The following is a 144,179-nucleotide window of genomic DNA, read 5'->3' as shown; positions in this document are numbered from 1 at the left end:
CATCGAGTAGGTCCATAAACATGTACATAATGCTTTAAAACTTATACCTGGGAGTCGGGGTGTTACACTATTAATTATTAATTATTTGTTAGATGGTTAATTAGTAGTTAATTTCGATTTGAACATCTGGTTGGGATTGACTGACTGTCAATATGAAGCCTATAAATACATCACTAAAATTCTGGTTTGGGGTTACAAACATACACACACTCTTCTTATACTTTTAAAATTCAAGGATCAAGATGGCAACATGGAGAAATACACACACTCTTCTTATATTTTTGGAAACATGAAGAGTTGTCAAGTAAAACATCATCAAATCACATATGGAAAAGCCTGACAAATTCAAAGGCTCAAATTTTCAAAGATGGCAACAAAAAGATATTTTTTACTTGACAACTCTTCATGTTTCCAATTTTATCACTGATGATTCTCTTTCCCGTCCTACTGGTGTGACCACTGTTGAAGGGACAAATCTATGCACTGCAACCTAATGTGTAGAAAATCAAAGGACTATGAAAACCTGGAAGAAAAATGAATATAATTGCAGAAATTATATTCTAAATGCCTTGGATGATTACCTATATGATATATACTCTACCATCACTATTTCAAGAGAGATATGATAATCATTGGAAAAGAAATACAAAAAAAAGTGGCATGTTCCATGAAATTCGTGATTGGAAATTTCATGAATTTCAAGATGGTAGATACCTAACCTGTCCTGAAACAAGTGGAGGAACTTCAAGTAATATTTCATGATCTTGAAGTTGAAGGTATGAGAATAAACTCTAACTTTCTTGTTGGTTCAATCATTGAAAAACTTCCCCTTCTTGGAAGAATTTCAAATTACATCTTAAGCACTTAACTGATGACATGAGTTTTCAGCAACTTATGTTAAGAATTTATGTTGAAAAAATACGATTGAATGGGAAGGATGATGCGAATTGAATGAGAAGGATGATGCAAATTCCTTGGAACCAAGTACAAACTTCATTGGAGAAACAAGTACTTCGAAGACAAAGGTATCATGTTGAAAGGTATCAACATAGGGGATTCTATATGAAAATATTATATCAAGAAGTTGAACAGATGTTGAATCCTTGTACAGGTAATGATGAGTCGATTCTCGTATCCTTTGGATATAGGATCAATCACATACGCAATAATATTCTCTTATTCCAATTTTCAAAAATGCTTCAAGAATTGTGAGAAAATGATTAGAATTTTATGTGACTAAAGTTGTTAAACAACTGTTAATAACATTATAAGGTTTTACCGAAGATTGGTTGCTTGTGGATAGTCAGAAGTATAATATTATTTAGGACGGACCATAGTGACACGTTTTGGAATGAGATGATTCTTGGTCAGAGTTGATGGTCATATGGGAATATGGAAATGTTTCCATAATGGTAGATGCTTATAAAATCCACATGTGAGTTGGGAGCTTTGATGCAAGAGAAGTATTCAAGGAGAGTACCTTGAATTTGAGACTTTGTTATCATGGAATTTTTCTGAGTAACAAGTTTTTGTGGAACATGCTGCAATATCGAAGGCTCAACCTATTTGACTTTAGAACCTCAACATCATAAAAATTCAATGAATGTAAAGGTGGAATTCTACTACATCTTAGATAATGATAAGAATTTGGAATTGTAAAATGAGCATCGTTGGAGTAATGTCTAGTTGGTTTATTCATAAAGGAAGGACAATAGAGAGGCATAATATACATGCTTATAACATGGAATGAATGATGTTATTTTATTCAAGTGGTTAGTTGATTACATGAAACAATATACAACGAATAAATCTGTAATTGTTATGGTGATTAAATAATAGGGTTTTATCTATATTCAAGGGGTATGATGCCATAGTTAACTAGTTTATTATTGTGTTTCACTTTACATGTTTACTTCCCTAAGTAATTTGAACAAAATTCAAAAAACCCACAGTTGGTCATACTTGTAAGAGTGGGTAGTGAATTAGTATTATCATGAATCATTTGTAGATTGTTCATAAGGATTGGACATTGGATAGAGATTGATGCAATATTCAGAGGTACTTAGAAAATAGAGATTTTGAGTATTAGCTAAATCAACACTTAGACATTAGTTCATGGATACAATCACAAGTAATTCTAAGATGATAACATCTACTATTCTTCAAAGGAGATACATAAGTTGTAGTTTGCAAGTCAGTTGTGCATTGGTGTTGCGTAAACGCATCAGTAACCTGATGTTATAAAACTTAGTGTCATGTAGGATTTAATGAGTAAAGTTTATAATTATGTAGTCGAAGTTTATTTGTTCCTTTTTCCTTAACAGGAAAACCAATATCTTTGGGCCCCTCAATGATTTGAGTTGATCTATAAGAACCAGGTCTGGTCCGGAATAAATTAATGCGTTCGATTTTGTAGTATGAATTTGATCATAAAATCAAAGACTGAGAATTAAAAAAATGAACATGAGGTAGATCATTTAATCCATGAATCTATTCATATGTTATCTTGTAGAACGAATGAATACTTGATCACTTATCTTAGGGCCAACACTTGATTTGAATCGAAGTTCGACAGTGGCTTTGGAAATCACACTTTATTGTTTGGTTCAAGGTTATACTTGAAATTGTATTTATAGACTTATCCAAGTGGGAGGCTATTGGATTAAGGTGTCTAAGCTCATAACTAAATTGATATATTCTTGTAATTAAAAGCAAAGACCTTTTTGGGTTCCCTTTATAACCATAAATAGCTATGAATTATATTAGGAGAAAAAGAAATTTGACTTGTTAATATATTATATGATTAATATATTAATTAGAAATAGATAATTGATATGTTAGTTCATTATGTGATTAATAAATTAATGTGAGATCTGTAGTTAAATAATTGATTTGTAAATTTATACGACTAAAAAAATAATATGAAATCAATAAGAATTGATTAGTTATTAATCAGAATTAATCTAGATTTAATTGGAATTAATTAAATGTGTAATTGGTGAATTGAAATTGTTCAATAGTTGAACAAAAGAATCAATTCTAGAACCATCCATGGTATGGATGGTTTTGGAGGGATTCCTGGGATTTGTGGAAGCCTCGTGGTTGTAGATAAGGAAAGAATTTGAACTGGAATTAAATATATTATTTAATTAATTCAATTAAGGATTCATTTGCATGTTACCTAAACTATAAATAGGACACATTGGCTCATTATTTCGTACAAAAACTTTCTAAGAGGCTTATGAATGAAATCTCCTTCTCCTTACTCTTTCTCCTCACACATAGGGTTTTTAGGGTGTTAGGAGTGAGCCATTAGAGGCATCATACTTTTGGTGCTTGCTTTCTGAAGACAACAAGGAAGGAATCAAATAAATTGTTTATAATAACAATGAAAAAGGTATGTAACCCTAATTTATGATTTTCGATAATAGTAGGATTGTTTTAGGGTTTGTAGTTTATAGTATGTTGCCTTAATGTGAAGACTAGGTCCTTAATAGTTTGCATGTACCCTTAATTGTTAAGTGTTATTTTCCACATTGTACATGAATTTTATAACCTATGAAACCCATCACTAATAAGTTATAAAATTTATTCCCTTGAATCCCAAGGCTTTTACTTGATCAAATTATGACCTGATATCCCGAAATTAGAAACATCCCCAAAACTAGATGTTACAACTATCCCCTACTTAAATTGGATTTCTTCCTTGAAATCCGTTGTAACGTCCCTATTTTCAGCATAAAATTTTCATTTGTATTTATTTAAATATATCAAAGTATAGTTACATTATACGGAAAACATGATGTGAATATGCGTGTGTACAGTCAAGCCTTACCTTTCTCACAAACCTAAGAAATACCTGAAAACATTTAAAATTAACTACACGAACCTTAGTGAGTTCCTAAAAAACCATATACTACAACACACACACACACACACACACACACATATATATATATATATATCGAGTATCTAGGCTAATGATTTCTTAAGTTGCTATTGTCATTGATTAGGCTCACAATCGCTTAAGTTTCTATTTCGATCACCTCACCTTTTGAGTATCTAGGACCACAATTGCTTGAGTTGATATTTCCATTAGATTCACAATCGCTTAAGTTTCTATTTCCATCAACTCACCCTTGGCCTTCAACATAAACTGGTTCGCCCGCATCTTAGCCTTTCGCAGGAAGCGGGAATGCCTCAGCCCGTAACATGCCAGATAATAGATAAAATTACAAGAAATGACCTAAAAAGACTATCAGTCTTATAGAAAATAATAGCCTAATAGCACACTACATCCTAACCACATCTAAATAACTTTAGTACAATGACATTAGGCACATAAAGACTATATTATCATCTCTACTCTACTAGCTCATATATCCTTCTGGCAATCCAACTGGTGGGTAACACGTCTATTAAGTATTAACCAATAATATTATAACTTATTAATTTCTATGACAATCTGGTAGAACTTTGATCCTTCACTCACTCAAAATATACTTTCATGGCAATCAAATAAGGATTAGCCATGCATGATAGTTGGGAGGCAGGATCATTTTGGCATATAACTTTTAATAAATCAAACAACCAAGACAACGTGCCCATTCTAGATACCTCTCTCATAAGTAGACCAGTCAGAATATTTAGTTTGAATTAATGATTGATCTGGTACTTACATATACTTAATAACGGCTAAAAATATACATATAAGTTACCCTAAAATCCCAGTAAGCGTAGCTTAACTCACATTAATATCTACTGAAGATCAGGAAGATCGTAGGCAAGACTTCAAACCAAAAGCTTTTACTTCTCCGATGTAACACTCCAAATCAGGTATTACCTTGAAGACCTTGAAGAATTCTAATTATAGCATAATAAGTCCCTTAAGTATGTTGGGCGTACTTATGGGTACGCTAAGTGTACTTTGCAAGGAGGATCGCGGAGGGGCGGCACGTACGCTGGGCGTACGTGACAAACATCTAAAATCCTAATTTCCGGACTTAAGGTCTATTTAAACGTCCTTAAGTCTCTTGGACTTAACCCTAGAGAGCCTCCATAGCCTTAGTTCGTTCTTCTACTCCAAAGAGAGCTTGTGAGACCATTTTGAGCTTAGAAAGGGTGTTAGTGGCCATTTTTAGTGTCATTCAAGGAAGCTTGGAGTGACATTGGGCTTCAAGAGTCTACACCTAGTTCACCTTGAGGAGCTTCTGGAGGTATAAAGCTTGGACCTTTCCACCTTAATCATTAGATCTAGCTAGGGTTATCTAGTTTTGTTCTCTTTGTTGGTTTTGGATCCCCTCTTGTGAGTTGGGCAACTCCAGAGGATGGAAATGTTAGATCTGAGGTCCCTTGGTCCATTTATAGCATAAAAATGAAGTATTGGTGGGTGTTTTGACCTCATGAATGGGTTAAGACCCTTAAAAAGGTCTTAATGGGGATGTTGGGAACATATGAGACATGCAAAGGCATAAATTTGCCAACTTTATGCCCTAGGCCGTCATAATAAGCTTAGATCTAACGTTTGGACGTGAGAGAATCGAGTATTAAGCACTTAATGGAGAAAGTGCTTAATTTGTTAGTACGTTGGGCGTAACCTGGCGTACAAAGCGCGTAAGGCCCAAAGACTCAGTACGCTGCATGTACCAGGGTGGTACGCTAAGCGTACGCACGACAGATGGGCTTGCATCCGTTTTGGGCCTTTGAGTTGTTGGGCCTCAATTGGTCATTGGGCCTGCTTGTGCTTTGGGGTTGGTGGGCCAACTTATCTGTTTTGAGCCATTGATGTTATAGTTGGGCCTTATTGGGCCATGAGGCCCATTAATGATTTATGGACATGGACTTTGGGCCCATTATCAAAGGAAGAATATTTGGGCCTTACGGAAGGACTTGAAGTTTGGGTTTTCCATTGATTGTGTGAAGTTCTAACATTGGGTAATGTCATTATTCGGTGTGGCTGGTTACAGACTGTCAGGAGAACAACCTTCAGATTCTTTAGACAAAAGGTGAGTCTCCTCACCATACCAATGTGTCTAAGGCACCAAGTCCGGCCCATTAATTGTTGTGTGATGTGATAGCGTCTTATGGAATATGTGATATGCTTGTTATTTGTGACACTTGCATGAAAGACTTCGGGGGGTTCCCGAGGCACCTAGGTATAAGACCTTGGAGGGTTTCTGAGGCATCCTCAATAAAGACCTCGGGGGGTTCCCGAGGCCCGTAGGCTAAGACCTCGGGGGTTTCCGAGGAACCCGAAGTAAAACCCTGGAGGGTTTCAAGGGCATACTTGGGCTAAGACCTCGGGTGGTTCCCGAGGCACCTGGAGTAAGACCCTGGAGGGTTTCCAGGGTATTCATATATGTTGTATGCATGCCTTATATGGTATATGTAGCTTTATGGCTAATATGATATGTGATATGTGATTTGTATTGGCGGTATGCTCTGGGGAACTCACTAAGCATTATCTTACAGTTTATGGATTTGTTTCAGGTACATCTGAGCCCAAGGGAACAGGCAAGGCTTGATGGTGCGGCGTGAACTCTCTCACTGATGTTTTATGGGACACTTTGATGTTTTTAAATAAAGTTGTAATGGATGTGGGTTTAAAAACAATTGTTTTGGGATTTCATGGTTTATGGAATTGTATTTGATTGATTAAAAATAGAAAATTTTCTTTTGAAAATTGGGTCATTACAAGTTGGTATCAGAGCCTTGGTTTAAGGGATTCAGGCACACTCTCGGGGTGTCGGGACTCAAACTATGGAAATGGTAAAATTGTTTTCAAAAATAAAATAAAAGGCTTTAAAAGAAAGGAAAATATGAGATTGCAACGCGCGTGATCAGCCGAGCCAAGTAAGTAGTTCCCCAAGGTGTTACCCTTGTTATACATATATTTGAGCTTTGATAATCGTATGGAACTTGCTATGTATATGCTTTAAAAATTGTATACGGTTAGGAGCTTATAGCCTTAGAATGATGGATTTGACCTTAATTCCAATTCCTTGTCTAGTTGTGGTCTTAGGATAGAATCTTTTATTCGAAAGTTTATTTAATCCTTTTCTATGTATAATTTGCATGCATAAAGGCAACCTGTTATGATTGGTCTGATTGATATGAGTAGAGAAAATCTTAGGGTGACTTGGGATTTGATGTATGCGGTAGCCCGTGGGATATGGTTTATTTTGGGATGAATTGGTTATCAGGTAGAGGATTGGGGAAAGGTACGGGTAGGTGCGGAAGGTAGTATTGGGCTCGTGCTACTAAAAGCACAGGACTTGTACCCGAACCAGTGTTAGACCTGGGAGATCTAAGGAGAACCGGTGCGGAATGATCCTTGTTATGGATAACCTGATCATTATGTTTTATGGTATTGCAGTACAGTATGGTGGTGACATGACATGGGACTGGGGGATCAGGATCGAGATCTGGATCCGGGGCGGGATCAGGCAACACTACCGATATCATTGATAAGAGGCTGCACGAGCTTATTGTAACCGAGGTTATGAGGGGCATCCTTGACGCCACCCCAGTCATCTTTGGGATGGTCAAGGAGAGTATGATGGAGATTATGGAGGAGAGACTCAAGGAATTCAGAGCTGAGATTGTTGGGGGTCAGGTTGGGACCCGAACTCCCTCATTCCGGGAGTTCAAGGCGTGTGGGGCGCTGGAGTTTTTCAGGGTTAGGGACCCCATTGTTAGCCAATGCTGGGTGGCAGATATCGAGAACGCCCAGCGCATGAGCTCTTTCCCGGATGTGGAAAAGGTGGGCTTTGCATCTTATATGCTGAGGGACAAATCCTTAGACTAGTGGGGTGAGGTTACTAGTTAGGTGAGAGCAGTCGGTGTGTATGAGATGATGTGGGCCAAGTTTGTTTGATGATTTGATGCAGAGTTTGAACCACCTATTGAGGAGCAACGACTTGTGAGGGAGTTTCATGACCTTCAGCTGACCACCGAGACTGTGGCGATGATCACCGCCAAGTTTTGGGAATGCTCTTTGTTGATCCCACAGTACGCTATGGATCAGGATATGAGGTAGAAGAGATATCATTCTATGTTGAGAGATGATATCCGAGAGTTTGTGAGCTTTACAGGGTGCAAAACCCTGAATGAGATTGTGGAGAAGACCCATGAACGAGAGATGGAGTTGGAACTTTGTGGCAAGCGGAAGCCTGAGCACGTTCAGACAGCAGTGGGTTAGGCTAAAAAGCCTAAGACCTCAGATTCATCGAGTAGGGGCCAGCAGAGATGTGGCCGGTGTGCCAAGTGTGGGAGATCTTATGGTGGAGTTTGTCGGGGTACGGGTCTAACATGTTCTACATGTAATCAGCAGGACCATGCGAGCAAAGATTGCCCCAAGAAAGGCTTGATTTGTTTCCAATGCAACCAAACTGGCCATAAAAGTCTGATTATCTGAGGTTGTAGGGAGGGGGAGGAGCAGTGGTGGCGCCCGCACCCACCATGATGAGGATCACAGATGGCTGCCCTGCAAAGGCGGATGCTCCGACGGTGAGGAGCTGCATGTTTCAGTTGACCACCGAGGAGGCTCTAGCAGAACCAGACGTCATGGTTGGTATGTACTTGTTTACCTGCTCTTTATTTATTTATTTGCATTGCTTATGTGTATATCATGCTTATGTATAGGGACCTTTTTGGTTAATGGTATGTCTGCTCACGTATTTTTCGATTCGGGGGCTACCCGATTATCTGTATCTCTTGCACTTAGTAAGAAGTTTTAGGTTGCACCAGGGACTTTAGATTCCCCTCTTGAGGTTGAGATTGCGGATGATCGCACCGTGAGCACAATGAGGGTGTATCAGGACTGTGTCCTAAATGTGATTGGAGAAAGGTTTTGTGTTGATCTAGTTCCGATACTGTTGCGGGTACTAAAGGTGATTATCGGGATAGACTGGTTGGGGGCCAACGAGGCCATGATTGATTGTGAGCGCCAGTTGGTGAGGGTTAGAACCCTAAGTGGGTGAGAACTGGTTATACATGGTGAGAGGGCCTCGCAAGGACCAACACTCTGCTCGGCTGCGAGGGCTAGGAGATTTCTATAGCAGGGGTGTATGGGATTTCTGGCTTATATCTCATATACGAGGGTTGAGACCACAACGGATGTGTTCAGTGTGCCAGTAGTACAAGAATTTTAGGATGTCTGTCCCGAAGAGTTACCAGGAGTGCCTCCGGAGAGGCAAGTGGAGTTTCACACCGATTTGGTGTCGGGTCCCACCCCGATAGCGAAGGCACTATACCGGTTAGCACCGTCTGAGATGCAGGAGTTATCTACGCAGCTTCAAGAGCTGCTAGACTGAGGTTTCATCCATCCGAGTAGTTCCCCGTGGGTAGCACTGATCCTGTTCATGAAAAAGAAGGATGGATTAGTGATGAAAGTGGGTCCAAACCCGGATCGGATGGACCCGGACCCAGAAAACCCGGAACCGGTTAACGGGATTTTGTAGAACCGGGAAACATCAAAGTGGGTAGGTTGGAACTGGATAAAGTGGGTTTAGACCCGGAAAAATTGGAAATTTTTGGTAATTATTACTACTTAGTGGGTTGAACTTTGAAATTTTTCATATTTATATCCCGACTTTGGGTGACTGTAACTCATTGAATATAAAATAAAAATTAACAAAATTATAGTCTAAAATCATGTACAAACTCTAAAATACACTCTGGAAATAACTGCATGTCAATCCGACTTTAAACGAATGAGATTTTCATGTGTTAGCATTTTCACATAATATAAAGTACAAAAACAAATAGTTGAAAAGTTGAAAATTTTCAGTTTTGATATCCCGGCTTCGGAGGGCTGTAAATCATTGAATGTTAAACCAAAAATGACAACATTATAGTCTAAACTCATGTACAAACTATAAACTACAAGTTAGAAAAAAACCACATGTCAATCCGACTTCAAACGAATTAGATATGCATGTTTTAAAACTTTCACCGAATACAAAAAAAAAACTGAAAAACTAAAAACTTCCATCTTTGATATCTCGACTTTGGAGGACTGTAAGTCAATGAATATAATACAAAAATAGCAAATTTATAGTCTAAAATCATGTAGAAACTCCAAACTACATGTTGGAAAAACTCACATGTCAATCAGAATTGAAACGGATGTGATATGCACCTTTTAAACGTTTCACAAAAACCGCTTCCGGCCCTAAAAGTGGTCTGGTTCCAAACATTGGTTCCGGTTTTTTAGACCCGGTTTACCCGGACCCGATGGACCAAACCCGGATTACCCGGAACCCGGATAAAGCTAATTTTTAAACCCGAAACCGGAACCGGTTCTATATATTCCGGTTCTAACGGTTCCGGTTCCGATTCCGGTTCCGGTTTTCCGGTTCTAAATCTCATCCTTAGGATGGATCACACAGGATGTGCATTGATTACCGACAGCTGAACAAACTAACGGTGAAGAACTGTTATCCGTTGCCGAGGATCGATGATTTGTTCGATCGGCTGCAGGGTGCGTCTTGGTTTTCCAAGATTGATCTTCGGTCGGGGTAGCATCAGATGCGGATTCGGGATGAGTACATACCGAAGACAGCTTTTAGGACTCGTTATGGGCATTAATAGTTTGTGGTGATGCCGTTTGGGCTCCCCAATGCCCTTGTGTAGACCGATGCTGGATCGGTTGGTGATCATTTTTATTGATGATATCCTGGTCTATTCTAAGACCAAGGAGCAGCATGAGCAACATTTGAGGGAAGTATTGGAGACCCTTAGGGCAGAGAGTATGTATGTCAAGTTCTCTAAGTGTGATTTTTGGCTGCAAGAGGTACAATTTTTGGGGCACATCATCAACCAGGAGGGGATTTCGGTTGATCCAGCCAAGGTTGAGACAGTGATGTGGTGGGATACGGTGGGAAGTACCGAAGAATGTGTTTGAGATCCCTAGCTTCTTAGGTTTAAAGGGCTACTATCGGTGATTTATCAAAGATTTCTCCAAGATTGTTGTGTCATTGACCCGCTTGACCAAGAAGAATGTGATATTTCGATGGGGCACGGATCAACAGTTGGCTTTTGAGACCCTGAGATGGAGGTTATGCGAGGCTATGATTTTAGTACTACCCGAGGGGTTAGATGATTTGGTGGTATATTGTGACACATCGATTTCAGGGTTAGGTGCGGTACCGATGCATAGGAGGCACGTGATAGCTTATGCCTCGAGGCAGTTGAAGCCTCATGATGCAAATTACCCCACTCACGACCTGGAACTGAGGGCAGTGGTGTTTACCCTCAAGATTTGGAGGCATTACTTGTATGGAGTGTGGTTCACCATTTATACTGGTCACAAGAGTTTGAAGTATTTGATGGATCAGCAGAACCTCAACATGCGATAGAGGAGGTGGTTAGATGTGCTGAAAGATTATGATTGTGAGATCCTATACCATCTAGGGAAGGCCAACGTAGTGGGCGATGCTTTGAGCCACAAGACGACGGGGTCTCCGATTGGGAACGTTTGTATGAGGGTGAAGGTGATATCTCCATTGTTGGATATGATCAAGGAGGCCCAAGTCGAGGGAGTAAAGAAAGAGAATTGAAAGATATAGCAGATTCGGGGACAATATCCTTTGTTTGTTAAGGATAGTCGTGGCCTTTTGACAAAGTGTGACCGAGTGTGGGTACCGATGACTGGAGGAGTGAGACAGAGGATATTAGAGGAGGCACACAATTCCAAGTTTTCTATACATCCAGGGGCTACAATAATGTATAAAGACTTGAGATTGAGTTATTGGTGGCCCTTCATGAAGCGCGAGATCGCCTGGTTTGTGGAGCGGTGCTTGACCTGCAGGAAGGTCAAGGCCTAACATCAGCGGCCTCATGGCAAGGTACAACCGCTACCCATTCCCATGTGGAAATGGGAAGAGATCACTATCACGACGTTACCGAGGACAGCGAGGGGTGTGGAAACCATATGGGTGATCGTGGACAGGCTGACGAAGAGTGTCCACTTCATTCGATTTCTGAGAGTATATCCGCAGATAAGTTGGCGGACATTAATGTACGATAGGGGGTGGCTAGACACGGGGTGCCAATGTCAGTAGTCTCTGACAGAGATGTTCGGTTTATGTGACATCCCCAAAATCTCGGCCAGAAAAGACCGGTTTTCATTTATGCTTTTAAAATAATTTCAGAGTAAATCCTTTTGATTTGAAAGAGTTGTGGAATTTGTTCCCAAAAACAAAACATGGTAAAATAATGTTTACCAAAGCATTTCATAAAAGAAATGTATTTTCATTATATAATCAAAACTCGGGGTGTCATGTTCCGATACAGACCAATAAGCATAAACGATAACATTACAAGTCATTCAACAAATATATACACATACAGACTTGTAAACAAAACAACTTGATGGTTCATCCATCTTATGCCCTTACGCCACTTCCTGTAATACAAATAAAACTGAGTGGGTCAGGCTTGGGAGCCTGGTGAGCATATAGGGTTTTCAACCCACAATAAATAATTAAATTAATTTTCATCAACCAACAATAACCCAATTACCCATTCCCGTAATTCTCACTTTATGTCCCTAAAATAACTAACACAAGGGACCTAGTCTAAGAATATTTCATCGGGGTGACAACACATGCTTCGGGGGTTCCTCAGCAATATAAGTCAAATAAGGCAACCATGAGGGGGATGGAATACAGCGAATGAACACCCAAGTTCATTAACACCTACAGGTTACAAGCCTGCTAGCGTTCCACTGGATTGTCTAGAAAAGTCCGTGGTCATCATCTAAATTCCGCTAAATGAATGGATCAAAACAACATCGAGGCCTCTCATCTGTTTATTACACACCAACTATCTACTCATGTTCTACCCAACATATTAGTAGATAAAACATACATTTTTATACATAGTTTCAAAACCTGTATAGCATGCTCAATCAATACATTTTCCACATAACAGATGAGGCACACCCACATAACACGTATTTCATAGAGAAATGATCAGATCTATAAGATAGAAGAAAGTGAATATACATTCACACACATAACAACAAAATATACACATAACACGTATTTCGTATAAAATACTTCATAATTATGCTGATATGTGTATTTTTATATATATTTTTATGCACTTTATCTTAATATTTTGGCCTTATTTATTCTATTTTAGAACTAAAGAGTACTCATAATACTTTGAATTATGTTTTGCAGCTATTTGTTGGTGATAAAGCACAAAAGAAGAGATTGAAGCGGAAACCGGGCTTAGAAGCTAAAAGAAACAAAAGAGTGCTGAGGTAGCGAGTACGCCCCGCGTACCTTAAAGTTACGCCCCGCGTACCTGCTTGCATCGGATATACTTGATCGCGTGATTATCCAGAGTACGCGCTGCGTAATCCTAAGTACGCCCAGCGTACTAAGGTCGGCCACAAAGATTATAAATGTCGATTTTTAGCTAACCAGAAAGGGGGATTCGACTTCTAACCTAATTTAGTCGACAATTAACTTCTGTTAAGCCGTTTTAAGGGTCTAGAAGGCGGCCGGAAGGCCGTTAAGCTAACGGGAGCAGAGATCTGAAGGATTGGAGAGTGGATACATATCGGTAATCATATGGATTGCTAACGTGACCATGTTTAGCACTTCCTTATGGTACTTTTTGTATTTAGTTTCTGATTTGGGTGTAAAAACCTTTTACTTTGTGTTTATGATTGAATGAAGTTTTGATTCTTAGACTAATTGTTATGTTAAATAATTTATTTGTGTTTAATTTATCTTGTCAAGCTTGTTCAAAGATCCTCATGTGTTAATGATGATTATTTGCTGTTAATTGTTAAGTGAATTAAGTTGTATGAAAACCTGCTTGATTTGCTTGTCTCTTATGATTTTTGATGACCATTGAGATTATAAGACTAGAAATAACGAATGTGAAACTAGGATTAACATGGGAAGAAATAAGTTAATGTGTGAGCCTTGTTTGATGACCATCAACAAGAGGTTAATTAAATGTTTAAATTAACTAAATTTACAAGTCATGCTTGATACGAACTGAACACTAGGAAGCATGTTAGTTTAATCAATTGATCACTGTTTGAATTAACTTGTTTGCTAAAGGATTAGTTATAGTGAACGCGAATCTAATCATTTTAGGAATCGGTGAACATGAATAAATGAATTTGTGTATGCATTTGTCTATGTTTTTTTAAGGTGGAATGTGTCTAAACCAAAGTACCTGAAGAGATTTGTTTTCATATTAGTTTATCGAGAATGGGTAATTAATTATTAGTTTGAGGTTTATTAAATTATGTCTTCTATTCTTTTCGTGTGACCTATAATCAGATATATTAAATTGATCCACCGTTCCCTGTGATCGACACCCGACTTACCTAAGCTATACTGTAATCTGACTAGGTACACTGCCTATAAGTGCATAGTTAGTCTAAGTTTGTTAGGTTATAAATATTAAAATTAATGGGTACTTTTGTGCACATCATATGCATTAGAAGAAAGTAACTACACACTCACTTGATCAGAAGATGATCGGACAGCACTACGGCTCGTAGAAGTAGTAATCCTCAGCAGATCTGGAAGATCTTCACAAAAATCGAACTTCTCGCGGGCAGAGCTTCGGCTCGGAAACCGCACTTCTCGGGATCTTCGGGATCTCGGGACTTGCTTCGGGGCTCGAGAATAATACCGGGGCTTCGGGATACTTCTGGCACGCAAATTGATGAAAAACGGGAGAGAGAAGGGAGAAAAATAGCAAAAGAACTGGCTGCCCTCGCATCCTATTTATAGGGGGCTGAGGCCTCGCAGTACGCGGGGCGTACGCCTTGGTTCGTAAGCGCATGCGTCATCCAAAGAACTCGAGTGCGAGTGTCGACATACCTTGGGTACGCGGGGCGTACTTCGGATGAGTCCGGTGACTCCTCTTCGGATAATGTCGGATGTAATAATTAAATTTAATTATTAATTATTTAATAAACTTCGAAAATTCATATCTTCTTCATACGAACTCCGTTTTCGACGTTCTTTATATCCACGTGAAGGTGAGACTACGCTCTACAACTCTTGTTTAGACTCCGTCGGCTAATTTTGACTTTATTTTTATTATTTATTTTTAATAGGCCGGGATAGAAAATTTCGTTATAAATTCATAACTTCTTCGTTTGACGTCCATTCTCGCCTAAATTTTATCACTTCGATACTAACAATGAGATCTTCGATTCTCATTTAGATCACTAAGGCTAAATATCACTCTAATGTAGATTTCACTTTTTATGTGATTCAACGTTGTCGGTTCTGTCGCGAAACTTCGACAAGTCATAACTTCTTCGTTATAACTCGGATTTAGGCATTCTTTATATCTTCGGAAACCTTGTTTCAACTACTACAACATTATCCAAATATATAAAGTTTATTTTACACTTAAATTTTGACACTTATTTTTATTCTTAATTAATCAAACCACATAATTAAGCAATTAAGCACAAAACACATAATACTCAAATAATACACTCTTATTATTTCAAAATGGGTTACAAAGGTTAACCTAGACTATTTCATTGCTAAAAATGGCAAGCTCGGAAACACAGGCGTTACAGTTTACATCCAAGTTTTGGAAGAAGTTCCACGAGGAACTGGGCACTCAGCTACATTTTAGCACGGCATACCACCCCCAAACCGATGGCCAAAGCGAGAGGACGATCCAGACACTGGAGGACATGCTTCGAGCATGTGTATTGGATTTTGGATGGAGTTAGGATACATACCTCCCATTTGCAGAGTTTTTGTACAATAATAGTTATCATGCCAATATCGACCGAGCTCCATATGAGATGCTATATGGTCGGAGGTACAGGACCCCGGTTTGTTGGGATAAGGTTGGGCACTAGGTCATGGGGAGCACTGAAGTAGTGCTCAAGACTATCAGACTGATTTAGCAGGTGCGCGACCGGCTGCGGGTGGCGTAGAGCCGTCAGAAAAGTTATGCTGACCGACGACGATCGAATCTTGAGTTTCTGGTAAGGGATTTTGTGTTGCTGAGGGTGTCGCCCTGGAAGGGTATTATCAGGTTTTGGAAGATGGGCAAGTTGGGGGCTCGGTACATAGGCTCGTTCGGGATAATGACCCAGGTGGTAAAGGTGGCATATCATTTGGATCTGTTGGAGGAGCTTAGCCAGATTCACAACACCTTCCATGTGTCTCAGCTTCAGAAGTGTGTCACTGACGAGTCAGCAGTCATTTCACTGGATGATATTCAGGTAGATGGGAGGCTGAACTACATCAAGAGGCCGGTTGCCATCTTAGACAGGAAAACAAAGGGTTTTTGCAAAAAGGAAGTCAAGCTTATAAAGGTGCAATGGCAGCACCGAAGGGGCTCTGAATGGATATGGGAGCCGTAGGAGGAGATACGGGAGCATTATCCCGATCTATTCACAAATACAGACTTCTAGGATGAAGTATACTTCAAGTGTGGGAGAGTTATAACACTCCAAATTAGGTATTACCTTGAAGCTCTTGAAGAATTTTAATTATAGCATAATAAGTCCCTTAAGTATGCTAGGCGTACTTACGGGTACGCTTAGCGTACTTTGCAAGGAGGATCGCGGAGGGGCAACACGTACGTTGGGGGTACCAGGAGTACGATGGACGTACATGACGAACATTTAAAATCCTAATTTCCGGACTTGAGGCCTATTTAAACGTCCTTAAGCCTCTTGGACTTAACCCTAGAGAGCCTCCATAGCCTTAGTTCGTTCTTCTACTCCAGAGAGAGCTTGTGAGACCATTTTGAGATTAGAAAGGGTGTTAGTGGCCATTTTTAGTGTCATTCAAGAAGGAGAAGTTGTCAAGGAAGCTTAGAGCGACATTGGGCTTCTAGAATCTACATCTAGTTCACCTTGAGGAGCTTCTGGAGGTATAAAGCTTGGATCTTTCCACCTTAATCATTAGATTTAGCAAGGGTTTTCTAGTTTTATTCCCTTTATTGGTTTTGGATCTCCTCTTGTGAGTTGGGCAACTCTATAGGATGGAAATGTTAGATCTGAGGTCCCTTGGTCCATTTATAGCATAAAAATGAAGTTTTGGTGGGTGTTTTGACCTCATGCATGGGTTAATACCCTTAAAAATGTCTTAATGGGAGTGTTGGGAACATATGAGACATGCAAAGTCATAAAGTTTCCAATTTATGCCCTATGTTGTCTTAATAAGCTTAGATATGACTTTTGGACGTGAGAGAATCAAGTATTAAGCACTTAATGGAGAAAGTGCTTAATTTGTTAGTACACTGGGCGTAACCTAGCATACGCAGCGCGTAAGGCCCATGTTGTTTAATGAAACCCTAATTTCCCGGGTTTGGGACCTATTTAAAGGCCCTTAGGGCCGTCATTTGCGGCTACCAAACCCCAGAGAGAAACCCTAAAAGAGCTAGAGCAATTGTGAGAGGAAAGGAGCCATTTCTTTATCTTTGTGGTTGATTCTTGCAAGAAGGAGGTGTTTCCAACTTAGAGGAGACCAAGGAGGTGGCGCATCTGTGGATTTCGAGCAAAAGACTTCATCTTTGAGGTACTATATCGCCTCTTTATCTGTTTTGTTGAAGGAATCCATAGATGTAGAGTTTTCATGTCCTTTAATGGAAGAAATTGTGAGAATATGGCCCTTATTTGCTTTGAGACTTCGGATCTGGATCCATAGTGGTCTAAAGAACTTATCTCAGCTTGCTTTATGTTGAGCTTAGGATGTTATTTTTGGGGCTAAATCACCAAGTGAAACCTCCTAGATGTCCCATGAGTGTCAAGATTCGAGCTTTACGTGTTTATCAGGCTTGGGAAGGTCAGATCTATGGATCAAAGGAACAGATCTGACCTCAGGAGGTCAATTGAGTTTGTGCATGGCATGAACTCGTCGAGTCCAAGGGCAGACTCGGTGAGTAGGGTTAGGGTTTCCCGTAAATCACTCAGTGAGTAGACTTACCGAGTTGGTGGAATAACTCAGTGAGTCAGAGAGGGATTAGAGGACTGGAGTGTAAGGCGGAACTCGCCGAGTTGATCTTGAGACTCGGCGAGTTGAGTCGGGGTGGCCCCGCTATTCATGCCAGGTGTGACTCGTCGAGCAAGGGGAGGAACTCAATGTGCCAAACGAGATTAGAGAGTTAGTGGACACGTGTAGACTCGCCGAGTCGCCCAAGTGCACTCGACGAGTCGGGTCAAAGTTTGACCGTTGACTTTTGTTGACTTTTAGGGTTTGGTCAACAATGAGGGCCTTTGAGCCAAAAGAGGGGTAAAATGGTCTTTTACCCTTCTGAGGGTGCCAAGAGAGGGTTGAGTCTAGTCCCGAGAGTTATATTTATGAGAGTATTTACTTTATATGATTAGGCGGAGGCTAGATTGTATTTCTACCGAGTCAGAGATTTACCGAGACATCTGAGGTGAGTCTTCTCACTATACTTTACCTTGAGTGGTAATTAGAGTTATGTGACATAGTTATTGTATGCTATTTATGTGATGTGTTGCACTGCATTATTTCTATGTGATTTATGCCATGTGTATATCAGAGTATATCAGAGTTAGAACCGGAAGGTTCACAGAGCTAGGACCAGAGGGTCCACAGAGTTATAGCCTCGAGTGGCTAGTATGTGTTATGTATGGTATTTTGGGGAAATCACTAAGCTTTATGCTTACAGTGTTATGTGTTATGTGTTTCAGGTACCAGTGATGATCGCGGGAAGGTGCCAACATGATTCGTACACACGCATGGGATTTTATGTATTTTGATCTTGGGAAATGTTTTGTGAAACGAAGATATGATACAATGAGATTTTGATAATAAATGTGTTTGGAAAATTTGGTTTAAAATGCGAAAAATTGTCATAAATTTTACGGTGTTACAATAAGGTTGAACATAAAACTTCGAACAATCAGAACTTCTTCATACGAAGTCAGATTTAAGCGTTCCATATATCTATGAAAATTGTATTAACATCTACTACATGTTTATTATGATTATTTTGGCTAAAAACAATATATTTCTACTTTGAATTTTATAAAAAAACAGTTTATATTAAATGCCACTATAGATTGAAAAATGGGGTATTGCACCCGTCGAGTTCAATGGTGGACGGTGGATAGAAGAGAGTCCCATCAACATGACCTAATAGGTTTTGATAGGATGGTAAAGGCCGAATCTGATTTTTCCAAATGAGGTAATTGGATGAGGTGAGTTTGATGGTGAGAAGGTGGAGAATGATGTTAAAGGGAAGATCAGTGGAGGACGATGCCATGAGCGAATAAGAGAAAAGACTTTGTCGAAGGAAAAAAGAAGAAGGGGGTTCGGCTAGGGTTTGGTGATCCTGAATGATACCATATGAGAAGTAATTTCCTTGATTATTCTCATTAAACATCAAAACATATATATGATATAGAAAGTACAACAACTATCCTAAGAGAAATGAATTTCAAATAATACGAGATATATTCCTATCTTTTGTTATATTTATCGATAATATGATACCATGTAAGGTATATGTGGAGTCTGATATTAATTCTACAAAAGAGTCATTTTAGATAGAAAATCTTTGACTCCATATATATCTTACACTTTTGAAAACATGTATCATTCCGAAAACAATGTTGTTAAGTAAATGATTGAGCAATAAATAGATTTCAACAACAACCGAAATTCCTCCACCAAAGTTTGAGAATCCTAGTGGATCATAACGAATGATAGAAGTAAAAAATGCAAAAAGGAGTACAAGTATAATAAAATAATAGTTTTGTTATACAGATATTCCACTAAATTAACCTAATAATTTAAATAATCTATTCACAACTTGAGATATTTTTGGGGTTTCACGATATGATATCCGGATAAAAGTACACCACACTAGCAATTTGGTCATGTAGATATACTACCAAATTGATCTAACATGTTAGATTATCTATGTATAACTTGAGATACGTGAAAATTATATTTTATAAAATATGTTTAAGATTTCATATATTTTTCATAGTTCCACCGTATAACATATGGATAAAAATATAATAATCTAGTTGTTTGGAAGATATACTACCACATTGATCCAACATCTTAAATAATCTATGTGTAACTTAAAAAAAGAGTAAAAATGACATATTGTGAAATGTGTTATATGGTTTTGGGATTTGAAAGGATCCAAAATGCAAAATATAGGTAAAGAGATTGTAAACTATCATTCTGGTTATGTAGATATAGTAGTTTGTGTAACAATGTACTGTAATAAAATTTAAGGATGCTTTGTGTTGAGAAGTTTGAGAGAGGTTCAATAATGGGTTGAGAGAGATGTGCATAAATGTTTGCCAAAAATCGGGAATGAGAAATGAATTTCAATAGAGTTTTAGTAACGGTCCACAATATATATTTTTTGGAAAAGACAAATGATTAATCGGAAGCCTATTCGTATATTTCAACGAGCATCCCTGGTTCGAACTCCTTTACAGGGCAAACCCAACCCCCATAGGGATTTCCAGAGAAAATAATGAAACCTCTTAATAAATATTGAAAATGGTCCGATGAGAAAATGGTCGAATCCTCTTAGTAAATATTGAAAATGGTCCAAAAAGCAAAGACAAATATTCTTTGTGTAACATGTATTATTTTTGTTTATTTATAACATGTCATTGTAATGGTAAAAACATAATAAAAATAAAAATGACTATGATGTAAAATAGACATACTATATATGTTTTATTTCCAAGATTACAAGTAATCAATCCCGAAAACTAATAATAACCATGATAATATTCCATAAAATTCAAAGAACTCAATTAAAATATAATAAAATAATATATTAGTACTATTTATTACGATCTGTGCTATAAATTGCATCCATAGATTTACATATATTGTGTCATAGCACATGATTGAGACCGAGATAGAGTTGACCAAACCCTCATACTATCTTCCTCACTCGTCTATCGAAAAAAAATTAAACAAATCCTTCCACATTTAAATTTGCAGGCCTCTAATCGCCTCCTTGAACCTTCCATTTACATACTACAAAGTACGATCTCTCTTTTTCTCTCTCTAAGATTTTTGTATTTTGACTAGTCAACTTCTGCATCCTTCTATCTTTCTGTACATTCGTCTTTAAGCTTTCAAGATCCAGATTTCACCGATTCTTTTTCTTTCGTCAGATAAGCTTCTATGATGTCTTAATCCTTGTACCTCTGCAAACCCTTTTGATCTTTCTTTGATTCTTGATCTTTTGTCTGCAAAATCGCAAAATCCCATCTGGGATTTGTGGATTTAGCTTCAAGAAAATGGCACCAAGTTCTGTGGTAGTCACAATAGACAAACCAAGCAACATCTCGTTAGTAGAAGTCGATGATTCAGAAACATCTGTGTTTCTTGAAAAGCAAAAAACAGCAAGCACGAAACAGTTTTCATGGCTGCTTTTACTCAAAGCTCAAAGAATCCTCTCTTTCTTTCCATGGTTAGCAATGGGGGTTTCCAAGACCTTTGTTTCTGTTAAAAAGCGCATTGCTTTATCAGATTCAAGCAAAGATGAAGTCAAATATAAAGAGAGGATTATGTACAAATTCATAAGAGTATTTCTTGCTATTTCTATTGTCGCTTTGGTTGTTGAAATCATTGCTTATTTACAAAATTGGGATTTGAAACTTATACCATCGGAAGCTATGGGACTTGTACACTTGTCTTACATGGGTTGGATTTCATTCAGAGCTGATTATCTTGCTCCATCCATCACGATGTTGTCTAAATTCTGCGTTTTGCTTTTCATGATTCAATCGCTCGATAGATTCATACTTGGGATTGGTTGTTTTTGGATCAAATTGAAGAAAATCAAGCCAGTGATTGATGATCAATCTTACGACATTGAAGATCCTTCGTCTTTCCCCATGGTTCTCGTTCAGATCCCCATGTGCAATGAAAGAGAGGTACCATTTTACCGAATAATTTGGGGTTTTCCAGTCAAATCTAAGAAAAACCCATGTTTTTTTTTTATCGATCTTTTTGCTGATTAATTTTGTGGGTTTCGTGTAATGAAGGTGTATCAACAATCAATCGCATCTGCTTGCCAATTGGATTGGCCAAAAGACAGGATTTTGATTCAAGTTTTGGACGATTCAAGCGACGAACTTTTACAGATTTTGATAAGAAACGAAGTGAATTCATGGAAAGAGAAAGGAGTAAACATCATCTACAGACACAGATTCGTTAGAACAGGATACAAAGCTGGAAATCTTCATTCAGCGATGTCTTGTGATTATGTCAAAAACTATGAATTTGTTGCCATTTTAGATGCAGATTTTCAACCTAATCCTGATTTCCTTATACTGACAGTTCCGCATTTTAAGGTAACAAACCTACATGACTATCTCTCACCAATAATTGATCATGGGTATCCACACTTTCCATATTTAGCAACTGTTTTACTTTTTTGTTTTTCCTTTTTTGATAATTAACCCACACATTTAAAGATTTTTTATTTTATTAAATTTTCTAGTCTTCTGTGAGTGTAGGGAAAAAAAAAACTAATGCACCATGTGATCATGGTGTTCATTTGTTCTTTTTTGATTCAAATGAACTCCATAACAACCATATTGTTTCCAAAAAGTGGTGATAACATTTATCTCTTTATAATAACATCCTACTCTCCTTTCTTTCTATTACAACATTTATACTTTTCATTCTTGTTATCAAGACATTGTGCTTTGAAATATCTACCAAATGTACATTGTAACATGAAGAAATGGAAGATAAGACACTATAATGAATACGTTGCTATTTCTTACATTATCTATTTTTTTTTTTTTTGTGCGATTTTAGGGGAAACCGGATTTGGCTCTTGTTCAAGCAAGGTGGTCATTTGTAAACAAAGATGAAAACTTACTCACAAGGCTACAAAACATCAATTTGTGCTTTCATTTTGAAGTTGAACAACAAGTGAATGGACACTTTCTCAACTTCTTTGGATTCAATGGAACAGCGGGTGTTTGGAGGATTAAAGCTTTGGAAGAATCGGGTGGATGGCTTGAAAGAACAACGGTTGAAGATATGGATATTGCTGTTAGAGCACATTTGAATGGATGGAAGTTTATTTATCTTAATGATGTTAAAGTTCTTTGTGAATTGCCCGAGTCTTATGAAGCTTATAAGAAACAACAACATCGATGGCATTCGGGTCCTATGCAACTTTTTCGTCTTTGCCTTCCTGCTATCCTTTCTTCCAAGGTTCATTTACTAATTCATTATAATCTTTATTCCGACTTTTTTTTTTTTTTTTTATCACTTCTTCATATTATTACAAGTTTACAACATTGTAACTATGAAAGAATTACCACATCATTGCAGTTTCATCGAAATTGAAAAAAAACATATATATAAGTTGCAAATATCCGGTTTTAGTGAACCTAAAATCCGCAAAAGGGTAAATCCGCATATTTCTATCAAACTTAAGGGCTTTTATGTCATTATCTCGCTATAATTAGGTAGATTTTCCGAAAAAAGATGGAAATCAGAATGCTATAATTGAGTAGATCTTAGAAGTACAATGCCTTAATAAGAAAAAAAATTAAAAGTGCAATATTGTAGTAGAAAGATGTCGAAGTAGAATGTTATACTACTTTCATTTCTATTGCACATATATAACACTTGAAGAAACAATATTAACCTTAAAGATTCAATCTTGTTGCAGATATCAAAGTGGAAAAAGGCAAACATGATCTTCTTGTTCTTCCTTTTACGAAAACTAATTCTACCCTTTTACTCATTCACCCTCTTCTGTGTGATTCTTCCCTTAACAATGTTCATACCCGAAGCCGAATTACCAATTTGGGTCATATGTTACGTACCCGTGACCATGTCAATCTTAAACATTCTCCCTTCACCAAAATCATTCCCATTCTTGATGCCATACTTGTTGTTTGAGAACACAATGTCAGTAACCAAATTCAATGCCATGGTCTCTGGTCTTTTCCAGCTTGGAAGTGCATATGAATGGGTCGTCACTAAGAAATCAGGGAGATCATCGGAATCAGATCTTCTGGCGTTTGCAGAAAGGGAATCGAAAAGCTTCAGTGAAGACAAGATTCAGAGACGTTTGTCTGATTCCGGACTTGACATGCTTGGGAAATTGAAGGAGCAAGAGATTCCGATTGTTGTTGAGAAGAAGAACAGAATTTATAGGAAAGAACTTGCGCTTGCGTTCCTATTGCTTACTGCTGCTACAAGAAGTCTTTTATCGGCTCATGGAATCCATTTCTATTTCTTGTTGTTTCAAGGGTTGTCGTTTCTTGCTGTAGGGTTGGATTTGATTGGGGAACAGGTAAACTGAAGGAATGGAAGAAATTGAAATTGGGGAAGAGTTTGGTGAGATGAATCGAGCGTTGGTACATAAGGAGAGTGTCCAGTTGGATATAGAATGAATGATATATCGGAGTTGGGTTTTTTTTTTTTTTTTTTTTTTTGTTTGGGTTATTGTATAATTAATCACACACAAGTTTTATTAATTCTTCGATCGTTGTTTAGTTAATAGGAGTTGATACTTACAGGAGGCGATCGTTATATAAAGATTCGTTTGTTTTGAAACTATTACTATAATTTAATAAACTAAATATCGTATTCTAATTCTGATTGTTTGGCCTATAAGTTAAGCTTGTTGCAAGGTGATTGTTTGAGTAGCTTCTTGATCATCTTATTGGACTTTTTTCACAAGTTTTTCGAATATTCCTTTATGGGCTTGTTTGGTAAAAGTAGCTGTTAGCTGGAAGCGGTTAGCTGGTAGCGTGTAGCTGGTAGAAAGAAGCTGTAGTCTTTATTTGTTATATGAATGTTTGGCAAAAGTTGCTGAAAGCTTTTGAAATATATATAAAATTACATAAAATGATAATTGATTAAAAATAAATAAATATATAAATATATTTTTAAGGGTAATTATGATAATTGATTTCAAAAGCTCATGAGCGTTTTGGTAAACGCTACATGAAGTAGTTTTTAGAATCGGAACGTTTTGTTAAAACTAAAAGCTAAACGCTCGTACTGCCAAACGAAGCTTTTTGTTTAAATTAGAGCGTTTTATCAAAAGCTCCCAAACGCTTCAAAAAGTTCCGTACCAAACACGCTCTATATCTGTTTCACACAACTTTTCGAAATATACCCCTATATGTTCTAGTACGTTTTCCATTTAATTTATCAGCTACATTTTATCAAACACTATTACTTTATCAATTAACTTACTAAGTAAAAGCTAGTTTTACAGGTAATTTGCCAAACGAAACCTAAGTTATAATAAATTGATGTCGGAGAGCTTTAAGGAACGAGAGTAGTCGGAACAAATTTAAAGATAGTTCCTAATTTTTGTGGTATATATATTATAAATGAAATTAAAATTTTAGATAGATCCTAAAACATAACTTAAACAAAGTTTTGAAAGAAGTTATGTTTTAGGACCTATCTAAAATTTCCAAGAATTGGGGCCTATCTAAAACAAAGTTTCTAAGAACAATAGTTGTCTTTTTGGGTTGAAAGAATTGGGGTCTATAGGAAGAAGTTATGTCTTAGGACCTATCTAAAATTTTAATTTCATTTATAATATATATACCACAAAAATTAGGAACTATCTTTAAAAAATAAAGGGTCTAGCTTGAATTTGTTTTTTAAAAAAATATCTTAAAAACCATTTTAAAAAGAATAGTCAATTGTGCTGCTAAATATATAGGATTAAATATAATATATAGTTTTTTATTAAACAATAACAATAAGATATTAATGCTTTAACAATCAATTAGTTTTTCATTAAATCGTTCAGTTTTTTAGTTATATTTCAGTTAGTTTTAAAAAAAATTTAATCGGTGGTGTTTGATCGATTTTTCCAATTAATTTGGGAACCATGTGATATTTTGTTCTAGATTTACCATCGGAAAGAATTAATTGTTAATCGGGTGGTTTATTCTAAATTTTGTAATCTAATAAAGGGTAAATTGCACAAAAAGTCTCTCTCTCTCTCTCTCTCTTTTTTTTTTTTTTTTGCAATTTTGACAATGTGTTTATTTGTGTTGCATATAAGACACTTATTTTTCAATTTGTTGCAATACCCACCAAATCGGTTAACTCATGGTAACCATCTATATCTCCTTAGGTCCTGCCAAGTCAGCGAATGTCAATAACTTCTTTGCCAAATCAGCCTGTTCATTTTAACTCTTCTCAAAACCCTCCATCGTGGATGATCATCTTATTTAATACCTAAATCTATAAAGGGTTTCTTTATTACTTATAGTAGATTCAAGATTCAAATGAACGTTGTAATGAGAAGCCAACATTGTCGGATGAAAATCCAATAGAGGAACTAATACCGTCAAATGAAATGCCCATGGATGAAAGGTGCATTTATCATTACTTGACTCGTATCAGAAATTGACTCCTAGTATGTTTGTGTTGACTTAGTTGGTGTATGGTTCGATCCTTTTTAGGTGGACCCGTATTTGAATTTTGTTTATATATAACAAGTACAACTGATTTTGTAGAGTGAAAGTGGTAAGAACAAACATTGAGTGACTGAGAGGATGAAACATTTATGGTTGATGAAGAATTAGCCGACAATGATTCAGATGAACAAACAGGTTCTCAATAGTTGAAGATTTTCCATGATATATTTCTTTATGACTTGTGCCATGTCCCTGTTAAAAAGGAAAAAGAAATTGTTGCTTATGAAACAATTAAAGATGATGACATTTTTTATAATGAAAGGGAAATAGATGATGATACAATTCAAGGTGGTACTTAGTTTGGTTTACAAGAACCATCATGGAACCACATAGAGAATAAAAGTTATGCTAATAAAGAGGAATTGTGTTTCTATCTCACAAATCATGCAATTGCCAATTGTTATCCACTTAAGGTGGCAAAATCCTCAATTCAAAGACTTCAAGCCAAATGTGATAAATTTTGACAAGAAAGATAAAAGTCATGTTGGGTTAATCGGATTTTATGAGTGCAGAGGCATTTTAGGAAAGTTATCTATTTAAGTTTTGTTTGATTGTTTTAGAGTTTGATAAGGTTTCTATTTTACTTGGTTCATCTTTTACATTTAAAGTTTGAGTAGGATACTATCTTAATTAGTATAAATAGTTGTAGTCGCTTGTTTTGTTAATGTAATTTCCGGTGCTTCTATTTAGTTTACCTTTGTTAGCAAGCAACTTGTTTCTTTTTTCTGTTTCATTTAGTTTTGTTTCTTTGCCTTGGTGCACAAGGTGCAACTTTTTTGTTTACACTTGGTATCAGAGCGAGGTGAAGACGGTGCCGGTTTAAGAGTCGGTTTCAAGAAAACTCTAGCCTTTCGTTGTGGGACAGATACAACGGGAAACTGGGTTCGGTTTAAGGGGGTGTGGATTGTTTTTGAGTGCGAGTTGAAGCATCTCAACAACAGCCCTAATTTTTCTTGATCAAGCTTGTTCTAAGGTAGAGTGAGACTAACCGGAGGTGCGAAATAAACGGATGAGAAGACGTCAAAGTGGGTGACTTTGATTTAGTTCATTTTGCTGGTGACGGAAGACGATAAAGGTGGTTGTGACCTTGTCTTGTAGTTCGGTGGAAAAGTGCTATTAGAACAAGTTTGATTAGGTCGGGGTTGTCAAAAAAATAAGAATAAGACGTTGATTGGTTGAAATCAGAAGGCATAAAGTTCTTGATCGGTTTGTTCGTGATAGGGGGATACCGACGTAGGTGCGTGAAAAGCGGGAAGGAAGGATCCGTAAAAGCAGGTAGCTTTGGATTCAGTTCGTTTGGCAGATTGAAAAAAAACAGTGAAGCGGGTGGCTTTGTTTTCTTCGTCGGTGGAGTTACCTCCTTGAAGAACGGTAATCAGAACAAAGGAAGAGATTGGAAAAACAACACGGTGTGAACATTATGGCAGTGGAAGTTCAAATTGGATGACTTTGGATCTAGTTGGGGTGAGGTCGTGAATCTGGGAAAAGTCTAGATGGTAATGAACGTGTCCAATGGGATGCCATGGTATATGTTACATGTGTTGTCAACAATGAAATGAACTGAGAGAAGACTTTAGACGCAACCGAGGTGGTCGTCGGGTGTCCGGGAATGGTTGAGGTTCGAAAAAGTGATTAAACATTGTATATAAAGAGTGATATGACCAATCCGATTAAGGGTTGATTGTTGGGTTAATCGGATTTATGAATGTAGGGGCATTTTAGGAAAGTTATATATTTAAGTTTTGTTTGATTATTTTAGAGTTTGATAAGGTTTCTATTTTACTTAGTTCATCTTTTACATTTAGAGTTTGAGTATGATACTATCTTAATTAGTATAAATAGTTGTAGTCGTTTGTTTTGTTAATGTAATTTCCGGTGCTTCTATTTAGTTAACTTTGTTAGCAAGCAACTTGTTTCTTTTTTCTGTTTCATTTAGTTTTGTTTCTTTGCCTTGGTGCACAAGGTGCAACTTTTTTGTTTACAATTCATCCCTTTAAACTGTGGCCTTCGTGGATAAATAAAGTAAATACTTTTCATATTAAGGGACTTGATGAAAACTATACCTTGATTAGTGGGTTTAGGCATGCTACATTGGTGAATCCGAATTGAATTGCCAAATACTTCCTTAAAAAGTTGAGTGTCAAGCTAAGAATGAAAGTTAGAAAGTCGAAATATGAAGTTTATATGTGTAGTGTCAAAAGAAAAATTCTATAGGGAAAAAAGAAAGCATTGGAAATTATAAATGGGAAGCTGATAGAACATTATATATATATATATATATATATATATATATATATATATATATATATATATATATATATATATATATATATATATATATGGGACTATGCACACGAGATCATCAGATCTGACCCCAAGAGTACAACCAAAATGGGTATTATTGTCAATCCGAATGTATGCACATAACTTCATAGGGTTTATATGTATTTCAAGGCAATCAAATATGGGTGGAGTAGGGATTGTGGAAGAGTTATTGGATTGGACAATTGTTTCCTTAAAGGGGAATGCAAAAGTAGCCAACAAATTCTCATGTTTAGTTAATCTTAATTGTGGATGCTCTCGGTTTCTAGGCTTTTAAACTAGCCCAAATTGAGCCTTATACTGTGATTCAAAAGTGTATACACCAAAATCTTCGGTTGAGCTTTAAAGACTACATGTGCACTTGGTTAGTTTATGCATAACATCTGTATCTTTATACCATCGTATTTTTTGAGGTGTGGTATGTTGGTTTTCTTGCTAAATACTTGGCCAGGAAACTCTAATAATCAAATAAGGTGTCCATAATGACCTTTACTTATAGGGTAATGGTGTTAGTTCTTCTATTGACCATTATGTTGACATTAGTATAATTGATGTTTAAACAATGTTTTGAGGTTAGTTGTTGTAGTTATGGTTTGAGTAATTGGTGTTGTTTCGATGTTTGGAAAAGTGAGCAACGAAGGTGTTACGAATGTTTGTAACATCCGTGTTTCCAAGTATTTTCAGTTATGGCTTAAGTTTAAAAAACTTTATTTTTGGTCCTTACGCGGGGGGTAACCTATGGGTATGTCAGGCGTAGTTCATTAAAGGGTGTCATGGACTCCTTTGAGTACGTAGATCCCAAGACCTAATTTTTAGGGTTTAGACCCTATTTAAAGCACCTTAAGCCCTTGAGACCTTGCTTACCTTTAGCCCCCACTCTCTCATTCTATCATTGCAAAACCCTAACCCTTAAGAGCTTATTTTGGACCTTTAGATTGTTCTTGGTGTATTGCGGAAGAAGAAGGAGTTCATTATTGCTGATTGGTTGGCTTTGAGCTTGTAGATCCAGAGTTTTCTTTTCATCTGCTAACTTCTGTAGGCATAACTCTTATACCTTTATGGTTCTATGGTTTAGATCTATGCTAGGGTTTAGTTTTGCATAACTTTTGGTCCCATGGTTTGGTTCTTGTGAGTAAAAGATACTCTAGTGCTCAAGTTTGTCACTTTATGTTGTGTTTTAAGGAACTTGTGTCATAAAAATGAAGTCTTTGTTGCTATTTCTCACTCATGGAAGAGTTTGAGGTTATTAAAGAGTATTATGGACTTAGGGTTTGGATTTGGGCTCTATTAGCCCATGCAAAAGCTTAAATTTGTCGAATTTATCATTTAAGACCTTCCTAAGATTAAGATCTATAAGTTGGACGTATAGTCTTTAAGTATTAAGAGCTTAAAGTGGTTTTGGACAATAGAGGATTATGCAAGGCGTAACCTATGAGTACGCATGGCATAACGAGTTTTTCTCGTTTCCTTGTCTATGGTAACCCAGTATGCAGGACATAATGGGGGAGTATGCATGGTGTACTCTTATAAGTGCATTTTGGGCCTTGGCCCATGCTTAGTTGAGTCTATTTTGGAAAATGGTAGAATGGTCTTTTACCCTCAGTAAGAGATATATGATTTGGGCCTTGATTATGGGTTATTACCCTAATTATTAATTAGAGTGGGTTTTGGATGTGTTCAGTGTGAGGATCCCTTGTAGCAACAAGCACGTGTGTGATTCGGTTATCTTCAGTTTGAGGTAAGTCTTCTCACTATGCTTGTGGTTCGAATGCACCAATGTCGGCCCATTGAATTGTGTATATAGGATGTTAGTTGTCTTTATTACTCTTGCATGTTTGTATGATTGGGTTGAGATAAACCCCAAGGTTGGGCCCATTATTATATGATCGGGTTGAAATAAACCCCAAAACTGGACCCATGATTGTATATTGGGTTGGAATATACCCTAAGGTTGGGCCCAACTGTATGTTTGATATGTGGTACTTTGGGGAACTCACTAAACTTTATACGTACAGTTTATGTTTATAGTTTCAGGTACTTCCGGTACAAGAGGGAAGGGCCCAGCGTAATGGCATGACATCCCCCTTATGATTTCATGCTTATGATTATTTGTACTTTATTGATTTTGACATTTTGTATTGTGGAATACTTTGAGACATCTGATGTATGAAACTAATGGCTTTTAAAACGAAAATTTTTATCATTGGTTTTTGGTCGTTACAATGTTAATCATATAAGATTGATTGTTGGAGTACCCTTAAAAGCTCATTTTTAATAGATGTGATTTAAATTGGATTCACCCTTCTACCTGTCATCTATGTTCCGTGATCGTAGTGATTATTGTAGTGGATGACACCAATGACGTAACTCGGTCTTGGAGAAAGAGAATTAATGATGGATGGATAGAGATCTTGCGTCTTCCTAGTTGAGGTGGAAGCTCAAATACATGTTGATCACAATGGAAAGACTGCAACAGTAGTAGTAATATGGGTGGTGTACTAGGATTATACTTCGATGTTCAGGTTAGTGATATTCCCAACAGAGTATTAAGGAATGATATAAGGAGTTTTTAGAGAATGATAGTTGTCTCGAATGGAGGAAGTATTTCTAACGTTGATGAAGGGGAAATTTATTGTTACATTTTACTAATTTGTGCCTTTGTCGTATATACTTTTTACAGGTGATTGTGGGAGGCGCACAATCCTTTTGAGGGAATTAGGTGGAACGCTTTTGGCACTCTTGCATTACTTTGGTTCCATACATTTGGTGTTTTCTTCCTTGCTTTGGCTTATGAGGTGTCACCGCTTGTCTTGGCGTTTGACATAAGTTGAGGAGCTAATTGTTCGGCTCTTGGGCCTATTAGGGTGGTACACTAGTAGTATGTAATTTACAAATGCATGAATTTACAAATTATTGGACCATTAATCACAACTACATTAACCAAATTGCAAGTGCATGAAAAGTAGTAGTGTATTAAAAATGAATGTTGCCTCATATCCACAAAAAAGAAAAGAAAAAAAAAAACAGTAAGAGTTGTCTTTTTTGATATAGGTAACGGTTTGTAGGGATGTAAACAAGTTGAATTAGTACTGGCTACTTGAGCTCATCTCATTAAAAGCTCGAAAAGAGTCAGGCCTTAACAAGCCAAAGCCTAGAATAAAACCCGATCATGCATGTGACGCCTCATTTAAACTCGTGAGTTTAAACGAGCTTTTGTATAATATAATTTTTATTATATATATATATTATTATTTATTACTTATATATTAAAAAAAATATGAAAAAATAACTAGTTGAACGGGGTCTTTAATGAGCTTCACGAATAAACGAGCATTAATGAGCCGATGTCGAGCTTCAGATATATGTTTCACGAGCCAAGCTTAAGATCGAGATTGAGCCTCTAGACTCTTAACAAGCTCGAACTTTTATAAATTTAAATGAGTGGCTCGATTAACGTCAAGGCTCAACTCAACTCCTTGACATCATAACTGTTTTAAAATTGTTTTTTCAAGATTGTAAAAGCAAACATGGAAATTGACATACCTGTCTTCGTGGATATGGTTTGGTAAACTCATTTTTAGCTAATGACAAAGTGTATATGTTGTGGTAAATATAAACATCTCCAAAGCTTAACAAACACATATGCATGGAAAAAAGTTTTGGGAACGTAAAATGGGAGTTTGGAACACTTTTAAGTTCAATCCCACATCTAAATGTATCTTATAAACAGTTAGTCTGAAATATCATAACCCAACCCAAAACGATTTAGCTCACATCTTATATGACCCATATAATTGATATTATTGTGTAGGAATGATTTTCTAAAAAATAAAAGTTATACGTATCCATATTTGTTATAATAATAATATACAGCACACTAATAATTTACAAATTAAGTTCTAAAAAAGTTGATAAAAAGCGTCGGGCCATCTGGACCAACCGACAGAAATTCTGTTTTGATCCGAAACAGATTTGATGATTTGAACATTTTATTCAACATTCATCTGGCCCAACTTCCCTAGGATAGCTTACGTTTGTCCTCGAGATACGTCTCTTTATAGACTACACTACAGAGCCCATAATTCCTAATTAGTTCTTTATAGACTATACATTTCTACATTTCAGCTATATCTTCAAATACGAACAAAAACTGCTTGATTTCTCGTTTCACTGTTCATATGAATACCTGCAATAATCGGAATATCGGATAGGAGTTTAAAATTGAGGAATCATTGGTTCAAGGCTTCCACTTATATCTTCCACAGAACGCTAATGGCGAGAGTATACAGGATTCAATAGCGAATTTTTGGGGAAAAAAAATCAGTTTTGAACAATTGTGGTGAGAACCGGTGATTAACCAAGAGTAGACATTTCTAGCTCCTCAAGGTATGTCGTCTGGGTTCATAAGTTTGTTATTTGGGGTTGATTGTGTGTTTACAAGATTACTCTTGAGGTAAGTTGAATGTAGAATTAGCTGGTTGGACTTGTAATTCAATGTGTAGCTTTATCTTCCTATGAGCGCCAGGTGTTCGATGTAATGTCCAAAAGAGATGTTCTCTTTGTTTCCATAGGTTCCTTCTTCTCTGATATAACATCTACCTTTCCATGCAGATTGACCTCAATAAAAATGGTGGTATTATCATGCTCAACAACACACTCTTCAATACATCTTCCCTTCCATTCTTCTGTTGTTACTATTACTCCAATTCCATGTAACTGCACCAGTATCAATTTCATTCAAATGATTACTCACCCTATCCTTATAGAAAAAACATCTAGGTTTCCTGCAATTAGGGGACAATTTTACCCTAAATTTTGTGCAATCAATCCACACCGAACTTCTTCCACTACCCACTTAGGAAACTGGGAAGATCCTGTTAGTAGTGATAGTGAAACTGATGAAGAAGATGACATTGAAGAGAACAATCTTGACTTTGAAAGTGATTGGGAGGAAGAAAAGGATGCTTCAGAAACCCAAATTAATATGGAAAGTTTGTCCACAAGCCAGATAGAGGAAGATTTAAAAAGAGGTTTATCATGATATTATTATACCCCTTTGTTTTTTTTTTTATGGTTTAAATCGTGTTCTATAAGCTGAAAGTGGAAAATTTGTTTTTATGATTGCAGAGGTTGAACAACTTCTGTCACCTGAAGAAAGAGCAATCTTGCAACAAAATGAATCTCCTAATTTGGACAAAATATCAACGGTGTGTTTTAAAATCATAATATGCATTCTGACTATAAAAAAAAAATGTTTGTTTTTTTATTGGCTTTTAAGCACCGAATTTGATTTTTTTTTTTTTTTTGAGATTTTGTAACTCAGGAAAAGTGGAACCCTTTGCATACATTGGCCTTATCAGGGCAGATAAAGTTCATGGATAACCTTTTAGAAAATGGATTTGAGATTGATGCAGTTGATAAGGTATTTTTTTTTTTTTTATATTTAATGGATCCAATTAGTGAAATTTAAAACAACTTATCTAAAAATCATATGGGTCAAAGTCAATTAGTCAAACCGAAAGTACATTGCTATTTCTTGTATTTTAATCCGTTTAATGCAAAGCAGGAAGGACAAACTGCTCTTCACAAAGCAGTTTTAGGGAAAAAAGAGGCTGTGATTAGTCATCTTTTAAGAAAAGGTGCAAGTCCTCATGTTCAAGATCTGGTGGGACCCACCCTTCTCCTTCAACCTCCATTTTCCATATCATTATTCATTTCTTTTATTTCTTCTTCAAAAAATTACTAAAATACCCTTGTGATAGAGTGGTGCTACTCCACTTCATTATGCAGTTCAAGTGAGTGCCATGCAAACGGTTAAGTTGCTCATCAAATGCAAAGTTGACGTGAACGTTGCTGATAACGTAATAATATAAATATTTGATTCTTTTATTTATTTCTTACTTTTTGTTAAAATTTAATTCAATCTTATTGTTTTATAGGAAGGGTGGACCCCATTGCATGTTGCAATGCAAAGTAGAAACAGAGACATAGCAAAAGTTTTGCTTGTGAATGGTGCAGACAAGACTAGAAGAACTGAGGTTAGTAAAAATTTTATAACAAATTGCAAGAAATATAAAAAAAATGGATCGTTATATAAAATAATAATTTAATATATTCATTTTTTTTTCAGAATGGGAAAACACCTCTTGATTTAGGGTTATGTTATGGGAAAGAATTCAAAGCATATGATCTTGCCAAATTACTAAAGCTTGTGCCAGCAAACAATTATCACTGATGCCACGTGTCATGTTCATATGTTCTTGTTTTGTTATTCCACATATTTGATGTTCAAGAATCGATAGAAATCATCTTGAATTACGTGAGATTTATATGTATTATTTGTAGAACTGTATCAAATAACAAAAATGGTTTTGCAAAAATAGGCACACGCAATGAAATGTTTTACTTCTTTCATGAGAAAATATATAATACTCTCCTCTAAACTTGTTTGTTTAGATTTTTGATTTTTGTATTCCATGTATTTAAATTGTGTGGTATTTTTTTACAAACGTTTTAGTTGATTATCGAGTTATTGTATTTGCTACTTTCGATTTTTGGCTTCCTAAACATCCGGAATTTGTTTATGTGGAATAGGAGTTTTATGAGTTATCGCAGGTCATAATGGTGTAATAAAAAAAGAAATCGTTTGTTCGCTGGGTGTCTCATTTTTATTATTTATTTATTTTTTTTTATTTTTTTTAATTTCATGACCAAATGGTTAAATTGGTAAAATTTTGTTGCTTAAGAGGGTGTTTGGATTTATAGCTTATTAGCGGTGAGAGAAAACAGCTTTTGCAAAGTGTTTGTATTAAAAATAAGCAATAAGCTACACACGGGGGGAGGGGGGGAATGCTTTTTAAATTTCTTTTATTTAATTTATTCCCGCTGCAATAAACTGATTTTTAATGTTTTATATCCAAATACTTAAACTTAACTTATAGCGGTAGGGATAAACAATAAGCTACATTATTTTAGAATGAATGATGGGCTGGGCCACCTCGAATGGCGTGAGTCGCATGCGGGGAGACCTGCACCTACGGTTTTTAGGGGGATCTGGTCGAAAGACCGACCGACGCCCACCCGACTAGAGGGACTGAGAAATTAATAAAGTACAAAACTTATTTTCAAGCTTTAGATTATTCTGATCGTTTAGAGTGCGATCGCAGGGTCACTGAATGAAGTCATAAGCTCCCTTTTTTTCCCTATCCAAACACTCTCTAAATATGGTTTTGCTTCTTATTATTGAAGTATTACATACTTAATCCAACCAAACTAGATCTTTTATTAGAAGATATTTTTTATTCATAGCCAATTTTTATTATTTTTGTGGTTATAAAAATTATAAAGAATTTATTTTTATCATTAGAAAACTAAGATTGTATTAATATGCCATGTTATGTTTAGTTGGTACAATTTTATTAAAATGACCTAAAGCATATCCAACTCACTTCTATATACTATTTTTCACTTGATTTCTCACTCCATACTTCTTCAATCTCATGCCATTTTGGTATTACTTTGTATGTATAGTAATACTATTTATTTTGATTTAAAAGATTATTATTGAAGTTAATCCAACCAAACCAGATCTTTTATTAGAAGATATTTTTTATTCATAGCTAACTTTTATTATTTTTGTGATTATAAAAATTATAACGAATTTATTTTTATCATTAGAAAACTAAGATTGTATTAATATACCATGTCATGTTTAGTTGGTACAATTTTATAAAATGACCTAAAGCATATACAACTCACTTCTATATATTACTTTTCACTTGATTTCTCACTCCACAATCCATAGTTTTAGAGTTTTACAATTTTGCCCTAAAATTTTTATATTTTAGATTTTGTCAACAAATAATCTTAAAAGTTACCCATAAACTTTTTTATTTTAGACTTTAGCTACATAATAGATTTGATCTCTAAACTTTCGTAGGTTTGTACTTTCCACCACTTACTTTGTCGAATGTCACTTTTCATCTCATACTGTGTAAAATATTATTTTCACCTCCTCAATTTTAAACATTGATATTTTTCATCTATTTACATTTTGTATCTTCGCATATTTGCATGTTTAACATGTTTGATCCTTACGTAGAAAATAAATTAAAAGAACGGTCCTTGTAATCTATATATAGGTCCTTGTGCAAAATTATATTTACATGAATGATGCATATGTTTAAAAAATTACATAAATGCTCATTTCTTATCAGGGGCAGACACAAGATTTCATAGTAGGAGTTGCACGGAAAGATTAGGGGTTGCACGATAGTATAAAAAAATAAAAAATTTTAAAAATTTCGAAATTTTTTCCACTGCGACCAGAAAATTTAGGGGTTGCCAGTGCCACCCGGAACCCCCTAAATCCGCCACTTTTTCTTATAACAAAATTTAAAATGTGAGTTTTTGTCCCTAAGTAAAGAATGAATTGTGAAAATGATTCATGTGTGTGTTTTTAAACAATCCTTGTAAGCTTGTAAGCAAAACCTTGTCTGCATCCCCATGAATCGGGATGTGCATTTTCTATTGTTCATAAAAATAAAGCTTAATATATGCAACTTAAATTATAAAAAAAAAAAAAAAAAAAAAAAACTGATATAATGTAACATGTTATTTTTATAATTTTATGATAATATAATTTATAAATTTATAGTAATAAAAATATATTATACGTATAATACAAGATGGGTTTGACAATATATATAGAGTTACAAAAATAAATACAAACGAAGTAAAATAAAGATTGATAAAAGCTTATATAGAAAACAAAATTAATATTAATTATTACAATATTATAATAAAAAATAAATAAAAACATATTGTTATTTATGGTATTGAATTGTAAGTAAAAATGAAGAAAAAAAAAGACAAAATTGCAAAAATGGTCCCTGTGGTTGGCAAATTTATGTACTTTTGGTCCAAAATGAAATGTTGGTGCACCACTTGTCCAATTTTGAATACCATATGTGATTTTGGTCCCTATGATTGACATTTTTGTGTGGTTTTGGTCCACACCCAACTTAAAAAGACGGATATACCCTTATATTTCGTTTATTTATTTCTTTTTCAATATATTATTATTAAAAGAAAAAAATAACACCTACCCCACCCCTCCTACTCACCTTTACCCTCCCTCCCTCTCTCTCTCTCTCTCTCTCTCTCTCTCTCTCTCTCTCTCTCTCTTTCTCTCTCTCTGCAAAGAGCGTGGTTGTTGGGTACTTCCCTTTCAATCGTTTCCCTGAAAAACCCAAACCACCATACGCCCCTCCCATTTGCTACCTTTTGGCATTCAATCGATCAGCAACTTAGAGAATCCTTCCTTTGTTCTTCTTTATCTTCATCAATTTTATAGCTCCACCATCGATTTCCTGAGAAAAAAACGGATGCTGCTTCAACCCTAATCATATTCCAAGATTCGTAGGTATCCACATTGGCGCCACCTTGATACAACCAGTGATCGAGGAGTTTGTATCCAACGAAGATGGTGGCGGTGATTTTGGGGGTGGTGGAGTATTTTATGATGTGATGTGATGTAACAGGTAGGCGAGGCAGAGGTTTTGTCTTTTGATGCGGAGGGGAGAGATGGAGGAAGAACAGGGGAGAGAATGAGGTTTTAGTTGAGAAATATGCTGAAGAATTTAGTCTACAAAACCCCTTTCGTTTTCTTCAAATGGGTTCATTGCCTACTCTGCCCTCAATTTGTTGGGTTTCAAAATGAAAAATATGGTATGCTGGTTATAAAATTAAAATCCTAGGAATGCAATGATTGTATTTTGCTAGATTTCAAAATCATTTTTGATTTCTTCCATAAATGTGTTTTGTTGGTTTTAAAATTGAAATCCCAGCAACTCAACATTCAATTTAATTGACTATGGTTTGCTTTTTTGTTCTCACTGGTTGAATTAGGGACGACTTCAACATCCAATTTCTTTTGTTTCACCTAAATGCGAGAGAAAGATGATAAAAGATTATCGGTTAGTTCTTGCCGAAGCTGCAACTTCTCGAAAAACAAGACTTGCCTCCTTCATCTATAGCCTTCTGTATAGAGATGGGGAAGGAAAGATGGATCCACCACCAGCGGAGTCTAGTTAATCGACGTGTGTCAAATTTTGACGAAGTTTTCTAACACTGGTGGTGGTGATGTTGATTGGTTTTTGTGGGTGTTGTGTTGGGGGAGAAGAAGCAAATGAATTAACTGATAAAGGTGTTGACTTGTTATCAACTTTGACCAGTTTAAGCTTGAGCAAAAATACGTTTTCTGGTGATTTACCAGAACTACAAGATTTGCAAACAGTTTGATCATTTTGTATCTGAACAATAACTCGTTTTCTGATCGAATCCCAGTCAAATACAGTCAACTCAACCACCTTCAAGAACTCGATCTTTTTATTGTGTGTGTTTCTTTTGTTAAGAGAGAAATTACAAATGAAAATATAAATTAAATCAATCTATGTATTTCTGGAATTAAAGAAAATGAAAAATATAAATTGTAAGGGCATAACTGTCTTTTTAAGTGTGTAGGGACCAAAAACAATAAAAAGATCCAAAATTGGACCAGTAATGCACCAAGGTATTGTTTTGGACCAAAACTGCAGAAATTTGCCAACCACAGGGACCATTTTTGCAATTTTGTCAAAAAAAAACCTTATATGATATATTTGATTACACACAATTATAATAAGGTGAACATTTGGACAGTTAGATCGAACCAGCCAGGAACCCGACTTTGATCTTGACCAGGACTAGTAGTAGGTCTGATCATCAGTTCTTTAAATCATGCTTAATGGGTCTGGATACAAAACCGGGTAGGTCCAGTCCAGGTCTGTGCCCGATTCAATGGATATTTATTTTAAAGCAATAGATAAACTAACTTTGGTAGGACTTGTAGCACTTAAAGTTGTGCCAGTTTATTAGTAAAAAACTGAAAAACCCAAACCGGAAGCTAGATCCAGATCCGATAAGCAAGTACAATCTACAGTCTACCAATTTCTATTAGACCGGTCCACCCTACTTCAACGTGTTGTACCATGTGGGCCGGTCCAAGAGCCGGTTCTGGTCCTAATACTGACGCTAGGACTTTGGGCTGGGCCATAAATGTCTGCCATGGATGAAGACATGAAGTCGTCGACTACTTCGATATTTTTCGCGCCAATAAGCCCAGTACCTATTCAGGAATCGTGCAACATTTTCCGTCATTGTCGAGTTCTTCTTTGGATTGACTGTTTACTTCGCTTCATGCAATTCAGTGGATTTAAAAGGTATATATGTTTTGTTGATCTTCAGTAACAACTATGTATTCGATATCTTTGAACTATTGTAATACGACACATCGCTTATTTGGTAATAGATAAAAGGGGAATGATTAGGGTACAGAACTGCAGATTGCTGTTTCTGATTTTTCCTGCACTATCAATCCGTAAATTGGCTTTACTATTTCACTTTTCAATGATGATTTCAGGTGAGATTTAGTGTTTGGGGTTATAACTAGGGCAAAATTTTGATTCTCCACAATCATTAATGGAGGACGAGAAGGACGCGTTTTACGTTGTGAGGAAAGGCGACATTGTTGGCGTGTACAGGAGTTTGAATGATTGCCAGTCTCTGGTAAACTTGTTTTGATTTCATCTTCATCTTCTTTCGAATTCCAGTATTCATCCAGTTACTTCTGCTAATCTTCATTTTTTTCACCTCATACACAATGTAAGTGACTTACCCTAATCTTTGAACAATCATCCAGCTTTGTGGTCCAGATGTTGATGTTTTCAAAGGCTATCGATTGTCTAATGTTGCTGAAAAATTCCTCTCCTCACATGGACTCAATAATGCAATCTATTCCGTTGGTGTTTCTAATGTCCAAGGTGACCTTTTTGGACAACTTATTCCCTGTCCATTTCAGGTTAGACTTCTTCATTCTTCATTCATCTGAATCTTGATATCTTTATATCTTTATTTTTGTAATGTTCATGAGTTCATCATGTTTCAGCAACCAGCTTCCATTAAAGCTAACAGCAAGACACCTATAGAGAAGAGAATGAAGGTAATGTTGCAATTTGTTTGTATTGCATCATAAACTTCTTTCCTGTCTAAATTTTATGATTTGTGTTTTTTTTACACAGAAAGATGTTGTTGGATCAACTTCATTATCAGAAGCTCCTCAAAGAAAGTTACCCGAAACAGAAAGCTTTATAGAAGCTTTACCAGTTTCTGCTTATTGTGTAAGTTTTCACACCATTGAGTTGAGTCTTCATGTTCTTCATTTCCATTATATAATAATCTTTAATAATCAACTAAAACTGTCTTTAATCTTTATGTTCTTAGTGCTCCTGTATTCTTGAGTTTGATGGTGCAGCCAAAAATAACCCTGGACCTGCAGGTGCTGGTGCTGTCATCCGTGCAGTAGACGGAAGTCTGGTATATAAATATTGAACTTTTCTCACATTCTTCCAAATATACCCCTTATTAGTTATAAAAAAACAAATCTTCTACGCGCCCTTTTATGTCATTTCACGTATTTCAACTACTTTTACCAAATATCATCTTTTAGCAGCTAGTCCGCCAAACATAGCTTAAAGTCTGTTTCTTTTTTAGAACTAAGTAAACCATCTCAAGTTCTCAAGTAGATAAAATGACTGTTTTACCCTTATATTGCAAAATCAAATGTTCAGAATATTCAAAAATTTGAAATTTGTAGGTTTATCGTCTGCGTGAGGGTTTAGGTGTTGCAACCAACAATGTGGCTGAATATCGAGCTGTGATTTTAGGGTTAAGGTATGCTCTGGAGAGAGGGTTTAGACATATTCGTGTGCAAGGAGACTCTAAACTTGTTTGTATGCAGGTATTTTTTTTTTTTTTAATTATAAATTTATATATTTTCAAAAACAATATGTTAATTTTTTTTAAGAAAACAGGTTAATGGGGTGTGGAAGACGAAAACACAGAACATGACTGAGTTGTGTAAAGTGGCAAAGGAGTTGAAGGAGAAGTTTTTATCTTTCCAGATTTGTCATGTTGAAAGGGTACATATTTTTATCATATATCTTTATTTAATAATATGCAAATACATTTCACTTTTTTTTAAAAAAAAAATATTGGCAGGAGTACAACTCTGAAGCAGATGCCCAAGCCAACCTGGCTGTATATCTCCAGAGTAAGAATGTCTCTAGATATTTTTCTTTAGTCAGTGTCAGTGTCAGTATTAGTGTTAGTGCCAGATATGTAATATCTTATATCTTATATCTATACAGGTGGTGAAGTTCAGGAGGAAGTGGAGAGGAGATAGTTTAATTTGAACCTTTTCTAAAATGTCCACTAACAACTCTCTTTACTTTTGGGTCCTTCGAATGTAATTCGCAAATGCAAGAAACGATATTTTATTAAAAAAAAAAAAAATAGCATAAGGGGTTGTTTGGTTCGCAAAATTCGGTATTGGGTGGGGATGAGTATGTCATTGAAAGTATCAGGGGGAGCATTTGCCTTAAGTCAAGGGCTTCATGATTTATTCATCATAGTAGATTATATATACACATGACATATATCCTTGAAGTATTTTTGACTAAAAAAACATAAATGACCATAAACAAATGCAATTCTAAGACAATAGGGGTATACTCTTTGGCCTATTTAGGATTATGAAATGATCCTAACTACACACATGTTGTATACTACAAAATATACGACAGAAAAATGACAAATTCTTGATTAAAAAAAAAAAAAAAAACAATGCTTTTGACCTAACCGATCAAGACTCAAAGAGGTGTTATTAACCAGTAAAAAACATAATTTTTTCTTTAACAAAAAACTAAAAAAAAAAAATCATGTATGAAGGGATATAATGTTGATAATAGTTTAACCTATTAAAAGACAAACATCCATCCACTCATAGATACATATTTAGATTTTATTCCCAGAGAACATAGTCTAAAAATTAATAACACATGCTACATATAATATATATAAATTACTGAAACCAAATCTCACTTGCTCATCAACTTGGCCAAATAGTTGAAACCTTTATATGGATCCATTGTTGTACTATTGATGATCCACCAGCATTTAATATAATATTGTATGAAGAAAAAAGAGAAAAAATTGTCACGTTAAGATGGATATGAATCATATGATGTTTTGAAGTTAAAACTTTTTCCTCAATGGTTTTTTTTTTCGAAAAAAATAAAATACATAAATATTCCTCTAAGACATGCATTAAAAAGAAATCAAATTTCTATCTTGAATTTTTTATATATGCAAAATTTTCTATCCTTTACATGCATATATTCAATTTGCATATTATGCAAATCCAGTGAAAAAAAAAATCGTTTGCTTTTAGTTTTTTCCGGAGAATCTTAAATAAATCAGGATTGAATTTTTTCTTGTTATTGTTATTGCCAAATATTTTGGGAAATTTTTAATAAAATCCTAAATTTATTTTTTAATAGAAAAATCACAACTATTTAACTTTTTTAATAGAAAAGCCCAAAAAACCGACAAAATTATTTACTTTAACCCCTTTTGATGTATTCAGCAGGTTATGAGATCAAATCGTTAATTTTTCTAAAATAATGAATTTTTTTTTCCAAATTTCGTCAAAATTTATATATAATATATAAACGTATTTTCATGTATTTATATATGTTTTTATGTATTTATATATATTTTTTAGTTTTTATATGTATATGTTTACGTATTTTTATGTATTTTAAATATATATATATATATATATATATATATATATATGTATTTTACATATTTTTTATGTACTTTTATGTGTTATTTTTTTATATATTACGTATTTATATGCATTTTTATGTATTTATGTATTTTTTTTAGTTTTTTTTATAGATGCTTATGCATTTTTATGTATTTTAAATGTATAAACATATTTTTTTTTACGTATTTATAGGTATTGTTAGGGTGCAAACTTCAATGGATGGTGTCTTAGGCTTTACCCTTTGTGATATGAGTTTTTGGGTTGAGCATATATATATATATATATATATATATATATATATATATATATATATATATATATATATATATATATATATATATATATATATATATAAGTATTTTACATATTTTTTATGTACTTTTATGTGTTATTTTTTTTATATATTACATATTTATATGCATTTTTACGTATTTATGTATTTTTTTTAGTTTTTTTATAGATGCTTATGCATTTTTATGTGTTTTAAATGTATAAACATATTTTTTTTTACGTATTTATAGGTATTGTTAGGGTGCAAACTTCAATGGATGGTGTCTTAGGCTTACCCTTTGTGATATGAGTTTTTAGGTTGAACGTACCTATATATACTTTTATAGTTTCCATGTGCAGGTTTGAGAGAGCTTTCACTGTATAGATTTCTAGTCTCTTTCTCTCTTTCTCTCTCTCTCTCTCTATATATATATATATATATATATATATATATATATATATATATATATATATATATATATATATATATATATATAGAGAGAGAGAGAGAGAGAGAGAGAGAGTAGTGTAGTAAGCAAGCAAATGCCCCTAAATTTTTTGTACTCCCCCCTATATACAAATTGTGCTTAAACTTTAGATAGGATCTTATCGATTATGCATTGATTCTTTAATTCCACATTTTTCATCTTTATTAGGATCCTACATGTGGTATCAGAGCTTAATCTTGAAGGTTTAACAAATTTTTCGAGATCAACGATCCTAGATGGCAATATCTTTGGTGTGTAATCGACTTGAATATTTGAATTTCATGGCGAGTCTCTCTATTGCATCTTTTTGTGAAATACCCGGTTTCGAACCGCTTCATTACCGCTTCATTATTCGGGGTTATGGCCCGATCATTAGTTATCATAAGGATTGGGAGCTTGGGAAAGAAAGGTTTTGGCCCCTTTTGGATGAGGATGTTAAAGTCTAAGTGGTTCGAGTGTTTGATGGTGTTTCGGACCCCAAGGGCATAATCGTAATTGGTTATCTCGGTCCTTTATGAATTTTGGGTTTGGTTCGGGGAACTTCAAGGCTATGATGGGTTGCTAGAAGTGTAGAGCTTCTAGCCACCTTTCTATAGATATAAAGTTCATCAGAAATGGACTTATATCGAGTAAGTTATGGCCTTAGAAATATTTAGGGTTTTGGAAGGAACCTTAGTACGCAAGGTGTACCAAGGGAGTACGCATGGCGTACAACTGCGAAGATCAGTACATATGGTGTAGAGAGGCATACGTTGGGCATAATATGAAGGTTGGTGCGGGGGTGCGAAGCCTCGTACACTGGGCGTACAAGGAGTACGTTGGGCGTACGAGGGTAAGTTGGAAAACCCTAATTTTTGTGTTGTGCCATATATATGCTTAACGACAGTCCATTTTGTTCATTTCTAAGACAACCTTCATGCTCTAAAACCCTAATTCGACCCCCTATCCCTTGTTTGGTGATTTAGAAGCTCTTGTGAGATTTATGGAACGTTTTGTGGATCTAGAAGAAGAAGGGTGAAGAATTGAGGACTTGTTGTTTGAAGGAAAGCTTTAAGATCCAACATTTGCACCTCATTTTGGTAGCTTGGGAGGTATAAAGTCACAACCTTGCCTTTTCATTTCATAGATCTTCTTCTTGTTTTATTTTTGGTCATTTTGACCCTTTTGGTGGATGGTTGGGAGTCTAAGTCGTTTGTGAAGCTTGAAATTGTAGATCTAGTAATATCATGGGTTCCTTGGGCATAAAGGTGCAAAATTTATCTGATTGTAAATAACAAAAGCCCAATCGAATTAAGCCCAAATTTCACTATATGACTATCTATTGGTGCCAGATGACTATTGCATGAATACAATCACACATACCATACAGTTTGAACAATCTTAGGCTAATAGATTCAATCCCACAACAGTTAGACCCAGACAAGAGTTACACAGCAGGACTAAACCCCTTACCCTAAGATCATTTATACCATGCAACATGTGACTTAGCGTATTCACTCAATAGTCAGTTCCCACGTGAAAGATTCATACCATAATCAATAAGAGATTCTATGAGAGACAAGGCATCATATAACCAGGCAATTCTATCATGCAATTCCTGAAGATCCCTAGCCTATCACTAGAATGATGTTCTAACATATCACAATATCAAAGAACAGTGTGGTAAATTGGGGTCAACTTACTAGCTTTGGTTGATCGTACACATCGCATACTCTTTTGGTTATTTTGAAAATCATTTTTAAAATATTTTTCCATAGTTTGAGACTAGATTCACACGAGTGTTCCTCCAATTCACTCAAACCAAGGCTCTGATATCATCTTGTAACATCCATAAAATGTTAAACTTTTCAAAGCAACTCTTTTTCTATAGAAGTGTTTACAAAACCCATTGTTTCCAAAACATTATTTAAAACCATAATCGTTCTCAACATAGTTTTCAAAACTTTGTTATTATCAGAGTATCCCAGGTAGTCCTACAGTATCACAGGTAGTCCTACAGATCTACCAGACTAGCATATCAAAACTAGCATGCATATCTATACCATACTCAACATATCAACAATATCAAATTATCAAACCAATGGGTCAGCCTTGGTGCCTTCGACCCGAAAGTACAATGAGGAAAACTCACCTCGAATACTGAAGTTCACTGCAATAATCCTTAGTTGCTGCCCCGATGACACCTCCGATCTATCAGATCAAATAACACCCAATTAGCAATTGGGTTTCATTCTAAGTCCCACCATCCCTACTTAGGGTAAAATGACCATTTTAACCCTGACCCAACATGTGTTGGATTAGATGTCTAAGCCCATAACTATAATTGATATGTACTTGACCCGATAGTAGGGGTGTTCACGATCCGGTTTTTTTTCAATTTTTAGGTCAAACCGAAGCCAAACCGTTAGTAACGGTTTTTGTCAAGCAAAAACCGAAGCCGAACCATTGAAGATTTAAAAACGAACCAAACCAAACCGTTACCAACGGTTTGAATCCGGTTTGGTTTCACAGTTTCGGGTTTTTAGGCCCATTTTAATCGAGTCCATTAGACTAATTTAGTAAAAAAAAACTGCATAATTAAAGCTATTAAAACAACTAAAATTCTATCATAAATTGTTAAAAAAAATGATTTATTAAGCTGTCAAAACAACAAAAAAAACTACCAAAACAGTAAATAAAAAGCAATAAATGAAAACATCAAACATTGTTCCATTACATCAAACATTAGACTAATACACGCAACCATTACATCAAACATTCAGAACTGTAAATCTCTGTGAAACTGTGTAACCGTGAATCTGTGATGGAGTTGTGAAACTGTGAATCTGTGAATCTGATAAAAAAAAGAATCAATCAAAATAAATAACGAATTTCATTAGAATAAATAACAAATTTGATCAAAACTATCAATCAATAGAAACGAATTTCATCAATTGATTATCAGTTAAATATGGGAAACAAAACAATCACTTGAGTGTGTGATCCTGTGAACTCGATATCAACATAAAGTTTCAAAAGATTCTTCACAGGATACTGATCAGAGAGTTGGTGCCCCTCAAAAAGTGTACTGGTAGCAAAAGATGAGCCACTGCACACACACAAGTAAAAAGACATAAATACCCTTTGTAAGCATATAACATACAATGACAGAATTAACAAATCATTTGATAAATACCTCTGAGGCATCCAAAAATTCAAGACTTCAACCATTTGGCTCTTAATTAAGGGTTCCTAATGTACTCTGCACTTGCCATGAATATAATAATCAAGTTCATACAATCATCTTGCCAAAGAAAAATACAAGTGACTTGGTTGACCAAAACTTGTTTTTTGAGTATGTATAACCCTGATGTTTATGTATTTTATTTCAGTATGGCGATTACGCGACATGGAGCAGAAGGTTCAGGGTCCGGATCAGGATTAGGATCAGGCTCGGGTGCGGGATCCGAGCAGGTTGATGACGGGCTATGTGAGTTCATCGCGTCGGAGATCACGAGAGGTGTCCTTGCGGCGACCTCGATCATTTTCAGGTCGATTAAGGAGGGGATTATTGAGCTGATGGAGGATCGCCTCCGGACATTTAGGGGTGACTTGGCATCCAGCCAGTCGGGTTCGTGCACACTATCCTTCAAGGACTTCAGGGGGAGTGGTGCGCCAGACTTTCGCGGGGTGAAGGACCCCATTGTGGTCAGGAGATGGATTGTAGACATCGGGTCTGCACAGTTGACAAGCTTTTGCCCGGAGGGCTCGAATGTCCGCTTTGTGGCGGGTTGTTTAAGGGAACAGGCTAGAGATTGGTGTGAGTTAGTGAGTGATTCACTGGGGCCCCCAGCCATTGAGGCTATGACTTGGTCAGATTTTAAGACCATGATCAGGGTCGAGTTTGCGCCAGCTGTGGAGCTTCAGCAGCTGGCCAGGGAGTTTCTTGATATGAGGTAGACTACTGAGACTGTGGCGGAGATCACCGCCAAGTTCCGAGAGAGGGCCTTGTTGGTACCTTAGTATTTTGTGGATTAGGAGAAGTGGAAGACCCGCTATCATGATATGTTGATGGCTGACATTCGGGAGCATGCTACCTATTCTGCTTGCCCGACTCTAAATTCCATGGTTGCTAGGACGAGGGAGAGGGAGATTGATTTAGAGCACCTCAGGAAGAGAAAAGCAGAGACAAGACATGTTGATGGGGTTTTAGGGAAGAAACCCAAGGGGTTCAACGCTAGGTTGAAGGGCTAGCAGGGCCGAGACCGTTGTGGGAAATACGGTAGGTCACACGAGGGAGTTTACTGCACTGGGTCGGGATCAAGCTGCTATAAGTGCGGCAAGACCGAGCATTTTGGCATGGATTGTACTGACCCTGCCCCTGCTTTTCAGATGTCAGACCTGATTTGCTTCCATTGCAATTAGAAGGGCCATAAAAAGGCCATCTGCCCCAGGTTGACAGCAACAACAACAACGCCAATTGTGGCGCCAACTCCAGCGACTACACGGGTTACGAATGGTCGGAAGGTCAAGTCAGAGGCTCCAGAGGTGAGGAGCCAAGCTTTCCAATTGACATCCGAGGAGGCACACGCCGCACCCGTTGTGGTGACGAGTATGGTTTCTTCTCTCTAACTTTTTTTATGTCGCTTGTGATATTGATGTATTATGCTATATGTTTTGTTTAGGATCGTTCCATGTGAACGGTATCCCGGTTCAGGTGTTGTTTGATTCGGGTGCTACCTGATCATTTGTCTCTCTTGCACTTAGCAAGAGTTTTCCTGAGTCTTTGGGCATGTTAGATTGCCCTATAGAGGTCGAGATTGCGGACGAATGGTCAGTGCGAGCATCAAGGATTTTCAGGGATTGTGTTTTGAGGTTGTACGAGGAGCGCTACTTGGTAGATTTGGTTCCCATACCCTTATGGGGGAACAAGGTTATTATAGGGATGGATTGGTTGAGCCCCAATGGGGTAGTGATCGACTTTGCACAACAGTTGGTTCAGATCAGGACCCAGTGTGGGGGAGAGCTGGTGATTCAGGACGTGAGGCCATAACGCTGACCGACTTGATGTTCAGCAGCAAGGGATAGGTGCTACCTCCAGCAGGGTTGTGCATGGTATGTTGCCTATGTTATGGATACCCAGGAGGCGGGTCAGGCGACGATGAGTGATGTGCTAGTGGTACGAGAGTACGCGGATGTATTTCCAGAGGAGCTGTCTGGGTTACCTTCGGAGAGGCAGGTGGAGTTCAGGATCGACCTGGTGTGGCTCCAATAGCCAAGGCACCGTATCGGTTGGCTCCTCCTGAGATGCAGGAGTTGTCTACACAGCTACAGGAGCTGTTAGACAAGGGATTTATTAGACCGAGCAGTTCACCTTGGGGAGCCCCGATTCTATTTGTTAAGAAGAAGGACGGGTCACATCGGATGTGTATAGATTACCGGGAGCTGAATAAGGTAACAATGAAGAACCGTTACCTACTCCTGAAGATTGATGATCTCTTTGACCAGCTTCAGGGAGCATCTTGGTTCTCCAAGATTGATTTGCGTTCAGGATATCACCAGATGAGGGTCAGAGAGGAGGATATGCAGAAGACTGCCTTTCAGACACAATATGGTCACTATGAGTTTGTGGTGATGCCTTTCGGGCTCACCAATGCTCCATCCGCGTTCATGGATCTCTTGAACCGTGTGTGCGGACTGATGTTAGATCAACCTGTGATAGTTTTCATTGATGACATCTTGGTCTATTCCAAGACTAGGGAGCAGCATGAGGAGCGCTTGCGAGAGGTGTTAGATACCCTGAGGAGGGAGAGCTTGTATGCCAAGTTCTCCAAGTGTGAGTTCTGGTTGTGCAAGGTGAAGTTTCTTGGGCACCTTGTCAACCAGAACGTGATTTTGGCCGACCCGACCAAAGTGGAGGCCGTGATGAGATGGGAGATCCCGAGGTCTCCATATAAGATTCGAAGCTTCCTGGGACCGTCAAGTTATTATCGGAGATTCATTCAGGACTTATCAAAGATAGTCATGCCCTTATACCGGTTGACAAGCAAAGTCGTGGTCTTTTGCTGGGGGCCTGAGCAGCAGGCCACATTCGAGATATTGAGACAGAGGTTGTGCGAGGCGCCAATCTTATCCCTATTGGAGGGCGTGGAGGATTTTGTGGTTTATTTTGATGCGTCCATGTCACATTTGGGCGTTGTATTGATGCAGAGGGGGCATGTTATCGCCTACGCTTCGAGGCAGTTGAATCCTCATGAGGCGAACTATCTGACGCATCACTTGGATTTGGGACAGTTGTTTTCGCTCTCAAGATTTGGCGTCATTACCTCTATGGGGTCCATTGTACTATTTACACGGACCATAAGAGTTTGAGGTACCTTATGGATCAGTCGAATCTGAACATGAGGCAACGTTGGTGGCTTGATATGGTGAAGGATTACGATTATGAGATCCTCTACCACCCGAGGAAGGTCAATGTCGTGGCCGATGCGCTTAGCCGCAAGGTAGCACCGATCAGTGACATTTGCATGAGGATGACCGTGGTGACTCCGCTGTTGGAGCGGATTCGAGAAGCCCAGCAGGAGGCTATGAAGGAGGAATATCGTAAGAGTGAGCGTATCGTGGGCCAGGTTTCCTCCATTGATTATGACAACCGTGGATTATTGACTCTACATTGTAGAGTGTGGGTCCCATATCATGGAGGTGTACGCTAGGTATTGATGGATGAAGCGCACAAATCCAGGTTTTCTATCCATCCTGGGGCGACGAAGATGTACATGGATCTTCTATTATTGGTAGCCCTGCATGAAGAGGGATGTAGCTTGGTTCGTTGAGAGATGCCTGGCCTGCAGGAAGGTTAAGGCCAGCACCAAAGGCCTCAGGGCAAGACCCAGCCGTTGGATATTCCGCTGTAGAAATGGGAAGATATCACTATGGATTTCATCACAAAGCTTCATAGGACTACGCGGGGAGTGAATTTGATTTGGGTCATCGTGGATCGGTTGACCAAGAGCGCCCATTTCATTCCGATTCAGTAGAACATTTCGACCGAGAAGTTGGACGACATCTATATCAGAGAGTTAGTGGCTCAGCATGGGGTGCCAACTTTGGTGATTTCCGAAAGGGATGTGCGGTTCACTTCCAGGTTCTGGAAGAAGTTTCATGACGAGTTGGGTACTCGTCTGCACTTTAGCACCGCTTTTCACCCGCAAACGGATGGTCAGAGTGAGCAGACCATCCAGACTCTGGAGGATATGTTGCGGGCGTGTGTTTTAGACTTCAGAGGTAGGTGTGATATTTACCTTCCTTTGGCTTAGTTTTCCTATAATAACAGCTATCAAGCGAGTATTAACCGTCCTCGCTTCGAGATGTTGTACAGGAGGAAGTGCAAGGCCCTGATATGCTGTGGTGAGGTTGGCCAGAGGGTCATGGGGAGTACCAAAGTGGTACTCAAGACTACAGAGAGGATCCAGCAGGTGTAGAGCAGGCTTCAGACTGATCAGAGTTGGTATAAAAGTTATGCCGACAGGCGTCGTTCGGACCTGGAGTTCCAGGTCGGGGATATGGTGCTCCTGACGGTGTCACCTTGGAAAGGCGTCATTTGGTTTAGGAAGCGGGGAAAGTTGGGCCCCAGTTAAATTGGACCTTTTAGGGTCATCGCCCGGGTGGGTAAGGTGGCGTATAGGTTGGACCTACAAGCCGAACTCAGTCAGATTCGTAGCACTTTTCACGTCTCCCAGCTGTGGAAGTGTCTGGTAGACGATTAGGCAGTGGTGCCTTTTGAGGACATTCGAGTGGATGCCAGCCTAAATTACATCGAACGACCAGTAGCTATCCTCGACATGGAGTCGAAGAATCTGAGGAACAAGAGGGTTGACCTGGTGAAGGTGCAATGGCAGCACCGCAAGGGACCAGAATGGACTTGGGAGCCGGAGGACGAGATGAGGGATCACTACCCCGAGCTTTTTCAGGACTCAATAGCAGACTTCGAGGACGAAGTCTAAAATAAGCGGGGGAGATTTTAACACATGGTTCCTGGTACATAATTAATTTCAAGTATTTTTGTATTCTACTCTGGGACTCGCCGAGTTGGAGGCCCAACTCGTCGAGTAGACTCGTCATTATGCGGGGGTTTTAGTGATCTACTCAATGAGCTGGGGGACCGACTCGACAAGTAGGAGCTGTCTAGACAAAACCCTAATATTTAGGGTTTGCACCCTATTTAAACACTTTATCTAGTCCCAAACCAGCCTCCATCACCCCCTAACTCAGAGAAGCCCTAGATTGAAACCCTAACCTTGTTTGAGTGATCTTGAGCCTTTTTGTGTGTTTTTGAAGTTGGAAAGGATGAAGGAAGCTTGGGAGTTCAAGTAAAAGCAAGAAGATCTAGAGGTTTTACTCCATTCTTAGCTCATTCAAGATAAAAACTTGGAACCTTGACAATCTATCTCTTAGATTTTGATTTAGGTCTATTTCTACCCTTTTTATGAGCATATTGAAGCCATAATCGGAATTTGTATGTGTGCTTGGTGTTGCACTTCAGATTTGGAACTATTGGGGGTCCATATGGCATAAAGGTGCCAACTTTGTTGCCATAAGCACCCCATGTATCTTTTAGACTTCTTTTTATGGATTTTGGAGCCAAAAACCCCATGCATGGACATCAAGTTCATAGATTTACATATGAAATGGACCCTAGGAAGTCAGATCTATGGTTTTGATGCATTAAGACCCATTATAATCGACTGTATAGTTTTGGACTACGAGGGACTCGACGAGTCGCTTGGGTGACTCGGCGAGTCGGGACGCATTTTCCCCCACACATATTCCGGAAATGGTTTTGGTTGAGTGGAAGGAACACTCAGCCTGCTAGGGGTTTGTTTTGGACTTGGAAATCTTAGGACTCGGTGAGTGGATGAACAGACTCGGCGAGTTCAAGACAATGTCCCAACCACATGAAGATTGACTCGACGAGTTCAAGGAGAACTCAACGAGTCATAGACTAAACATCTTCATATGGATGAAGATGAACTCCACGAGTTCAAGGACGAATTCAGCGAGTCGGTTGAAGATAGTCAAATGTGTTGTTGAAGGCGAACTCGTCGAGCTCTTGCTAGAATCGACGAGTAAGGACGGGATTATGGCAGTAGGTGAACATGGGGACTCGGCGAGTTGGTAGATCAACTCACCGAGTCGAGTCAACCAGATGTTGACTTTGACCAGATGATTGACCATTAACCAAGGTGTTGACCTTGACCTTGTCTTGGACTTGAGTTGACCCTTGTAAGGGTTACGAGTATGAATTGATAAGTTAGAAAAATTTTTGTGTACGGATTGAGGATTCGAGGAGAGTTGGTTTTCATACTGAGATCAGTGCATACACTACACGACTTTGAGGTGAGTTTTCTCCTAGTAGGAGTGGGCCTACGACCACAATGCTGACCCACAAGTAAGAGTTTTGGATAGATGATTGTCTTTGTGATAATTATCTAGTGTTGATATGAGATATGATTGTTGTGCTTGATATGATTATTGTGCTTGATATGTTTACTGTGCTTGATATGTGTTAGCAGTAGTAAGGGTGTAATAGTCCCCGGTTACCAGTTGAAACATACCGAAGGGGAGGGTAGCTCCCGGTTACCGGTTGAAAGATATCGAGGAGCCCAGCTCCTGGCTATACCTGATAGTTACCGGTTGAAAGATATCGAAGATTATGCATTATTTGGTATGGGTATGATGGGGGAAATCACTAATCTTTGCGCTTACGGTTTTTAGTTTTGGTTTCAGGCAGTGGCGAGTCTAGAATGTATATCCACATGGTTCACTATTTAAATGAAATCGATAAATTGGAAAAAAAATAAAAAAATACTAGTTGTGAGTTTGGATCGACTCGTATAAACAATTTTTTTTAAGTTATTACAATTGTATCCAACAAAGAGGTTGATAAGGAAAGAGTGGGGAGTGAGCGACTACTGGACGCTGTAGCGGAGGGGCAGCTGTCAGCGGTGGCAAGTGCCAAGTGGCAAATGGCAACCGACACACCTGATCGGTTGATCATCAATTGTGATGTAGTGCGTCGGATAGTGATCGACAATTGTGTAGCGGGAATTGAGGCTTAAAGAAGGGAATGATGTTGAGACTGAATACTGATTAATGATTGTTGTTCCTTTTTTTTTTTTAAATTTAACTTGTAGTGGGCTATTCATATTGGATTATACCCTAAAAAAATTGACCTATTAAAATATAGAATATGAGTTGTATTTGATTTTTTCTTGCCAAAGATATTATTGTAGTTCACTAGATTTATTTAAGATAGGTCACAAATGTAATAACACATAACTTGTTATATATATATATATATATATATATATATATATATATATATATATATATATGTGAAAAAAATAGGTGGGTCAAGTGATCCACTTTGGTTATATGTGATGGGTTTTGGTCATAAGACATCCTATGTGCTCATACAAACCCTAATGCTTGGATCTAGGTTTCTCTATTGTACATGCTTTGAATCCAAGACTATAAACCCTAATTCTAACATATGGAAATCGACATTAACATATAATTAGGTTTAAGAACATACCTTGATTGTTATATAGCAATAACAATCACAACTCCACCTTGGATTGACTTTGGAATGCTTAGAGTCACAAGTGTCACTCCTCTAATGGCTTACAAACACCATAAGCAAATGGAGAAGGTATAAAGAGAGAGGTGAGAGGTTAGAATTCGTATCTAGGACCTCTTGGGAAGGGATACACGAATTCATGACCCTAGGGGTGTTTATATAGGTGTAGAGATAGGGTTTCAGTCATTATCATTATCTAGTTGATTATCCATTAAGCAACCAATAAGATAATCCTTGAATCCTTATCATACTCGAATTCTAAGGCTTTCCAACCTTAAATTCGTCCACCATATAAATAAGATAATCCTTACCTTATTTTGTAACTATCACATAATTACAAATCAGCCCCTTTAGTTTAATTAATTACATTTGATCACAAAACTAATTCTTAATTAATTATTGACCAATATTAATTAAACAAATATGATTTCTCCTTTAATATATTATTCTTATAACATATTAATAAATCATATTATCCTCTCTCTCTTTATTCATTTCTCCAATCAAGTTGCTTTGGTGAAGGCAACCCAAAAGGACCATGCACCATCGGGTCAAGTACATACCAAAATAGTTATGGACTTAGACACTAATCCAACAGTCTCCCACATGGATAAGTCTAACAACTATTCTGCGTATGACTTCAGATCCTGATCTGCAATCGTAGCTTTCCAAAGCCGTTGTCAACTCTGATCATATCAGATACGCGTGTCCTTAGATAAGGGATCATATATTCCTCCATTCTAGATATCGTATGAGATATGATTTCAAATCATTCTCTTTGTACTCTATCTCGATTTACGATTTATGACGACAGACTAATTGAACAAATCAAATTAGCCCTAGCCCGGCCGAGCATTTACGTATGTCATCACTAAACCATCGAGGGGCCCAAAGATATCGCTTTTATTCTTTGAATAAAAGGAACGGATAAACTTTGATACAATGCTTGCTTGCACTCACTCACCGAATTACACACAACAATATGTTTTATAACACCAAGTTACTGGTGCGTTTACATATTATCAATGTGCAACTGATTCGCAAGATACAACTCACACATCTCGGTTTCAAGAATATAAGATGTTATCGTCTCACCAATCACTCGTGATACAATTCATGGAGTGATCCAAGTGAGCGTGGGTTTAATCCAATGCTCAAATCATATTCGTAAGCACTCATGAACGTTGCAGCAAACACTTGCTTATGTCTAATACTTTTCTAGACAATCCACACACCAATTCACGACAGTCTTCATTCATATCTACTTCCAACATATGAACGACTGTGGCCCGTTTGAATAATTCGATTATTCTTAATAAACTCAATCATTCTGGAAGTCAAAACATGCAAAGTGAAACACAAGAATAATACTAATCCCATATGGCCTCAAACCTTTGAGTATAAATAAAACACGTTTTATTTATCACCATATCGATTACTCATTATTTGTCGTTTCGGGTAATCAACTTTTTAATTGAATCATTACACTTGTCCCATGCTCCTAGCATGCACACAATGTTTACCTATGGTTCTTACTTTTGTGAAATAGACAAATTGAACACATTTCCAATCATTCTCATTTCACAACTCCAAATCCATTTTCTTAAGTGTAAGAATATCAAATTCTTGTTACTTATAGAATATACTAGATTCTAACACTTTATGCAACGATCCTTTTGTAATGTCACTGCACCAAAGTCTCAAAGACTATTGCCAATGATATTACAAAGTCCTCTATCGGAGATTGTTACAAGACAATTCCTTAGATACGATGTCTCTCACTCAAAGCACATTCCTTTGAACATCCTTTTGCATAAAGGTTTCTAATCTAGTCATAGATTTTCAATATTTACTTCCCAATATGGACACGCTTCCATATTTTCCATATGACAACTAATTTCTTAATAGAATCTTATCTATTCGTAATGATGTCGATATTGTCCATCCAATATGGAAACATTTCCATAATTTCCAATACTATACTTCTAACTACTCACAAGCGACCAATTCTCGTCGAACTTCGAATCGTCCTTTGATAGTTGTTTAATTATTTTAGTCAGAACCAATTCTAGTCCCTTTTCCCTCTAAATGCGCTGGACATTTGGAAAATTTTAGAATGGTCAAACATTAAAGCATTTGCAATCGATCCTATACCCGAAGCGTATGGGACACGACGCACAATGTTTTATTTTCTATGTTCTCAAAATTCGAATTGTGAAGAGGAATGCCGTAATCATAATCAAAACTTTAAGAACACACTATGTACCTTTGACTAAATTTATCAACATTTCACAACCTAATCCTTTAGATTTGAAATGAAGCATAATATTCTCTCCCTTAAATATAGCAAAACAACCTTTCAACTCTTACAACTTTGCAAAGTATGACTCTTGTTTTCTATAATTAATATTGCCACCTATGAAATACTTACCTTAATAATCATACAATCATAACATTTATGCTCCCACTATCATGATGATTATTATAAAACATAACACTTATGCTCCCACTAGCTTCGACATGTATTCATAAACATCTTAACTTCCAGAAAAAACAATACTTATTGAATTTCTTAAGTCCATGTTTCTAATACTTGGTGCTTTGATAATCTTTTATCAAGGCTTCTTGAACTTGTACACCTTAGCCTTAGATAGTTCATATGTGTGTCTTAACGATTAATACTAATTGCCAAACCTCACAATTCGAATCATGGAAAGGGATACCGTAACCATAATTGAATTCGAGAATGCAATTTTACAATCACTATCTTCTTAAAATCTTTCTTAGTGAAAGCATTTCCTCACAATCATTTACATGAAGGAGGAAATCTTATGACACTTAGATTTTAAACGATGTAAATGTTCCTATCCATGTGAATTTGTCAAAACCAACGTTTACGACAAATTCAAACTCATACGGATCGAACTTCCTTAATCTTGATTTCTTGCCTCATGGTAGCACAGCTGCCCACCACGTCTTCCAAGTAGTTAAGCATCTCACCTTTTCCTATCAATGTACCTTTCATTGATTAAGGTGCTTTGCCTTTTATGCATTCAAAATGAGAACTCATAGGACTCACATGCATAATTAACTCAATTGGAACAACACAGAATCAAAATAATGTCAACACGATAGGTTGTAAACCTCAACTCGTGTGCTAGTGATGATCGATTTGGTTTATTTGATTTGTTCTTGAAACTATTCAAGACCATTAAGACTCCCACTGACTCCTTGACATATAAGATTCTTTTGTCAATAAACATTTCTTGACAAACAAATATTCAAGAGTTAGTGTAGCTTTTATCAAAACACTTCATAAATTGGTACTAGTTGGACTTTGTCTTATTCAAGACATCACAACTTCCCACATTTGATGAATGTTATAAACCTTTAATACTTTTCACTCATTGTCACAATCTTAACTTTAAGAATTGTTATGGAACGAAGTATGATAGACTTCTTGATTTAACCATTTATTCAATCCTTGACTCCTCTTCTTAAACATACAATTGTACTAAGACTCACTTAGAGGATCAATTGAGATATGGTTCTTAATCATTAAGACCTATCATAAAGCATAAAAGCTACTCTCCCTTCTTCTTAGAATGGAGAAACTTTTATCTTTCTGCCTACATGATTCTTCTTATTCGTTCTACTATTGATCTAAAACCTTTAATCAATTTAGAATTACACTTAATCTTGTAAGTATAATCATATTTACTAAGCCTTTTAGTAAATCATGACGAATATCTTTGTTATTCTTATGGTGAACTTGATCAACACACAACTTTGTGTACTCGATCTCCTAGTCCTTCACTTGACACATTGTCAACGAATTTGTCTAATTTCCAAATATGAAATTTCTCATTCATCATGCAACCAAGTTGCGTGATTCCAAATTTCTATCCAATTGAAACTTTGGGCGATGAGAAACTCTCCCTATTTGGTAAATTCTTGACACTTCCATAATAACATTACTAAGAATCATATCCATTCGTTGTAGAAATATTCGAACATCAATCTTTCATAACGATTTCATTGCAAGGAAGTAAATAAATAAATAAATAAGTCAAAATTTATTTTATTTATAAAAGCAGCGGAAAAATTTGTCCTTACAATGCAAAATCCATTGAAAACTATGTACAAAAGAAAATTTCTAACAACTCCATCATAACTTTCTAAGCTCAAAATCTAATCTTCAAAGTCCATGCGATCGAGATCCATCTCTTGTGATTAGATTCATCTTGCTCTCTTATCAAGTTTCCTTTCTTTTCATCGATCCTACAAAACATTCAAATGTAATCTTATCACATCATGTATTAAGAATCAATGAATAGGAACTTAATGGAGTTAGATAGTGGATTCTTACCTAAAGCGTAGTCATACTTTTGTCTCTCCCATCTCTTAGATCTCTTAGGTAAATAGGGCAACTTCGTCTCTAATGCCCCTTCTCTTGGCAATAAAAGCAAATTGACTCCTTTGGAACAGCACATGGAACTACTTCAGACATCGCCTTTCTCTTATGATCAAACTTTTCGATCATTGCATGTCTTTCATTGCCATTGTCTATATCCATAGAGGTCTTGAAGGCAGATTCACCAATCAACTTTGCTTTTCTATTGCGCCAAACCATTGTTGATTCAGCAGCAATAAGCATGTAGGTGAGATCTATAAGTGTCACGTCGTGGTTCATCATATAGTACTCTCTTACGAACTCACTATTACGAGTTAGGAAGTGACTGAAGAACCCAATCAACAGTCATCGCTTCACCGACAACGGATCTCATCATTCTTAATCTATCAATGTGTGACGTGACTTCATCCCTAAGACGTGTGCACACACCGACTTGCCCTCTTTAAGTTCACTTGCCAAAAGGGCTTGAGTGATATTGAACCTTTCAATTTTATAATCTTGTGGGTTAGGGAGAATAATTGGAGGAGGAGGAGGAAGTGAAGCATGATTTCTTGTTCCTCGATCGAATCGTGGAATATCATCTTCATGTGGAATGCTTGTTCCACAGGACTTGAGAAGAGCATAGTTGTCGAACTTTGACATCGGGAGAAAAACGAATTCAAGTTAGTTGATTGATTGAGTCCTTGGTAAATCACCCAAATGAAATTCCAAGGCTAGGACCCAACACAATATCCTACAACTCGGGAGAGGGATGCCGTAACCCAAATTGCAGAACATTTGAAGGTAAGTGAATGACGATTCACTAGTTTCCACCATGAAAAACGAAAAAGAAATTTAAGTTTTAAATCTATGAAAAATCCTAGATCCTTTGAGATTCATTGAACATTTCAATGGCATGTTTAAATCTCGATATGCCCCTCTTGTTTGTGACTGGGATGCCGAGGATCACAAAGCGGGTGTGAATAACCATGCAAACTACATGGTGCCCTCACATGTTACAGTCACCTATTCGATGTGCCGGTAAACCACACACGCTCCACCGAACTATGACAAACATTGAGTCACCCTTTGCTAACTTTGCTTAGAACCATTTAGTGTGCCGGTAAACCACACACGCTCCACTAACGTCTTCGCAAGGGCACAAAGTGTAATTTCATGGAATTGCATCAATTCACTTTTGCCTAAGTAACTAAGATTGGGAATTAGAAAAACATTTAGTTACTTTGTATTTCATTATACTTATAATGGAAGATTCTGTCCTATCCTACCCGTTCGGCAAACGACCCTCCACTAGTCAAGAGTGCGGTGGGTAAGAGTGGATACCCATTCAATCGCCATTTTATAGGCAATTTCCTTAAACACCCCTTATAGACCAGCTTCGTGAATGAGGCCTACTAACGGTAAGACTGACTTTTTTTAATGTTATATATAGTATAGAGTGTATTTTATACTTTTAAAATACTATATGGTTAACTTTAACAATTACACTTTTAATTCAATTAAAAGGTTAACCTAAACTTTTATAGATTTATTAAACCTCTTTTAATTATACTCCTTAATTAATTAATAAAACCATAAGGGTGTGATTTGAACTTTTCAAAAACATTACTAGGGTTTTAGAATTTAACATTTCTAATTAAACTTTTAATCAACTTTTAAATTCCAAAACTTGAGGGCAAATTTTGAAACATTTTTCAAAACATTAGGGTTTTAACTATTTAAATTTCAAAACTCCAAAACTTTTGGGTTCAAATTTAAACTATAAAACCTAAAGGGGAAAATATGAAACTTTTCATAACAACAAGGATCAAATAACAAATAATTTTAAATTAACATTTAATCACATAATTATCCATATTTGATTTATTTAATGATTTCTTGCAAAACAATTTATCAATTTACTCAAAATAATTAATCAATTATCTTATAAGGAAACAATTATCTTGTTAATTGATAATTATCTTTATTTAGATCACAAATATAGTCAAATATATCATATAATCGGATTAATAATGATCTAACATGATAAGGAAACTATCCATAAGCAAATACAACAAGAAAATCCGAGAAAACCTCCATCTGACGATTCGACTCGTCGAGTCAGGCATTGGACTCATTGAGTCTGCATGGACTCGGCGAGTCCATCCTCCCAAACTTCAAAAAATCTAATTTTTTAGATATACAAGCATCAATACAATTGAAACCAAGCTAGGCTCTGATACCACTGATGGGTTTTGGTCATAAGACATCCTATGTGCTCATACAAACCCTAATGCTTGGATCTAGGTTTCTCTATTGTACATGCTTTGAATCCAAGACTATAAACCCTAATTCTAACATATGGAAATCGACATGAACATATAATTAGGTTTAAGAACATACCTTGATTGTTATATAGCAATAACAATCACAACTCCACCTTGGATTGACTTTGGAATGCTTAGAGTCACAAGTGTCACTCCTCTAATGGCTTACAAACACCATAAGAAAATGGAGAAGGTATAAAGAGAGAGGTGAGAGGTTAGAATTCGTATCTAGGACCTCTTGGGAAGGGATACACGAATTCATGGCCCTAGGGGTGTTTATATAGGTGTAGAGATAGGGTTTCAGTCATTATCCTTATCTAGTTGATTATCCATTAAGCAACCAATAAGATAATCCTTGAATCCTTATCATACTCGAATTCTAAGGCTTTCCAACCTTAAATTCGTCCACCGTATAAATAAGATAATCCTTGCCTTATTTTGTAACTATCACATAATTACAAATCAGCCCCTCTAGTTTAATTAATTACATTTGATCACAAAACTAATTCTTAATTAATTATTGACCAATATTAATTAAACAAATATGATTTCTCCTTTAATATATTATTCTTATAACATATTATCCTCTCTCTCTTTATTCATTTCTCCAATCAAGTTGCTTTGGTGAAGGCAACCCAAAAGGACCATGCACCATCGGGTCAAGTACATACCAAAATAGTTATGGACTTAGACACTAATCCAACAATATGTACATTCGCCAATGGTTTCAGGTACCTCTTCATTTAAGGAGAATGAGTCGGCGGAGTAGTAGCGCATCACACATGATATTCTGCATTTGAGAAACCTGTGATTGTATTATGATATTATACTATTTGCTAATATGGTTTTGCGACTTGTGATTTGTGAGTTTATGTTGGAAAGGATTTCAATGTTGTTTTCCATTAACTATTTTTACAAGTAATATACTTTAAAACAAAAAAATTGGGTCTCGATTTTGGGATGTTACATAACATGTCTCCTTATTACCTACCAGATATTATATATCTATATAGGATATAGATCCGATAAGAAATATTTTTTTGTAGGAAGGTAAAAAGTTTATTTTGTACATATTTTTTTGACGAACAAAATAAATGAATCACTAGATGATTCATTTGTAAGATGATTCACAAGAAAAAAATTCAAAAAAAACATCTTCATGATTCATTTTTAAGTAAATTAAGAAAATATTCATTTTTGTGATAATTTTAGTGAATAACAACAAAATTATTGTATAAATGAATCATCAACATGCTTTTTTGAGAATTTTTTCTTGTGAATCATTTTACAAATGATTCATGTGATGATTCATTTTGTTTGTTCGCTAAAACAATATGTAGAAAAAAAAACTTCTCACCTTTCTACCAAAATTTTCCTTCTTATTTGATCTTGACTCTCTCTCTCTCTCTCTCTCTCTCTCTATATATATATATATATATATATATATATATATATATATATATACATATGGAACTACATATATGCTATAGGGAATTGATTCGTACACAATATATTTTTTCCATACACAACAATTTATGTATTAAAATTTGTATTATACAACTTCATAAAGCATACTGCTAAGTTAGATGTCATTTTAAAAAGTTAAATAATATTTTAGGAATTACGTATAATGTTATATAATTTATCAAGACAAAATTGCAAAAATGGTCCCTGTGGTATGCATTTTTTTGGGGATTTTAGTCCAAACCTCGATTTTTTTTGGGTGGTGGTCATTTTGAGCTAGTTTCCTTATATTTTTGGTCGCCGTCCAAACTAAAAAGACTATTATACCCTTAATGAATTTAATTTTTATTTTTCTTTCACTTTTAAAATTATTATTATTAAATATAAAATTAGGTCCACATGTCAACCCCCCATCTCTCTCTCTCTATCTCTCTCTCTCTCTCTCTCTCTCTCTCTCTCTCTCTCTCTCTCTCTCTCCTGTTTATCTTCTTCCTCATGAAACAAACATCCAAATTGAAATATCAATCCAGAACCTCCACATATTTGACTGCCATAAATTGTGGCATATACCAATACCTCATTGCTGCAATTGCTTTATGAAGATAACAAAGAAAAAAGAAAAGGAAAAAAGAAATCTAGGGTTCATGTCTTTATTCAAACCATTGTTGGTGAACAAATAGACGATGGAGGCGAATAGTAGCTGAAACGAAACTCGAAAGCATCATGGATTTCGGTGAGTTTTCTTAAGCCATCTGATTTTGCTGGATCGAAATGGGTACCGCCTCTTCCTGCTTCTTCTTCACACATCTTTCTCTCTTCGCTTGGGTTTTTTGAAGCTATCTGATTTTCTGGATTGAAATTGGGTTCCGATTTGCTGGTTCTTTTTCTCTATTTACTGCTTCTGGGGCTCTGATGTTGGATTTCATTTTCTGATTTGTTGAATCGCAGACCCTCTCACTTTTCTCGTTGATTCAAGTTGCAGATACCAAAAATTAAAGTATATGGTTCGTCTCTCACCACTTTGTGTGCGCCTCTATGTATTTGGTGTTCTCCTTCTATTTGTTTCTTTTATTTTTAGCGCAGGTAAGGTTTGCTGATGATGGTTATGTATCAAGTGTTTATAAGGTGGTTTTATGATGATGAATTGAAGTTGTAATCAGAGAATCAAGGAAGGAGATGGAACGGTGACAAAAGGGGTGGCATGGTTTTTTGTGAGTTCATTATTGATTTTCTATATGAGGTTTGTAATTGTATATTTACAAAACTGCAATTATGTGGTTTGCATTAGTGATTTTATGGTGTGTTTTAACTTTCACTATGTGTTTGTGTAGCTTGAGTTGCAGGTGAGTTGGAAGAAGATGCAGACGGTGATGAGTTTTTTGTTGACCGATGTGTTTTGTGTGTATGAGAGAGAGAGAGAGAGAGTGAGAGAGAGAGGTGGGCTTCATAATTTTTATTAATAAAATTCTAAATTAAATAGCAAAAAACATAAAAAAAAAAAAATGTATCACAAGGGCATTTTAGTTTTTCAGTTTTCTAAGGAACAAAAAACGCAACGAAACTAACTTAAAATGACCACTAATATAAAAAAAATCGTTGTTTGAACTAAAATTTCAAAAAAATACATACCAAAGAGACTATTTTTACAATTTTGTCTTTAATAAATATATTTTAGTTTTATCAAATGCAAAACATAAGATAAAAATCGTAACATATATTGCAAAAATATAATAATTAAACATGTGAAAAAATATATTATATTTGGTGTTATTATTATTATTATAGATTTAGGACAAAGTTCCTTGAAGGCATCTAAAAACATAGATCTTGAGTGGGGGTCATGAATGAGTGAGATTTACCTCATGCACAGTTTCCAAGAGCATTATTTTAAATAATAATGGTCTTTGGCTTTGTCTCCCAAGGAAAAGAAAGCTGGCATGTTTCAATTTCAATTGAATTACACCACAACTCCAGCTGGTTTTTCTACCCACTCCCAAACTACTGCGTGCTCAGTCTAGTAACTCTACCAACTCTCAAGTAGTATAGATGCAAGCAATATTTTCTCTACAATATATATGTGAAAGAAATATTGTTTTGAGTGTATTTTTAATTTTAAAATGTATTGTATTAACCAAAAAAACATTTGATCTAGCCGTATAAGGTGTTTCAAAACTTTTTTTTCTTTTTTTTTTTTAGTTGAGAGTTTACCGTGGTGAAAAAATATATAGTTTAGAAATAAGATTCTGAAAATATGTCTTTTGTTCTAAAAAAACAAATGTATCATCTTAAAATTTATGTTACAACAAAAATCAACTTTTATTTTGGATATATAAAGGAATCATTTGTTTGATTATAAATCATAACGGTGATGACTAAAAGAGTAAAAAACATTAGTTTGTGTCCATTGTTATGTAACCTTGTTTTTTTTATAGACGTTTGACCTGTTCAAAATAAAATAATATTATTTGTAATTAGTAGCGATATTATCTTATTATGAATATGTCAGAATATTTATTAATCAAACGTATACGAAAAAAATATGATTACTTAAATATAGTTAAAAACCAAACTCTGTCACCCTTTTAGCTATTAACTTGAAAAAATAACTTATAAGGATCCTAAGATAATTGAGAAGACATTTGTTAAGGTAAAGGTTGACACAAAACACAATCATTTTTACATACAATGTACTCTATTTTCTTTAAAATAATTTTCATTCCAATATTATTAATATATATCCTCCAATGATTATAACAAGATCATAACTGTATTGTGAGATAGGTGAGAAAATAGACGATCTAACAAATCTGTTAACATGCTCATAGTCGTATAATCTTTTTAATATATAATGTTAAATAATTATTTTTAAAACTTTAAAATTTAAACATATAAAAATGTTAAATAATTATTTTTAAAACTTTAAATTTTAAACATATAAGTGCAATAATAACAACATTGAGATCCCATTCGAATGTGGTAAAAAGGAAAGACCTAGAAGTTATAAGTATTATACTTTAAAAATTATAAATTTTAGATGAGTTTTCATGTATTTAGTTTTATTTAACTATTTACTTGTATCCATTTGACGTTATGAAATAAAAAGTAATCGGACCGAAATTTCCTTCAAATGGCAATATGTTTAGTTAGGGGCCCATGGTCTAACTATGATACAAAACACGAATATTTGGCACGTGTATGTTCGACTATTTATTTGGAATAATCTAAATGAGATATGTTCCACGTATTAGTATTTGTTGCTCACTGGGTAATTGTTATGCAATAGTATACAACTTGTACAAATTGTAGTAACCAAGAAAAAAAATATGGTTACTTTTGATAATTAAAATGGTTTTTGGATATCTTAATGAATCGTGTAAAATTTACTACTTTTTATTGATATTTTGATTTTATATATGAGTCGTACAAAATTCAGTTCATACCACTTGAGCTGTATTAGATTACGATCTAAGTCTCATTTGTAACTCAATATATATATATATATATATATATATATATATATATATATATATATATATATATATATATATATATATATATATATATATATAGTACGATTACACTAAATTGTCATGTGATACTAAAATCACCAAAAATCCAGCCACACCCTCATTTTAGTGTAAACCCATGGATTTACATTGCTAAATTAAACAAACTAAAATTGGTGCATAAATGATAAAGTCATCAGTCCATTTGAAATATCTAAAGATAAAATACACACAAATATCTACATAGTAAATCGTTATTAAAAATATAACTTCAGCCTTATCTACATATGCATATACGTTACAAAACGTGCATCAATCCTTAAATATGAGTGTTTTCCCTATTGAATTTAAGTTAATGTCAGAGACAAGACTACGGTAAATAATTTAGTGGGGTCCATAATATCACATTTGAGTCACTGAGAAATTGATAACCACGTTAAATAATTTATATAATCGATCATTTTGTTAAATGAATACGTGCCCCATTTTTTTATGAGTTTCTCTTGAAATCACCATATTTAGGAAGATATATTTAAAATTAATTTACTTTCATCCAGATAATTTTTTCTTTCTATTTATACCATCTGCAGTCCACACCCTCCATAACCATCAAGTACATCCCCCCCAAACACTCAAGGTTCAGTCTTTGAGGTTCAACAATCAACATGGCAATGAAACTTCATCTCTTCCTTCTTGCTTCATTTCTTCTGGTTTCTACTTCTGTAAGCTTCTTTTCCACTTTCGATTTAGATTCTTATTTATAACTTTCTCATTATTCTTTTTGTTTCCTTTTCGATAGATTTCATCCAATGAACAAGTGGTAAGCTTAGATCTATTTGGAAATGTTTGTCATGTTGTTGAAATATGATTTATTTTTTGGTTTTCAGATCATATTTTATCATTGGTTGTACCCATTTTTGGATTCTTATAGATCTTGGAAGTAAAGATAAGAGAATGACCAGAAAAAGAATAAAAACAAGATTTAGCAAATTTAAGATATCTTGGTTCTTGAACTTTCATTGTGTTGTTTTGTTCTATATTCATCATGCTTTCAGGGCTAATTTAGTCATTTGACCCCCCAAAAAACTGAACTTTATAGAAATTTAACCTAGGATTATATATACCAAATTGGTTTTCATTCTTCTACATCTTAATAGTACAAAAAAGAAACACATATGTTGAAAAGATCTTTATATGTTCACTTTGAGAGGTAAAAAAGAAACAAATGTAATAATGTATTATTCCATTTTAGATGATACGAGTAGTCACAATCACATGTGACTTTAACTACAAACCCATTTCAAATATGTACTAAATAATAAAAAAAATAGATATTTTATAACTTTATAGTATTTTATTACTTTTATCCACGCAAATAATAGTCGATTTAAAAAAAATGGTTTCTACTTTCTACAGGCTGCATTCGCCACCTCCCCTGCCCCCAAAAGCTCACCACTACCGTCACCGTCGCCTCCTCCACCGGTGACTAAACCCCCCACCCCTGCACCACCAGTTGCTAAACCCCCCACGGCTACACCACCAGTTGCAAAACCACCCACCACCCCTACACCACCGATTGTTAAACCACCAACCCCAACACCACCAGTTGCTAAGCCACCCACCACCGCCCCACCGGTCGCCAAGCCACCCACCGCCGCCCCACCAACCCCACCAAGAAACACCAAAGGTACTGTCTTTTGGCCTTTTTAGACACTGTATTTCTTCATTTGATTCTAATTTCAATCTGTAATTTTACTTTTGCAGAATGTTACCCACCATGTTTGGTGAGGTGCAAGAATCATTCAAGGCAGAATGTGTGCTTGAGAGCTTGTGTGACATGCTGTGATCGGTGCAAATGTGTTCCGCCGGGACAGTCCGGCAACAAGGAGGTTTGCGGCACCTGCTACACCAATATGAAAACTCACGGCGGCAAACCAAAGTGCCCTTGAAATTACTGCGATTGTGTTGTGATGAAGGTTGAAGTTTGTAGGAATAAAATGAGTGTGTTGTAAGTCGAAGTGTTTAAGAGGATTAGGGTTTCTATGGGCTGTTAATGGTGAATTGGGTCAATGTTGACTTTCGTAATAGTAGTGAGGTTTGTTTCTAGCTTGCATCGATAATTGTCATGTCTTTTGAGATATAAAATGTAAAATCCATTGAGAGGATATATATAGTTAAATACTAAAGGACCCTCGCAAAACTTTTGTTTTAGTTTTTTAGGTATTTAAAAATAGGGGAAATGATTCTCGTTTGAGTTCATTTTTATTTGGTCATTTGTTTATCCAATATATCATATATTGAACATGTTTTTTTGTTTAATCATAACATTTTTAACTAACTTTTGATCGTCGGTTAAAGGGTTATGATGAATATATATATAGTATATTGAGTAAAAAAACAGATCAAATGAAAACAAATTCACAGTTGGTTGTCCTCATTATTTTTTTACTCATTTACATAAAATCTCATATTATTTTGTGCTCATATTAATGATTTTATGATTATGAGATTTATTTTTGTTTTTCTTCAAAATGTAATCCTACGAAAGAATATTATTCATATATCTACAACTTTGTAATACACTTAAATATTTATTAAGAGAATCTTGATTGAGCAGATGCATTTCATGACTATATTTATATTTTCAATCAAATAATTTATCGTATCATGGATTCTAGACAAGTTTACAAACAAGTGGAATCATAAGTATTGTGATTTTTTAGTTTACTTGGCTTTAAGATCGAATTCATGGGATAAAATACAACATCAATATGTACAAGATCATGTAGCTTTTGCAGACACATCACTATAATATACCTTGAGGTAAACATTTATGCTGATAAAGATATACACAGTCATATCTTTTTGTAAAGAGTTCTTGACAGCTAACCACAGTAAGCATAGCATAAACCATGTTTTGACGAAGCTATCCCTCCGAAACGCTCTTAATGTACGTTATGACATAAGAAGATTGCAGTCTTTGATACTTTTGTAGTTTTAATTTCATTTAACTTTTGGGGAAAATGACTCGGGGGGTAACCAACAGTTGAGTTTGTTCTCATTTGGTCTCTTTTCATTTTTTTGTACCCAATATACCATCAAACTTGTTGTTTGTGTTTACCATAACCCTTTGACTAGTTATCACAGGTGACAACTGGTCAAAAGCCGATCAAAAGAGCTATGGTGAACACAAACAACAAGTTCGATAGTATATTTGGTACAAAAAAAAGAAAGATACCAAATGAGAACAAACTCAACACTTAGTTACCCTCCATAGTCATTTTCCCTTAAAAATAAGGGGCGGTAATTTTTGATATGATATGATATCGACATGCAAATAAATGGTTGGGCCATATATTTCAATATATTTAATAAAATTGATTTGTACGGCATAAAAATTAAACGAGTAGAGTTATGGTTCGAATTTGTAACATGAAAATGACTGTGTATTTACAACTTCTTTTTTTATTTTTTTTATATACTATTTTAGATATTGGGCATGTCCAAAACCAAAATTAAAAGAAAACTTTGGGTTGAATTGTTTGTAATATGGAACCTATCAAATGATCACCATATAATATTTATTTATTGTTTTTATTTTTTTTCATTTATATTTCATATCATACAATCTCATCCACTCACTTCCCTTCGATACTACTTTCATCCTCGAAACTTGCTTAGTTGAGCTAGTATTGATTTGAAAATGAGTAGATTTCTAGATAATTTTCATAATTCACATGTTAGCTAGTTACCCCTTGTATGCCATAGTGTGATGATTTACGTGTGCCTAGTCTAAAAATGAGCAAAATGGAGGAAACTATCTCATAAGCTTGATGATTAACCATCTACTTTGGTGAGTTTGAGTTTATGAGATGCCATTAAGTCGGTATTTGAGTAGATTTCTAGATAATCTTCATGTTTCACATGTAAGCTAGTTATCCCTTGTATGAGATAGTGTGATGGTTCACTAGTGCCTAGTCTATAAGCTAGCAAAATCGGGGAAATTATATCATAAGCTTGATAGTTAACCATCTACTTTGGTGATTTTAAATTTATGAGATGGACAAAGGTTGGGAATAGACACATGATTACATTATATTGCATATTGAATCAAATATTACCTTGTTTTGGAAGTTGAGATGATTTGTTATTCTTCAGTAACTAATGTTTAGCCTTGATTGTATTTAGAGAGATATGGGTTATATATTACCCCTTTTATCATTATTTTGGGTTATAAGAACCCCAATTTGATCTATATTTTTTTCGTGATTTCGGAAGTTTGATTCAACTAAGTAGATTGTTATTTTTTATACTCAAAATGAACCAACATCAGCCTCTCACTAGACATTTCTGATGGGTTTTATACAAACAATCCTAAGTGTACATGCAACCCTAGTTTGGATCTATGTTTTCACTATTAGATACACAATATTATGAACACAAGAATAAAACCCTAATGTGCATTGCTATTTTCGAAATTAACATACAAAGGTTGGTTTACATACCTCTTGTTGTTATATTGCAATAACAACTTAAATCTTCAAATCCTAAGTCTTGAAAGCAAGCACCACAAGTGTAGTGCCTCTAATGGCTCACAAACACCACAAGCAATTGGAGAGGCTTAAGATAGAGGAGGGAGGAGTTGGAATTCGTCCTTGGGACCTCTTAGGAGCATGTACACGAATTCACAAGGCCTAGGGGTCTTTATATAGGGTTTAGATTAGGGTTTAAGTCCTTATCCTTATCCATTTACTTGCCCACCAAGCAACCACAAGATAAGCCTTGAAAAAACCCTTATCATCTTATCCTTGGATGATTTTAAGGATATCCTTATCCTTAAATTCGTTCATCCTTTAACAAGAATAAATATTGCCCTATCTTGCAACTATCTTATAATTACAATTCAGCCCCTCTAGTTTAATTAATTACACTTGATCACAAAATTAATTCCTAATTAATTATTGACCAATATTAATTAAACAAATATGATTTTCCTTTAATATATTATTCTTATAACATATTAATAAATCACAATAACCTTTCTCTCTATTTAATTTCTCCAATCAAGTTGCTTTGGTGAAGGCAACCCAAAAGGACCATGCACTACCGGGTCAAGTACTTACCAAATATGGTTACGGGCTTAGACACTAATCCAACAATTTCATTGCTTAACTTTTTTTGACATGTGAATTGGTTGAAGACTATAGTGGCGAGACTAGAAATAACAAGGAATTTTGAGAAAGGTACGCCAGGTGTGGTTTATTAAACTATGTTATGATATTTTCATTGTTACACACTCACAATTTGAATTTTTAAACTTATTTTGGATTAAGGGATCGTACGATTTTTTCAAACTTAAACAAAAAGTTTTAGAGTTTAAAAAAATGATATTTTAAATTACCTTAGTGATGGGTGTTTCAGTTTGATGGTCGGTGGCTACTTGCACCTGGTCCCACATCGGCTTCGAGTAAGAACAAAGCATTGCCTTATAAAGGGTATGGATACCTTCCCCGTTACAACACATCTTAAATCCTTGAGGGCAACATATCTCATAAGAGTGTCACACCCCCAAACCAAGGATGGCGGAAACGTCCGGGGTGGAGGACTTCATGTATAGTATCATAACCACAATTACAATAATAATTTAAGCAAACACAACCAACATATATATATATAATTGAAAGAGTTACATCATTGTATGAGTTACATGTTTCCAAATCAATTACAATATGTTAACAAACATGATATGTTGACGCCTTAACGTCTCATCCTCAAAATGCACTTTGGTACCTATTTAGTGATTTTCTGAGAATACAAGTTGTTTGAAAAAGTGTCAACACAAAGGTTGGTGAGTTCATAAGTTTTTGTTTTCGAACTTGATAAAAGTCTTTCTCTTGTAAATGTCACGTTTGTTTCAGAAAATTCCGATATTTTCCTTAAAATCTGTGTAATGTAGTCTTATAACCGAAGACCAAAATGTATAAGTAACCTCTCTTACTAATAGAAAATGATATGTGTTTAAATCGACATAAACGCGTTTGAATTAAATGAAATTCCCGTAAATTCTTATGTTTGTTAATACTTTCTGTGAGTTTATTATAACCATGCTATGACCTAGTTGACCTGAAACGACGTTCTTCAGGCGTCGGAACTGTTTATGACATTTGTCACCCCAGACCTGCCGGTCTAACTGTTGCATGCAGTTAAGGTGTGGGTTTGTCGAACCCAATATAGATCTATATACAACTATCACGCTCTCCCTCCAGGAGACTCTGGTTACAATACAGGACTTAATGGTAAGTGTGAAGCGAATGTCTCACAAAGTCCTTAACGAATTTACATGTAATGTAATGAAAATCCCTTATTGTATAAATGTAAAATCTTTGTATGAGTGTGTTATGTAGTGTATCATAAACCATACCTATTATGGTTTATCAAAAACAAGGGTATTAATGGTAACGTACGTAATCTATATTCAACGTGGTTCGTTCAATTGTTTGAATAAAATGGATGTACTTTGATTATAACAATTGTGTTATCCTTTATATTTCATATGTATATCTATATAAAATCCATTTATTAACTTTTGCATGTTCATATACCAAGATAAAATATCATTCTTTTGTAATAACATACATTCACACAAGGATATACACCTTGCTCAACATGATACAAGGTGATAATAATATGTTAGCATTTTTCTGTTTGTAACAGCTTCGATCACTGTTATTAGAAAATTTATTAAAAATTAATAAAAGATCCAAATCAGAATCCGTAAATTCTGGGAGTTTGGCTAATGAGTCTAGTTTGTTCATAAAATTTTCCATGATTTTTAGTGACCTCCAACTTAAGTGAAAACGTCCATAAACACAGACTGGTCCGGTTTGGTTCTTGAAATGATAAACAGTTTTGAAAAAATCACCATAAATTGTAGAAAAATCGTATGGAGACGTGCACATAGTCATTTTAAATATAAGAACTTGAACTACTTGAACCTTGTACAGTTTTGAAAACAAAAATGTTTTAGTTGACCAAAACAGTCCGTGAACGGAGTCCAACTTTTCTGATGTAAGCTGTTAGAAATATTTAGTTGTGTTCTTGATGATTTGACTTGTATTCTCCCCCTTAAAACATAAGAAAATATGAAAATATAAGGGTATGAACTCACCTTATGTGATTTCAGTAGATGATTGTTGAAAAATGGAAGTTTATCAACTCAAGAACACTTGAAGATGTCTTGAAGATTTTCGAGAATCTAACATCAAAGTGATGGAGTTTGTGTAAGCAATGAATGATTTGGGTAGAATGAAGTGCAATAATCACAAGGAGGATGAATTATACTTACCAATAGGAGGATAAAGCTTGAAGATCAGCCTTGGAGTCTTGAAATAGAGAGAAAAAGTTTGAGAGAAAAGTTGTGTTGTATCTTTGGTGAAATGAAAGCAAATGAAAGGAGTGAGGAGAGAGGGTGGGTGTTCCAGCCCTAAGGACGTGGGGAGGGCTGTTAAATGAATGGAAAGGACATTGAAGTGACCTAGGTAAGGTGGGGAGGTGTGGCTGGTCATAGAGTGGGTATGGGAGTGGTTGCTTGTGTCATAAGGTAAAGTAAAGTCAACACTCAACCTTTGTACTTCACCCACTCATTTCTTGGATAAGATTTGCACCAAAAACGTGGGAATTAATGAATTATGGGGCTTTAATTGATAAAATAAAGTTTTGTGTGAAAATCCCGCTTTAAAACGATGAAAAACGAAGCCAAAACGAAGTCGGAATCGAAAACCGGCAAGGAAGGTTGAATCTGCGAGACCTCTCGGTTCGGGCCGAGGTTCGGTCCTCCTGAGGCTGGGCGAGAGGCGAAATGAAGCGAAACAGTAAGAGGCGAACCAGCGAGAAGCGAAGCAGTTCGGTCCGAAAGCGTCAGAAGCGAAATAGACCGAGATGAACAGGAACTTCGGGTTCGGGCTTATGCGAGGTTCGGGGCCGAAAGGGGGGTTCCGTCTGCGAGGTTCGGTCCCTAAGAGGGGGTTTCGGTTCTGTGAAGGCTTTTGGTTCAGCTGAGGTGTTCGGTCCTCTTGCTTTCGGTTCAGCAGCCTTCGGGTCTAACCAAGAGGGTTCGGTTCTTGCTGCTTTTGGTCCAAGGGGTTCGACCCTAAGAGGCTTCGACCCTATAAAGGGTTTTCGGGTCTTTTAGGGTATTTTACTCGTTCTAACCCCGTTTTAAGCGGTTTTTGACCCGGTTAAAGGTCGGAATGACCCAAATGACTTCAAAATGTTACGAGAACCATTGAGAGAGATTTGGGAGAGATTTCAAATAGAAAGAGATAAAGTGAAAACGATTGAGAGAGGTTTCGTTTGTGCCCTTTTTGAGTGCCCGGCTTCGCAATGCAAGGTCCGCAAACCCCATTAAGCCGTGTTTTAATGTCTTACACACTACCGATGAGTGTGCATTTGTGTTTTATCGCTTTGGTTCATTGTTTACCGCATTTAAGGCTTAGGAAAAATTCAATCACATGGATTATTCAAATGATGCTTTCTCATTAAAATAGCGGATTGTTTAGTAAATACACAACGTAAACCCTAATACGCAAGAGCTAATTGAGTCGTCCGGTTTGACTTATTGACTTTGTTTGACTTGACTTGACCTGAATTTGACTATTGTCACAAAGAGCGTTGCAATTAAGTGTGCCCGTGCAAGAGAAATTATAAGATGGGTGATCTCTTAGGAAGTTTTTTTGTGTAGGATGGCCCAAAACGGAAAATTTTGTGATTTGTGTCATTGAGGGATGTTACAAATGGTATCCTAGCTAAGGCACGGGTCGATGCGTTTGAAGGTGACATCAAACCATGTAAAGGTGGTGACGATGTGTGGCTACTTGCACCTGATCCCACATCAGTTTGGAAGGAGAACGAACCATTACCTTATAGGGTGTAGATACCTGCCCTAACACAACACATTTTCAAGTTAAGAGGGCAGCAGATCAGATAAGAACTCTCAGTTAAGCATCTCTGTGCGAGAGCAATTAAAGGATGAGTGACCTACTACGAAGTTCTCATGTTGGGTGGCATAAAACGGATAATATTGTGATATGTGTCATTGAGAGATATTACAAGAGTGACTTTAACCAATAAGACCTTCCTTTTTACGATGCTAACTTCTAACCAAATTCTTTTTTTTAAACATATACAAACACATTCATCTTCTTCCCAATAATCGATTCTCTCCGATATCCAATTGTCATGTTATCAGTGACAACATGAAATTATGTATCATTACATATTAATTCATGTATTTAAACTATTATTCTTTTAAAAAAATGCATTGTGTCCATTTACACATTCAATTCTTGATTATTCTCAAATTAGCAATCTAACTATTATTAAATATCAAATTAAATATAAGGGTAAATTATAACACCCATTCCAGATATGAATCTAAATTTCAAAGTTTAATGTTTTCTGGGTGGCCACGGCGTGGTGGAGTTCCACCACAACGTGGCAATAGGTGCCACGGTGTGGTAGCCGCTGTTGGAGAAAAACCCTAATTTTTAGGGTTTGCACCCTAGTTAAGCATCATTATCCCTCAAGACCTTTTACCCTCATCAGAGTCCATTGACCACTTTGTTCCTTTCAAACCCTAATCTTAATTGGTGATGTTTTGACCTCATTTTGGTATTTGGTATCCATTATAGATGGAAGGAAGCCATTAGAAAGCAACAAGGGATGTGACATCCCCAATTTCACAGTCAGAAAAGACCGATTTTTTTATGCATTGTTTTTATAAAATCAGAGTAATCCTTTGATTAAAAGATTTGCGGAATTTGTTCCCAAAATAAAATTTATCAAAGCATTTCTTAAAGAAATCTTTTTTCATTAAATAACAAAATCACGGGATGTCATGTTCTGATACTGACCAAAAGCATAAACAATATAAAATAGACCTTACAACAATTATTTATAACTACTGATCTATAATCCAAAATCTCTCGTCAGGTCCACCAACTTATACTCTTGTGCCATTAACTATAATGAAAAGAAATCTGAGTGGGTCAGGCTTGGGAGCCTGGTGAGCATATAGGGTTTTCAACCCACAATAATACATTTATTATATTCAATTATCAAACAATCAACCCAAATACCCATCCCCATATCTCCTTTATTTTCTCAAGGGTTTATCCTAAGAATCCACTATCCTTCATTCATTCATTCCTAAGGATTTACCTAAGGAATTGGCACGAAGTCCATTGCTGTCACAGCTTATCTATCAGATACTAAATCCATAGTTACCAGGCGCTAACTCCATAGTCACCAAGGTTTATACAATAGGCACGAAGTCACATTGTCACCAAGGTTTATCAATAGGCACTAAGTCACATAGTGGCCAGGGTTTACTCAATAGGCACGAAGTCACATCGTCACCAAGGTTTATCAAATAGGCACGAAGTCGCATCATCACCAAAGCTTACTTAATAGGCACGAAGTCGCATCGTCACCAAGGCTTTACTTAATAGGCACTACGTCTCATAATCGCCGTTATTTCATCTACCCATGTTCTACCCAACACATTTGTCGATATAAAATACATATACAGTTTAAATCATTTAACACCCATATAAAAACATCAATTCCAAGCCCATCTCAAATAGAAAAATAATATATATAACACATAGCACGTATTTCATAGCTAATACTTTATATTTATGTGTCAGAAGAAAGTAACTATACACTCACTTGATCGGAAGATGATTAGACAACACTACAACTTGTAAAAGTAGTATTCTTCGGTAGATCTGGAAAATCTTCACACACCGGGCTCCTCGCAGGCAGAGCTTCGGCTTGGAAACTCTTTTCTTCTCGGGATCTTCGGGCTTCGGGACTTGCTTCAGGTCTCGGGATGATATCGGGGCTTCGGGGGTACTTCTTTGCACGTAAATTGAGGTAGAGCAGGAGAGAGAAGAGAGAAAATAGCAACCCTAAACGGCTGACCCTTCAAATCTATATATAGGGCAAAATTTGCCCTTGCCACGTCGTGACACCTTTTTCCACGTCGTGGGCTTAGGCGTCACTGCATGCGTCATCGCAAGTTGCGTCTGGGGGACTCTAGGAGGTGTCAGAAGACTTTCCACCTCGTGACACTACTTGCCACGTCGTGGTATCTGACAGTTTTGGGGTTTCGCGCCCCGAACTTCATAAATTCATTTCGCGTACGAACTCCGTTTTCGACGTTCTTTATATCAACGTGTAGGTGAGATTTTCATCTACAACTCTCATTTAGACTTCGTTGGCTAATTTTGACTTTATTTCTAATATATTATAAATATATTAGTTATATATTATTTTTAGTAGGCCGGGACAGGATAACTCCGTTATAAATTCATAACTTCTTCATCCGATGTCCATTTTCGCTTATCTTTTTATCGTTTCACTACTATTAACGAGATCTTCGATTCTCGTTTAGATTGTTTCGGCTAAAAATGTAACATCCGGAATCCCAGGTATCTTACTTATGCTTTAATATTGAGTTTTTAGAGAGAGACTTGGCGAGTAGGCGCTCAGACTCGCCGAGTAGGAGCGCGGATGGTCAGACTGATTTAATGGCGTACTCAGCGAGTACATTTGTGGACTCGGAGAGTTCACACTGTTTAATGAAACCCTAATCCCCAGGGTTTGAGACTTATTTAAAGGCCCTTATGGCCTTCATTTGCGGCTACCAGTTGATAGAGAGAAACCCCAGAGTGTGTGAACGTTCTGAGAGAGAGAGAGGAAGCCATTTTTGATCTTTTTGTGGGTGTTTTTGCAAGAAGAAGGTGGCTAAGGCAAGAGGAAACTAAAGAGGGTGCTAATCTTTGGATTTCAGAGCTTAGGGACTTCATTTTGAGGTAAATGTTCGATCCTCTACTGTGACGCGTCAAATCAGGGCTTAGGTTGCGTTCTCATGCAGTGTGGAAGGGTGATAGCTTACGCATCCCGCCAACTAAAGGCGCACGAAGTGAATTACACAACCCATGATCTGGAATTAGGAGCAATAGTCTTTGCTCTGAAGATTTGGAGGCATTACCTTTATGGTACGAAGTGCACCATCTTCACGGACCAAAAAAGTCTCCAGCACATCTTGAACCAGAAATAGTTGAACATGAGGCAACGACGATGGGTCGAATTATTAAACGATTACGAGTGTGAAATCAAGAACCACCCGGGCAAAGCCAATGTGGTAGCTGATGCATTGAGCCGGAAGGAGTACTCTAATCGTCGTGCGAAAACTCTCTCAATAACCATCTAATCCGACTTAACCACTCAGATTGGGGTAGCCCAGTTAGAGGCCATGAAGACGGAAAACAGAGCAAGCGAAGCATTACACGGAATGGAGAAGAATCTAGAGGTAAAAGAGGACGGAGTATACTACTTCATGAACCGTATTTGGGCCCTAAACTCGGAGGATTTTGGGAGGTAGTCATGAATGAAGCTCACAAGACGCGATACTCCATCCATCCCGACTCAGACAAGATGTATTTGGATATTAAACAACACTATTGGTGGCCTAACATGAAGGCGGAAATTGCCACCTATGTTAGTAAGTGCCTTACTTGTGCCAAGGTAAAGGTGGAGTACCAGAAGCCCTCAGGGTTATTACATCAACCGGTAATCCCTTAGTGGAAATGGGAAGGGATTTCTATGGATTTCGTGACCAAGCTACCCAAGACGTCGGATGGACTAGACACCATATGGGTAATAGTCGACCGACTGACAAAATCTGCCCATTTCCTGCCAATAAAATAATCCTACAAGATGGAGAGATTGAAACGTTTATACATTCGAGAAATCGCGAGACTTCACGGAGTACCAGTGTCTATTATCTCGGATAGAGACAGTAGGTTCACTTCACGTTTTTGGCAATCACTCCAGAAAGCACTGGGAACTCATCTCGACATGATCACCGCTTATCATCAACAAATGGATGGTCAAAGTGAACGAACCATTCAAACGCTCGAAGACATGCTTCACGCATGTGTGATAGACTTTAGGAAGTCTTGGGATACCCACTTACCTTTAGTCGAATTCTCGTATAACAACAGTTATCACTCGAGCATCAAGGTCGCTCCTTTCGAAGCACTATACGGACGTAAGTGTAGATCACCGTTATGTTGCGCTGAGGTGGGCGACACCCAGCTAGCAAAAACACTCGCATCAGACAAGGAGCTAACGGGACCGGAGATCATTCGTGAAACCACGGAAAAGATCGTTCAAATCAGAGCTCGATTACAAGCATCGCGCGACTGACAAAAGAGCTACGCCGACAAACGACGAAAGCCCTTAGAATTTTAGGTCGGGGATCGAGTACTGTTAAAAGTCTCACCTTGGAAAGGAGTCATTCGTTTCGGGAAACAGGGAAAACTGAACCCGTGATACATTGGACCTTTCGAAATCGTCGCCCGAATAGGTCCAGTGGCATATAAACTGTAACTACTCGCGGAGCCGTGTTCCATGTCTCTAATCTAAATAAGTGTCAATCGGATGAAACACTCGTCATTCCTCTTGATGAGATTGAAATCAATGAGAATCTCCTGTTCGTTGAAGAACCGGTTGAAATCATGGACAGGGAGGTGAAGCGTACTAAGCAAAGTCGCATCCCGATCGTGAAAGTACGGTGGAACGCGAAGCGTGGGCCAGAATTCACGTGGGAACACAAAGATCAAATGAAGAAAAAGTACCCTCACCTATTCTAGCATTCTCAAATCTAGCTTTCAAACAGAATTTCGGGACGAAATTCCCTCTAACGGGGGGATGATGTCACAACTAGAAATTTTGTGCCTTGTAACTACAACACTTAAGTAAAAATTTTGAATCAAAAACTTAAGAGCATGTAAGATGCTTACTTTATGACAGCAATATTTCAATCAAATACACCATACAAGCATTACAAAATAGTGAACAAGTAATTGGAAACCCTAGAAGTTCTTGTTTAGGTCCATTTTGGACTAGGACTTCCTTATTGGGCCCAATGGACCTATAAGCTTCCAATTTGACTATCTTGGGCTTAGAATCCTTAAATAGGCTCTAATTGGACCCACTTCCATCTATTTCAATATTTTGGGCCATATTGGGCCTAGAATGGAATAAATTAAATATTATGAACCATTATGGACCATAATTAACTTAAACTAGCCTGTTAAAGTATAAAAATCACACTTATATTTTATAGGGCCAACAATCATTCAACCTAACTCTAATATGGGCTTAGGGGCAATAAGGCCCAAAAATCTCCTTTTTCCTCTCCAAATCTTAGCCCAAGCCCAAACCCAAGGGAAGAAGAGTTGACTTGTGAGATTGCCACCTCATTTATACATCCCATACCTCCATGCATGGACCAACATGCATCTAGGTTAGTCATCTCAACTCTCTCTCTCTCTTCTTCTTCTTGATTCTCGGCCGAGAGCTCCCAAACACACACACTTCATCCACTTTTTGTGTAGCAAACTCTCTCAAGGAACACCCTTACCTTTCTTCATCAAATTTTCGAGACTTAAGAGCTTTTCAAAGATATTTTCCACAAGAATCATCATCTAAGGTAAGTTTATACTTAAATCTATGATCTAGGTTTCTTGTTATATCAAACATCTCATCTTAACTCATGTAAATTTATGGTCTAACTCCCTAGAACCATCTAAGTTCGAAAACCTCCTCAAGAAGTTGCTAGAGCCGAAAACAACATCAAACTTCTTCCAAAATCCTTCAAAACCGAAAGCCAACTCAAGGTGAGCTTCATACCTCCTATTTTTCGGTTTTATAAGTTTTGTGGGGTGGGGGGGAATACAATCAAATGTGTAGATCTATGTGTATATGTATGGTTTGTGTGCTTTCTATGTTTATATTAATGTTCTTATGTGATTGTGGTGTTGGATCTAGTCAAAAAGTCGTTAAAACCGAGATTTCCATTAGGTTGTATGAAATTAGTATAAATGATATTATTACATACAAATCATTTCTAGAAAAATAACCAAGTGGTTAATATGAATTTCTTTGGACTAAAAACCCATTTTTGGACTCAAAATGTTAAAAATATAAAATTAAAGGGCCCAAAATGACAAAATATGAATTCTGATGGTTGAGATGGGACAAAACAGTTTCAACAAAGTATTTTATGGAAATATACTCTTTTGAAGGATTAAAATGTAAAATTTTAAGCATAATGGGCCAAAAATGAACTTTTTGGCCTAATAAAGCCCAAATTGCGAGATTTTCAAAATTGAGGGGATGAAACTGTACTTTTCTGTAAAACAGGGGACTACTAGTGCTCCAAGTCCATTTCAAGGGTCAAAAACGCTTTTCATATATAAAAAGGACCAAAGATGCAAAAAATTTCTATTGTGGGCCAAAAGTGTAAAAATTGCAAAAAATGAGGTTTCAGCCGAGAAAACTTCATTTTGAGGGACTAAAACTGTTTTTCAAATAAATTTGAGCTGAAAAATACCTTTTCAACAAGTTTTGATACTAAAGTGTCAAGAAAAATGGTTTAAGGACTAAAATGGAAATTCTATTATACAAAGGGCCAATATTGTAATTTATCCAAAAGAAAGGGGTTGCAAAAAGAAAAATTCTAGTGTTTTTAAACAATAAATCTGTTATGATAAAATACTAGTACCACGACTACCGGCGAAATATAATACACCTTCAACACCAAAATCGTTATCAAACGAACTGATTCGGTCTCGAATCAACAACGAATCTGAAATTAATAACACGACGATACTTCAATACACACGTGGAAAATTTTGGGAAGTCAATACATGCGTGGGAATACACAAGACGTCGATACACCATCTTTGGGCCCGAAAGTTTCAAATCGTGCTTGTTGGGCCTAGCTAGCCCAATGACATGATCTTTAGGCCCGAAGGAAACTCGCTTACATGTCGTTGGGTCTTATATGACCTAATTCTGTATAAAAGGACTTTCAATGGCTTTTGTGCTGTTGGGCCGCAAGGGTTCTTTGGTACGGCTAGTAAAGTCGAGAATTCACAAATGCGAGTCGGGCCAAGGGCCCTTCGCATTCACGATAGCCTTGAACGACTTATGGAAATATCGGGGGCTTCACACCCTCTTTTCTCCTCGGTTGCGGGGCTATGAGAAGTAAGGGTGGTTGGATTCAGTGAATAGTACGGACGACTCCTAAGGGATTGTTTGTATAGTTGTAAACTAGTCGTTTTCATTAATGCGTGTTTATAACAATTCACAACCCATAATTAATCTGATGTCACCTGGAATTATCGAATACACACGTCGCAACGGTATAACAACCATATAAAATGCGTAATTCAAAGTATTAGGAAAACATCGGGTTTTCCTAGGGTTTTCAATTTATACACCTACGAGATGCATACCAAGTATAACAATTCTTTTTACATTTATAGAAACAAACAAGCATACTTACGGATCTTCACACTTTTTATATAATACTCTTTTCAGAAAATATCGGATTTTCTGGTGGTTTTCAAAGCAATACAAAACATTATATTTCAAACATTACTTATGAACTCACCAACATTTCATATGTTGACGTTTTTCAAAATGCTTGTATTCTCAGGTAACATGTAAATCGAAGGGAAAAATGTACTCAGTGATATCTTGTTGTTTGTTTAACTAGTATTGAACAATCTACTTTTTGGGAATGTAATGTTTTGAAACAATGTACTAAATGTAAACACTACCAGTTGTACAATTCCAATGCATGGTGATGAATGATGTTATGTTTCATGTATATTCACTGTGATGGTATTCAATTAAGTCACAACAGCCCTCAGACGTTTCCGCCATCTGGTTCGGGGGTGTGACATCTTTGAGTCAAGAGAGGGGTAAAATGGTCATTTACCTCTTAAGAATGCTAAGGGATGGAATGGTATAGTCTTGGAAATTGTGTTGATGCCGAGTGTTTATTTTCGTATGATTAGGCGGAGGCTAGATCTTATTTCACGGAAACCAAGATTCCGAGTTACCGAGCTACACGAGGTGAGTCTTCTCACTATACGTTACCTAGAGTGGTATTATGAGTTGACCGGAAGGACTTATGTGCTATGTATGAGATTGTGTGCCATGTGTGAGATTATGTGCTATGTGATGTATGTATGATATATAATTGTATAGACCGGAGCGGAGGATCCAACGATTCAGACCGGGCCGGAGGGCCCAACGAGCTATGACCGGACCAGAGGGTCCAACGAGCTACGGGACTGGAGGGTCCCGCTGAGACACATCGACCGGAGGGTCGTACAGTAGCCTCAACCGGAGGGACTGGAGGGTCCCGCTGATATTCCAATCCGATGACTGATTGGACCGGGGGTAACCCATCACGTTGGTTGCGGGCCCAAGGGTATTCCATTCCGATGACTGATTGGACCTAGCATGCATAATTGTATATTTGTTTGGTTGTGTGTGATACTTTAGGGGAATTCAAGCTTTGACTTAAGGTTTAAGTTTTATGTTTCAGGTACTTCAGATGATCGGGAAAAGACAAATGTGTGATCGTGCACATTCTTCTAATTTTATGACATTTCATTTTGGGAAACTCTTTTGTAAACAATTATGGATTTGGTTGTATTTTTAAAAATAAAAATTTTATCTTGCTTTTTTTCAGATGTCACATGGATAAAATAGAAAATGTACTTATATTTATATGGGGTAAAAAGTGGGGATTTTTAGAATTTATTTTTTTGAAAAATCCGTCACAAAGACCCTTCCAATGTTCAAATCTTTCAAACTCATACACACTCTCTTATCGGTACATTTGTGCCGAGTTGGCGAGCTGAGCTCTGAATGCCGAGGGATCGACCCGGTGTTTGCCGAGCTAGCCGAGACAATTGTCGAGTCCACTCCTAGAAGGCTTAGTGATGCCCTGAGAACAATCAAGATCCCCTAAGTCAATGAACATGAAATGATGAGAGAAAAGTAAACCTTGATTTATTTATTATTTATTATTTTATTATTATTTTTTTTTATTTTTATATTATATAATCTACTCCTAAATTAACACATAAATCCATCTACGTCCACGATGGGACTTGAACCATTGACCTCAAGGAGGGGGGACACCACCTGATACCGTTGGACTAGAAGCCTTTGGCAAAGATCTCCTTTTTAATCAATGAAACATTTGTTATCTTAATCAATGAAACTTTGATTAGTTATTAATAAACTATAACGGGATCGACGGAGCTTCAGCAATTATATGTGTATATCTAATTCATATTAATATAACTAATCACACTTTACTATTTTTCTTCGAAAAATTCATTTCTAAAAATTCATTTTCAACAATTTAGCAAAATATTAATAAAAGTAGCTATACTTCACAATTTTTATAGGGCTTTATGTTGTAGTAAAGCGTATAAAAATTCTTAAAAATACAATCTTTGACTTTGTGGCATGGGTTTTGTCACCGGCCTCGGCCAGCATCATTGACACATAAAGGTGCATTTGTCTACTATCCCTCAACATTATCTTCCTTTCTAGTAATACTCGTAAAATGGTCATTGTTAGTGACAAACTTTCTTTCCCTATATATAGAGATTCAAATGGCTCATAAAAATATACCCAAACTAGAGCCACAATACCATAAAATCTCACGACAAAGATATACGAATGGCTTCTTTTCAAGTGCTCGTAATTGCTTTCACCATTTGCTTTGCTTGTGCAACGATAGCAACCGCTAAGGAGTGGGCACCGGCTCCTGCCCCATCACATGCACCCGATTCACTTGCATCCGTTCAATCAATAATAATGGGTTTAGCTGGTGTTGCAGTTTCCTTCTTTTTGCTTAAAGAAATGGTTTAAGATTCAATTTTTTGATGTTGTAGTGTACTTCGACACAACATAATCGTGTCTTACGTCAATAAAACCAACAGTCGTGTTTTCTTTTTATCTTATGTATAACTCTATTGAGGTCGTCGTGATTTCTTTTTTGTTCTATTTATATTGTGTTGTGATGGAAAAGTATACGAACTGAATTTCATAGTGTTTAACTTTGATTTACATGTTTTTATAAATACCAAGAATTAAATATATAAGATCACGGTAAGTTATGGTTGAAAATTGAAACATACACAAGATTAAATAATAAAAAATAGGATGAGTATGAAATAACATAAAAGTTAGTATGTATAAGGGTAAGATATTGAGATACAACATGGGGGTTAGCGATGTAAATGAGTCGAATAAGATGGTGATTAGGATTGAATAAGAGTTTAATGGAGTGTGGGTGATGATATGGACTAAAATTAAATGGAAGAGTTGAATGATCATTGAATAGTTTAATAGAGGGAATAAAATGGTGATTATGATTGAATAAATGTTTAATGGGTTGTGGGTGATGTTGTATAGATGTTTAATGGATGATGTGACAATCCATTAAAATGTATAGAGTTCAATAGATTGTGGATGTCGTAAGCCCGAACTCAATTCGGTAGCTTGTTGTATCTTGTAGATGTGGCTTCAAACTTTTTTCAAGGAAAGTTTAAGCTCAATTGGAAAGCTTAATAACTCAAATATAACTATCATAAGTATGTTATGTATAGCAAGTTCAACTCGAAAGCACAAATAGTTTGAAATTTTCTATAAAAACTATGTTCAATGGAACAAGATTGATTTTAGTTGGAATCAAAGATTTTGACAAATACATAGGACTTGAGAACCTTGATAAGAATTCAGTTAGATTTCTTATACGTTCAAGATTAGTTCGTTAGATTTTCAAGTTCAGTTTTTTATACTCTAACTTGATAAAGTTTGATTTGAACAAACTCGAGTCATGTTTGAACTCAAACTAATTAGATAAAGTTCAAACTGTTTGTGGCTGTAACCTGGGATTTTTTTTGGTGTGACGATGACAAGTACCACCCAAGAGTTGAATTCGATTAGAATAAAAAATGATATAACTGATTTGTAGTGTGTTAATCCCACGATGTTCACCACTCAACCACTCTTAAAAAGCTTAAGCGAGTAGCTTTAAATGTCAACCAAGTCATCAGTTTTACCTTATGTTGAAATCAAGGTTCTAAATAACGTTAGGTGTGATTTGACAGCAATATTAAACCTTAAGCTTTTTTGAGCCATAGCGAGCCATATCATTTGTAAGGCGTGACTTAAGATGATAATTTTTTTTTGTGTGTATATATATATATATATATATATATATATATATATATATATATATATATATATATTCTACTATTATTCATTTTTATATACATATATGATTTAAGACGATATTTTGTTAAAGTTTGATAGAAAATATAAGCCTTAAAGTCATGATGTGTCATGACCATCTTTTTAGAACCTTTGTTGAAATACATTAATGCTAGCTTCACCTACTTTTTTTTATATAAGAAGTTATATATTTTATAAGAGGTTACATACAAATTAAATCATGATATACTATAAATGTTTATAGTAAACTATCTTAATATTTTTTTAGCAAAAAGTTATTTACAAATCAGGTTTTTAAAGCCCTTATTTTATATTTCAATAGCCCAAATACTTAATAAATAAGCCAATACAAGTAAAATTTAAATGAAAGAAAAAAAGGAAAAAAACAAAAGAATTGTTTTCAACAATCGTTGTTTCATTCTCCAAATTGAATTTTTGTTTCACAGTTCATCATAGAGGGAACATGCTTCACAAATCTCCAATCAACTCCAGCCCGCTGCCATTGCGCCATCGGTTGCCTTCCATCCACCACCACTGACGACAGCTTCAGCCTACGGCCTAAGCCCCTCCGATAGTATTTTCTTAGTCTATCCTCAGCGGGTTGACCCTCCAATTCACATCATGTATTTTTTTATTGTTTCATTTTTGCATGATTTTTAATTGTGAAATTGTTTGTTAATTGTGAATGTGAAACGCACATTTTCAACAATAAAGTTGGTAAATACTGATGCGGGTAACAAAATGGATGATCAAATTTTGAGCGATAGTTTGATGTCATATATTGAAAAAAGTGTTTTAGAAGGTATTAGTAATGAAATAATTGTGAAAATTTATCAAGATATAAGACGTCGTCGGGTACAATTTTAAAAACTTTAAGTCATTTTTTGTTTATGACCCGATGTGGACCTGCAACTAGTACTTTTTGAGTTTCTCATTTTCTATCGATTTTACTCAAATAGTGAACTACATGATTTTATGTTAAGACTCACCACTGATTAATGCTAAACTACAAGATAACATTTCGATAAAATATACTATTTTTCTTCTCATTTGCACCTTTTTTTTGGAAATTGTCATAGGTTATCATATAAGTAAGAAAATGAATTACCCTATTTGTTAAAGTATTTTATTGCATAATGTTTTTATACCTTTTATATAATGAAAGAACCTATTTTGTAACTTTTTGTAATATATGGTGTTGAGCAATACAACGCAAAATATAATGAATATTTATCTGTAATCCAAAATACAATTGATCCACCATCTTAAAGGTTCCTCGTGTGCCCTTTCTTCTGGATTTTCCCGCATCCATGCACTCCTATCGTCATCGGTCCTTAGTCGTTATATCCACGCCTTACTCTTATCTCATCATCGCCTTTGTATCATGGATCTAATCCGCTTCCTTCTATTCGATGATACCTCATGTCATAGTCTATATTTCGCTACATATCATATCAGGTTCTTATAGTCTGGTCACTACGATCCTTCCACACATGGTAACCATTGGTGGCTTATGTTTCTGATTTTTATTCTTTTATTTTTCTTATTTCATGTCCCCATCCCTCAAGACACTTTTTCTGCCTTATCGGCCCCTATTCCTTCCTCCAATCAACTTATCTATCCCTTAACCAATGTCTACTCTTAATTCGATTTTAAATTCATCGTCGATGGTTCTAAATACAAACTCTAAGACGATATTTTCTTAGACATATGTAAGGGTGGCACTAAAGTTACCAGTAACATCAACAGAAAAAACAAACCTTCACACAATGATAATAGAGATTGGGTTTCCATTGACTCATGTGTCAAATCTTGGTTTTACTTGACATGATATACTTCAAATTATTTCAAGTGAAAATTTCACTGTCAAAGACCTTTATGAAAAAGTAGATGAATTCCATTTAAATACTAAAATATATAGGATGATTCTACTTCAAGAGCAATTCCGTACTACGAAAAATAAGTTTTTCTAGTTATTTTTTTTTCTTCCATTCACTTAAAAATCTTATTGATGCCCTTTCTAGTGTTGACTCACCCTATCACAACACCATTGAGTCTTTTATTTATCCCACATTTTCTTTGTACCCTACTCTTTTCTCTACTACCCCTAACCTTAGGAAATTAAGAATTAAGTAGAAAAAAAAACTCATAACAATGACAAGTGCTTCTAGGGATAATGTAAGTGGTTCCACTATTACTTACCCTTTTGTAGGTAATCACTACTCGAGTTCACACCAACATTAAAGTATTTTGGGGGAAAGAGCAAGCTTATTTAAGAAATGAAACAAAAATTTTTGATAATTTTTTAAGGAGAAATATCAACCAACTTACACAAATGATATTGGGATTGCTAACAGTTGCTTCAAAAGTCTTTCAAATGAGAACCGAATATCCACTGACGTTGAGATTGGTATTGAGGAAATAAAGAATGTAGTATGGTTGTGTGCAGGAGATAAAGATCCAGGCTCAGATGGTTTCTTGTTTAAATTCGTTAAACGTTATTGTTCGGTATTAGTGGATGATATAGTTGTGTATGTGAACGAATTTTTTCTCAAAGGAGTTATACCTCAAGGGTGTAATGCTTCGTTTATAACATTAATTCCAAAGGTGCAAAATCCGCTATTTGTAAAAGATTTTCGGCAAATTTCTTTGATAGGGGTACAATATAAAATAATCGCCAAGATCTTGGCGCTTCGATTAACTAAAGTGATGGGTGAAAGTGGTAAGCATCAAACAAACTACATTCATAAAAAGGGCGTCAAATTTTAGATGGTCCTATTATGTTGAGTGATGTAGTTGACTGGTATAAGAAGAAAAATAAATGGCTCATGATATTTACAATAGACTTTGAAAATGCTTATGACTATTTGTCTTGGAAATATCTAGATCATGTCGTGGAGGCTCTTGGTTTTGGTATAAAATAGAGAGGTTGGATAAAAGCTTGTTTAACATCTGCTCGGGGCCTCTATTCATGTAAATGAAAGCCCCACTTTAGAATTCTTACTACATAGAAGACTAAGACAAGGAGATCCTTTAGCACCATTTCTTTTTATATTAGCTATGGAAGGTCTTCATGTTGCAATAGAAGATGCATTGGAAAGAAAGATGATTCAGGGTGTTTCTGTGGGAGTACAACGTTTCGTTTATCACATTTTGAAAGAACCCCTTTCATACTCGACACATTGTTACTCCAAAACATGTTACATGCATATTCATAACATATTATATATAGGGTCTTATTACAAAAGACTGGATACAAACCGACTATTAAGACTTTTACAAAGAGTTATATATTACATAACTACGCAGGATAGTATAGTTTTATATATACACAAACACTAATTACAAAAGTAATAGTAATATCTATTCAAAATCTTCTAACAATATATGTCTATACTGGATGCCTATTACCTGCAATTGTTAACCACTGAGAGGGGTAAGCGGTGACGCTTAATGAGTTCAATAATAGATACAATATAACGTTATGTCATATATATACATCAATATGGAAGAAGCAAGGAGGAACAAGGAACAACAAAGACATATGTGAATCATGTGACAAGCTTTCTATATCAATCAATAAGACATAACAATTCCAATAATTGATATACATCAATAAAACTTTAGCCTAAATGGCACAGAAACATACAATTTCTGATTACCATTTTCCTAGTACAAACAGGCTTTCAGCCCTACCTAGCCCTATGCCAATACCAAAATTTATTACGAGAAATGCTCTACATGGCCAAAGGCACAAAGCCAATACCAGAAGTTTATTACAAGACATGCTCTACATGGCCAGAGGCATAATACCATACCAATACCAGAAGTTATACGAGACATACTCTACATGGCTAAAGGCATAAAGCCAATACCAGAAGTTTAGTACGAGACATGATCTACATGACCAAAGGTATACGAATTCCAATATCAAGATAACATAGGAAAGCACATTGCACATATAACACATAACATACAATTTTTACTTTATATTGAACTCACCGTGAATTAACCGAATAATGATATGACGATTTGGACAACACTTCGTTTCTATATATGAAATTCAATATTTTTGTTTGGTGACTTTTACTTGACAGACTCCCTACTCGATTAAATCTGTCAAAAAAGGGGTAGATATACCTTCTCTGTTATGTCCAGTGTGTGAATGTGTTATTGAAACAACATGCTATCGGTTTTTTCCATGTAAAGTAGTAGAAGAAGTGTGGATGTTGGTGGCTCGATGGTGTAATGTGGTGTTTCCGTTGTCAGGGTCTATTTCAGAATGACTTTCTTGGGTGGATGATGCACATAGAACATTGGTGGTGTAGCACCCCGATTCCAGGTATGAATTTAAATAAAGAATAATTGGCCTTATATCCTACTAGCGAGTTGGTTGCCCTACTCGTCGAAGAGCAGCGAGAATAGACCGCGTGTTTAGTGACCTACTCGACGAGTTAACTAAGGGACTCGACGAGTAGGAGCTAGTAGATGAAACCCTAAATTTTGGGGGTTTTGCACCCTATTTAAAGGATCATTGGCCTCCATCAGCCTCCCCTTACTGCTTCTTGTCCCTCTCAAACCCTAAATCGTGTGTGTGTTCCTTGGTGTGTTCAAGCTTGGAGGAGTAACCTTGGAGAAGGAAGCACTTGAGGTAGCAAGGAAAAGCAAGGCCCATAACTCGTGGTAAGCTAAGGGATTTCCTCAGTTATCACTCTCTGGAAGGTATTAGGCTGTTCCTTAAGCTCATTTCTCTTTTATCCTCTCTTGGATGGGTGTTATGAAGGGCTCTCCATGTTTAAGCTAAGATCTGAAGTTGTAACTTCAGATCCGGACTTCCCTTGACCTTTAGATTCATAAAGTTCCCATCTTGATCAAGGACGAGAATCTCCCAAGGTGTAAAACTCCATTAAGAGCTTAGATTGATCATTTAGGGCCTTTAGAGCCTTGCATGTGCGTAAAGTTTGCAACTTTACGTGATAAACGTGCCTTAGGAGCTTGGATCTGTAATCTGGGACCTTGCCATGGCTTAAAAAGCATCTGCATGGATTAAGAACTGCAAGGACTCGGCGAGTTGAATGAGAAACTCGGCGAGTCCGTTGAAGATGGCCATAAACTCGGCGAGTTGGATGAACAACTCGGCGAGTTCGTTGAAGATTGCCTTGAACTCGGCGAGTTGTTAGAAGACTCGACAAGTTGGCTAGGTTTTCTTTCAAATCTTCGCCACGTATGAACTCGACGAGTTAAAAAGGGAACCTTGACGAGCCAATCAAGGATTTCACGACTTCTCGAATTCAGGAAGAACTTGGCGAGTCGGTGATCTGCACTTGACGAGTCGAGTCAACATAGACTGTGGACTTTGAATTGGACCAAGGGTTGACCAGTTGAATTCTGTTGGTTTCTGGTAATTAAGAGATTTATGAAAAAGGTTGTATGATACATATAGGTGGTAGAGTTCGTGTTGGACCCGGGAGTTGACCTTTCTTATTTCCGACGACAGTTGCGAGATGAGTTATCCTCACTATACTAAGGGGTCTAAGGCACCACGGCCGGCCCATTGGATATGATATCCTAGTAGTTGTATTATGTTGAGTATGAGTTAGTTATGCATGCTAGTTGAAACGCTAGAGGGTAGGTATGTAGGACTACCTGTGATACTGATTGATTGCCTGTATGTGCATTATCTGTTACATGTTGATATGTTATGTGGGATGGGTTGAGGTTGTACTGCTCCGTGCGGTAGCCAACAAACCCTAGAGTATTCAAGATATGAGCTGAGGGCCCGGTAGGCATTCCAGAATCATACTGAGGACTTGGGAGCAATCCAGATATGAGCTGAGGGCCCGATAGGCATTCTAGACTTGTACTGAGGGATCGGTGGCAATCCAGATGTGAGTTGAGGGCCCGGTAGGCATTCCCGACTCACACTGTGGGCCCAGGGGTATTCCAGTCTGTAAAGTTGTGGACCCGTTATGTGCTGTTCTGTTCAGTTTGTTATGATATGTGATGGTGTGACATGGTTATGTGGACTGTATGTGTATCGGTATTTTGGGGGTAACTCACTAAGCTCTCGGGCTTACAGTTTCAGTTTATTGTTTCAGGTACATCAGGGGATCGCGGCAAGGCAAAGGCATGATCGTATAGCTCCTCCTATTATGTTATGTTTCTGGGAAAACTCTGATATAAATGTATTTTGAAAACAAAGTTGTAATGTTTTGATGAATTCGACATGTTTTGAAAGTTTAAATTTGGCTTGAATTTTTGGGTGTTACAGGTGGAAAACAATGTTTGGAGGTGATTATTTTGACAATAGTTTGGGTCTTATGGAGACATAGGAATTCGGTCTTGTTTGAAAACAATCCAATTCGTAGAAACGTTATTTTTGATTCCATAGTTTTAAATTCATTTATTTGGGTAAATAGTAGAGCTTCGAAAACATTGAGCTTGCATATGTTTTCTAGTTTATGTTTGTTCAACAACCTTAAGACAACAAGTATTACATCGATTTGGGGCAAGCTCTCTCATATCTTTCAATCAAGGTAACATAATTTCCTTATCATCATGTAATAATTCCAGATCTATAGTGGTTGGTAATAGTGATTTACTACCGGTTAGTTTCATTTTTCTAACTTTTTTCCTTCTTCACACAATTGTTTTACTCTAAATAATTTTCTTATTTTCAGTCAAAAGGTTAAAAGTTTAGTATATGTTCTTCGATTTGCTATTGATAACTATATATCTGTGGAACTTGACACATTTGGTTTCTCAAAGTTGGTGATTTGTACATGATTCTATTGTCCTCTAGAATCTCCATTTCTGTTACCGCTATTTTCTCAATGTTACTTCCTACATAGGATTGTCTCATTGACCATGATAGTTCTTTGGTTCTCTAATTTTCATAGTCTCGTAATTTTATATTAGATCTATAAATAGAAAAACAACATGGCATGCTTTTAACCTTTGGGTGTAATCGAGTCAAGTCAACTCGTGAGATACAGGAGGCTGACTTGAAATCGACTTGGTTTGAGGCAAGTCGAGATAGAGGTCAAGCTAATCGAGTATATTATCGAGTCGATCCTAGCTATTAGAATACTCAACTCATGTGGCTTGTGAGCTTAATTAAGCTTAGTCATATTTACACTTTTATCTTTTATTTTATTCATATTCACATAGTCGAGTCGAGTTGAGTCAAACTCACGAGCTTAATTGTATTTTAAGTGAAATTTAATGTGATTTTATGTTATTAATAACTAGTTGAGTCAAGTAGACCCTAACTCGAAATTGTCTATTATGTTATTGAGCTAGAGCCCAAGCTTAAGATTGAAAGAATGCTTGATTCAAGTTTCGAGCCCGAGTTTTTCAATCTATTCAAGTTTTGAGCTTGGTAGTACTCGACTCGACTCAGTTCGATTCCACCCATATTGTTAACATGACAAGCATTGCATGTTGTCTTTTTTCTCATCTACTACAAAAACATATTGTTTATTTTAATTAATCCATTTTAATTTTCTGGACTTTTCCAGACGTGAGCATTAGTGGTTAAAAATATTAAATTTTAGTTTTTGATAAAATTTTTTTTCATTTTTGTAGGTGTTTTCTTTACGTGTAAAATCTGATGTACTTTTGTTTACCTTTATTTGTGTGTACGTTTTAAATCAATTTTAGTCTAACATACAGATTTTCCAATATAACAATTGACCCAAATTTAATAACTAATTTCTACTTTATTTTTTCGACTTTAATGGTATTAAAATTCGTGTTCATTCCCCTACATGTCACAATGAAATGGTAAACTAAACGTTCTATTCACACAATCAACTATAATGCTTTATGTGTTTCAGGCTTCTCCCCACCTATATTTTGGGTTAAATCACTTCTCGTTGTTGTTTACACTCTTAATCTTCTTCCTGTTTCTACCCGCTCTTTCAAAACACATTTGAAATGCCTTTTCGTGATTTATGAGGGAATAAACTTGTTTTTGTTGGGTCTATTTGGTTACTTTGAACAAATTAAAAGGGTAACCTGATTACCCCTTTGCTACATAGACTTTAACTTTGAAAAGTCCCATCTCTTTTGACATGACCCTTGTTTCTCCTTCAAACCCATGCCCTCTGATCACCACATAACTCCTCGGATTCTCACCACCATCAACAAACCCTAAACACCATAGATCTCCATCTTCATCTTCACCTGCAAATCTCATCATTGAATTCGCTCCAAACGTCCTCCAAAAGACATCTTGATTATGCATCACTAGATCAACAGTCAGAAACGTAGGCCATGACCATGTGCTAGAAACTTCACTCACTGGATAACACACATTGAACATACTACATTTGAATGGATGTTCTAATTGTCACCTAATTCCGCCATTGATGACATCTTTGAGATTTGCAAATGATGTTGAACTACCCTATTTTCCTGGTTTTTGGGTCAAGATGGTGGATAAATGTGACATCCCCAATTTCACGGCCAGAAAATACCGATTTGTTATGCTTGTTTTTAAAATCAAAGTAATCTTTTAAAGAAAACAGTTGCAGAATTTGTTCCCAAGACAAAACATGATAAGAATTTAACGAAGCATTTCTTTAAAGAAATGTATTTTCATTAAATAACAAAAGCTCGGGATGTCATGTTCCGATACAGACCAAAAACATAAACAGTAAAAATAGACCTTACAACAGTCATTTATAAGTACTGATCTATAATCCAAAATCTCTCGTCAAGTCCACCAACTTATACTCTTGTGCCATTACCTGTAATGCAAAGAAAACTGAGTGGGTCTGGTTTGGGAGCCTGGTGAGTATATAGGGTTTTCAACCCACAATAATATAATTATTATACTCAACCATCAAACAATCAACCCTAATTAACCATCCCCAGTATCTTCTTTATTTCTTAGGATTTTACCCTCAGAATTCAACTACCCGCCATTCATTCATTCCTAAGGATTGACCTAAGGAATTGGCACAAAATCTATTGTTACATAAGGCACATCTACCAACATCATCCTTTAACCGCCTATGCCAGGATTACATCATATACTATGAGGCGCGACTGTCAGGTTTATGACATTCTCTTTTAGGTACATTTGTCGACGTTATCCTTTAAGCGCATCTGCCAGGATTACGACATTCACTATTAGGCGCATCTGTCGACATTATTCTTAAGCGCATTTGCTAGTATTATGACATTCTCTATTTGGTGCGTCTGCCAAAATTATTCCTAAGCGCATCTACTAGTATTATTACATTCACTATTGGTGCATCTGCCAATATTATTCTTAATCATCTTTCGTACCTCATCATTTATTTACTCATGTTATCCCCAACATAATAGCAGATATGAAACACATATACATTTTAACTTATTTAAAACATGTACCAAACATTGCATTCAACACCAATCACAAATAAACAAACAACTTATTAACACATATCACGTATTTTATAGTCAATACTTCGTATTCAACACTCATCTCAGATAAACAAACAACTTATTAACACATAGCACATATTTCATAGCAAATACTTAATATTTATGTGTTAGAAGAAAGTAACTGTACACTCACTTGATCAGAAGATGATCGAACAACACTACGACTTGTAGAAGTAGTATTTTTCGGTAGATCTGGAAGATCTTCACAAAAAACCGGGCTCCTCGAGGGCAGAGCTTCGACTCGGAAATTTTACTTCTCGGGATCTTCGGGGCTTCGGGACTTTCTTCGGGTGTCGGGAATGATACCGAGGATTTGGGATATTTCTTGCACGAAAATCGAGGTAAAACGGGAGAGAGAGAAGAGAAAAGGAGCAAAAAGGCCAGCTGCCTTCGCAGCCTTTTATAGGGGCTGGAACCCTCGCATTACGCTGGGCGTAATGCTCAGCTACGCGGGGAGTAATGCTTCGGAAACGTCACTGCTTACGTATTCGGAGGACTCGAGTCCGAAGCGGTTCATGCACCGAGGTACGCTGGGCGTACTCAACTATGCTGGGCGTAGTTCGGATAGGATCAGTGACTCCTTCGGATATTATCCAGAATTCTTAATTAAATATATATTTTAATTATTTATAAAACTTCCGAAATTCATATCTTTCTCATACGAACTCCGTTTTCGATGCTCTTTATATCCACACGTAGGTGAGACTATGCGTTTAGACTTCGTCGGCTAATTTTAACTTTATTTTCATTATTTATTTTTAGTAGGCTGGGACAGGAAAACTCCGTTATAAATTCATAACTTCTTCATCTGACGTCCGTTTTCATCTGTCTTTTTACCGTTGCACTACTATCAACAAGATCTTCTATTCTCGTTTAGATCGCTAAGACTAAATATCACTCTAACGTAAATTCACTTTTTACGTCATTCAGCGTCGTGCGGGTTCTGTCGCGAAACTTCGATAGATCATAACTTCTTCGTTATAACTCAAATTTTGGCATTCTTTATATGTACAGAATCTTTATAACATATACTATAACTTAGTTAAGGTTATTCTTTCAAATTAATCTTCCATCAAAAAGTTATTTTTGACGCTTAACATCTTAAATTGATTAGTCCTGATCTACGGGAGTTAGAATAAATGTTTCTTGGATTTTGGATCCGTTGAATAATCCATTTTAAAGTGGAATGATTTCCTTAAATCGGCTTCTTCTTGTTTGCCATTTGATGTGTTAGAAATCCCCTTTGTTCTCGATTTGCAAACCAAATGGAAATCAAATTCCATTCCATGGTGACAAATCACATAATAGACCTAAATTCATGTTTATTTAGATTCTAATTCTTATTCCTTCAAAAAAAAAAAAAAAAAAAAAAAAAAAAAAAAAAAAAAAAAAAAAAACACCCCTTAAATACATGCAAAATCCTTAGTTTGAATCTAATATGTATCCATATAGGGTTAACTACAAGCGAATGCAAACAAATTTTACCATTTCAACAATATAATGTAACATTTTAATCTTTTTTCAAAAATTAACCAATTTATCATAACTTATGCAAAATGTTATAAAAGATCCCTCACTTAATTTATCATAGGTTATCAAAAATATTAAATTTGTAACAATCGTAGAATATTGATTATAATTATAATAATATTTAATTAAATAAATATATTAATTATAAATCATAAAGTTAATATATATTTATATACTATGTAAAAGGATAATTTAACTAGTCAAAAATAATAAAACTCTAAATCTTAAATATAATTACATTTAGGTGGGTAAAATAAAATACGTTTTAGATGAAAAGGTTAATTGTAATGAACATTTTATTTAAAAATATAAAAAATAATAAATAATTGCAAAACACTATTTGTTTCTTTTTTTTAAAATCATTTCTTATGACCGTTGCACTATTTGACATTTTGTAATTATTTTTAAAATATATAAACTTCTTATTGCAGTTTGTAACGTTTAGTCTATCTTTTTCAATGTTTTAAAAACCGGTTTGAACTGGCCGGTAGAACCGATTGGACCAGAAATCGGGAGAGGAAGCGGTTCAACTATCACTGGTTTTACATTGCTTTCTGAATCGGACTGAACCGGCCGGTTTTTAGAAAAAAACCCGGTTGAAGTGTTCAAAATAAACCGGTTGAACCGGTTAAACCGAATAAAAACACATGAAAAAGAACTATTTACATAATAAATTTTAGTGATTTTTTTTTCAAATCTATTTAATTTTGTCTAAGTAAAAACATATGGTAAATGTTATAAAGTTTTTGATGTGGTAGTATTCATCTAAAACTATATTTCGTTTCGGTATTATATTTTATTTTCTTTTTGGCGTATATGGATTGATGTAATATAATAAAACTTATGGTTATGTGTTATTTTAATGTATTTAGATTTATTAAATTTTATTTTTATATGTATTTTTAATGTTTGAACTTGTAAACATCAAATTTATTATTTATATATGTATGTATGTGTAGGAAAATAGAAAAAAAACATGAAAAATATAGAAACTGATTCACTCGGTGGTCGAACCGGTTAAACCGGGAACTAGTAACCATACTGGTTCAACTAAAAAACCGGTTTTTAAAACATTGCAGAAGGTTATAAATATAGTTAAAAAGACTAAAGACGTTTTAAGCTTAAAAAAAAAACAAAGTTGTCTTTTACTAACAAACATCATTTTAATAAGTAATAATAATCTTTATAAAACAGTTTCAGATTTTCAGATTCAAAATTATTTCAAAATAATACTAAGCCTTCGTAAAAGTCAAATAACGGGTCAAACCAGCAATACAAAGGCCCGATCCGTAATATTCAAAAGTTTGTTAGGGCATAAGCAAACGATACTAACAGTGTGAAGCTGGTGAAGCAATCAGCAAGAAAGATGGAAGAACAGGGAATATTGGGGGTGAAACCCAGAAAACAATCAGCAGCTCGGATCAGAGGAAGACGATGGTTGAAAAGAAGAGAGATATGGCTTGTTGCTCTAGGAATAGCACTTCATGCTGTCTACATGCTCAGCATTTTCGACATTTACTTCAAATCCCCTATTGTACATGGCATGGACCCCGTTTCCCCTCGCTTTACTCCCCCAGCAAAGCGTCTTGTGCTCCTTGTAGGTAACCATACACTGATACTATCGTTGCACACCAACCGTTCGATTATATGTCACTGATGAATGAGGTTTCTTGTTTGAGATCTATATACCAAAGTAATCACGGACACTTTAATTGTGATTTCAGCTGATGGATTACGAGCCGACAAGTTCTTTGAGCCAGATTCTGATGGGAATTACAGAGCGCCATTTTTGAGAAGTGTAATCAAAGGACAAGGGCGTTGGGGTGTGTCTCATGCTCGTCCTCCAACAGAATCCAGACCTGGACATGTCGCAATCATAGCAGGGTTTTATGAGGATCCTAGTGCTGTCACTAAAGGTAAGTTATCTGTTCGGATGATTTGAAGTTTCATAAAAGCATACATTTCAATGTTAGAAACATTTGACTTGATAATTTGTCATAATGTCATATTGTCATGTATGCAGGATGGAAGGCAAACCCTGTGGAATTCGATTCAGTTTTCAACAAGAGTAGGCATACATTTTCTTATGGTAGCCCAGATATTGTTCCAATATTCTGTGGAGCTTTGCCTCATAGTTCATGGAACACCTATCCTCATGAGTTTGAAGATTTTGCTACTGGTATGCAAGTACATTACTTATTTAAATTAACTGAAGATTCGTTTTTGTTTCTTATTAAAACTTCATTGATTGTTATTATAGATGCATCTTTCTTGGACGAATGGTCATTTGATCAGTTCAAGAGCATTGTGAATAAGTCCAAGGAGGACCCAAAACTCAAAAAGCTATTTCAACAAGATCAAGTTGTTATATTTTTGCACCTTCTTGGTTGTGATTCAAATGGTCATGCACATCGCCCTTACTCTTCTATATATCTCAACAATGTCAAAGTTGTTGATCGTATTGCTGAAGGCGTTTATAATCTTCTTGAGAATTATTTTAAAGACAATCAAACAGCATATATATTTACAGCAGATCATGGCATGAGTGATAAAGGTTAGGAAACGTGTTCTAATAGATTCAAAGATTAGTATGAAGTTTTTATTCTGAAAATGAAATGCTTTTTCTCTTGAAAAATAGGAAGTCATGGAGATGGGCATTGGTCAAATACAGATACACCACTTGTTGTATGGGGGGCAGGTGTCAAGCATCCAAGGCCCTCATCATCACATAATCATCAAAATCATGGTGAAAGATTTGTTGATGAACATGATATGCATGATACACCTACACCTACTGATTGGGGTCTGAATAACATAGAAAGAGTGGATGTGAATCAAGCTGATATTGCACCATTGATGGTTATATCCTCAAAAGTGTTTCTTGAATCTTGATTTGTTTTGACTTTGACTTCTGACATGGTTGTAAATGTTTGACTTTTGTAGTCAACTCTCATTGGCTTGCCATGTCCTGTTAACTCAGTTGGAAGTCTACCCCTTGATTACATGGATTTAAACAAGGTAGAAAGATCAACTGTGTTGATTTTGCAGTTTATCTTTTATTATCATATCTAATAAGTAACATTATTCCATTTTTTGCTTTATATTTTTCAGGGTGATGAAGTTGAGGCTGTGTTAGCTAATACAAAGCAAATTCTCAGCCAATTTCTTCGTAAATCACGTATCCTTTATGTCTGAAAAAGACAAACAATTGCTAATATTAAATATTTAGAGCATTAAACTCTGAATGTGTTTGTTATTATCTTTTGTGTATGCTTTTTTCTGCATCTTTTACTACTTTTCCTTAATAAAATTCAGAACTAAAGCAGGAAAGCTCATTCAGATTCAAGGCATTTGAACCTTTAGTTCATCATGCTTCAATTTTGGAACAAATTGAGTCTCTGATATCTAATAAAGACTATGCACATGCAATGCAACTATCCCAAAATCTTAGAAGCTTGGCTCTAAAGGGACTCCACTACTTCCAAACATATGATTGGTTCATGCTAATGACCATTATAACCCTGGGCTACATTGGCTGGATGGTTTGTCTTATTCTCCACGTGTTGCAAGCTTATACATCTTTGCCTGGAAAAATCTTGAAAAAAGAGGAAGCAGTTTTCACAAGAGACCTTCCATCAAAGGTATATTTGATATAAAACCCACAAAAGGGCATTTGTGGAATTTCTAAACTTTTTTTTTTTTTTTTTTTTTTGTGGCAGGTGTATCTTTGTGGAAGTCTTGTAATGGCATCGGTTTTTGTTGTGCTATATTTGGAACACTCTCCTCCACTCTATCACGCGTATTTTGCAATGACAGTGTTTCTTTGGACAAATATATTTAGTGAATATCGATTCCTTAAAGCTTTTTGTAGATACTTACAAGAAAAAGAATCTTACCATGTCTTTGAACTCTCTGCTACCTCTCTTGTCTCCATCATCATTCTTGAATTACTAGTAAGTCCATCTATACTGATATCGACACTGACACTGATATTAACACTGGTACTGATACTGATACTTTTGCAGGTGAAAAGCTTCACTAACAGAGTTATCTACACCTGGTGTTTTTTAATTTTTGGGGTCATTTCTCCACTCTATCTTTTTAAATCAATCCCATCGAAATCTGGGATTCCAGTTTTTTTGTGTGTAGCATGTTGGTTTTTGTCAATATTTACCTTGATGCCTGCAGAGATTCCTGACAATACATTTCTAGTGTAAGTTATCATCATTAGTTAAAGATCATCATTCGATGACATCATCTGATTTATATTTTTTTTTATTTTTTCAGATCTATGAGTGGAGCTATAATTGTTGTAATTGGAGGAGTTAGTAGGTATTTAGACATGCATACAAAAGACAACAAGTATTGGCTTTATCTCATAAACCATGTCTCAAAACCTAAGTTCCCCTTCCTATTTCACTTACAGGTATGTAATTATTTATTTGTTTTACTTTTTTTTTTTTTTAATTTGTATTTCAAAATTAACATTTACAATTTTTTTTTACTAGGCCCTTTTAGTTGGTTTAGCATCTGTGTTGGTGTACATCTCAACATCTCATAGAACAGAAAACCGTGAACTTCTTCCATTACATCAACTCATGAATTGGTCAATTGCTGGTAACATTTTGCTTACCTTGTTTATTACTAGAGAGTAAATTACACTTTTGGTCCCTGAATATAGCTCATTTTTGCATTTTTGGTCCCAAAAAGTTCTCTTGCGAATTTGGTCCTCGTTTTGAAGTTTCCTAACGATTTTGGTCCCTTTGTCGTCTAAAAAAATCACCATTTCTCCCTTGGACCAAAACTGTATTAAAACAGTATACCACAGGGGCCAGATTTGTAATTTTCTCATATTTTTGTATATTAAGGTTTATACCGTTTTACATGTGCATATTAGTTTTTAAATTTATAACATTTTTAGTGTATATTGTAAATTGAATCGTTTGTTAATATATTAATATAAAATTATTTACACTACAATTATTATTAATTTAAGAAAAAAATCAAACACACATATAAAATGCTATAAAGCATGATTAAAAGATAAGAGAAAATTATATATTTGGTCCCTGTGGTATACTTATACGACACTGAGACCAGAGTCTGTAGGAAACTCCAAAATTAAGGACCAAATTTGCAAGAGAAATTCTTTTGTGACCAAAACTGCAAAAATCAGCTATACTTAGGGACCAAAAGTGTAATTTACTCATTTATTGTTTTTGCTTAGGTTTATCCATGGTGCTCCCACTATTCTCTGCAACCGACCTACTCTCTCGGCTTACTTCCATATTCCTTGGTTTTGCACCTCCTTTCCTATTATTATCCATCGGGTATTTATTTATTTAAATTAATATTTTTATTTAAAAAAAAAAAAAAAAATCTTGTAAATGCATAAAATTATGACATTCAAAAAATAAAACCATGTAACACAGATATGAAGCTGTATTCTATGGGGCTCTTGGCCTTGCACTTTTTGGATGGATACTTTTCGAAAACACTCTTCTCTATGTCAAAAAGTCAAACAAATCTTTGACTTCCTTTGAAGCTGAAAATGAAAACATACTTCTTGAGGAAGGTGATAGATGCTTAAAATTATCTGACATGAGAATCCCAATAGTTTTTGTAAGTAAAAATATTTAGGGATTTTCTTTTTCAATTTCATTTAACGATTTAAGTTTTAAACATCTCTAATATTTTCATTTTCTTTTTAAAAAACTTTCTAGATGGTGTTCTTCAATATAGCATTTTTTGGAACCGGTAATTTTGCAAGTATTGCAAGTTTCGAGATTTCGTCTGTTTATCGATTTATCACAATATTCAGTGTAAGTAAAAGATTTACATAACTTTTTCAATATATAATATTGTAATTTTTTTAACAAAATTAATCTGTGTCACAATCACAGCCGTTTCTCATGGCTGCCTTGCTTATTTTCAAATTGTTCATCCCATTCATGCTTGTCATGTAAGTTTATCAACTGATTTTGAATATGTTTTAATTTATTTTAATGGATTTTGATTTTTTTTTTTTTTTTGACTTTGAATGCAGATGTGCATTTAGTGCAATAACTAAATTAGCGAGAGTTCCACGGTTGGGATGTTACTTTCTTGTTATTTTATGCTCGGATGTTATGACAATTCACTTCTTCTTCTTGGTATGAATACTTAAAGTTAAAATCCTTATTATAATGCTTTGTAAAATTTATTTAATTATAGCATTGTACTTTTGATTTTCAATCTGGTTAGGACTTTTTATTTTGTAAAAACAACTCAATTATAGCAGTGAAAATTGCTTTGAATTAATATGACATTGCTATAATTCGATGGATGCTATAATAAATAAATTAATAAAAGTATATAGCTATTTCTTGTATTTAACCTTTTTTCACTCGATGTGTAATACAACAGGTGAAAAATACGGGAAGCTGGATGGAAATTGGCAACAGTATTAGCCACTTTGGAATTGTGAGTGCTCAAGTCGTTTTTGTTCTCTTGCTTTTTGCCCTTACAAATATATACACAAAAGATATCCAAACTCGATCAACAAAACAAGTTTCTCAAAAAACTATGTAGTTTTTGTTCAATCTTTTATAGGATTCCCCTTTGTTATATCATTTATGAGACTTTGTAAAAGGGTGTTTTTGACATTTTGCCCATTAGTTATTACTTTATGAATGATTGTTTTTTATAGGAATGATATGGTAGCACGACAATTTTGGAGGGTTATTTGATTATAACTTGTAACATAGACTCTTAAATGTTGATATCGGAAATACGTTATTTGAGGTAAAATCAAAGTAAAGATGTGTATTTTTTATTTAACGAGTAATTTGCTATATTTTTTTTATTTATTTCTAAGAAATTTGCCAATGGATTTCCTTGGTATGGTACGTAGAGAAAGAAGTCTATATTAAAATCATGATTGGTCACTTCTAAGAAATTGCCCATCGATTCCTAAGAAGAAAAAGGTCAAGAAATAATTTAAAAGAGGACAATAATTTGTATCTATACAAATGATTTTAACACAACATTTCCTAGAAATTACCACCAATGGATCAATCCTATTTTATAATCATGAACACAACAAGTTTTTTTAAAGAAAATTTCCGTGCAATGTTACCAACATACAAAATATAAAAAAAAAATTAAAGAAATTTATTTTAAGATCTATTAATATCATATAATATGATTTAGACTCTTTGGAAAATTGTAGAATGTGAATAAGAGAATAATATAATAAAGAGAAAGACATGAAGAGTTGCTAGTTCGTAGATGTTGAAATATGATTTGCCAAAACAGCTAATCTTAGTATGTATAATTGGCATTTATATAGCCAATCACCATATAATATAAAAGAGGCTTTCTTGCTCTTCTGTCAAGAGGCCACGAGAGTCGAGTTTTTCACATCCTCATCCCTTGGTAAAGTCGAGTTTTATGCTCGGGTTTTGTATCGGGTCCGGGGCAGGGAGTGAGTTCTCCTCATCCCGACTTGCCCCGCCCCGATTATATATATATATATATATATATATATATATATATATATATATATCCTTTGATGTTAATTGCACTACTTAGTGTGGACAATCGTTTTAGTTTTTAAAAATATGGTGCGAATGATATTTTTTATTTTTTGACGTATTACACTAAACTTAAATCAAATAATCTTTTTAGTTATTAATAGTTTTTTTTAATGTTTTTATGTATTATATTAAACTTAAATCAAATAATTTTTAATATAACGTCCAATTTATTTTATTAAAGTGATGTATCGTATTTTTAATTTAAAAAGGAGGCTAGCGCATGTGTTTTTTATAAGAAATCGAGTACCTTAAAATGGAATAAAGAGTTCGTTATGAATTGTTATAAACCCAATAAGATACCCGAAACCCGATGGAACACCCTGATAAGAAACCTGAAAAATATCGGGACGGGTTTAGGAAACTATGCCCCGCCCTGAACCTGCCCTGTTACCATTCCTAAAATGACTGCCTTGATTTTGATAGTAGTAAAGGGAAAACTTATGAGCGGTTCAACAAAATGACACGCTATTACGTCTCATCCTTTTGCGCGACAACTGTTGTAGATAACTACATTTCAATTTCATAAAATATTCTCGTTTTTTTTTAATGTTTTTTTTTTCAAATTGTTTTTTAGTGTTTAAATATAAAGTGATTACTATGATACCACTTTGAAGGTGGTTTTAACTTTTTATTGCCTTTATTATGATTTTCTTCAAGAAAAATGATGGTATAAAAATCAAATCACTTCTATTTATGTAGATGAATAAAAAATATAAATAAAATTATCACGTTCCATATATAAAAGGGAACCATCAAGCTTTGCAACTGCAATAGAGATGGGAATCTAATTAGTTTTTTTTTTTATATATAATATTTTTTATTTTTTTATTTTGTGATCTTTTAGGTCCAAACCAAAACCCAAATCAAATCAAATTATAGGCTACCCAAACCAAACCAAATATCCAATTACAATTCAATTTGGTTTGGTTTCAAAACCAAAGAAACCAAATTTAAAATTAAAAGTAAAATCTAAATTATCATATTTCCAAACATAAAATTTACTTTTCCAATTTTCCATAATAGTTAAGTATACAAAATTAAAATACATACACATGAACAACAAAGTATATTAAATCAAAATGCTACACTGTAAGAAAAAAAGTGACCAAATTTGATATTTAGCCTAATTTTAACGTAATGCGTATTCGCCGATTCAGAAATCCAAGATCAAGTGTACGAAGTATCTGTTCTTATTGGTTAAATTAAAATCTTAATTTCTTTTTTCAGCTTATGAATGATCCATTAATCGTCACCGGACAAGGTCTGGGTGGATACCTCGACATTCTTTTTACAATACTCCATCAACATGCGGTAGATTTGGAAGAATCCAACGGTTCAAAATCCGCGAAACGCCCCATTTGCATAACTTTCGGTGCACCCCTTACCACTCCGACGTGCTATCTCTGAACGCCCACAATGGAATTCATGTTTTTCTGAATGTGGTCGCAAATTAAGATGGATCCTCTCGCGAGTTTTTTCTCATCAAATTCTCTATACAAGCCTTTTGGTACTTTCCTGTTTTGCACAGACTCAGGTGGGCACACCGCTTTTGAAGATGAGATCCTAATCCTTGAAGTGTTAGACGCCATGGCGTCATCCAATCCTAGAAGCTTTCAATTGCTTGATTATAGGAACGAATTGGGTTCGATCAGAAGGAAGATATTGTATCGTGGGGATTCTATATTTGGTGAATGGTACTCGAATCCATTGATGGCTGGGGTCGTGACGCAATTTCAGGACATCAACGTCTTGGATGATATCTCGCATGGTCTGATTGCCAGAAGTGAAAATATATGATAAAAAACAAGAGGAAGGTTAACGCATGCATATGAGCCCACGAAGAAGCTAAACGATATGAAGATCAGTTTGACATACATGGAATGGTACATGAAGACCCGAAGATCGGAAGGAGGTTATTACGATATCTTCAAGCAGAACGGAAAAACCAAAAATGAAATCGAGAGCCGAACAAGAATCATCATGTAACAACGCAAATTTTCAAACAAATTTTTCATTTCAAACAAATAGAGTATTTTTATTCAAACTAAATATAATTATTCCAGGTGTTAAGTCGAAATACAAATCATAGAATTCCCAAGATCTCAAAACATCAATCAGTGTGTACGCATCACGCCGGCGCCTTCCCACGGTTCTCGCTAGTACCTGAAACACATACATAACAACTGTAAGCATAAATGCTTAGTGAGTTCCCCAATATACAACTTACACATATACGCCTTTCCAGGTCCTGACCTTCCGGTCCACAACACAACGCCTTCCGGCCCATAACATAATCGCCTTCCGGCCCATAACATATTGCCTTCCGGCCCATATAAACATACACAGCACGCATAACAATTAACTTACCACATACAGCACATATATCACATATCATATCCGACCTTCCGGTCACACAGTCAAACCCTTCCGAGTACAGTATAGTGAGAAGACTCACCTCGTGGATACTGAAAGCTAGCAACTCTTGAAATCACTCGTACTCGATCCGCCGAGCTACAAACTCCCTATAATATCATATATCCCTTATTAACACTTTTATCTTCCAAGTTAACTGACCCTAAGAAAATCACACATAGGTCAACTCTGGTCAACGGTCCCCGGTCAACTCGACCGGACTCGGCGAGTCTAGTCGTCCTCCAATCCTCTAAGATTCCCTTCTACTCGTCGAGTATCCTCCTTGACCCGACGAGTTACTCCTGGAAGAATCGCGGGGCCACCCTGACTCCACTCGCCGAGTCTGAAGAACAGCTCGACGAGTCCCAGTTATTCTCCAAGCTACTCGCCGAGTCTGTTCATCGGACTCGGCGAGTCCATGCCATGCAGTCGATCAAACTGTTTCCTAAGGTCAGAATTGTTCCGACCATTCATAGGTCTGGTCCTCCTAGACTGGTCCATCACGTAAGGTCTTCATTTAGGTGTTCATGCTACACCCCAAGATTTATAATTTACATGTTGACCTAAGGCATAAGGATTTCAATCCAAAACCTTCATCAATTCCCGGAATGCACAGACATGGGACATTCTGGACCTCCAAAGGTCCCAACACGGGGTTACAATCGTTTGGGGGACTAGGGTAACATTCAATCTATCCACAAAAGGGTTCCATAAACCCTAATCCTCTAAACACATCACCATAGCAGAGCATACTCGAATTCTTACCTGGATGATGTACTCTCTGTGTCCCCAATCCTCAGAACGTGATTCCCTTGCTGTTCCTTTAGCCAAGCCCTTCTCTTCCTTGCACACAACTCCTTCAAAATCACCAGTGGCCTTTAACCTTGCTCTAGATGCACACAATCGATTTAGGGTTCTTCTCAGAAGGCTAAAACGAACAATGACGGCCAATAAGTCCCTTTTATACATCCCAAATCTGAACGGCTAGGGTTTTCGCTAAACAGGTCTGCGATCCTACTCGGCGAGTCTGGCTCCAACTCGCCGAGTCCCCTCTTAAAACACCCCAAAAACACAATTTAAACAATACCTGAGATTCCGGGCTGTTACAATTCTCCCACACTAGGATTAGACTTCGCCCTCGAAGTCTCGCTCTGAAAATAGTTCCGGATGCTGCTCCCGTATCTCACGTTCCGGCTCACAAGTCATTTCCGATCCTTTCCGGTGTTGCCACTGAACCAACACCAGAGGTACCTCCTTGTTCCTCAGAACTTTGATCTTCCGATCCCTGATGGCCACTGGTCTCTCAGCATAATTCAGACTCGCATCCACCTGAATATCCTCTAATGGGACCACTGCCGACTCATCGGCTATGCACTTCCTCAATTGTGACACATGAAAAGTGTCATGGATTTGTCCCAACTCTGCTGGCAATTCCAAACGATAGGCTACCCGGCCTATCCTTGCGATCACGCGAAATGGCCCAATATACCGGGGTCCCAGCTTGCCCCTCTTCCTACAGGGCCACCAATACTCCTTCCTCAAATCTAAATACATCTTCGTAGCACCGGGATGGATTGAGAATTTCGATCTATGAGCCTCTTCCATCAAAGTAATACGCGTACCGCCCACAAACGGTACCCAAATCCGACCCTGAAACGTCAGAAGTCCCCGTCCATCCTTAACGAACTCTGAAATTAACCCAACAACCCGCTCTTTCTTCTGCATCTCTGGTCTCACAGCCTCGGCCTGTGCCCCACGAATAGCATCCAATACTGGAGTCATCACAGTCAGTCTCAAACATACATCTCGCAATGGGGTGCTCTCCACCCTGCAGCTCAATGCATCGGCTACCACATTAGCCTTGCCCGGGTGGTACATGATCTCACAATCATAATCCTTGACCACATCCAACCACCTCCTCTAACGCATATTTAGGTTGGGCTGATCCATCAAATACTTCAAGCTCTTATGGTCCGTGTATATCGTACATCGAACCCCATACAGGTAGTGACGCCAAATCTTGAGAGCGAACACTACTGCCCCCAACTCTAAATCATGCGTGGGATATCTCGCCTCATGAGGCTTCAGCTGCCTCGATGCATAAGCTATCACATGACCTCTCTGCATCAATACTGCACCCAGTCCCGAAATCGATGCGTCGCAATATACAACAAAATCTTCCATCCCTTCCGGGAGAGCTAATACCGGGGCTTCGCACAGTCTCTGGCGAAGTGTCTCAAAGGAAGTCTGTTGCTCGGGTCCCCATGAGAATGCAACACCCTTCCGGGTCAATCTGGTGAGCGGCACTGCGATCTTGGAGAAGTCCTTAATAAATCTCCGATAGTACCCTGCCAACCCAAGGAAACTCCTGATCTCAAAGGGTGACTTCGGCACCTCCCAACTCATCACAGCCTCAACCTTGGCCGGATCGACCAATATCCCTTCCTGATTAACAATATGTCCTAGAAATTGGACCTCCCGTAACCAGAAGTCACATTTGGAGAGCTTTGCATAAAGCTTCTCCGACCTCAATACCTCCAGGACCTCCCTCAAATGCTCCTCATGCTGCTCTCTAGATCTCGAAAACACTAGGATGTCGTCGATAAATACAATCACTGACCGATCCAACATCGGCCTACATACCCTGTTCATGAGATCCATGAACACAGCCGGGGGATTGGTGAGCCCGAAAGGCATCACCACAAACTCATAATGCCCATATCGCGTCCTAAACGCTGTCTTCTGGACGTCCTCATCCCGCACTCTCACCTGATGGTACCCTGACCTCAGATCGATCTTGGAAAACCAAGATGCTCCTTGCAACTGATCGAATAAATCATCGATCCTCGGTAACGGGTAACGGTTCTTGACCGTCAACTTGTTCAACTCTCGGTAATCAGTGCACATCCGGTGCGAACCATCCTTCTTCTTGACGAACAGAATAGGTGCTCCCCACGGCGAGCTGCTCGGTCGAATGAATCCCTTCCCCAGCAACTCCTGGAGCTGCGAGGACAACTCTTGCATCTCTGGAGGTGCAAGACGATAAGGCACCTTCGCCATAGGCGCGGCCCCCGGAATCAGATCGATACCAAACTCTACTTGCCTCGCAGGAGGTACTCCCGGCAGCTCCTCGGGAAAAACATCTGGAAACTTACGCACCACTGGGACCTCCTCCACTGACCTCGGTCTCTCGGAAGCCTCCCGCGTATCCATCACATACGCCACAAAACCCTTACATCCCTGCTGTAGACATTGCCTCGCCCTAGCGGCCGAACAAAAAGCTGATCCCGAACGGGTACCCTCGCCGTACACCGTAAGAACTCCCCCACTAGGGTCTCGTATAGTCACCAGCTAACGCTCACAGTCGATGACACCGCTGAATCGACTCAACCAGTCCATGCCCACGATGACACAGACATCACCCATCGCAATAGGAATTAGGTCAATTGGAAACTCAACCCCGAAAATCTCTAGCACGCATCCCCGAAGAACCTCCGTGGCACAAATCACTCTCTCGGCCGCTATAGAAACTCTCAGAGGCCGACTTAATGACTCACGACTAATGCTGATATGCTGACTAAAAGCTAAGGATACAAAGGACCTACTCGCACCCGAGTCAAATAACACTAGAGCAGGCACAGAGTTCACAAGAAAAGTACCTACACATATAATAACATAAGCATAACATTTCGACTTTAAATAAATACGTGAATTACAGCATATCTGCCACAACATCGGGCGCAGCGCGGACCTCCTCCGCAGTTAGCTGAAAGGCTCTCCCGCGAGCCCTCGGGGCGTCGACCTTCGCCGGTCGAGTCTTAGTAGTCCTGGCAGTAGGTGTAGATCCCTGACGAAGCTGAGGGCACTCGGCCTTCCGATGGCCTGTCTGGTTGCAATGAAAGCAAACCATAAACCCCTTAGGGCAATCCCTGGCGATGTGTCCCTCCTTTCCACACTTGTAGCAAACACCAGCTCGACACGCCCCATCGTGACCCTTGCCGCACTTTCCGCAAGTGCGGCCCTTCGGACCTCCCGTCCTCGAATCGGCGGACTTGGTCCGCTTGGCTGCCGGCTGAGACTGAGCCGGTCGCCGGTCCACCTGCTGAGACTCGGCCTCCTCCCTGGCCTGGGTCTCCAACTCGATCTCGCGCTTCCTGGCATTCGCCTGAAGCTCAGCAAAAGTATGATAGGTGGAGTTTGACACAAACTCCCGGATATCCCTCCTCAAAACACCCAAGTACCGGCTCATCCGCGACTGCTCTGTGGACACCAGCTCGGGGCAGAACATCGCCCTCTCATGAAACTTCCGCGTGACCACCGCAACCGAATCAGTACCCTGCTTAAGGGTTAAGAACTCCTGAACCAATCGTTCCCTCTCCACTGGGGGAACGTACTCGTCCCTGAACATGGCAGTAAACCTCTCCCATGTCACTGCTGTAATTTCCGCCAAAGTGAAGTTCGCCGTCACGAACTTCCACCAATCCTTCGCTCCCAGACGGAGTTGGTTCAAAGCGAACCGTACCCTCAGGTGCTCCGGGCATGAACAAGTGTAGAAGCACCCCTCAATATCAGCGATCCACCTCATTGCAGCAATCGGATCCTGCGTCCCATCGAACTCAGGTGGTTTCGTGTTGCTGAATTCCCGGAATAGCAACGAGTCACCCCCCTGTGGCCTGGCAGCGGCCACAGCTGCGGTAGCGGCAGCGGCTGCAGCTTCAGTCAGTGCGGCATACCGCTCCTCAAACGTCTCCATCAGGGTGGTCTTAATAGACCCAAACATCTCCGGGATCTCAGCCCGGATCGCTGCAGCTACCTCCTCCTGAATCAGCTGACGAATCTCCTCGTCACTCACGCCGCTCGAACTCGCCCCATGGCGTGGTCTAACCATGATGTCTCTGAAATACAACATAAAACTATCAGAGACTCCATCAAGTACAATCGCACTCGATAACGCAACCCTACTCAGTCTCCGATATCCAAGGATTCTTACTTGGGTCTCCCACCAACCCGGTGTCTTCGGTAGTACGGGCCCAATACTACCGACCACACCGTATCAGCATTCGTCCCAAATCTTCCTCCCCAAACCCCGAATAGTGAGTACTCTACTTTTGATATGCACTATCTACCTGCACGTTATCAAGTATCTCATATCGACAAACTCCCTAGACTAAGGCATCACAAATCAGGCCACTCTAGTCCTATCATGAATACCTAGTCTTCTAGCATGCATAGCAATTTATATCATAATTCATCTCATAACATAACATTGTAAGGTATTCTGGGGATCTTTACCGTTCGGGCGCTGACTGATCGTACACACTGCTTCTTTCTTGTTTACCACAATATCATTTATAAAAGTTTATGCCTTTATTTTTTTTTTTTAAAAAAAAGTTTTCCTCAAATCCTCGGTTTGAGTTCAGTTACACCCGAAGGTGCACCCGAATCCCTCAAACCAAGGCTCTGATACCAATTGTAACAACGCAAATTTTCAAACAAAATTTTCATTTCAAACAAATAGAGTATTTTTATTCAAACTAAATATAATTATTCCAGGTGTTAAGTCGAAATACAAATCATAGAATTCCCAAGATCTCAAAACATCAATCAGTGTGTACGCATCACGCTGGCGCCTTCCCACGGTCCTCGCTAGTACCTGAAACACATACATAACAACTGTAAGCATAAATGCTTAGTGAGTTCCCCAATATACAACTTACACATATACGCCTTTCCAGGCCCTGACCTTCCGGTCCACAACACAACGCCTTCCGGCCCATAACATAATCGCCTTCCGGCCCATAACATATTGCCTTCCGGCCCATAACATATTGCCTTCCGGCCCATATAAACATACACATCACGCATAACAATTAACTTACCACATATAGCACATATATCACATATCATATCCGACCTTCCGGTCACACAGTCAAACCCTTCCGGGTACAGTATAGTGAGAAGACTCACCTCGTGGATACTGAAAGCTAGCAACTCTTGAAATCACTCGTACTCGATCCGCCGAGCTACAAACTCCCTATAATATCATATATCCCTTATTAACACTTTTATCTTCCAAGTTAACTGACCCTAAGAAAATCACACATAGGTCAACTCTGGTCAACGGTCCCCGGTCAACTCGATCGGACTCGGCGAGTCTAGTCGTCCTCCAATCCTCTAAGATTCCCTTCTACTCGTCGAGTATCCTCCTTGACCCGACGAGTTACTCCTGGAAGAATCGCGGGGCCACCCCGACTCCACTCGCCGAGTCTGAAGAACAGCTCGACGAGTCCCAGTTATTCTCCAAGCTACTCGCCGAGTCTGTTCATCGGACTCGGCGAGTCCATGCCATGCAGTCGATCAAACTGTTTCCTAAGGTCAGAATTGTTCCGACAATTCATAGGTCTGGTCCTCCTAGACTGGTCCATCACGTAAGGTCTTCATTTAGGTGTTCATGCTACACCCCAAGACTTATAATTTACATGTTGACCTAAGGCATAAGGATTTCAATCCAAAACCTTCATCAATTCCCGGAATGCACAGACATGGGACATTCTGGACCTCCAAAGGTCCCAACACGGGGTTACAATCGTTTGGGGGACTAGGGTAACATTCAATCTATCCACAAAAGGGTTCCATAAACCCTAATCCTCTAAACACATCACCATAGCAGAGCATACTCGAATTCTTACCTGGATGATGTACTCTCTATGTCCCCAAACCTCAGAACGTGATTCCCTTGCTGTTCCTTTAGCCAAGCCCTTCTCTTCCTTGCACACAACTCCTTCAAAATCACCAATGGCCTTTAACCTTGCTCTAGATGCACACAATCGATTTAGGGTTCTTCTCAGAAGGCTAAAACGAACAATGACGGCCAATAAGTCCCTTTTATACATCCCAAATCTGAACGGCTAGGGTTTTCGCTAAACAGCGCAGACTCGCCGAGTCCATATCTGGACTCGTCGAGTCCAGTCGCGAACCCGCGACCAGGTCTGCGACCCTACTCGGCGAGTCTGGCTCCAACTCGCCGAGTCCCCTCTTAAAACACCCCAAAAACACAATTTAAACAATACCTGAGATTCCGGGCTGTTACACATCACACATCAAGGTTTTCTAAACCAGTATTGGAAGAAGATTGTTGAAGAAAAGGATGAAATGCCACAAAAAGAAGGTGCCAAGTTGTGTAAGCGTTGGCTCTACGGTGGAACCAACTATAGAAGGATTGTGGAGCCACTAGACATAGCCATTCACTACAAACGAGGAAAAACAAACTACATGACTGTTAGACCAAATCACTACAAGTTATTACAGAAGTGGTCGGACGATGACAACAAGGATCAAAACCCAAGCGACAAAAAAACAAAGGCTGCTAGTCTTACCCAGGATTCTTGCTTCTGGGCCCATGTAGAGGAGGCCTTGATTTCACTTACAGACTTGAAGATTAAGGACACGCATAACATTGAAACCGACCTCAAATAGTTTGAGGTATATCTTATGGATGCAATCAAAGATTTCTCGTTGTCACCGGATGTTTTCGTGGCAGAAAGCAGTTTGATGAAGTGGTGGAGTGATTAGTAGGTATTTAGACATGCATACAAAAGACAACAAGTATTGGCTTTATCTCATAAACCATGTCTCAAAACCTAAGTTCCCCTTCCTATTTCACTTACAGGTATGTAATTATTTATTTGTTTTACTTTTTTTTTTTTTTAATTTGTATTTCAAAATTAACATTTACAATTTTTTTTTACTAGGCCCTTTTAGTTGGTTTAGCATCTGTGTTGGTGTACATCTCAACATCTCATAGAACAGAAAACCGTGAACTTCTTCCATTACATCAACTCATGAATTGGTCAATTGCTGGTAACATTTTGCTTACCTTGTTTATTACTAGAGAGTAAATTACACTTTTGGTCCCTGAATATAGCTCATTTTTGCATTTTTGGTCCCAAAAAGTTCTCTTGCGAATTTGGTCCTCGTTTTGAAGTTTCCTAACGATTTTGGTCCCTTTGTCGTCTAAAAAAATCACCATTTCTCCCTTGGACCAAAACTGTATTAAAACAGTATACCATAGGGGCCAGATTTGTAATTTTCTCATATTTTTGTATATTAAGGTTTATACCGTTTTACATGTGCATATTAGTTTTTAAATTTATAACATTTTTAGTGTATATTGTAAATTGAATCGTTTGTTAATATATTAATATAAAATTATTTACACTACAATTATTATTAATTTAAGAAAAAAATCAAACACACATATAAAATGCTATAAAGCATGATTAAAAGATAAGAGAAAATTATATATTTGGTCCCTGTGGTATACTTATACGACACTGAGACCAGAGTCTGTAGGAAACTCCAAAATTAAGGACCAAATTTGCAAGAGAAATTCTTTTGTGACCAAAACTGCAAAAATCAGCTATACTTAGGGACCAAAAGTGTAATTTACTCATTTATTGTTTTTGCTTAGGTTTATCCATGGTGCTCCCACTATTCTCTGCAACCGACCTACTCTCTCGGCTTACTTCCATATTCCTTGGTTTTGCACCTCCTTTCCTATTATTATCCATTGGGTATTTATTTATTTAAATTAATATTTTTATTTAAAAAAAAAAAAAAAATCTTGTAAATGCATAAAATTATGACATTCAAAAAATAAAACCATGTAACACAGATATGAAGCTGTATTCTATGGGGCTCTTGGCCTTGCACTTTTTGGATGGATACTTTTCGAAAACACTCTTCTCTATGTCAAAAAGTCAAACAAATCTTTGACTTCCTTTGAAGCTGAAAATGAAAACATACTTCTTGAGGAAGGTGATAGATGCTTAAAATTATCTGACATGAGAATCCCAATAGTTTTTGTAAGTAAAAATATTTAGGGATTTTCTTTTTCAATTTCATTTAACGATTTAAGTTTTAAACATCTCTAATATTTTCATTTTCTTTTTAAAAAACTTTCTAGATGGTGTTCTTCAATATAGCATTTTTTGGAACCGGTAATTTTGCAAGTATTGCAAGTTTCGAGATTTCGTCTGTTTATCGATTTATCACAATATTCAGTGTAAGTAAAAGATTTACATAACTTTTTCAATATATAATATTGTAATTTTTTTAACAAAATTAATCTGTGTCACAATCACAGCCGTTTCTCATGGCTGCCTTGCTTATTTTCAAATTGTTCATCCCATTCATGCTTGTCATGTAAGTTTATCAACTGATTTTGAATATGTTTTAATTTATTTTAATGGATTTTGATTTTTTTTTTTTTTTGACTTTGAATGCAGATGTGCATTTAGTGCAATAACTAAATTAGCGAGAGTTCCACGGTTGGGATGTTACTTTCTTGTTATTTTATGCTCGGATGTTATGACAATTCACTTCTTCTTCTTGGTATGAATACTTAAAGTTAAAATCCTTATTATAATGCTTTGTAAAATTTATTTAATTATAGCATTGTACTTTTGATTTTCAATCTGGTTAGGACTTTTTATTTTGTAAAAACAACTCAATTATAGCAGTGAAAATTGCTTTGAATTAATATGACATTGCTATAATTCGATGGATGCTATAATAAATAAATTAATAAAAGTATATAGCTATTTCTTGTATTTAACCTTTTTTCACTCGATGTGTAATACAACAGGTGAAAAATACGGGAAGCTGGATGGAAATTGGCAACAGTATTAGCCACTTTGGAATTGTGAGTGCTCAAGTCGTTTTTGTTCTCTTGCTTTTTGCCCTTACAAATATATACACAAAAGATATCCAAACTCGATCAACAAAACAAGTTTCTCAAAAAACTATGTAGTTTTTGTTCAATCTTTTATAGGATTCCCCTTTGTTATATCATTTATGAGACTTTGTAAAAGGGTGTTTTTGACATTTTGCCCATTAGTTATTACTTTATGAATGATTGTTTTTTATAGGAATGATATGGTAGCACGACAATTTTGGAGGGTTATTTGATTATAACTTGTAACATAGACTCTTAAATGTTGATATCGGAAATACGTTATTTGAGGTAAAATCAAAGTAAAGATGTGTATTTTTTATTTAACGAGTAATTTGCTATATTTTTTTTATTTATTTCTAAGAAATTTGCCAATGGATTTCCTTGGTATGGTACGTAGAGAAAGAAGTCTATATTAAAATCATGATTGGTCACTTCTAAGAAATTGCCCATCGATTCCTAAGAAGAAAAAGGTCAAGAAATAATTTAAAAGAGGACAATAATTTGTATCTATACAAATGATTTTAACACAACATTTCCTAGAAATTACCACCAATGGATCAATCCTATTTTATAATCATGAACACAACAAGTTTTTTTAAAGAAAATTTCCGTGCAATGTTACCAACATACAAAATATAAAAAAAAAATTAAAGAAATTTATTTTAAGATCTATTAATATCATATAATATGATTTAGACTCTTTGGAAAATTGTAGAATGTGAATAAGAGAATAATATAATAAAGAGAAAGACATGAAGAGTTGCTAGTTCGTAGATGTTGAAATATGATTTGCCAAAACAGCTAATCTTAGTATGTATAATTGGCATTTATATAGCCAATCACCATATAATATAAAAGAGGCTTTCTTGCTCTTCTGTCAAGAGGCCACGAGAGTCGAGTTTTTCACATCCTCATCCCTTGGTAAAGTCGAGTTTTATGCTCGGGTTTTGTATCGGGTCCGGGGCAGGGAGTGAGTTCTCCTCATCCCGACTTGCCCCGCCCCGATTATATATATATATATATATATATATATATATATATATATATATATATATATATATATCCTTTGATGTTAATTGCACTACTTAGTGTGGACAATCGTTTTAGTTTTTAAAAATATGGTGCGAATGATATTTTTTATTTTTTGACGTATTACACTAAACTTAAATCAAATAATCTTTTTAGTTATTAATAGTTTTTTTTAATGTTTTTATGTATTATATTAAACTTAAATCAAATAATTTTTAATATAACGTCCAATTTATTTTATTAAAGTGATGTATCGTATTTTTAATTTAAAAAGGAGGCTAGCGCATGTGTTTTTTATAAGAAATCGAGTACCTTAAAATGGAATAAAGAGTTCGTTATGAATTGTTATAAACCCAATAAGATACCCGAAACCCGATGGAACACCCTGATAAGAAACCTGAAAAATATCGGGACGGGTTTAGGAAACTATGCCCCGCCCTGAACCTGCCCTGTTACCATTCCTAAAATGACTGCCTTGATTTTGATAGTAGTAAAGGGAAAACTTATGAGCGGTTCAACAAAATGACACGCTATTACGTCTCATCCTTTTGCGCGACAACTGTTGTAGATAACTACATTTCAATTTCATAAAATATTCTCGTTTTTTTTTAATGTTTTTTTTTTCAAATTGTTTTTTAGTGTTTAAATATAAAGTGATTACTATGATACCACTTTGAAGGTGGTTTTAACTTTTTATTGCCTTTATTATGATTTTCTTCAAGAAAAATGATGGTATAAAAATCAAATCACTTCTATTTATGTAGATGAATAAAAAATATAAATAAAATTATCACGTTCCATATATAAAAGGGAACCATCAAGCTTTGCAACTGCAATAGAGATGGGAATCTAATTAGTTTTTTTTTTTATATATAATATTTTTTATTTTTTTATTTTGTGATCTTTTAGGTCCAAACCAAAACCCAAATCAAATCAAATTATAGGCTACCCAAACCAAACCAAATATCCAATTACAATTCAATTTGGTTTGGTTTCAAAACCAAAGAAACCAAATTTAAAATTAAAAGTAAAATCTAAATTATCATATTTCCAAACATAAAATTTACTTTTCCAATTTTCCATAATAGTTAAGTATACAAAATTAAAATACATACACATGAACAACAAAGTATATTAAATCAAAATGCTACACTGTAAGAAAAAAAGTGACCAAATTTGATATTTAGCCTAATTTTAACGTAATGCGTATTCGCCGATTCAGAAATCCAAGATCAAGTGTACGAAGTATCTGTTCTTATTGGTTAAATTAAAATCTTAATTTCTTTTTTCAGCTTATGAATGATCCATTAATCGTCACCGGACAAGGTCTGGGTGGATACCTCGACATTCTTTTTACAATACTCCATCAACATGCGGTAGATTTGGAAGAATCCAACGGTTCAAAATCCGCGAAACGCCCCATTTGCATAACTTTCGGTGCACCCCTTACCACTCCGACGTGCTATCTCTGAACGCCCACAATGGAATTCATGTTTTTCTGAATGTGGTCGCAAATTAAGATGGATCCTCTCGCGAGTTTTTTCTCATCAAATTCTCTATACAAGCCTTTTGGTACTTTCCTGTTTTGCACAGACTCAGGTGGGCACACCGCTTTTGAAGATGAGATCCTAATCCTTGAAGTGTTAGACGCCATGGCGTCATCCAATCCTAGAAGCTTTCAATTGCTTGATTATAGGAACGAATTGGGTTCGATCAGAAGGAAGATATTGTATCGTGGGGATTCTATATTTGGTGAATGGTACTCGAATCCATTGATGGCTGGGGTCGTGACGCAATTTCAGGACATCAACGTCTTGGATGATATCTCGCATGGTCTGATTGCCAGAAGTGAAAATATATGATAAAAAACAAGAGGAAGGTTAACGCATGCATATGAGCCCACGAAGAAGCTAAACGATATGAAGATCAGTTTGACATACATGGAATGGTACATGAAGACCCGAAGATCGGAAGGAGGTTATTACGATATCTTCAAGCAGAACGGAAAAACCAAAAATGAAATCGAGAGCCGAACAAGAATCATCATGTAACAACGCAAATTTTCAAACAAATTTTTCATTTCAAACAAATAGAGTATTTTTATTCAAACTAAATATAATTATTCCAGGTGTTAAGTCGAAATACAAATCATAGAATTCCCAAGATCTCAAAACATCAATCAGTGTGTACGCATCACGCCGGCGCCTTCCCACGGTTCTCGCTAGTACCTGAAACACATACATAACAACTGTAAGCATAAATGCTTAGTGAGTTCCCCAATATACAACTTACACATATACGCCTTTCCAGGTCCTGACCTTCCGGTCCACAACACAACGCCTTCCGGCCCATAACATAATCGCCTTCCGGCCCATAACATATTGCCTTCCGGCCCATATAAACATACACAGCACGCATAACAATTAACTTACCACATACAGCACATATATCACATATCATATCCGACCTTCCGGTCACACAGTCAAACCCTTCCGAGTACAGTATAGTGAGAAGACTCACCTCGTGGATACTGAAAGCTAGCAACTCTTGAAATCACTCGTACTCGATCCGCCGAGCTACAAACTCCCTATAATATCATATATCCCTTATTAACACTTTTATCTTCCAAGTTAACTGACCCTAAGAAAATCACACATAGGTCAACTCTGGTCAACGGTCCCCGGTCAACTCGACCGGACTCGGCGAGTCTAGTCGTCCTCCAATCCTCTAAGATTCCCTTCTACTCGTCGAGTATCCTCCTTGACCCGACGAGTTACTCCTGGAAGAATCGCGGGGCCACCCTGACTCCACTCGCCGAGTCTGAAGAACAGCTCGACGAGTCCCAGTTATTCTCCAAGCTACTCGCCGAGTCTGTTCATCGGACTCGGCGAGTCCATGCCATGCAGTCGATCAAACTGTTTCCTAAGGTCAGAATTGTTCCGACCATTCATAGGTCTGGTCCTCCTAGACTGGTCCATCACGTAAGGTCTTCATTTAGGTGTTCATGCTACACCCCAAGATTTATAATTTACATGTTGACCTAAGGCATAAGGATTTCAATCCAAAACCTTCATCAATTCCCGGAATGCACAGACATGGGACATTCTGGACCTCCAAAGGTCCCAACACGGGGTTACAATCGTTTGGGGGACTAGGGTAACATTCAATCTATCCACAAAAGGGTTCCATAAACCCTAATCCTCTAAACACATCACCATAGCAGAGCATACTCGAATTCTTACCTGGATGATGTACTCTCTGTGTCCCCAATCCTCAGAACGTGATTCCCTTGCTGTTCCTTTAGCCAAGCCCTTCTCTTCCTTGCACACAACTCCTTCAAAATCACCAGTGGCCTTTAACCTTGCTCTAGATGCACACAATCGATTTAGGGTTCTTCTCAGAAGGCTAAAACGAACAATGACGGCCAATAAGTCCCTTTTATACATCCCAAATCTGAACGGCTAGGGTTTTCGCTAAACAGGTCTGCGATCCTACTCGGCGAGTCTGGCTCCAACTCGCCGAGTCCCCTCTTAAAACACCCCAAAAACACAATTTAAACAATACCTGAGATTCCGGGCTGTTACAATTCTCCCACACTAGGATTAGACTTCGCCCTCGAAGTCTCGCTCTGAAAATAGTTCCGGATGCTGCTCCCGTATCTCACGTTCCGGCTCACAAGTCATTTCCGATCCTTTCCGGTGTTGCCACTGAACCAACACCAGAGGTACCTCCTTGTTCCTCAGAACTTTGATCTTCCGATCCCTGATGGCCACTGGTCTCTCAGCATAATTCAGACTCGCATCCACCTGAATATCCTCTAATGGGACCACTGCCGACTCATCGGCTATGCACTTCCTCAATTGTGACACATGAAAAGTGTCATGGATTTGTCCCAACTCTGCTGGCAATTCCAAACGATAGGCTACCCGGCCTATCCTTGCGATCACGCGAAATGGCCCAATATACCGGGGTCCCAGCTTGCCCCTCTTCCTACAGGGCCACCAATACTCCTTCCTCAAATCTAAATACATCTTCGTAGCACCGGGATGGATTGAGAATTTCGATCTATGAGCCTCTTCCATCAAAGTAATACGCGTACCGCCCACAAACGGTACCCAAATCCGACCCTGAAACGTCAGAAGTCCCCGTCCATCCTTAACGAACTCTGAAATTAACCCAACAACCCGCTCTTTCTTCTGCATCTCTGGTCTCACAGCCTCGGCCTGTGCCCCACGAATAGCATCCAATACTGGAGTCATCACAGTCAGTCTCAAACATACATCTCGCAATGGGGTGCTCTCCACCCTGCAGCTCAATGCATCGGCTACCACATTAGCCTTGCCCGGGTGGTACATGATCTCACAATCATAATCCTTGACCACATCCAACCACCTCCTCTAACGCATATTTAGGTTGGGCTGATCCATCAAATACTTCAAGCTCTTATGGTCCGTGTATATCGTACATCGAACCCCATACAGGTAGTGACGCCAAATCTTGAGAGCGAACACTACTGCCCCCAACTCTAAATCATGCGTGGGATATCTCGCCTCATGAGGCTTCAGCTGCCTCGATGCATAAGCTATCACATGACCTCTCTGCATCAATACTGCACCCAGTCCCGAAATCGATGCGTCGCAATATACAACAAAATCTTCCATCCCTTCCGGGAGAGCTAATACCGGGGCTTCGCACAGTCTCTGGCGAAGTGTCTCAAAGGAAGTCTGTTGCTCGGGTCCCCATGAGAATGCAACACCCTTCCGGGTCAATCTGGTGAGCGGCACTGCGATCTTGGAGAAGTCCTTAATAAATCTCCGATAGTACCCTGCCAACCCAAGGAAACTCCTGATCTCAAAGGGTGACTTCGGCACCTCCCAACTCATCACAGCCTCAACCTTGGCCGGATCGACCAATATCCCTTCCTGATTAACAATATGTCCTAGAAATTGGACCTCCCGTAACCAGAAGTCACATTTGGAGAGCTTTGCATAAAGCTTCTCCGACCTCAATACCTCCAGGACCTCCCTCAAATGCTCCTCATGCTGCTCTCTAGATCTCGAAAACACTAGGATGTCGTCGATAAATACAATCACTGACCGATCCAACATCGGCCTACATACCCTGTTCATGAGATCCATGAACACAGCCGGGGGATTGGTGAGCCCGAAAGGCATCACCACAAACTCATAATGCCCATATCGCGTCCTAAACGCTGTCTTCTGGACGTCCTCATCCCGCACTCTCACCTGATGGTACCCTGACCTCAGATCGATCTTGGAAAACCAAGATGCTCCTTGCAACTGATCGAATAAATCATCGATCCTCGGTAACGGGTAACGGTTCTTGACCGTCAACTTGTTCAACTCTCGGTAATCAGTGCACATCCGGTGCGAACCATCCTTCTTCTTGACGAACAGAATAGGTGCTCCCCACGGCGAGCTGCTCGGTCGAATGAATCCCTTCCCCAGCAACTCCTGGAGCTGCGAGGACAACTCTTGCATCTCTGGAGGTGCAAGACGATAAGGCACCTTCGCCATAGGCGCGGCCCCCGGAATCAGATCGATACCAAACTCTACTTGCCTCGCAGGAGGTACTCCCGGCAGCTCCTCGGGAAAAACATCTGGAAACTTACGCACCACTGGGACCTCCTCCACTGACCTCGGTCTCTCGGAAGCCTCCCGCGTATCCATCACATACGCCACAAAACCCTTACATCCCTGCTGTAGACATTGCCTCGCCCTAGCGGCCGAACAAAAAGCTGATCCCGAACGGGTACCCTCGCCGTACACCGTAAGAACTCCCCCACTAGGGTCTCGTATAGTCACCAGCTAACGCTCACAGTCGATGACACCGCTGAATCGACTCAACCAGTCCATGCCCACGATGACACAGACATCACCCATCGCAATAGGAATTAGGTCAATTGGAAACTCAACCCCGAAAATCTCTAGCACGCATCCCCGAAGAACCTCCGTGGCACAAATCACTCTCTCGGCCGCTATAGAAACTCTCAGAGGCCGACTTAATGACTCACGACTAATGCTGATATGCTGACTAAAAGCTAAGGATACAAAGGACCTACTCGCACCCGAGTCAAATAACACTAGAGCAGGCACAGAGTTCACAAGAAAAGTACCTACACATATAATAACATAAGCATAACATTTCGACTTTAAATAAATACGTGAATTACAGCATATCTGCCACAACATCGGGCGCAGCGCGGACCTCCTCCGCAGTTAGCTGAAAGGCTCTCCCGCGAGCCCTCGGGGCGTCGACCTTCGCCGGTCGAGTCTTAGTAGTCCTGGCAGTAGGTGTAGATCCCTGACGAAGCTGAGGGCACTCGGCCTTCCGATGGCCTGTCTGGTTGCAATGAAAGCAAACCATAAACCCCTTAGGGCAATCCCTGGCGATGTGTCCCTCCTTTCCACACTTGTAGCAAACACCAGCTCGACACGCCCCATCGTGACCCTTGCCGCACTTTCCGCAAGTGCGGCCCTTCGGACCTCCCGTCCTCGAATCGGCGGACTTGGTCCGCTTGGCTGCCGGCTGAGACTGAGCCGGTCGCCGGTCCACCTGCTGAGACTCGGCCTCCTCCCTGGCCTGGGTCTCCAACTCGATCTCGCGCTTCCTGGCATTCGCCTGAAGCTCAGCAAAAGTATGATAGGTGGAGTTTGACACAAACTCCCGGATATCCCTCCTCAAAACACCCAAGTACCGGCTCATCCGCGACTGCTCTGTGGACACCAGCTCGGGGCAGAACATCGCCCTCTCATGAAACTTCCGCGTGACCACCGCAACCGAATCAGTACCCTGCTTAAGGGTTAAGAACTCCTGAACCAATCGTTCCCTCTCCACTGGGGGAACGTACTCGTCCCTGAACATGGCAGTAAACCTCTCCCATGTCACTGCTGTAATTTCCGCCAAAGTGAAGTTCGCCGTCACGAACTTCCACCAATCCTTCGCTCCCAGACGGAGTTGGTTCAAAGCGAACCGTACCCTCAGGTGCTCCGGGCATGAACAAGTGTAGAAGCACCCCTCAATATCAGCGATCCACCTCATTGCAGCAATCGGATCCTGCGTCCCATCGAACTCAGGTGGTTTCGTGTTGCTGAATTCCCGGAATAGCAACGAGTCACCCCCCTGTGGCCTGGCAGCGGCCACAGCTGCGGTAGCGGCAGCGGCTGCAGCTTCAGTCAGTGCGGCATACCGCTCCTCAAACGTCTCCATCAGGGTGGTCTTAATAGACCCAAACATCTCCGGGATCTCAGCCCGGATCGCTGCAGCTACCTCCTCCTGAATCAGCTGACGAATCTCCTCGTCACTCACGCCGCTCGAACTCGCCCCATGGCGTGGTCTAACCATGATGTCTCTGAAATACAACATAAAACTATCAGAGACTCCATCAAGTACAATCGCACTCGATAACGCAACCCTACTCAGTCTCCGATATCCAAGGATTCTTACTTGGGTCTCCCACCAACCCGGTGTCTTCGGTAGTACGGGCCCAATACTACCGACCACACCGTATCAGCATTCGTCCCAAATCTTCCTCCCCAAACCCCGAATAGTGAGTACTCTACTTTTGATATGCACTATCTACCTGCACGTTATCAAGTATCTCATATCGACAAACTCCCTAGACTAAGGCATCACAAATCAGGCCACTCTAGTCCTATCATGAATACCTAGTCTTCTAGCATGCATAGCAATTTATATCATAATTCATCTCATAACATAACATTGTAAGGTATTCTGGGGATCTTTACCGTTCGGGCGCTGACTGATCGTACACACTGCTTCTTTCTTGTTTACCACAATATCATTTATAAAAGTTTATGCCTTTATTTTTTTTTTTTAAAAAAAAGTTTTCCTCAAATCCTCGGTTTGAGTTCAGTTACACCCGAAGGTGCACCCGAATCCCTCAAACCAAGGCTCTGATACCAATTGTAACAACGCAAATTTTCAAACAAAATTTTCATTTCAAACAAATAGAGTATTTTTATTCAAACTAAATATAATTATTCCAGGTGTTAAGTCGAAATACAAATCATAGAATTCCCAAGATCTCAAAACATCAATCAGTGTGTACGCATCACGCTGGCGCCTTCCCACGGTCCTCGCTAGTACCTGAAACACATACATAACAACTGTAAGCATAAATGCTTAGTGAGTTCCCCAATATACAACTTACACATATACGCCTTTCCAGGCCCTGACCTTCCGGTCCACAACACAACGCCTTCCGGCCCATAACATAATCGCCTTCCGGCCCATAACATATTGCCTTCCGGCCCATAACATATTGCCTTCCGGCCCATATAAACATACACATCACGCATAACAATTAACTTACCACATATAGCACATATATCACATATCATATCCGACCTTCCGGTCACACAGTCAAACCCTTCCGGGTACAGTATAGTGAGAAGACTCACCTCGTGGATACTGAAAGCTAGCAACTCTTGAAATCACTCGTACTCGATCCGCCGAGCTACAAACTCCCTATAATATCATATATCCCTTATTAACACTTTTATCTTCCAAGTTAACTGACCCTAAGAAAATCACACATAGGTCAACTCTGGTCAACGGTCCCCGGTCAACTCGATCGGACTCGGCGAGTCTAGTCGTCCTCCAATCCTCTAAGATTCCCTTCTACTCGTCGAGTATCCTCCTTGACCCGACGAGTTACTCCTGGAAGAATCGCGGGGCCACCCCGACTCCACTCGCCGAGTCTGAAGAACAGCTCGACGAGTCCCAGTTATTCTCCAAGCTACTCGCCGAGTCTGTTCATCGGACTCGGCGAGTCCATGCCATGCAGTCGATCAAACTGTTTCCTAAGGTCAGAATTGTTCCGACAATTCATAGGTCTGGTCCTCCTAGACTGGTCCATCACGTAAGGTCTTCATTTAGGTGTTCATGCTACACCCCAAGACTTATAATTTACATGTTGACCTAAGGCATAAGGATTTCAATCCAAAACCTTCATCAATTCCCGGAATGCACAGACATGGGACATTCTGGACCTCCAAAGGTCCCAACACGGGGTTACAATCGTTTGGGGGACTAGGGTAACATTCAATCTATCCACAAAAGGGTTCCATAAACCCTAATCCTCTAAACACATCACCATAGCAGAGCATACTCGAATTCTTACCTGGATGATGTACTCTCTATGTCCCCAAACCTCAGAACGTGATTCCCTTGCTGTTCCTTTAGCCAAGCCCTTCTCTTCCTTGCACACAACTCCTTCAAAATCACCAATGGCCTTTAACCTTGCTCTAGATGCACACAATCGATTTAGGGTTCTTCTCAGAAGGCTAAAACGAACAATGACGGCCAATAAGTCCCTTTTATACATCCCAAATCTGAACGGCTAGGGTTTTCGCTAAACAGCGCAGACTCGCCGAGTCCATATCTGGACTCGTCGAGTCCAGTCGCGAACCCGCGACCAGGTCTGCGACCCTACTCGGCGAGTCTGGCTCCAACTCGCCGAGTCCCCTCTTAAAACACCCCAAAAACACAATTTAAACAATACCTGAGATTCCGGGCTGTTACACATCACACATCAAGGTTTTCTAAACCAGTATTGGAAGAAGATTGTTGAAGAAAAGGATGAAATGCCACAAAAAGAAGGTGCCAAGTTGTGTAAGCGTTGGCTCTACGGTGGAACCAACTATAGAAGGATTGTGGAGCCACTAGACATAGCCATTCACTACAAACGAGGAAAAACAAACTACATGACTGTTAGACCAAATCACTACAAGTTATTACAGAAGTGGTCGGACGATGACAACAAGGATCAAAACCCAAGCGACAAAAAAACAAAGGCTGCTAGTCTTACCCAGGATTCTTGCTTCTGGGCCCATGTAGAGGAGGCCTTGATTTCACTTACAGACTTGAAGATTAAGGACACGCATAACATTGAAACCGACCTCAAATAGTTTGAGGTATATCTTATGGATGCAATCAAAGATTTCTCGTTGTCACCGGATGTTTTCGTGGCAGAAAGCAGTTTGATGAAGTGGTGGAGTGATTATAAGGTCTTTAAAGGAAGTCCGTATAATTCTGAGTTTGCTCGATACATGAACAATCATAGATACACCGAGTACCAATAACACGTACACTAATTTAAAGTTTATATCGTAACACCAGTTCCTTTTTTAACATTTTTTAATAGAAGTTATGGAAAGTTTCTATAATATTACCCAAAAATAGGGTTTATCAAAAACTTTAGTTTTTTTTTTTTTTTTTTTTTTTTTTTTTTTTTTTTTTTTTTTTTTGGGGAACGGAAAATCTATTTTATTCATAAACTACTCTCTTAAATCCATATATGTCCCTAATGAAATTTGAACCCTCGACCTTGAATAGTGAAAGCAACACAAGATATCGCTGGATTAGAAACTCTTTGGTTCTAACTCTGTTTCCAAAACATACAAACGTGTTTTCAGTAATTAAAACCATAAAAAAAAGCAACAACAGTATACAAGACAAAAGACTATCCACTCCATGCTCATCTTGTCGCTGGTATGGCATACGCTACTTTTTCGATCCTGAAGTACATTACAATAACAATATATGTCAAACCAATTCAATTAAGTTGTACTCTTATTAATTTTTTTAAACCTAATTTTATTAAGAGCATCTCCAACCAACTCTTATTTTTTCCTATTTTTTCTTATTTTTCTCCATATTTCTCCCATTTATTCCCGCATTTTGGGGAATATGAATAGTATTACACCAAATATGGTGTTATATTATTCATTTCTCCCAAAATAGGGATGAACTTTATGTTGTCGGTTTTAATCCATCTGTTTATATATTTATATACTTCAAGTTTATTTTTACCTACTAATTATAATTTAAATGTAATATTTAATATTTATAATATTTTGTTATATATTAAATTATATTAGTTAATTATAAATATAAAGTTTGTTTTTTGTTCATCAAATTCATATAAAAAGTTAAATACATATTGAAATTTTAAAAAACGATAACGTATTTTACAAAAGTTTATAAGTGTGTTATAAATATAATCTTATTCATTTATTAATATTGTAATGAAAAAATTATAGATTATATATTTGTTAAAACCAAATTAGTAGAAATGGTGTGTTTGACAATCTATGTAAGTTGGAAGAATGAAATATACTAGGAATATATTTTTTGGAATAAAAAAATGGGGTAAAAAATGGAGTGGGGTTGGAGATGAAACACTATTTACCTTATTTTTTACTCCATTTTTGGGGGAAAAAATAAGAGTGAGTTAGAGATGGTCTAAGAGAACTAGAAGAAGCTAGCTAGAAAGAAAAACCAATAAAAAAGAAGAGGATTTTGCATTCACTAGAACCAAATAATACTATTTTTGTTATTTCTACTAGAAAATCAACTAAAAAAATGAATAACTACGCTCTAAAAATATGACTCTTTCTCATGCTATACGTCTTGAACACTTCACTATTTATATACAATCGAATAACCCATATAGTTGTGATGACAATTACTTCAACCTTACTTTTTTTTTTTTTTCAAAATGGAACCCAACATACCATCCATCCATTCCATAATCTCCTGTTATATTTATGAACAAAGGAAAAGGAAGGTCAAACTACATACAAACATTTTCCCATACTTACAAACCTTTTCTCAAATATCTTTAATCACAAAACAACTAACGAGCACATGCCCACAATCTTTAACCATAATAGAACAAAAATGACATAAAACAAAGTTGATTGGAACCAACTTGCTCCATCTCGTCTCAAGAACTCCCTTCTTAAGAATTTTTGAATCAATAAATCTTCTAGTATTATTAAGACAAAACTGCACAAATGGTCCATGTGGTTAGCTAAAAATTGCCACTTTGGTCCAAAAAAGGTTAGACTAGCACCAGAGGTCCAAATTTTTCATTTTCTTGCGAGTTTGGTCCAATTTGCTTTAAACATTTTTATAATGATGGTTTTGCCCCTAAATTTATCCTTTGTATTTTCTTTTTTGAATATTTTTATTATAGAAATTTAAAAATACTCTCTCTCTCTCTCTCTCTCCCTATATGTTGAAGACAAACCCACACACGATGGGTTTTAACCACCATAAATCACCGTTGCCACTACCTCATCTTCCCCATTGTTTTCTACGATTAGCCCCACCCACACCTTCTCCGAGCATTGCTAATTGATTCCCTCCCTTTTCCCTCGTCATTTGCCGCCGAACAGAAAAGTAACAAAGGCAGCCTCGCCACCCCACTACCACCACTGCCAACGTAAAAACCAGCCACCACCACCTGCTACCGACGAGATTTCCACCAACACCTTGTTGCTTTCGTCCTTATTCCATCTACAAACCAATGAACACTAGAGGTGCTCTGATAATTCCTTCACCTGAATCTAGAATCTGATCTGATTCCCACAAACAAATCGATTTTTTGGGGGATAAATACTCACATACAAATCAAATTCCATAAATGGTAAACACACACAAATACAATGAGGTAGAAGATCAGTGTGCCGTCGTTGCTCACCTGTCGAGATAGAAGTAGAAAAAAGATACACAGTCGAAGACGAAGATTGAACAGAGATTAAACAGACCGTGCGCCTTCAGATAACCTGTCTTCTCCGATCATGAAAGATCTAAGAAAGGAATGAGTTAGGGTTTGCAGCGATGATCCTTCTTCTCCGTCGTCAGTGTAGAATCCTTCTTCTCTAACACTAGGGTTTCGTAAATAGGTGGTGGTCCGATTGTAGGAGCAGGGAGACATACAACAGTGATGGTGATGGTTTTGTTGCTTCATCCTTGTTTCAAATCTATATCCCCTCCGATCGAGGATGAAGTGTCGTGGAAGATTATGAAGGCAAACAATAGTGAAATGGTTATGCCGATGAAGGTCAGGCCTGAAGATAATGGAGGTGTATGGTCAGTGTTCTCCAAGAGAGAGAGAAGAAGGATCGTCTGAAGAGGGATCGATTTTAAGAAAAGGGGGCATGTTGTGTGTGTGTGTGTGTGTGTGTGTGCGTGTATGTGTGTGTGTGTGTGAGAGAGAGAGAGAGAGAGAAAGAGAGAGACAGAGAGAGAGAGATAGAGAGTTTATTTTTTATTTTTCTTTTAATCAGAAAAACATTAGAAATAAATAAATAAAATAGAAAAAGAAAATGCCAAGGGTAAATCCATCATTTTAAATATTTTTAAATTAAATTGGATCAAAGTCGCAACAAAATGAAAACTTTGGACCTGTGGTGCTAATCAAAATCTTTTTGGACCAAAATGACAATTTTAAGCAAACCACAGGGACGATTTGTGCAGTTTAGTCTATTATTAACAGTAAAACCTTCCCCTGGATCAATACTCGACTCCCAACTATTAGGCCTATCGACACACAAAACATGTGAGAGATCCCCAATTAAGGCCACAAGTTGTGAAGATGTACCACCGACATCACAAAGTTGACGACTCCAATTCATAAGAGAATATTATATAGTTGGTCCTTGTGGTATACATAGATGACACTGAGACTAGAGTCGTAAAGAAACTTCAAATTAAGGACCAAATTTGCAAGTTAAAACTTTTTTGTGACAAAAATTGCAAAAATCAGCTATATTTAGGGACCAAAAATATAATTTACTCATTATTGTGTTTGTGTAGGTTTGTTCATGGTGCTCACATTATTCTTTGCGACAGACCAACCTCTCGGCTTCAGGCCCGACCCTGATATTTCGGAGGCCTTGTGCAAAAACTAAAATGAGGCCCCACAAAAATTTCTTGTAAATATTATTAACTACATATGCTACCACTAATTCAAAACATAAAGTTGCTAAAAAACATCTCATAAATTCACTACCACAAAATAATGTCTTCATCACTCATTGGTAATCAAATAAAACTGTAAAACTGTTATAAACAACTTTTCAAAAAAAAAAAAAAAACAACGCATTACTATTTTCTAAACATTGACCTTCTAGCATTTTTAGAAGAAAATTCATCTATGAGACAATCATAATCAATATTCTCAAGAACCTCGTTCTCAATCGAAATCAATGCCAAAGCGTTTAATCTCTCTTGAGACATGGTCGAGCGCAAATAAGATTTTAAAAGCTTTAGTTTTGAAAAATTTCTTTTCGCTGATGTAACTGTAATAGAAACAGTCAACAATATTTTGTATGCTAGACAAGAAACTGGATAAGTGTTCATCATTTTTAGGAAATTTAGTATTCCGTTAGCTGTATTGTGTTCAACCGGTAAATGTTTTTGTAACAACTCCAGTTTGTTGAATAAATCATCAACATTAATGTCTGAGATATGACCATTTTGCTGCATCTTTTTCAGATTTTTGTAACATGACTTTAACTCGCTAGTATTTATTGACTTCAACTTTTCTGTTGTGAATAAGAAACCAAAAATGTCTTCATATTGTTTGTATTGTTCAAACCTTCGCTCCAATGAACCAATAGCTTTATCAACTATGTACACAAAATATTGAATCCTAAATGACTCTTGAGGTGAAAGTTCATATACCGGCTCTGATGACCAAATGTCATTCTTATCAAAATGTCTTTTTTTAACAACTTTTCTTTTATTATATTTCTCAACAAACACTGGATAACTTTTTCAAATCAGAAGCTATAGCTCTTGCACAATCCAAAGCCTTCCCAAACCCATTCTCTCGATAGTCTTTAAAAAACTCAATAAGTGCTCCCACACTACTCATTGCCTCATCAATATGTATAGTCTCAGACTGAAGTTGTTTGCTCAGGTTATTTATTTTAGCCAATATATGATACCATATAACCATACCTGTTATAAAGTCAAATCTACCAAGTTCATACTCTGCTAGACAAGTAGCTTCACTTATGATCTTTATGTATGTCTCTTCTTCAACAAGTTTATGCAGAGCTTTTACTATTTCAGGAGCTTGAGTAACTATTGCTTTTACACTTTCAGTCCTACTTTCACACCTTGTAGTTGACAATGATTTTAAAGTGAGACTTTGTTTCGGTAATTAAAACGCATCGGAGGCCAAATGTTAAAACGCTTCTAAAATTGGAACAAAAAGTTACCGGGCTAATTTTATTTATTGATAAAACATAAAAATAGATTTTACAAAAATACCAATACTATAACTATAAATCATCCTAAAAATCGGAGGTTTGACCGCACCGCCGGCACCACCCGAGGGCCGCCACTGCTCGGCTTACTTCCATATTCCTTGGTTTTGCACCTCCTTTCCTATTATTATCCATCGGGTATTTATTTAAATTATTAATTTTATAAAAAAACATCTTGTAAATGCATAAAATTATGGCATTTAAATTAAAACCATGTAACACAGATATGAAGCTGTATTCTATGGAGCTCTTGGCCTTGCACTTTTTGGATGGATACTGTTTGAAAACACACTTCTTTATGTCAAAAAGTCAAACAATTTTTTGACTTCCTTTTAAGCTGAAAATGGAAACATACTTCTTGAGGAAGGTGATAGATGCCTAAAATTATCTGACATGAGAATCCCAATAGTTTTTGTAAGTAAAAATATTTAGGGATTTTCTTTTTCAATTTCATTTAAGTTTTAAACATCTCTAATACTTTCATTTTCTAGATGGTGTTCTTCAATATTGCATTTTTTTGGAACCGGTAATTTTGCAAGTATTGCAAGTTTTGAGATTTCATCTGTTTATCGGTTCATCACAATATTCAGTGTAAGTTAATGTTTGTTCATGAACATTAAAATTTTAATTATTTTTCATGATATAATATTGTAATTTTTTTTAACAATATTAATTTGTGTCACAATCACAGCCGTTTCTTATGGCTGCCTTGCTTATTTTCAAATTGTTCATCCGTTTCATGCTTGTCATGTAAGTTTATCAACATCAAAACTCCATATTTTAATTTATTTTAGTGGATTTTGATTTTTTTGTTTAAATTTGTATGCGAATGTGCATTTAGTGCAATAACTAAATTAGTGAGAGTTCCACGTTTGGGATGCTATTTTCCTGTTATTTTATGCTCAGATGTTATGACAAGTCACTTCTTCTTCTTGGTATGAATACTTAAAATCCTTATTCTGATGCTTTGAAAAAATTATTTAGTTATAGCATTGTATTTTTAATTTTTGTTCTTATTAGGACTTTTTATTTTGTAAAAAACGACCCTAATTATAGCAGTGAAAATTGCTTTGAATTAATATGGCATTGCTATAATTCGATAGATTTTTCAAAATATAATGTTGTAATAGGAAGAATTTAACATAGGATGCTATAGTAAATAAATTAATGAAAGTATATTAAGTATATTGGTATTTCTTTGTATTTAACCTTTTTCAATTAATGTTTAACATAACAGGTGAAAAATACTGGAAGCTGGATGGAAATTGGCAACAGTATCAGTCATTTTGGAATTGTGAGTGCTCAAGTTGTTTTTATTCTCTTGCTTTTTGCCCTCACAAATATATGCACAAAAGATATCCAAACTCAATCAACAAATCAAGTTTCTCAAAAAACTATGTAGTTTTTGTTATGTTAGTCGTTTATAGAATTCCCATTTGTTATAATATTTAAGAGACTTTGTTTCGACATTTTGCCCATTAGTTATTACTTTATAAATGATTATTTTCGTTAGGAATGATATACGCTGAGACAGAACATTTTTGGAGGGTTATTTGATTATAATGTGTAACATAGACTCTTAAATCTTTATATCTAAGTAAAGCTGTGTTTATTTTGTTTTCTTATTTATGTTTAATTTGTTATATTTTTATTTATAAAAAGTAGCATTTTCCAAGAAATTGCCAATGGATTTCCTTCGTATGGAAGGTAGAGAAAGAAGTCAATAACAGTAAAAAAATTTATAATCATGATTGATCATTTATTTCTAAGAAACTGCCCATGGATTCCTTAGAAGAAAAAGGTGAATAAATAATTGAAAAAAGATATCAAGGAAAGTTTGACATTTGTACGAATAAAAGGACAATAATCTGTTTCTATACTAATGATTTTAACATAAAAGTTTCCTAGAAATTATGAAAATAATGAATGGATCAAACAATCTTATAATCATGAACACGAAACGAGTTTTTTAAACAAAATTCCTTGCGATGTTTCCAACATCCACAATAAAAAAAAAATTAAAAAAAATGTTATTTTAAGATCTATTAATATCATATAATATGACCTAGTCTTTTTGGTTGTGTGAACAAGAGAATATTATAAGGTCTTGTATAACACCTTATTTCCACAATCAACTATTAAATATATTGTATACCTACCACTACAATACCATTCCATATTATTTTTTCAATTAAGTGAAAACAAAAAAAATACAAAAAAATATAGATTTTTTTAAAACTATTTTTCATTCAATAAAAAAAGATGTTACATTAAATTAAAAAAAGGCAATTTAAAATAAAATGTAAAAAAACATAAAAATTTCACACATAATAAACTAACTCAACTAACTCTAATCTTTGTTTATTTTTTAACCTAGTCTTTTCATTTTGGGGAATATGTCCACTTTAGTTAATATAGCATACCAATTAGTTATAACTTTAAAATAAAATTAAAGAAAAGGGTAAATCATTTTTTTTGTAGAGAGCCAAAAAAAATAAATCTTTCCTAATAAATAAAAATAATTTTGTAACTTGTCATCTTCTTATGTATTATGACATATATCATTTTGTGGTAAATTTAGATCAAATTATATATATATATATATATATATATATATATATATATATATATATATATATATATATATATATATATATATATATATATGTCATTTTATGTTTTTTTATATTTTTTATTTTATTAAATTTCATATAATACTTAAGTGTAATAAATTTAATAATAAATGTATATCCAATTCATTAATACAACTTTTCTTATAATTCTTAAATTTCTAAATTGAATTCAGTTATTTTAATTGTTTATTTATTTAAATTATTAATTAAAATTTAGAAGATAAATAATCAATTCAGTTTTAATAATTAATATTTTACCTTTTTTCTTATAAATTTAAATTTTCTAAATTGTTAGATATTTATGTTTATTTAATATTTTTTAATAAACTTATATAACGTATGAATCTCACAACTAGTTATAAATACAGATGAAAAATTTATCATTCTCATTCCCACCAACTTATTGTATGCAACTCATTTTTTTTAATCTTTTCAAAAAATAATGTAAATGATATAGCTCTTGGAATGTAAATATCTCTTCTCTTACACCTTGTTCCCGAGTTTTTATGTAAATTCATTAAGGGAAAGGGAAGGAAAATTTTGACAGAAAGAAAGGGAGGTGAAGGAAAATATTCATTATTCTGTGTTCCCGAGTTCGAAGGAAATAAAAGGAAAGGAAAGGAAAATTTTTAGTTTTTGTGTTCCCGAGTTAGGAGGAATAAGAAAATAAACTTAAAATTTTCCTTCCCCTCACTTTATTCCCAAATCCACCCAATTTGGGAGGAAAATTTGGAAGGAAAATATGATTCTAAAATCCTTCCCTTCCCCTCCCCTTACTTTCCTTCCATTAATGAAATTCGGGAACACGATTTTCCTTCGACACCTATCACTTTCCTTCCGTATCCTCCCATTTCTCTCCTTAAGTGGAACTCGGGAACAAGACGTTAAGGTTAGGTTATATAGCGTTAGGCATGTAAAGATATTGGCTTTATTTGGACAAAATATCCGACAAAACAGTACAAGGTAACAAATGTTAAAATATGTTTAGGAGTATTTGTATATTTTTTTTCTCACTAATATGAGCTAATAAGAAAAAAATAAAGCCCTTTTTTATTGCTCTTTATGATGACTTAACATAAAACGAAGGTATTCCTTTTTCACGTTTGAAACAAGTTGTATATCATGTTGTTAAATTTAGAGTTTAAAGGAGAAAATGATTGAAATTATTAATTTTAGATAAGTATGATAGAAATTGTTAATTTTAGATAAGTATGATAAACTTACAAATATAACTTCTTGTGTATGAATAAGTTTTAAAAAATTTTTAAATAGTTTGTAGAATATGATTTCTTATAGCATCTTTTATTATTATTATTTGTAATAAAACTTTATTGTTAATTTTCATTTTAATTTGTTATATTTTTTCATATATATTTATTTCAACAACTTAATTTTTTGATTTGCCATATACCAATTTTAATTTACTTAATTTATCATGATTGTTTTATTTTTATAATCAATTTAACATTTCATTATACAATATCATTGTTTTTTTTCGTTAATTCACAAATAAAATCTATCTCATAAATTTTGAAAAATAATTTTACATATTTATTTGAATAAATGATTATAATTTTACATATATAAAAACACAAATATCTTAATTAGAAATTTATTGAATATAATTGATTAATAATTACAAGTTTTTACTATAAAAATTTAATTATTTTTATAAATGTGGTTTCCACGAGTTATAATCTAATTACTTTATAAATGAATAGTTTCATTAGGAATTATATGGTGAGAGACATTTTTTGAGAGTTCTTTGATTATAACATGTAAAGTAGACTTTTTAAATTTGATATGTTTTTTTTGTTTATTAATGTGTAATTTGTTATTTTTGTTTATAAAAAAGTAGCATTTTCAAGAAATTGCCAATGGATTTCCTTCTTATGGAAGGTAGAGAAATAAAAAAGCGAGTAAAAGTTTTTATAATCATGATTGGTTACTTCTAATAAATTGCCCATGGATTTCTAATAAGAAAAAGGTAAAGAAATAATTGAAAAAAGAACAATACTTTGTTTCTATACAAATGATGTTAATACAATTATATCTCAACATCTACTTTGATTTAGATCCATTGTGATATAAAACCATTAGAAAATTAAAGAATGTTATTTTAAGATCTATTGCTGCTCAACTTAGTTGTGACTACTTAAGCACTACTGACTACTTAAGCACTAATCATGATTGCTTAAGCTATGCATACTCTTAAAGCGATACTGATTGCTTGAGACCATTGACTCCTTATTTCTTAAAATCTGTTGAAGTAAACCAATCTTCATATTCATCAGAAAACAAAATTTATTAAAGGTAAATAAATGAATAAACATATAACATCCATCTAGAAGGCTGTATATATTTAAATAAGGTACAAAAGGCCCAACATTGAAGATGTATGAAGTTTTATTAGAAGATTATGGATGATTTACATGTACTGAGAGTCTAACCCAAGCCAATCAGTGGTCGGATGGAGAACGCTTTGTTTGTTTTGTTTGTATGTTTGATTATAGCTTTTTTTTCCTCATTAGACTTTAGGTTGATTTTTGTTGTGGGTAATTAAAGAGTTCTTTTTATTTTAACAAGTTTAATGAGTTGGTTATCTAATCTAAAAAGTTGTTCTAAAAAAAAACTGATCTAGAATATCTTTTTTCAATAAGTTGGATAAGAAATTTAATTAGAGATTATGAGTTCAACTCTTGTTTGAGACATAAATTGTGATAGTTAGAAGTATATTAGTTTGTAGTTTAAAAAGATAGATTAAGACATCAACTTTTTATATCTTTGTCATTATTTTTATCCTTCCAACTTCCTCACATTAAAACTCATGAATATTGTTAAAATTAATAAAAATTATAAAATTTACTTTTTAAAAATGTAAGTAAATTGTTATTTAGTCTTATTTTAATGATTTATTCTTTAAAAAGATAAGAGTAAATTACATGAATGGTCCCTATGGTTTGGGGTAATTTATGCGTTTGGTTCATAACTAATTTTTTTAACTCGAAAAGTTCCTAATGTTTGTTTTTGTTACGCATTTGGTCCCTACTATTTGTTTTTTTACGCGCTTGGTCCCTATTTTACCTAAAAGACTATTATTTAAATAAGAAAAAATGGTAGGATATGTAAGGTAAGATGAGGGGAATGGAGTTCGGGGTGTGTTTATTTAAATAAATTAAAAAATCAATGGCAAAATAATATTTTTAGGTAAGACAGGGACCAAACGTGTAACAAAAACAAACTGTAGGGACCTTCCGAGTTAAAAACATAAGGTAGGGACCAAACGTGCAAATTACCCTAAACCATAGGGACCATTCGTGTAATTTACTCAAAAGATAAAAATAAACCCCATACATATATCTTATCAGTTTTAACTATTTTATTCTAGTTAATGACAATTTTTTTTCTTCTGAACGGCTGAATAAATAAAAAGACTCTAGCAAGGAGGTAGATGCTAGAGCCAAAACAAAACATTGAAATGTTCAAAATAGGGTTCTCAAGCCATAAATTCCAACTAATGTGGAGTTTATGTTTCCGATGCACCACCCAATTAAAAGTAAAAGCAATAATATCATCAAACGATATCTTGTCTAGGTCTCATCATATTAAACACACATTTGTTTCTAAATTTCCAAATAGACCACCACGTTGTGCAAAGGATTGCCTCAAGATTTTATTTTATTTTATTTTATTTTATTTATTTATTTATTTATTTATTTATTTTTTTGTAGAAGTCAAATAAACTGAATCTATAAAAGAATGAAACCCTTTAACTAAACTTAACAAAGAGCTATCACAATCATACCAATGACTTAACTTATACATCAAGGCTCTAGCAACCACACACTCTAGAAAAATATGATCAATTGTCTCTACTTGATCTGAGCATATAGGGCAAAAAGAGCTCGAAACATCAACACTTCTAAGAAGCAAACATTCTTTAAAGGGGAGCCGATTCATACAAACTCTCCAACTAAAAATATTTACTTTAATAAGAATTAGCCTGTTCCAACTTGTTTCAATCATACCATGAGGTAACGCCGACTCATCAATGAACAACCGTGTGTCTTTAACTGTAAATTCGATATTATGAGCAATATCCCAAACCCACAAATCCTTATTGTCTCGAAAACAACCGTAGCTAACATGACTTACATAACCAAGAGTTGGGCCGACTGTGCACCACCTCTCAACTTTGATCTCCAAACCCACTTCCAGTCACCAAGTTTACGTCTATCTACAATAAAACAATTAGGGTTACTATCAAGGGCTGCCAATCTAGGAAATACGGATTCCAAAGACTCATTTCCAATCCACACTTCCTTCCAGAAAAGGGTATTTCTACTATCACCAACCGATTTCTTCAAAGTAGACAAAGGAATAATTTGTCGATAATGAAGATTTAAAACCGAATCCACAATAGAATGGGTTTGTGACTGAAAGTCGACTACCCAGATTAAAACCTGCGTTGTACCAGTGTATAGATCTAATAATTTGGACCCATAAAGCATCTATCTGGATTGTTCACCATCCTCCATCTCTATTTTAACAACAAAGCTTGATTAAAAGCAGCCAAGCCGCCAACTCCTAAACCTCCATTAATTTTAGAGGCTAAAATCAACTTCCATTTAACCCACGTATAGAGATGTCAATGGGATCAAACAGGAGCGGAAATAGCTACCCCACCCCGCCCCCAAAATGAGTTGTTGCCCCTGCCTCCGAATCCCTCATTTCTATAGCCCCCGATCCCACCCCCGAATACATTCATCACCCTGCCCCTGTTTTATAGGCTTAAAAATGTTTTTTTTTTTTTGCTAAAAAACATCATATTCAAAGCAAAATCAGATTCATATTCAACAAAATTTTCAGAAAATTGTTCACACAATCGCACAAAAATAGAAATCTACAACATCTTACATAAATTTACAAATAAATTTCACAACAACATCGTAGAAATTCAGAAATTTGAGAATCAGATATTAGAAATCGGAGTAACCATAGTCTCAAACTCTCAATGGTATCAGAAATTCAGAACTAATTGAATAAGAATATGATAAATTATTGAAAACTTAAGATGTTGCTTTCCACGACTTTGAAATACACATAGGATAAATTACTGAAATTCAGAAGAAATCGGAATAACCATAGAGGATTAATTACTAGGTAAAGACGTCATGTTGATTTTTAGTCGCAGTTCAATCGAAGACATGGTCGACTGTTGAGTCAATTTTCAGCAAAACGAACAGTGTTGTCAGTAGAAGGGCGTCAACTTCGGCAGACGGAAGAGCATCGACAAGGGAAGGCAATCAACGGTCGATGACCGTCTGTCGTTAGCGAAGCTGATGACGAGAAAGGTCAAAGTCGTTGGGTCTTAGCCTCTTGGTTAATATTGAAAAAGCCCAACAGCCGTATGTGGTATGTGCGGAGTGAAGAAAATGAAAGAAACCCTAATATTAGTAATGGGAAAATGACACAACACCATTTTGACTTTACCTTCATCTAAAATGGGCACCTTGTCCAGTCTAAAATGGGCACCTTTTCCAGTCTCCTTTAATTTTCCCCTCCCCATCTAGGGTTCAAAGGTTTGAAATCGTCTCCATGTGCAAAGAAATCAACGAAGATTACAAATCAATCTATATTTGGTTCTCAAACCGGCGGGGGTTGGGAAAGAGGATGTGAACAATTTGAGATCCTAAGGAATTCCTCCAACTAAGCCCGCCTAATTGTATCAGAATTGCACCCACTTCTTCCTTGGTACAACTTAAGGTTCTTGTCTTCATCATTGTGTTTGCTGATTTCATGGTTGATTCGGTGTTGGATGATGAAAACTCCTTATTGAGCAGGCACGGATGAGCCGGTATTTGGGCATTTTGGGGAGGGACATTCGAGAGTTTGTGTCGAACTCGACGTACCGTACATTTGCTAAGCTTCAGGAAAATGCCCGGAAGCGAGAGATCGACTTGGAGACTCAGAACAGGGAGGAGGCTGAGTCTCAGAGGATGGATCGGCGGCCGGCTCAGTCTCAGCCGATAGCCAAGCGGGCCAAGCCCGTTGATTTGAGGGCTGGAGGCCAGAAGGGCCGCACTTGTGGGAAGTGTGGCAAGGGTCATGAGGGAGCTTGTCGATCGGGTGCTTGCTACAAATGTGGCAAGGAGGGGCATATTGCCAAGGATTGCCCCAAGGAATTTATGGTTTGCTTTCATTGCAACCAGACTGGACATCGGAAGGCCGAGGTTCGATCGCAGGGATCTGCACTTGCTGCTAGGGTTACCGAGGTTCGATCGGTGAAGGTCGAGGCTCCGAAGGCTCGTGGGAGAGCTTTCCAGTTGACAGTAGAGGAGGTCCGCGTAGCACCCGATGTTGTGGCTGATATGTATTCTTCTCTCTATTTATTTAAGTCTGAGATATTATGCTTATATTATGTTATGCGTAGGTACTTTTCTTGTGAATTATGTACCTGCCTTAGTGCTATTTGACTCGGGAGCGAGTCGATCTTTTGTGTCGTTAGCCTTCAGTCGTCATATTAGTATTTTTCGAGAGGTCTTGAGTCGACCTCTGCGAGTTTCTATAGCTAACGAGCGAGCAGTGTATGCCACATATGTGATTCGAGGATGTATCCTTAAGATCTTCGGTGTGGAGTTCCCGATAGATCTGGTCCCGATTGCGATGGAGGATGTGTGTGTTATAGTGGGCATTGATTGGTTGAGCCGATTTGGAGCTGTTATATACTACGAGCGTCAGTTGGTGACGATACGAGACCCTAGTGGGGGAGTACTTACGGTGTACGGTGAGGGTACCCGTCCTGAGTCAGCATTTTGTTCGGCGGCTAGGGCGAGACAGAGTTTACAACAGGGCTGCAGAGGGTTTGTGGCCTATGTGATGGAGACACGAGTGGCCACTGGGAGGCCAAGTTCGATCGATGAGGTCCCAATTGTGCGGGAGTTCCCCGACGTTTTCCCCGAGGAGTTGTCGGGTGTGCCTCCCGAGAGGCAAGTGGAGTTTCGTATCGACTTGGTGCCAGGGGCAGCACCTATTGCCAAGGCACCCTATCGCCTTGCGCCGTCCGAGATGCATAAGTTATCCTCGCAACTTCAGGAGCTGTTGGGAAAGGGGTTTATTAAACCGAGTAGCTCACCTTGGGGAGCGCCGATCTTGTTTGTCAAGAAGAAGGATGGTTCACACCGGATGTATATTGATTACCGGGAGTTGAACAAGATGACGGTCAAGAACCGTTATTCGTTACCGAGGATCGACGATTTGTTCGATCAGTTGCAGGGAGCGTCTTGGTTCTCCAAGATAGACTTGAGGTCGGGTTATCATCAGATGAGGGTTTGGGATGAAGATATCCAGAAGACAGCGTTCAGAACTCGTTATGGGCATTACGAGTTCGTGGTGATGTCTTTTGGGCTCACCAATGCACCAGCCGCGTTCATGGATCTCATGAACTGGGTGTGCAGACCGATGTTGGATCGATCGGTGATTGTTTTCATCGATGATATATTGGTATATTCGAAATCCAAAGAGCAACATGAGGAGCATTTGAGGGAAATCCTCGGAGTTCTGAGATCGGAGAGGCTTTGCGCCAAATTCTCCAATTGTGATTTTTGGTTACGGGAGGTCCAGTTCCTAGGGCATCTCGTTAACCAACAGGGGATATTGGTCGATCCGGCCAAGATTGAGGCTGTGATGAGTTGGGAAGTGCCGAGGTCACCTACTGAGATCAGGAGTTTCTTAGGATTGGCAGACTATTATCAGAGATTTATCAGGGATTTCTCCAAGATCGCCGTGCCACTCACCAAGTTGACCCGGAAGGGTGTTGCATTTTCTTGGGGTCCGGAGCAGCATGCCTCGTTCGAGACACTTCGCCAGAGATTATGCAAAGCCCCGGTGTTAGCCCTTCCGGAAGGGATGGAGGATTTCATGGTATATTGTGATGCATCGATAACCGGGTTGGGAGCGGTGCTTATGCAGAGG

At 36.7% G+C, this 144,179-nt stretch overlaps 7 protein-coding genes, 1 long non-coding RNA gene and 2 pseudogenes across 13 annotated transcripts; 9 read left to right on the top strand and 1 right to left on the bottom strand.

Annotated features, from left to right (window-relative positions):
• Nucleotides 1-20,855: 20,855 nt before the first annotated feature.
• Nucleotides 20,856-24,602, top strand: LOC145044143 (xyloglucan glycosyltransferase 4-like). The gene is made up of 4 exons (XM_078992976.1): nt 20,856-21,910; nt 22,022-22,330; nt 22,803-23,207; nt 23,671-24,602. The coding sequence occupies exons 1-4, from the start codon at nt 21,272-21,274 to the stop codon at nt 24,307-24,309; spliced, it is 1,992 nt and encodes a 663-aa protein (XP_078849102.1). The 5' UTR covers nt 20,856-21,271; the 3' UTR covers nt 24,310-24,602.
• An 8,265-nt stretch (nt 24,603-32,867) lies between these two features.
• Nucleotides 32,868-35,223, top strand: EMB506 (Ankyrin repeat family protein). Its single transcript, XM_078992975.1, has 8 exons — nt 32,868-33,166; nt 33,392-33,810; nt 33,908-33,987; nt 34,104-34,202; nt 34,347-34,445; nt 34,543-34,641; nt 34,720-34,818; nt 34,911-35,223. The coding sequence occupies exons 2-8, from the start codon at nt 33,408-33,410 to the stop codon at nt 35,013-35,015; spliced, it is 984 nt and encodes a 327-aa protein (XP_078849101.1). The 5' UTR covers nt 32,868-33,166; nt 33,392-33,407; the 3' UTR covers nt 35,016-35,223.
• A 4,673-nt stretch (nt 35,224-39,896) lies between these two features.
• On the top strand, nt 39,897-42,201 carry LOC145044141 (uncharacterized). 2 transcript variants are annotated; one of them, XM_078992973.1, is made up of 10 exons: nt 39,897-40,041; nt 40,242-40,387; nt 40,521-40,679; nt 40,767-40,820; nt 40,900-40,998; nt 41,102-41,194; nt 41,475-41,618; nt 41,692-41,799; nt 41,879-41,930; nt 42,028-42,201. In XM_078992973.1, the coding sequence occupies exons 2-10, from the start codon at nt 40,301-40,303 to the stop codon at nt 42,060-42,062; spliced, it is 831 nt and encodes a 276-aa protein (XP_078849099.1). In that variant the 5' UTR covers nt 39,897-40,041; nt 40,242-40,300; the 3' UTR covers nt 42,063-42,201. The 2 variants fall into 2 exon arrangements, with proteins under 2 accessions (XP_078849099.1, XP_078849100.1); XM_078992974.1 differs by lacking the exon at nt 39,897-40,041 and adding an exon at nt 40,048-40,150.
• A 21,388-nt stretch (nt 42,202-63,589) lies between these two features.
• LOC145040124 (uncharacterized) lies at nt 63,590-64,587 on the top strand. The gene is made up of 3 exons (XR_013679863.1): nt 63,590-63,783; nt 63,887-64,290; nt 64,382-64,587. It is a non-coding gene; the product is annotated as an uncharacterized LOC145040124 (long non-coding RNA).
• A 2,524-nt stretch (nt 64,588-67,111) lies between these two features.
• On the top strand, nt 67,112-68,756 carry LOC145044140 (uncharacterized). The gene is made up of 3 exons (XM_078992972.1): nt 67,112-67,278; nt 67,973-68,243; nt 68,321-68,756. The coding sequence occupies exons 1-3, from the start codon at nt 67,222-67,224 to the stop codon at nt 68,503-68,505; spliced, it is 513 nt and encodes a 170-aa protein (XP_078849098.1). The 5' UTR covers nt 67,112-67,221; the 3' UTR covers nt 68,506-68,756.
• Nucleotides 68,757-98,985: 30,229 nt separating this feature from the next.
• Nucleotides 98,986-104,527, top strand: LOC145044139 (sulfatase and phosphatidylinositolglycan class N domain-containing protein). 4 transcript variants are annotated; one of them, XM_078992970.1, is made up of 18 exons: nt 98,986-99,309; nt 99,433-99,624; nt 99,732-100,262; nt 100,347-100,567; nt 100,652-100,726; nt 100,820-100,886; nt 101,024-101,349; nt 101,428-101,661; nt 101,734-101,921; nt 101,996-102,134; nt 102,217-102,325; nt 102,936-103,038; nt 103,141-103,330; nt 103,432-103,530; nt 103,612-103,670; nt 103,755-103,860; nt 104,114-104,170; nt 104,397-104,527. In XM_078992970.1, the coding sequence occupies exons 1-18, from the start codon at nt 99,075-99,077 to the stop codon at nt 104,400-104,402; spliced, it is 2,937 nt and encodes a 978-aa protein (XP_078849096.1). In that variant the 5' UTR covers nt 98,986-99,074; the 3' UTR covers nt 104,403-104,527. The 4 variants fall into 4 exon arrangements, with proteins under 4 accessions (XP_078849096.1, XP_078849094.1, XP_078849095.1 ...); XM_078992969.1 differs by lacking the exon at nt 104,397-104,527 and having other exon boundaries at nt 98,988-99,309; nt 99,732-99,887; nt 99,969-100,262; nt 104,114-104,395; XM_078992971.1 differs by lacking the exon at nt 104,397-104,527 and having other exon boundaries at nt 99,004-99,305; nt 99,732-99,887; nt 99,969-100,262; nt 104,114-104,395.
• Nucleotides 104,528-106,422: 1,895 nt separating this feature from the next.
• On the top strand, nt 106,423-115,269 carry LOC145040958 (senescence-associated carboxylesterase 101-like; annotated as a pseudogene).
• Nucleotides 115,264-117,757, top strand: LOC145040122 (uncharacterized). 2 transcript variants are annotated; one of them, XM_078988101.1, is made up of 9 exons: nt 115,264-115,366; nt 115,449-115,557; nt 116,168-116,270; nt 116,372-116,561; nt 116,663-116,761; nt 116,843-116,901; nt 116,985-117,090; nt 117,344-117,400; nt 117,627-117,757. In XM_078988101.1, exons 1-9 carry the CDS (start codon nt 115,283-115,285, stop codon nt 117,630-117,632), a joined length of 813 nt encoding a protein of 270 aa, XP_078844227.1. In that variant the 5' UTR covers nt 115,264-115,282; the 3' UTR covers nt 117,633-117,757. The 2 variants fall into 2 exon arrangements, with proteins under 2 accessions (XP_078844227.1, XP_078844226.1); XM_078988100.1 differs by lacking the exon at nt 117,627-117,757 and having other exon boundaries at nt 117,344-117,625.
• Nucleotides 117,758-119,188: 1,431 nt separating this feature from the next.
• Nucleotides 119,189-128,589, top strand: LOC145040956 (senescence-associated carboxylesterase 101-like; annotated as a pseudogene).
• A 3,814-nt stretch (nt 128,590-132,403) lies between these two features.
• LOC145040955 (uncharacterized) lies at nt 132,404-133,175 on the bottom strand. Its single transcript, XM_078988837.1, has 2 exons — nt 133,062-133,175; nt 132,404-133,006 (listed from the first exon to the last, which is right to left on the bottom strand). Exons 1-2 carry the CDS (start codon nt 133,173-133,175, stop codon nt 132,404-132,406), a joined length of 717 nt encoding a protein of 238 aa, XP_078844963.1.
• Between the last annotated feature and the right edge of the window lie 11,004 nt (nt 133,176-144,179).

This window comes from Lactuca saligna, chromosome 4 (assembly GCF_052625555.1).
Source record: "Lactuca saligna cultivar CGN05327 chromosome 4, ASM5262555v1, whole genome shotgun sequence".
NCBI lineage: Eukaryota > Viridiplantae > Streptophyta > Magnoliopsida > Asterales > Asteraceae > Lactuca > Lactuca saligna.
The sequence above is the reverse complement of the archived record's forward strand: the minus strand, read 5'-3'. Positions and strand labels throughout refer to the sequence as shown.

Coding starts and splice junctions, on each gene's coding strand:
- LOC145044143 (XM_078992976.1), top strand. CDS start 21,272: ATGGCACCAAGTTCTGTGGTAGTCACAATAGACAAACCAAGCAACATC. Junction 22,331..22,802: donor TGACAGTTCCGCATTTTAAG/GTAACAAACCTA, acceptor GTGCGATTTTAG/GGGAAACCGGATTTGGCTCT. Junction 23,208..23,670: donor CTGCTATCCTTTCTTCCAAG/GTTCATTTACTA, acceptor ATCTTGTTGCAG/ATATCAAAGTGGAAAAAGGC.
- EMB506 (XM_078992975.1), top strand. CDS start 33,408: ATGGTGGTATTATCATGCTCAACAACACACTCTTCAATACATCTTCCC. Junction 33,811..33,907: donor AGAGGAAGATTTAAAAAGAG/GTTTATCATGAT, acceptor TTATGATTGCAG/AGGTTGAACAACTTCTGTCA. Junction 34,819..34,910: donor ACAAGACTAGAAGAACTGAG/GTTAGTAAAAAT, acceptor TTTTTTTTTCAG/AATGGGAAAACACCTCTTGA.
- LOC145044141 (XM_078992973.1), top strand. CDS start 40,301: ATGGAGGACGAGAAGGACGCGTTTTACGTTGTGAGGAAAGGCGACATT. Junction 41,195..41,474: donor GTGCAGTAGACGGAAGTCTG/GTATATAAATAT, acceptor TGAAATTTGTAG/GTTTATCGTCTGCGTGAGGG. Junction 41,619..41,691: donor CTAAACTTGTTTGTATGCAG/GTATTTTTTTTT, acceptor TTAAGAAAACAG/GTTAATGGGGTGTGGAAGAC.
- LOC145044140 (XM_078992972.1), top strand. CDS start 67,222: ATGGCAATGAAACTTCATCTCTTCCTTCTTGCTTCATTTCTTCTGGTT. Junction 67,279..67,972: donor TTCTTCTGGTTTCTACTTCT/GTAAGCTTCTTT, acceptor TACTTTCTACAG/GCTGCATTCGCCACCTCCCC. Junction 68,244..68,320: donor CCCACCAAGAAACACCAAAG/GTACTGTCTTTT, acceptor TTACTTTTGCAG/AATGTTACCCACCATGTTTG.
- LOC145044139 (XM_078992968.1), top strand. CDS start 99,075: ATGGAAGAACAGGGAATATTGGGGGTGAAACCCAGAAAACAATCAGCA. Junction 100,263..100,346: donor TCATGGCATGAGTGATAAAG/GTTAGGAAACGT, acceptor CTTGAAAAATAG/GAAGTCATGGAGATGGGCAT. Junction 103,331..103,431: donor TGAGAATCCCAATAGTTTTT/GTAAGTAAAAAT, acceptor AAAACTTTCTAG/ATGGTGTTCTTCAATATAGC.
- LOC145040122 (XM_078988100.1), top strand. CDS start 115,283: ATGCATACAAAAGACAACAAGTATTGGCTTTATCTCATAAACCATGTC. Junction 115,367..115,448: donor CCTTCCTATTTCACTTACAG/GTATGTAATTAT, acceptor TTTTTTTACTAG/GCCCTTTTAGTTGGTTTAGC. Junction 116,562..116,662: donor TGAGAATCCCAATAGTTTTT/GTAAGTAAAAAT, acceptor AAAACTTTCTAG/ATGGTGTTCTTCAATATAGC.
- LOC145040955 (XM_078988837.1), bottom strand. CDS start 133,175: ATGAGTAGTGTGGGAGCACTTATTGAGTTTTTTAAAGACTATCGAGAG. Junction 133,007..133,061: donor ATTTGAAAAAGTTATCCAGT/GTTTGTTGAGAA, acceptor CATTTTGATAAG/AATGACATTTGGTCATCAGA.